This window comes from Sceloporus occidentalis, unplaced genomic scaffold, assembly GCF_023333645.1.
Source record: "Sceloporus occidentalis isolate IW3139 unplaced genomic scaffold, rSceOcc1.0.p SCAF_6, whole genome shotgun sequence".
Classification (NCBI taxonomy): Eukaryota; Metazoa; Chordata; class Lepidosauria; order Squamata; family Phrynosomatidae; genus Sceloporus; species Sceloporus occidentalis.
Window position 1 is genome coordinate 108,212,668 of NW_028316986.1, and position 144,179 is coordinate 108,356,846.

The following is a 144,179-nucleotide window of genomic DNA, read 5'->3' on the forward strand; positions in this document are numbered from 1 at the left end:
ATAAATAAAGCATAATAATAATAATACATAATAATAATGGCACCAGAGCTCTCTGACAGAGAAGGCTAAATGTCTCACAAAACTACAGTTCAAGCAATCAAGCAATACAGTACATTAGCAATTTCATCAACAATTTTACACAATTCAATATAAAATCTGGAGCCGCATATAAAACTATTAGAAGCTATCAGTTGTGGTCTTTACTTTGAAAAAAAAATTAAATAAATTATGACTTTCATTTTTTAAAAAAAAGACAAAGGATTTTCATTAATCAGACTGATACCAAATGCCATTTTCTCGAAACTTCTCTAGATTATATCTCATTTAATCCTAGCAGAGTAAAAAAAATCCTCTAGTGCAGTTACATTGGATGACACCTTTCTACAAGTAATTGTAACCAGCTAGCATGCTGAATAAGGGATATGGGGAGTTGTCATACAAACTAGTAATTTTTCCAAGCTCTGGTCCTGTGGGAATGGGCTCTTTCTCTGTAACTTTTGCCCTATTGGCTCTTTCCAAGTGTGGAATGTCATCTGTTGCCACCCTAATTGTTGAGCTTGGGTTACCCAACAATGCTGGGGCCATGTAACTGTCACTGTAAATGTCCTTTTGTTTTTTCTGGTTATGTTTCCCTTGCTTGGCTGAGTGCCAATAGGATATTCCCTTTCGATGCTGACCTACTAGCATTTCTTCCTATCTCCTCATCTCTCCATGATCAGATTTTAGTTACATATTATTTACATACATACATATAATAATAATAATAATAAAATTTATTTGTATCCCGCCCCTCTGAGAACAATCGGGGCGGCTAACAAATATGGACTGATTGAAACCTGCCAGTAGTCAGAGGCTATTTGAATTCAGTAATGTTTTGCAGATTACACACGCACACACATACAAGTATATATGTTGTTGTTGTATACCTTCAAAGTCATTTCCAGTTTATGTTGACCATAAAGTGGAATTAGCCCAGGGTTGTCTTGCAAAGATTTGTTTGGGGAGGGGGGTTGCCTTTGCCTTCCTCTGAGGCTGAGAGAATGCCCAAGGTCACCCAATATGTTTCCATGGCAAAGCAGGGGTTCAAACATATGTCTTCCAGTGTCCTAGTCCCATGCTCAAGCCACTACATCATCCACCTATCCACACAGATGACCAGGGGGTGAAAATACTATTGTTATTCAAAATGTTTTAAAGATATTTTTTTTTTTGGTATGAAAGTATTACTCAGCTACTACCTACACAATTTCATTCAGTGAAAGAAGGGCTTACATAAGTACTATGTAAAACGCAAAAACGGGCAAGCCTATTAAAATCAGTTAAACAGAAACCACTTTAGCAAGATATTAATTGTTGCAATGGGGACTGCTTGTAGTCACAGAACCATCAAACACTGTTATGTGTTCTCTTTAAAAATGTCCCAAAGGTTTTAAACACTAATAAAATGTTAAAATATATCAGATGACTCCAGACACACTGTTATCTTGGATTAAGAATGCCAAGTGAAAGAACACAGAGAAACACCCAATATAATTAAAATTCTTTGACTCACCAGTAAGATAGAAAAACAATGTAGTCTTGCTGCCATCTGCTGATATATACTAGAAGCACACTTTCAATAAGTTAAAATTGAGAGAGAGAGCTAGTGTGGCGCATCTTGAACATAGAGACCAGGATTCAAATCATGGCTCAGCCATGGAAACCCACTGTGTGACTAGTTGGCCAGCACTTAATTCCTAAAAAGAGATGTGCTGGAACACCACTGTCACTGCAACCCACACATATAGAAAGGAAACCCAATTTTTGGAACTGCTCCATGGACCCACCTACCTTAATGCATCCATGTCAGGCACCAGGAGTCAGTTTGCCTTTCACTCCTCAGGACTGCGGTACTCTCTGACAAAGAAGCTCCTTTTTAGAAAGTACAGTGAGTCCTTATCCGCTGGGGTTGGTTCCAGGACCCTTGTGGATAACAAAATCCATGGATGCTCAATCCCCATTAAATAATAATAATTATTATTATTATTATTATTATTATTTATATCCCGCCCAATCACGAAGAATCTGGGCGGGTTACAGCAGTAAGAAAAATACATCACAATAACAAGAGAATAAAAATAACAAATTACAATAATAATAAATAGCAAGAATGCATAGCAAATAACAACAATAATAAAAACTGCATAACAAGTGACAGATCAAATCAATACAACTCAACATTAATCCCCAGAATACATAGCAAATAACAATAACAAAAATAACGACAAATCATAATAGCAAAAAACTGAGATTTTGCATAGCAAAATGATGTCCCTTGTATTTTATTCTTCTCATCCATGGATTTTTTTATCCATGGATTCAAGCATCCACAGCTTTAATACACACACACACACACACACACACACACACACACACACACACAGGGGGAGAGAAAGAGAGAGAGAGAGAGAGAGGTGGATGCTTGAATGTGTGGATAAAAAAAAATCCATGGATAAAGGCCAGCTGTATTTTTATGCACATTCAGCTTCTTCCCTTGTCCTCGGGCGAGCTGGAAGGCTTTTAAAGCAGTGTCATCATCTCAAGGATTATGATGGGAGGCTAGAGAAATGCAGAAATTTAGTATAAGGTTGCAGCAGCATGTCTGCAGCAAACAATGAATTAAATTTGAGCTGGGAAAGAATGGTATTCCATTCTAGTTGAACTTCTTGTAGCTGTGTGCATCTGCCTATGACAGGCAAAATAAAAAGCAGCTGCCCCCCAAATCCCTTACTGAGCATGTGTGAACAGCAAAACGGAGCCACCGGCTCCCCCAGAATATTTTTTAAGGAGATCTGGCTACTGGAATGAAAATTGTAAAACAACAACACAGGGGCTAGTGAAAGAAAAAAAATATCTGTGGGTGCATTTTGGAAGAAATTTTTCAAGTGATCTAAAAGGTTCAGATGTTTTCATTAACTTATGTAATGCTTATCCATTATTTTTCTAGAGTAGATGAAAGCCCAATGTGGGTTCCATTGCTTGACCTTTTCCCCACCCCCCATCCCAGTCTGTTAGGCCTCCATGGAGCCCCAGTGCGAGAGGAAGGAATCAAATGGTTTTAGTCCTACATTATATTTGTTACTGAGCAATTGCATGCCTCCTCTACAAAGGGCACCAGTATTCTCATACTGGTTTTCAGCTTCTCCTCTTAGAAATGAAGAACTCAGCAGTAATGGACACATTTGTTTGTCATGTTAGTTTATTGTACCAAAAACTTTTTAGTGGTGGAAGGATAAGCAACTTTATTTTTAACTGTGGTGTCGTCTCCCAGGACAGGAATGTTAAACTATTCTTGCCCATAAATTCTGTAATGAGACTGATGCCTTGATAAGTTTCATCTGTTTATTAGGATGAACACTTCTTTCCTTCCTTCCTTCCTTCCTTCCTTCCTTCCTTCCTTCCTTCCTCCTGTAATTCTTGCTGGGGCAGGTTGGGGGAATTTGCAGGTAGCTGGGAGTGGGGGTGATTCCAAATTCTATCGTTCCACACATCTTTCTGTGGTGTGCAATCTGGAGTTGTTTTATGTGTGGTGCTTTGAGGATTTGTTTTTGTGTACACATGTCAGAGAGCTAGATGCTTACCTCTGTTTGCCTTTTTCAAGCAGTGGATTGCTGGAGCATAAAGATGTGGGTTCAAAAGAGTGCTTTTGCATAGCTGTATTTGAGATGTGGTGCTGGAGAAGAGTGCTGAGGATACCATGGACAGCCAAAAAACCTAATGGGTCCTTGAACAGATCAGGCCTGAAATACCCCTAGAAGCCGAGATGATCAAGTTGAGGCGTTCGTACTTTGGCCATATCATGAGAAGGCACAACTCATTAAAAAAAAAAACAAGAATGCTCGGAAAGGTAGAAGATAGAAAAAGAAGAAGGCCACACAGCAGATGGCTAGACCAGATGGGTAGACCCAATTAGGAAGGACACAGGCATTAATCTACAAGGCCTAAGCAGAGCAGTGGAGGATAGGTAAACCTGAAGATATCTCGACTCAAAGGCAGTTAACAACATGAGGCAGCCCTCTGAGTTGATGCTTTGCGCTGCACTCATGACCCCAAAACATGCAGGGGTAGCTGTGTTGGCCATTTAACAAATGCAAACAAAAATCCATCAGTGATACCTTTATCGGCCAGCCGAAGTGCACAATATACATGTTGCAAGCTTTTGAAGCTCCATGGGCTTCTTCATCGGGCAAGATGTTACAAACCAAACAGAAGGGGGGGGGGGGGCAATTGGAAATGTTAGTCAGATGCCTGCATGTTGCTTCAGTCCTTAGTAAAGATGGTATACTGGGGAAGATACATTTTGTGTAGGCAGGCTCCTCCTCGTTCTGGCCATGTTTTCATGATCCTAAAATTACTCTTCATTTTCTGATGGCCAGCTTTGCTTACAGTCAGTGTCACTGTGCACTATCACTGCCAGTGTGTGAATTACAACTCACATCATCTCTAACCAATGGCCAAGTTGATTAGGAATAATGAGTTTCTGCCAAACAATACCCTGCCAAGAAGGACAGTGTTGGGAATACATGGCAAGGCTTTGCTTCCAACCAGTGGCATCCCTAGGGCTGGTGTCACCCGGTGCGGTAACTCATGGTGTCGCCCTCCCCCCATTGACCTCCTCCTATTTCACACCACAGAATCCTTACCAATGCTTTTTTGCACTGTTATTCACAAATTACTCATAAATTGTAATTCACATATGGCACTGAGTGTAATGCTGATAGTTGTGACATAAACAACTAGCAAAATTAAAATTATACCTTCAAATTACCATATCATATGCACAAACTTAATGTATTTACATATGCATAGTGAAGGTTTGGTTAAAATGTGATGTTCATAAAGAAAATTTTAAAATAATAATTTTAAAAAAATATACAAAATTTTGAAATTTGAATTTTAAGAAATTCTGGGGCCTCTTTCACCTCCCACTGAGTATCACCCAACTCTCACCATCTTTTAAAGCATTTTAAAGGGAGGAAGATGAATTCCACAGCCAATTTCTGCCTAAAAGTAGGTGTTTCAGGAGCAGTGGTGTCACTCCCCCCCTTAGTCTGCACCCCTTAATGATGCCACTGCCTCCAACAGGTGTTTTCATAGAATCAGAGTTGGATGAAACCTCAAGGGTCCAACCCCCTGCCATGCAGGAACGCACAATCAAAGCACCTCCAACAGATGGCCATCCAGTCTCTGCTAAAAAACCTCCAAAGATGAAGAGCCTTTTAGTACATGAGTTGGTGTTTTGTTTTTTTAAACCCTTTTTGGTAAAATTTTACCAATTTTTTTTGGAGGTTTACCAAATCAATTTGTTGTTGTTGTTAACCCCCCTCAAGTCGATCTTGACCCATGGTGACCCTGTGGATGAGACATCCCCAAGACTCCCTGTCCTTGGCTTAGTTCCTGCTTTGCTTAGTTCCTGCAAACTAATATCCATGACTTCTTTTATACAGTCCATCCATCTAGCATGTGGCCTTCCTCTCTTTCTACTTCCCTCCACCTTTCCCAGCATTATTGTTTTTTTCCAGTCAGTAGTGCCTTCTCATGATGTGGCCAAAGTACAACAGCCTCATTTTTATTGTCTGCTTCCAGGGCAATTTCCAGCTAAGTCTCTTTCTAGGACCTATTTATTTGTCTTTTTGGCTGTTCATGTCACCTCAGCACTCTTCTCCAGCACAATTGATTTTCCACCATCATCTTTCTTACTGTCCAGTTTTCACATCCATACATGGCAATAGGGAATACAGTGACTTGTATGATTCTAACTTTTGTGCTCAGTTGTGTATCTTTAGGATTTTTTCTAGTTCTTTCATAGCTGCTCTACCCATTCTTAACCTTCTGATTTCCTGGCTGCAGTCCCTGTTCCTATCAGTGTGTAATCCCAAGTATGAGAACTCTGTTACTACTTTCATTTCCTCATTGAACATGAACATGATCACGATTATGAAAAATGCCTCCTCGTCTGCTTATTTTCTTCCAAATTCTAGTTGACTGTTTTACAGTTTTTAATACTTTTATACTATGGTGCTTTACAGAGCGCCCAAAAAGGGTGCTCTGCCGGCGACCGTGTTTGCTGCGCGAGGGAGCCACAGCGGACAAACCGCGTGGCTCCCCCGCACAGCAAAAAGAACCTGTAAAAAGCGGGTTCTTCTTGCGTCACATCTGTGCCGCGACGTGCGGATGCTAAGCGTCCATCACGTCAAAATGGTGGTGCCCATGTGTATAGGGCGCCGCCATTTTGACGTCCCCAGTATGTACTAGGGATGAGGCCTCATTGGATGCTGTGTCCTCGGTCAGTACGCTGATGACACCCAAATATGTATCTCTGTGTCTCCGACTGATGCAGTGTCTAAGGATGGCGTCTCTCCTCTGAATGCCTGCCTGGAGTCGGTAATGGGCTGGATGAGAGAAAACAAACTCAGTCTGATTTCAGAGAAAACAGAAGTACTGGTGATAGGTTCCCCAGGCCCAGTGAAGGAAATTTTTCCACCTGTCCTGAATGGAGTCACACTTCCCCTGAAGGATGAAGTTCGCAGTCTAGGAGTACTTCTGGACTTGTCTCTGCAGTTGACATCTCAAGTAGATGCGACGGTCAGAAGTGCTTGCTATCAGCTTCGGTTGATACGCCAGCTGCGACCCTACCTGGACCAAAGGGACCTTGAAACTGTGGTACATGCTCTGGTAACCTCTTGCTTAGATTTCTGTAATGCGCTCCACATGGGGCTACCCTTGTACCAAGCCCGGAAGCTTCAGTTAGTACAAAACATGGCAGCCAGATTGGTCACCAGTGCATCCAGGTTTGACCATATAACACCTATTTTGAAAGATCTCCACTGGCTGCCCATTCGTTTCTGAGTGCAATACAAGGTGTTGGTTATCACCTATAAAGCTCTACATGGCTTGGGCCCAAGTTACTTGAGGGACCGCATCTCCCCATATAATCCGCCCCACACACTTAGAACATCCGGGAAGAACTGTTGAAAATACCATCTTCCAGGTATGTCTCCACATCCCAGAGGGCTTCTTCTGTAGTAGCCCCGTGGATCTGGAATAGTCTTTCCGAGGAGGTTCGTCTTATGACCCCCCTGGAATCATTTAAAAAGAGACTTAAAATCTTTCTCTTTTGCCAAGCCTTCCCCTCTGTAGAATGAATAGTATTTTCGATGCGATTGATTCCCTGCCTTACCCTGCTGTATGTTGTCCATAGAGTTTGTAGAATTTTATATTGGAGTTTATTTATCCTGTTTTTATAAGATTGTGTAATGGTTTTGAATTAGTCTGTAACCCCGCTTCGATCCTATGGAAGAGGGGGGGGAAACACAAATAAAATTTATTATTATTATTACATACTGGGGGTGGAGCCAAGGCCCGTCTGGAACGGGCCAATGACTGTTTAATCCTGTTTTAGCATTGGGAATGGGGTGGGGGTGGGATTATAGGGATTGTTTTCTTCTTGGATTTTATTGTAGCTTTGATGTATTTTACTGTTGTAACCCGCCTGGATTCTCTGTGATAGGGCGGGCTAGAAATAAATCTTTATTATTATTATTATTATTATTATTATTATTATTATTATTGTCTAGTTTGAATTTGTGTAGATACTCCATTATTTTTGTTTTCTTTATGTTCAGCTGTAAGCCTGCTTTTGCACTTTCTTCCTTGATCTTCTTTAGTAGTTGTTCCAGGTTTGGGAGGTTTTCTGCTAGTATTATGGTGTCCTCTGCATATCTCAGATTGTTGATATTCCTTCTTTCTATTTTCACTCCTTCTTCTTTTGTGTTAAAGCCTGCTTTTCGTATATGTTCTGCATACAAGTTGAACAGGTAGGGTGATAAGATGCAGCCTTGTCTGACCCCTTTGCCAATTGGGAACCATTCTGTTTCTCCGTGTTCTGTTCTAACAGTAGTCTTTTGTCCCGAGTACAGATTCTTCATCAGAACTATCAGTACTGTGTTGGTCTTCCCATGTCTTTAAAGGCATTCCATATCCTTTCATGATTTATGCAGACAAAGGCTTTGCTATAGTTTAGAAAGCATAGTGCGCCCGTGTCATACGCAGGTGCGCTTTACAAGGCTTTCATCTTATGCTGAAAGACGTTCACCATAAGAGGTAATGGCATGCACACATGCGGGGCACACACCATGCCGCCGCCATGTGCATGAACCCCATTGTTTTGAATGGGGCTCGAGCATTGGTGGAACTTCCCTTATGCCAGGGGGGAGGTCCAGAACGGATCCCCCATGTAAGGGAAGGGCGCCCTGTACATGCTGATTTTCTTTTGGAATTCCTTGGTTCACTCCATTAGTCATTGTATGTTTGCAATGTGGTACCCAGTGCCTCTTCCTTCCTTGAACCCTACTTGGACCTCTGGGATTTTTCTCTCCATTAATGGATGGTATCTATGGGGTCATTCCCACTACCAAAAACTTCAGCTCTTGATTCGAGCTATATGCCCTTAGTTCCCACTGGAAATCGATTCTGATCCTCATTTGATCTATTCTAGTGGGAAAAACCCGCAGCAAACGCCAAAAGCCCAGAGTATTTAGGTAGCCGGTTTTCAGAGGTTCTTTTGGGAAGCTTCGATCCCAACCCATGTCCTATGAGTGGGAATGCCAGATTGGGATCAAATCTTTCAGAGGGAAGGGGCAAATGGCAGAGGTGTGTGTGTTATCCATCTTCAGAAATATCAACACACCCCCAGTACTGCCATTTTGGGTACTTTTTTTAAAAAATAAAACTAATCACAAAAGTGATAGATTGGCAAAGCAGCTACTCACAAAGGAGTGAGTGGCTGCTAAGCCAGTCTATTGCTTTTGTGATTAGTTTTCCTTTTTAAAAAAAAGAAAAGAAAAGAAATCCCCCATCCTCCTCCTCCTCCTGATCCCCTGCCCTTCTCTCCCTCCTCCGGGGGAAGGGAGCAGAGAGGAGGAGGAGGAGGAGGGAGAGAAGGCTCCGTTGGGGTTTGGCACTGCTTTAACTCAAGGCTATGGACACAAGGCTATGGAATTCTGGGAGTTGTTGTGGGGCTGGAAAACAGAGCACTGTGGCCGGGGAGGGAGCGAAGAGGAGGAGGAGGAGGGAGAGAAGGCTGGAGGAGGGAGCCCAGAAGACAGGAGAAGGGGCCAAGGCAAGGCCGGGAACTAATGGGAACGATAGCCGGTCAAAAAACAGTGATTCCAAAGAAAGGTCCCAAATCATAGTGTGAATTAGGGACCTTTTAAAATCGATTTACATAGTGAAGCAGAGCCGGATTGCAAAGCGAATTTTACAGTAAGTGGGAATGACCCCAAAGTTGCAGAATTCTGAGCATAATTTTGCTTGCTTGGGAGATTAGTTCTATGGTCCTATAGTTGCTGCGGTCTTCTGTATCTCTTTTTTGTAGATGGGGATGTATATTGATTGCTTCCAATCTGTTGGACATCATTTTGTTTTTCCCATCTGTTGACATATGCTGGTTAGCACTGTAGTTGACTCTGTCAATGTGGATTGCAGCAGATGGGAATATCATCTGTTCCTGATGATTTGCTTTTTGCAATTTCTCTTATTACAACTTCCACCTCGTTTTTTTAGAATTTGGGGTTTATCTTCATATGGCTCTTCGTTCCATGTGTCCTTCATTTTGTCCTCTCTTTTATATAAGTTCTGTGTATTCTGTGTATTGCAGCCAGCATTGTTTTTTATTCCTTCTTGGTCTTGAATTATGTTATTTTCATTCTCATAGAATATCCCAGTCCTTGGTTTGAACTTTCCTTTCTAAATCTAATTTTCTCCATATCGTGTGGAATAGGTCTCTCATTCTTTCCTCTTTGTTGTTGTCTTCTGTTTCTCTGCATTGGTTCTTCTGTTAGTTTTCTTTATCTTTTCACACTAGCCATTGTACAGTTGAATTCATGGTTCTTAGTTTGCTCCTATCTCCCTTTTGTTTTGCTTCTCTTTCCTTTATTTCTTGTAACATTTTCTGTCATCTATAGTTCCCTCTCTTTCCGTCTATTGAAAGTGTCTATCTGCATTCTTCTTTTATTATATACTTGGCAGTTATATACCATAGTTCTTGTTCTTGGCTTATTTTGCTTAGTAATGCAAATCTGTTCCTTATATTGTCAATATATTCTGTTGAGATATTGTTTAGATCATATTTTGGTATAAATATGTTTTCTTCTTGAGTTTTACTCTTATTTTTTATATGACTAGTTTGGGATCTGTGCCTCAGTTGGCGCCTGGTTTAGTCTTGGCCACCAGTATGGAGCTTCACTGTCTTTTACTTATGATTATATGGTTATATGATTACATATGATATAATATATATCATCCCAAATCAATATTGTAATGCACTCTTATGGCAAAAGTGGAACTTACTTTGAGGTTAAGAATGCCTAGGATTGCAGCTGAAGGCAGAGATGGACACCTTGTGGTGCTCCAAATATTTTTGACTTACCAACTTCCACAATCCCTTACACTGTTGGCTATGCTGGTTGGATGGGATGAGAGTTACAGACTATAAAAACTTGGGAGTGTCACATTTGCCCAGCCCAGATATAAGGAACTACTCCACGGAGCATGCCATAGAGCAGCACTACTACAAGTGATGATCCCTGGACCAGTGCCAGTTCCTGAGCCTTTGGTTGCTGGTCCCTGGCAAGTTTCTGGGAAAGAAAGAAACAATTGTACCAAATGGGCACAAATTTAGTGCTGGTCTCTGTAACACTGGGGAAAAAAAGGTCACTCCCTCACATCAGACAGCTTGAGAAACAATGCAATAGAGAATAGACTGGAATGTATTTCAAAGTAAAATATAAAAGATTTTTTTAAAAGGTAACCATAATGGTGCAGCATTTGACTAGGAGTCTGGGGGACAGGGATTCAATTCCTTGTTCAGACTGTAAACCCACTGGGTGGCTTTGGGCAAGTTACACTCTCTCAGCCCTAGCTGAAGGGAATGAATAAATCCTGAGAAGGAAACCTTATGTCCGGTCAGAGTCAACTTGGAGGTATAGAACAATAGGAAAAACCATAAAGAGTTACGTTGCAAAACTGAACCTTACGCATGTCTACACAAGAGTAAACCAGATAAAGCAGGGTTTATAGTACAGCTGGCCCTCTGTATTGTTTCATCCATGGATTCAGCCATCCATGGCTTGAAAATATTCAAAAATAATATAAATTCCAAAAAGCAAACCTTGATTTTGCCATTTTATGAAAGGGACACCATTTTACTATATTATTGTGTTTAATGGGACTTGAACACCCATGGATTTTCGTATCCAGATTTCTGAAATCCTCTGAAATCCAAAACTGTCCGCATGGGTGGCTGAGAGAGTAACACCTTTGCTTTATGACACAGACTTTGTCTCGTGCACCAAATGATTAAAAACATTATGTATAGTTTACCTTCAGGCATTGTATGACAAAACATGAAGAGGGTGACTAAATGGCCTAATAACTGCAAAAGAGGGCAAGTCGCCCCAAAATGTCAGACAAGAAAAATGTAGGGACATTACAAAAGAAAAGCTAAAAACATTCATGGAAACATAAATCCATGCTGCTTAGTCAGACGCAGAATGGAGGGCGTTTTGGAATTCCTCCTGGACAGGAGGCAGAAATGTAGGACATGTCCTGGAAAAGGAGGACCATGCCTGGTCACCCTGAACATACATGAATCCTATGCTTAGATCTGGGTCCCATCGCCAAGATAGCCAGGCAATTCCCAAATTTGGAAGGGGAAAAAACCCAGAAATCCCAAACACTTCTGCAGTACAGTAGTTCCAATCCTTTCAGATATGACAGATCCTGTCCACACTGCAGAGATAATCCGGTTTGGCACAGCTTTAACAGCCCTGACTCAGTGCCAGGGACTTCTAGGGAATGTAGTTTTGTGAGGTATTTAGCCTTCTCTGTCAGAAAGAGCTCTGTTGCCACAACAAACTACAGTTCCCAGGATTCCCTAGCACTGAGCCAGGGCAGGTTAAAGCGGTCTCGAAGCGGGCTTATCCCTGCTGCAGTAGTGTCTTTTGGACCTAGAGCTGCATCCACACTTGGCCCCACTCCACCTCCCAGAATCCCATAGCCTTGAGCCAGAAAAAGAGTTAAAGCGGTGCCAAAACGGGTTATTTCGCCAGTGTGGAAGCAGCCCTGGAGTGTGAGGTGTCGCCCTGCAAGCGAGGCCCATCCCTTCCGAGTCCGAGAAGAGCAGTCCTCCTGCTGCTGCTGCTGCTGCTGCTGCTGGGGCCTCTCTTGGCGCCTGCCCGCCAGAGGGAAGGAGGGAGGGAAGGAGGGAGGGAAGGCCCTGGGCGGCCCTGTCTCCCTGCCTGCCTCTCTCTCTCTCTCTCTCTCTCTCTCTCTCTCTCTCTCTCTGCCTGCCTGCCTCCCTTGGGCGGCTGGAGTGGAGGGGGAGCCCAGCCCGGGCCCTCCTCTTCCTGCCGCCCGCCTCCCGGCTTCCCGCACCCGGTAGTCCTCCTCCTCCTCCTCCTCCTCCTCCTCCTCCTCCTCTTCCAGCATGCAGGCGTTCCAGTACCCCCAGGTCTTCCGCGACGAGACCGCCGTAAGTACACCCCCTTCCCCACATATAGATACACAGTGGTCTGCCTCCCCTTCCCCGGAGGAGGAGGAGGAGGAGGAGGAGGCGGCTCCTCTCCTTGGGCTTGGGAGGTTTTGTAGGATAGCTCCCCTGGCTGGGTTTCTCCCTCTGAGAGAGAGAGAGAGAGAGAGAGAGAGAGAGAGAGAGAGAGAGAGAGTCCTCTTGTGGGTGCATCCACACTGTGGAGACAAGGCAGTTTCATCCCGCTTTAGGCGCTGTGGCTCCACCCAGTGGAGCCCCAGGGGGGTGGTTTGGCAAGGGATATGGCCAGTTCCACTCTGTGGAGAGATAATGCACTTTGACCCTGCTTTAGGTGCTGTGGCTCCATTTTATGGCATCTTGGGATTGGTAGTTCGACAAGTGATGCATATACATACACTGTGGACATGATGCAGTTTGCCTGCCATGGCTCAATGCTATGGAATTCTGGGAACTGTAGTTTTGTGAGACAGCCTCCACTGTCAGAAGGCTCTGGCGCCACAACAAACTTCAGTTCCCAGGATTCCATAGCATTTGAGCCATTGCAATTAAAATAGTGTCAAACTGGATTATTTCTGCACTGCAGATACAGCCCCAGAGAGAGAGAGAGAGAGTCTTCTTTTGGGTGCATCTGCACAGTGGAAATGCAGTTTGACCCTGCCTTAAGTGTTGTAGTTCCATCTTATGGAATCCTGGGATTTGTAGTTTTATAAGGAACAGAGGATGGATGGCCATCTGTGGCGGGTGCTTTGATTATGTATCCTTGTGGTCTCTTCCAACTCTAGGATTCTTTAGCCTTCTATGCCAAAGAGTGCCAGTGCCTCACAAAACTACAAATCCCAGGATTCTGGAGGGTAGAGCCAGAGCAGTTAATCAAACTGCATTATTTCTACAATGTAGCTGCACCCAAGGTTTTTTAGCCTCCTCTGCCAAAGAGTGCTGGTGCCTGACCAAACTATAAATCCCAGGAGTCTTCAGGATGAAGCCATGGGAGATAAAAGAGTGACATACTGAATTGTGTCTACAGTGTATTTGCACCCTTTGAGCTTTCTGGTTCCTAGAAATGGCCAATTCTGTGTGAAGTCCAGCCTCTCCCGCACCCCAAATTTCAGCCTCTCCTTCTCGTGTCTCTCTTGTTTTAAGCTTCCTGTTCAGTTATTTTTTTTGTTTTAAAAGCCAAAGAATCCACAGTTGGGCAACACGTTTATTAGGACCAAAATAATATGCCACAGTATTATGCAAGCTTTTGAGTTCTCTTGAATGCTTTGGTGGTGCCAAAATAAAATAAAAATGAACACAAAAAGGAAGCAGAAGAAATGAAAAAGTTCAAAGATTAGGCCAGATGCTGTAACTGTGAAGTCTGCACCTAAATGGCAATCAAATAGGTGGCCAAATTGGGTTTGAGGTTATAATAAGTCTTATGTGGGTTGGGGGACAATACCAGGATTCATATCACATTTGAGTCTTTCTGACTACTGGTATTGTTAGTATTTAAATGCCTGTACACCATGGTGTAATGGTTTGAGTGTTGGACGCTGGAGACCAGGGTTCGATTCCTGCTTGGCCATGAAACCCACTGGGTGACCTTGGGCAAGTCACACACTCTCTGCCTCAGAGGGAGGCAATGTCAAAACTCCTCTGAACAAAACTTGCCAATAAAACCCCATGATTTTGCCTTAGGGTTGCCATATGTTGAAGGCACACAACAATAATAAAGCTATTCCAGGCCAGGTAGCTGCCAGGCAGTGATCTGTCCTGTCTCCCCACCCACCCCAAATCCAGGGCAAACCCATCCTTCAGACTACAGGAAACGTTTCGGAGATAATTTTGAGTTTTATAAAACCTGGGTTAAGATGGTGTACTCTGAGTTTGTTGTGGATAGGGCCATATACCATGTGGCCTTGTTGCAGGGGAGTTTCACATTTTTTCCCTAGTGTAGACAAGCCCCGTCTGAAGAAACATGCCAAGAAAGCACCATGATAGGTTCACGTTAGGGACACCGTAAATTGGAAGCAACCTGAAGGCACACAACAACAACAACATGCAAGCCCCTATGCCTTCCAGCTGCTGAAAGGTTCCTATAATTAAACATAAACTGGCCATGCTGACTGGTGGATTCTGAGAGTTGTTGCCTTTCAAAATAACCTTTCTAAGCTCTACAAAAATGTATTTTGATAACTTATTATTAAAGCCTTGTGTTGGGACCTAACAGGCCAGAGGTCAAACAAACCTGTTGTTCAGGAATGGGGAAATGTTTCTTCCCAACAGGATTGGTTAGCAGTCTGGGGCTTGCTTTAGGCCAGGGTGCAGGCTGGCTTGCTCACACTTGCTGCATAAACACCTTTGTGCATTGCCAGTTCTTGCATGGGCTGCACTGTGGCCTGAGTTGTGGAGTTAAGGCTACATTGCACAGCCTTGCAGGACAAGATTTAGGGCATCAGCTGGCCCTTCACTGAGGCAAGCAGTTCAGGAATTGGCTGCTGTGAGATTGTGGCCATAGGATACTATCACATGGGGGGAAATTGAGGGATTAAAAGGGCATTTTCCTGGGAAAGTTGCACGATTGCAGCAAAGATTTTCATACACATTGCAATCTGAGAGAACTTATCTCGGAAAGAACCAGGAATGCTCCAGCAATAATTCATTCATGGGGAAATCCCATGAATGGTCTGTTACTGGAGCATTCTTGGTTCTTCCTGGGATAAGTCCTCTCAGATCGTGACATTGTCTGAAAATCTTGACCACGATTGTGCGACTTTCCCTGGAAAATGCCTTTTTAATCCTCTGATTTTCACCATGTGATAGTACCCACAGCCCACCCATTTCTCCCGACTCTTTCTTTTCTGTTCCATGACAGATTTATATGTACAGGTTGAGTCTCCCTTTTCCAAAATGCTTGAGAGTAGAACTGTTTCAGATTTTGGAATAGGTGCATATACACCATGAGATATCTTGGAGATGGGACCCAATCTAAACATGACATTCATTTATATTTTGTACATATATACCTTATACACAGAGCTTGCAGGTGACTTTATGCACAAGATTTGTAATAATTTTGTGCATGAAACAAAGTTTATGTACAATGACCCATAAGAAAACAAAAGTGTCCCTATCTCAGCCATACAGACAATGTTGGATTTTGGAATATTTCAGAATTCCAGATAATGTTCCTCTTCTGTATCCAAAATAACCATGCTCACTTCAGGTGTAGAGGGAGACACTCTCTCATTGCCAGTATTGAAGTAAGATTCAACTGGCACTCCATTCAGCTGCTAGTCAAGCAAAGTGTCCTTGGCTACCCCTGAAAAGGTGCATCTAAACCTGTAATGTGCTCACAGCAGCCTTACTGACACCATGTAATGTATTCTCTTCCAGTAGTTTCTGGAGCAGGCGTTCATTCAACATACAGGCTCCAATGACTCCTGCCTTCAGATCAACACTCAGCACACAAGCATATAGAACAGAAGTTCTGTTTAGTATCAGAAGGGCAAAACACATCTAGTAATACAACCAGCAGAAGTGGAACTTGTAGTAGTTGTACACCTTCAAGTCTTTTTCCAGCTTATGGCGATCCTAAGGTGAAACTATCATAGCGTTTTCTTGGCAAGATTTGTTCAGAGGAGGTTTTCCATTGCCTTCCCTTGAGGCTGAGAGCATGTGTCTTGCTCAAGGTCACCCAGTAGGTTTCATGGGCAAGATGGGAATTGAACTCTCCTGAGGTCATAGCCCAACACTCAAACCACTATACCATGCTGGCACGAAGTGAAATTTACCTAATATCTATTCCAAACTCCATTGCACAGGACTAAACCCAGACCATGGATGTTTTGGTGTGGAGGGAAAGCATACTGGATTCTTTCATAAACCTTATATCAGTAAACTGCCTCTTGATCTTTTACATCTCCTATTATCTTAATTTGGGGTCTGGCTTCTGTGGGTTTTCTCCTGTGTTTCCAGTTTCATGGCTAATCTCTGCAATGGAAGGTTGAGAAATCTACTTGCCTGCTCCATAGAACATAACATCTTATAGTAGGAATTCTGCTAATGTGCTGTTTTTCCCCTATACATATACCTAGCACCTGCTCTGTGGCCATTCTGTATGACATACCAGGCAGTACATTCAATAAATCCCCTTTTGCAGAAACCCTTAAGATATTTTTGCAACATTCATCTTCTCCACTTAATATTTTTCTTCTTCACCTTCTATGGAGATCTAGTATTAATGTAATTTTCTCCATTTTAAATTTCAGACTCTTGTAGCCTTGATTCTCTGATAAGATTCTCAGAAAAGGGAAGTAGTAAGTTGCCAAACTTTAGTTACTAACTTCTAATGTTTTGGGCCATCTTGTGTGGAAACATAGACTTGGAAGCTATAAAGTGCATAGCATTGGAGTCAGGACTTAATTTAGCTTTCCACAATTAATTCCACACATTTGTTAGCCCAAAACAATTACAATTAATGAAGAAATTGAATTAAAGTGATATTTGGCCTAACTACAAACTGAGCAAAGTTAGTAAACAAAAAGCATCAACCTGTTAATGTGTTTAACAAATCACAACTATGGATAAAAACTGTTAAACACATTAACAGGTTGATGCTTTTTGTTTTGTATTTGTGTTTTAAAAACAATATTTTAGTTTGCATGCTGTCTAAAATCCTAGGACATTAACAAATCACAACTATGAATAAAAACTGTTAATGTCCTAGGATTTTAGACTGCATGCAAACTAAAATACTGTTTTTAAAACACAAATACAGAGCACCAGAAATGGGAGAAAGGTAAAGAAAGCAATAACTAAAAATAGAAATAAGTAAAGGAGCGATTAGTCTGAGAGATCCCATTCAGTAAGGGGAAGAAAGCGAACAGTTATATGATGACTTTATTAAGCTTGTTAATTTGTTATAGATAGAGAATAAGTTAGGTAACAATGGATTGGATAGAATCAACTATTGTGACAATTTAAGGAAGTGATTAGTGTATATATAACAAGGATTTATGATTTGCTAGGCTTAGAAAATCCTTTACATTTCTTGCGAGACCCTAAATTTAAAAGGGTGTTAGATAACGTGTTTAGGTATTAAGATGTCAAGAAGATAATCCTTGTTTCCTTATGTATATATTTTGTGTTGAAGCTAATGTTTTATAATTGTGAAATGATTGAGAAAAATAAAGTTTAAAAAAACCACAAATACAGAGCAGTTTATTATTGTTGTTGCAGTAGAATGGGAACATTGTAAACGTATGTATACACCAAATAACCCTATTGTTTTGCTTTCAGATAGCTGAAAGAAATTACTGGCTGCTTTAGTTGCATCTTCCATCAGAATGTTATGCTTTAAGACTTTTTTTAAAAAATCATAAGTAATTTTATTTTTTTAAATGATGTGTTTATGTTTTTTTAAACCAGGTGCACGATTATCATGGATGTAAAGTAAGTGACCCTTATAGCTGGCTAGAGGATCCTGATAGTGAACAAACAAAGGTACGCAATTAATTTTGAACATTGTGGGACAAGCTAGAATGTAGAAACTAGAGGTTCAAAATATTGTCCAAATAGATTTTAATCTCAGAATGTATTCATGATAATCTTAGGACCATTTTGTATAAGAAAAAAAAGTTACTATGAATGAGTAGGTTATTATGGTTGCTGCTGCTGACAAAACAATTTTGCTGCTTTAGAGTACGGTACTTTGTTGTTGTATGCCTTCAAATTATTTCTGAATTATGGTGCCTCTAAGGTGATGACCCTATCACAGGGCTTTCTTGGCAACATTTGTTGAGAGGGGGTTTGTTATTGCTTTCCGCTGAGACTTGAGAGGATGCGACTTGCCCAAGTTCACCCAGTGTGTTTCCATGACCAAGCAGGGATTTTAACCTTTTTCTCCTGGAATCATAGCCCAACACTCAAGCCACTACAATATGTTGGACTAACAGGATGTAACACTGTAAAATCCTTGGAGAAAACAGCTATACTCTGGTATTATTATTTAAATAATAAAATTGTCTGTTGTTAAGTTGCTCTTTATAACAAGTCTTTATTTTATTCAGCTGATGTGTCTTTGACGTGAACCTTTCTTCACTTTCTTTCTTGTTTATACTTTCTTGTGTTGGAGCCAAACTTCTGCTCAGAAGCTTGGCTCCAACACAAGAAAGTGATACGAAGACGCAACAGCTCATGAAGAAGGTTTTGCATCCAAAACACATCAGCTGAATAAAATAAAGACTTGTTATAAACAACAGGTTAACAAACAAACACTTTTTTTTTACAACACCGGAGTATACCTCTTTTTTCCGAACAGGATATAAACCAGGAATGAAAGAAGTTCCTGGCTTGAGACTCCTAGGATTCATATTGGGTGAACCGTCTTCCTGTCCATGTGCCAAAGCATAACAAGAATGTTGTGACCCTCCAGAGATAGAGAGAGATTTGGGGCCTTTATTGTTGTTGTGTCTCTTCAAGTCATTTTTGACTTATGGTGACCCTACGGCAAGTCTGTCACAGAGTTTTCTTGGCAAGTTGGAAGTGGGTTTCCATGGCCAAGCAGGGATTTGAACCCTGGTCTCCAAAGTCATGGTCCAGCACTCAGACCACTACCCCACACTAGCTACCCGTCCTACTGTCCCTTACCATTGGTTGTCCTGGCCAGGGCTGATGGAAACTATGACAAAAACATCTGGAAGTGTGCAGTTACCCACCCAGTGAAGACAATACTAAGCCAGATGGACCATTGGCCTGATTTATATAAAGGCAATCCCTATGTTGATTTCAGGCAAGGAAACATCTGTGTCAAAACCATCATAGTCAATCAAAATAGATGGGCAATGCAGCTCTAGTCAGAGCAGTGGTGTAAGGTGGCTTCTTGTATTCATTTACACTTTTCTTTCCTCTCCTCTTCACCATGTTCTGTATGGGAACCATTTTTAGCTGGGGGTTGAATTCCAAGTTGGGGAGAATCTTTCCAGGATTGGGCCAGGGCATGGGGTACAACCAAAGACATAACAGGCAGAACCAAAGCCAAGTGGGTAAGGCCAGGTATAACCCATACCATATTGACCATTTTCTCACTATGCAAAAAACAAAAAACAAACAAAACAAAAAAACCCAGCTTAAGTCTATGCCTATCTTCTCAGAAATAAAGCTTGGTACTACAGCTTTGGTTCTCCACAGTAGCTTTCCTGTCTGCAAAACTCACCTCTGTTCTGTGTATTTGTCACAGAGTCATAGAGTTGGAAGAAACCACAAGGGTCATCTAGTCCAACCCCTTGCCATTCAGGAATGCACAGTCAAAGCACTCCTGACAGATGGCCATCCATCCCCTGTTTAAAAAATTCCAAAGAAGGGGACTTCACCACACTACAAGGGAGTGTGCTTCACTGCTGAACAGCTCTTACTGTCAGGATGTTCTTCCTAATGTTGAGGTGGAATCTATTTTAAATAACTTTTAAATTCTTTGTAATCAGAAATAACATTGGATGATGCTTGTGGCTAGATGGGGAACCCACAGATATTTGTTTGGTTCTGTTATTCTTGATTATGACACTAAGATCAAATATGCAAACATTACATACACCCTCATTCTTCATATTTTCCTGATTTATTGTTTCTGCAAGAGAGGTTATTTCCTCTGGTTACTTCCTTTTCCCTAGCTGACACAGATTAAAGATAATTATAAAAAATTACCTGTTGGGCAACGTAAATTTTAATAATACCACACATAGATATGTAAAGCAAGCTGAGCTGTGTTGAAAGCAAACTGTCCATAATTTCATAAGGCATTAAAGTGTAGGCTGAACTGATGCTGTTTAATTACTGTAGTCTTGAAGACCTGTTCTTGTATATCATAAACGTTAGCTGAGGTTATAGGCGTTTGAAAATCACCTTATATATGCAAACATTGGCGGGATACAGACGGGCAGGAGAAGACGTCTTGGAGGTGTATTCTGCTGAATACAGAGCCTCCAGACCGCCCGCCCCGGGGACATGCTTCAGGTGTCGGGGCTTCCACACGGGGGGCAGTGAAGACGCCTCACCTGGGTCCGTTTCGGACCCGTAGCTTCCATACCGCCGCCTCGGAGGACGCCGCAAAGAAAGGGGCAGCTTCCGCACGGGCGGCACAAACCGCGGCTTTTTCTTTTCTTTTGCCGGCTTGAGGATGCGCAGCTGCGCAGCTGCAGCGCTAAGCAGCGGCGGCAGAAAGCCTATGGGCACATTTAAAGTGCCCAAGCCCCTTTAAAACTTTTTCCCCCGCTCTGCCCAACAACAAAGGTGGTCTCCTGCCAGCTGGTGATCAGCTGGTGTTGGCATCCTTGTCCGCTTGCACTTTGCCAGTGTCACCAGCATCATAGATGCCTCCTCTCCTTTGGTCCCCGCGCTCCTGCTGAATCTGCAATGCACAGCCACAGCTGTCGCCGCTGCCACCGCTGTCCCCCTGCCATCCCCCATCACCTCCCTTGTACATATGTAAATATTTAAAGTTTTAGGGTTTTTTTATTGTTAGGTGAAAATGGCACAGGAATGTGTGTAGGGGCTCACTTTAAAGTCCAAACTTTCCAAGCAGCGCATGCGTACATGTTGCTCTAGGGTTAGGGTTAGGGTTAGGGTTAGGGTTACGAGTCTTAAAATGCGCTGCAGCTGTGCTGCAGCTTCCACACCTGCATGGCAGCGGACGCTGCAATTAAAGCCTGACTGCAAACTGCGCATGTTCCAAGACCCCAACTCATTATGCGACGCAGCAGACACGGAGCTTTTAAATGGGCAACTTAAATTAGCGGCGTAGCAATTCTGGTGTACCGGTGCAGCAGCTCTCATGGCTTCTTCCACTTCTCGATATGTGTCAGCATTCAGGTAGGACTGCTCCAGTTTCTGCAAAATGTTTGGCTGGGACCATATAGCTATGAGGTCAGCCGTCTCAGTATGAGACCAAGACGTCCCCCTGCCTTTTTTCGGGGTGCTGGTGGATGGCTGTGCCATCCTGCCTGGTGCCAAAGGGGAGCCGCCGCACAGCTGTGCCAGGAGCAGCCGAACTGTGCCCGTTCCCAGGTGAAAATGGCGCAGGAATGTGTGTAGGGGGTCACTTTAAATTCCAAACTTTCCCTTATCACTTTCTACAACCAAAACATCTGCCGGCAAAACTTACAACTTCCCGCGATTCTAGCAACGCATGCGCACAAGTGGCTCTAGGGTTAGGGTTATGAGCCTTAAAATGCGCCGCAGCTGTGCTGCAGCTTCCACAGCTGCATGGCAGCGGACGCTGCAATTAAAGCTTGACTGCAAACCACGCATGTCCCGGACCCCGACCCATTATGCGACGCAGCTGACACGGAGCTTTTAAACGGGCAACTTATATTTGCGGCGTAGCAATTTGGGCGTACCGGTGCAGCAGCTTACATACGGAGCTGCGCACGTATGCCGCAAATCAAAAAGAAGCGGAAAAAAGCAGCACTTTTTTAATGCCGCTTCTTCCCGCTTGGGGCGTGCGGGGGGCGTGTTCATGGCGGCATTCAGGTAAGGGCCGTCTGAAGGCTCTACCTTCATGACGTCATGAATACACCCCTTTTTGCCCGTCTGTATCCCGCCTGTTTTACCGATATAATCCTTTAATTTTAAAACTTCACCAGATAAAAATTCTTCCACTATTTAAAATTCTTTATCAGCTAAACATTTCTTGCTATCAAAAATCAACTATAATACATTTCTCAAAATGTTTGCCAAAAGAAACACTCTACTTCAGTGAAAAATACTTCCAAACACAAAATCACTTTTCAAACCATTGTCTCAAAGAACCATTGCTTTAAGCAACCATCTTTTTAAGCAACTATCCTCTGTTACCAAATTTGCTAAAACAATGGATTTGAAAAGACCAAAAAACAAAGAGTACTATAAACTCGATCTATTATTAGTATGTTACAAAATTATACAAAACCAATATATACAAGGGATACAAAATAAACTATAGTAATAATGGAAAGCACAATAACAAAATAGGAAATAATACAAACAATGGTCTGGTACATACTGGCCTTATGTGATGCCATCATCATGTGCTAGGGTTGCCTGGGGGCGGAGTGCCCACATGCCCCGCAACCCTCGCATGTGACGAGGGCGTAACAGTGGCGGCACCCTGTTTACATGGGTGCAGCCATTGTTGCGCAAGTGCCGTGCGGCACCCACACGGCACTGCGTGGCACTTGCGTAACCAGTGCGCCAGTAGTGCACTGGTTACGCAGCAGCCACGGCATAGAAAGAACCCACTTTTTGTGGGTTCTTTTCCTGCCTGTGGGAAGCCATGCAGTTTGTCTGCTGCAGCTTCCTGACGGCGGGAAAGTAGGAGCTGGCAGACCACCCTTTTTGGATGGTCTGTACCGTACCTATATTGAAGTAAATAACTTAAATATAAGAGAGTGAGTAAAAGAGGGAGGGATAGACTCACAACTAAAGCTAGCCTTATGAAGGCTCAAAAGTTGATTAGAGCTATACATACACAGCTGAAGATGACCTTGTAACATGGGTGGGATGTGCATGTGTTGTACATGAGGCATGGGCTATAATTGGCTGGAGCTAAAATCTTGCTGAAAGGACAGTACCCATGATGTGTAATTGGCTTTAAATGAATCCTGGTAGCATTAATTGTTACCTCAAAAAGTATGAGAAGTCTGGCTGGTTGCTTTCTGTTTGCTGGTTGACATTTTGTCTTGCTGTTGTGTACATTAGTTTGAAATTAGTTTTTCCCTGTCACTTCAGTTGGGATTTTCAACTGAAATGGTGTTATGCTCTCAAGGGGTCTCTGATAAGAAATTGGCCATTAGTGCTATAACTAGAGTTTAGAAAATGCTGATTTGTTTTATAGAAATGGATATGTCTCCTCCCGACCCTTTTGTACATGCTTATCTCATCTAAGCAGCTTCTTGGTACCTGCAATAGTAGCATCTTGACTACAATCTGGCTTATGTTGATTTGGGAGTCAGTCTATTGAATTCAGTGTGTAATTCTGAGTAGACTTTCACAGGATCGGGATGAAAGCCTCATTGGACACAACAGAGTTTTCTTCCAAATAAACATACATGGCACCAGGTAGCATAACTATTAATACACAATATTGTTGTGACTATCATCATTTTCGTTTTGCAACTCTTTAAAGAACCACTATTCTAGACCATTTATTAAGCCTTATATTTTCACATAGCTTTCCAAAGAGCATTACTCTGCCTTCACATTAACCTTGTCATGAAAACTCTTCACATTTCATGGTCTCACTTCAGTAATGACTGAAACTATTTCTGATTCTATCTCAGGGGTAGGCAACCTACGGCCCGTGGGCCGGATCCGGCCTGGCGAGGCCTTGGGACTGTCCCCAGCCCGGTCCTGTTGCCGATTGCTGTCGGGGCCTTTGGCCTATCAGGAGGAGGCGGGCAAAGGGGGGCAAGCGGTGGGCAAGGGGGAGCAAGCGGCGGGCAAGGGGGAGCAAGCGGCGGGCAAGGGGGGGCAAGCGGCGGACAAGGGGGGCAAGCGGGGGCAATTGTCTATAGAAGCCTCAGAAACATGCATTTATATTAACATATTTTAAAAAATCAGCAATTTTCACGTGTCCATTTTTTTTAAAAAAGTGTCCTCCATTTGAAAATTTTGTCCTACATTTGTCCCGGTTTTTATATATATATATATATATATATATATATATATATTTTTTTTTAATTATTTATTTTTTGGCTTCGGCCCCCCAGTTGTCTGAGGGACAGCAACCCGGCCCCCGGGTCAAAAAGGTTGCCTACCCCTGTTCTATCTGCTTCTACAAATGAGACAGGATTTATATACCTGTACACCAAACAATTGTATCTCAGGTTAATTAGGGCTTGTACCTGTAAGGATAAAATAAGAATAAGACCTCTTGAGGCTCTTTAAAGCACCTTTTTTGTTTGCTCAGTTCATGTGGTGAGCAAATGGTAAAAACATGACCTATATCTGTGTGTGCCATTCAAGAAGGTTCTTTGATGTGGTATTTGAAAACTAAGTTGACACTGTAGGCTTGTCTGTAAAAAGTGATTGACTGCTTATGCTAGACTTATTTATCAGCAGGAATCCATCTCAAAACTAAAATAAGATGTACTTGGCGCTTTATAGACAGGCCTTTGGCCCGCCCCCAGTACGTACTAGGGGTTGGCTGAGGACGCAGCGTCCAATCACACTGCTCAAGCTTTATTGCATTGTTTGCTGTAGACATGTTGCTACAGCTTGACACCCTCCTCCCAGTGCCAATGCAGCTAAAAAAATTAGCTAGACAAAGGATGAGATGGGAAAGGGGTCTGGGCAGAAAAAAAAAACTTTTATAAATAGGAACTTCTCTGTCAGAGGCTTTGTTAGCTGAAGTATGTCTATATACTTTGAAGACATATGCTGGAATTAAAGGTGGAAAGTAGCAAAAATTGGCCAGGCTGTTGCCTTGTCCTGAAAAGTAGGTATCTAGCTTAGTCCTGATACTATTCTTGATATTCTGATACTATCCTTGGTATTCTCTTGATAGTTAGTCAACTTGATATTATTCCTTAATGTTGCTTGTTGCAGCATTACTGAAGTAATTCAAGTGGGTACATTTAGTTCTTCTTTCAGTCTGTAATTAAGAAGAAACAACCAATTATTGCATACTTTTTCACTCTCTTTTAAGTTAGATACCCATTGTTGCTTGGAATTATTGTACCCCAGTATGATTCTATTCTTCTTTTCTAGGCTTTTGTGGAGGCACAAAATAAGATAACTGTGCCATTTCTTGAACAATGTACTGCACGGGGGTTATTTAAAGAGCGAATGACTGAACTCTATGACTATCCCAAATACAGTTGCCACTTTAAGAAAGGAAAAAGGTATGGTATCTATTACGGATTGTGATAGAAAACTACCTGCTGCTGGTCAGAATTTGTTTCTGAGGATCATCCTGCATCTACACTGCAGAATTAATGCAGTTTGACACCATGTTAATTGTCATGGCTCAATTCTATGGAATTTGAGATTTGTAGTTAAGTGAGATATTTAGCTTTCTTCATCAGAGAACTCTAGTGCCACAACAAGCGACAAATCCCAGGATTCCATAGCATTGCACCATGGCAGTTAAAGCAGTGTCAAAATGCACTTAGTTTCAGTAATCTTGAAGACCTGTTCTTGTATGTCATAAAAATATTCATTTAAAATTATTTGAAAGAGGTAATGCAGTTGTTTTTGAAGAATCAGTTGTAATGTAACATTTTGTGTATGCATGTAAAACAAGAAAGGAGGCTGATTCCCTTCACATGAGTAATGAACAAAATAGATATGCTTTGCAGTGTGGCTGCAATCTGAGTTGCATGATGAGTCCTCTCAGAAGGATTTCTCCATTCAGAATAAAACACAAACACATGTACTGTACATACATAAATGTATAGTTTGTCCACCAGAACTCCCAAGTTATAAGAATCACTGTGTATCCCTCCAAGATAGAAATGTAGCTGCTGTAACTGACAATACAGGCATGCTAAACAAAACAGCCGAAGGGTTCTGGCAAAAACTGTAAGGGAATAACATCATCCTGGAGCAAAAAAACAATGTAGTATCTAAAAGGGTAAAATTACCCCACTGGAAGATCTGTAAAATGCTAAGGGTGAATAAATTATCCAAAATACAAAACCAGAGAAACTAAACCCTGGAGAAAAGCCAATAAAACAACAGAAAGGGTGGAGAACCCCTCCCCCCCTTTTTTTTCTTTGGCAATTATAAACAATTCTATTAATACAGTGGATCCTTGTTATACGCTGGGGTTTGGTTCCAAGATCCCCTGTGTATAACAAAATCCGTGTATGCTCAAGTCCCATTAAGTATAATGACATAGCAAAATGGTGTCCCTAATAAAAAATGGAACATCAAGGTAAATTTATACTCTTTTGGAACATTTTCAAACCGTGTATGCTTAAATCCGTGTATAAAAAAATCCGTGTATAAGAAGGGCCGACTGTATATTATAATTGGATATATTAGGATGTCGGACCCAATAGAGTCAAATTGACAATTATTTTCAGATGATGCAGAGGAGACTGTAGCTAAGAGAATGGAGGCTGATTGCACTGATATAAAGATCGATACCAGTTGGGGAAACCCTATAAGAGTGGTGCGGGGCAAGGGGAGATATAGCGATAACAGGGTGAAGAGTACATTTAAAGGAAGACAAGAATGATACTTAATATCTATCCCATCTTCCAGTCACCCTGTTAACCCGAAAGAACCGAGTATCGTCCCAAACATACCACAGACCCTTACCTTGCTCCTATGCAATGCCAGGTCAGTGAAAAATAAATCCCATATTATATATGATCTATCGGATGAACATGACGCTGACCTGGCATGCATCACGGAAACCTGGCTGGGGGAGGATAGCAGTGTGACCTGGGCTAAAGCCCTCCCAGCTGGGTATATGGTAAAGGAGCGGGTTAGGGAAAGTGGGTGAGGGGGAGGTGTGGCTATAGTCCATAAAAGCTATATTACCTTGACCAGTAATCCGGTTCCAAAACTGAGGCATATCGAGTGCGTTTACCTGACTCTGAAGGCCAAGGACAGTCTGGGGATTCTCTTGGTCTACCGTCCACCCTGTAACCTAACAGACTCTCTGGCTGAGCTGACACAGTTCGTCTCGGAGCTGTTGCTGGAGTCCCCTAGGCTTATAGTCCTGGGGGACCTCAACATCCCCTTTGAGGCCGGCATATCAGATCCAACAGGTGCGGCTCGGTTGTTCATGGATTCCATGACATCCATGGGCCTGTCTCAATTGGCCTCGGGTCCTACACACTGTGTTGGTAACACACTCGATGTAGTATTCAGTACGGACCAAGAACATCCGTGGGTGGATATAAATGATATTTTCCCCCTGCCATGGACGGATCATTTTCTGGTCAAGGTAGGAATAAAAGTCATGATCCACAAACCCCTCGGGGTGGAGGGCCTATTAGAACGGTCCACCCTCGAAAGCTGATGGAACCCAAAAGGTTCCAAGAAGCTCTAGAGGGTATTATGTTTGGGAATGATGGCAATTCTGCCGAAACCCTGGTTGATAACTGGAATAGGAATCTCACCGGGGTAATAGACAGCATCGCTCCCGAGCGTTCTTGCCAGCTTGCTCCAAATAAAAGACCCTGGTACACAAAAAATCTTCGCCAGATGAAGCAGGCTGTGCAACGACTAGAGCGCCACTGGCAGAAACATGGGAACTTATCTGACAAGATACTCCATGAGAACATGTTACGTTCCTACAGAGTGGCAATCGATGCAGCAAAGAACTCATTGTGTGCTGCACAGATTGCATCGGCAGAGTCTCGTCCAGCAGAGCTGTTCAGAGTGGTTAGGGAATTAACTCAACCCCCGGCCACCCTGAACCCCTTATTAAAACCAACTATAGCCTGCTGTGATGCTTTTAATGACTTTTTCGCTGATAAAATCTCTCAGATAAGGGCCGATCTTGACGCCAATCTTTTGACAGATCCTATAGCAGAGGCTTCCAGTGACTCTGGAAACAAGGTTGTTCTGGATCGCTTTGAGTTTGTCAGTACTGAAGACGTGGACAAGCTCCTTGGTCAGGTGAAAACCTGTCCTCTCGACCCTTGTCCTTCTTGGTTGACCGTTCAGGGGGGAGATACTATTAAAACTGCACTACATCTCATAGTAAATGCATCTCTTCGGGAAGGAGTATTTCCACTGCCCCTAAAACAGGCAGTGGTGAAATCTCTTTTAAAGAAACCCTCCCTAGATCCCCTGTTAATGACCAACTACAGACCGGTCTCCCTATTACCATTCTTGGGCAAGGTGATTGCGAGGGCAGTCGCTTTTCAGCTCCAAGCAGTCTTGGATGAAGCCAATTATCTAGACCCATTTCAAACTGGCTTCAGAGCGGGACACGGAGTCGAGATTCCCATGGTCGCCTTAGTCGATGATCTCCATCTGGGCATCGACAGGGGAAATGTGACCCTGTTTGTGCTCTTGGATATCTCAGCGGTCTTCGATACCATCGACCATGGTATCCTTCTGGAACGCCTGGGAGAGTTGGGTATCGGGGACACTGCGCTCCAGTGGTTCCGGTCCTACCTCTTGGGAAGATTCCAGTCGGTGAGGCTGGGGGATAGTTGCTCTCGGAGAAGAGAGTTGACATCTGGCGTTCCTCAGGGCGCCATTCTATCCCCCACGCTATTCAACATTTACATGTAGCCGCTGGGAGGGATCATCCGGAAGCATGGAGCACGGTGTTATCAGTACGCTGATGACACCCAGATCTATCTCTCCATGTCTCTGACTGATACAGTGACTAAGGATGGCACCTCCCCTCTGTTTACCTGCCTGGAGGCAGTAATGGGCTGGATGAGGAAAAACAAACTCAAGCTGAATCCAGAGAAAACAGAGATACTCGTGATAGGTACCCCAAATCCAGATAGGGAAATTTGCCACCCTATCCTTGACGGGGTTATGCTCCCCCTAAAGGATAAAGTTCGCAGTTTGGGAGTACTCCTGGACTCATCTCTACAATTATCATCTCAAGTAGATGCGATGGCCAGGAGTGCTTGGTACCAGCTTCGGCTGATACGCCAACTGCGTCCCTGTCTGGATCGAAAGGACCTTGAAACTGTAGTACACGCACTGGTAACCTCTCGCTTGGATTTCTGTAACGCGCTCTACATGGGGCTACCTTTGTACCAGCTTCGGAAGCTTCATTTAGTCCAGAACGCTGCAGCCAGATTGGTCATGGGTACCCTAAGCTCGGACCACATAACACCTATACTAAAATCTCTTCACTGGCTGCCTATTAGCTTCCGGGCGCAATACAAAGTGTTGGTTCTTACCTATAAAGCCCTACATGGCTTGGGCCCGAGTTACTTGAGGGAGCGCCTCTCCCTACATCAGTGATGGCGAACCTATGGCATGCGTGCCAGAGGTGGCACTCAGAGCCCTCTCTGGGCACATGTGCCATCGTCCCAGCACAGTCTGCCAGAGTTTGTTACTAGAAAGCCAGAGGGACATGGCACTTTGCAATAAATAAGTGGGCTTTGGGTTGCAGTTTGGGCACTTGGCCTCGAAAAGGTTCACCATCACTGCCCTACATAATCCACCCCGCACCCTCAGAACATCGGGGACATACCTACTTGAATACTCCAGGGTAAAATTAGTAGCTACTCATCAGAGAGCCTACACGGCGATAGCTCCCGCTCACTGGAACGCCCTTCCCGAAAAGATCCGACTATGTTCCACACTGGAAGCCTTTAAGAAGGCATTGAAAACTTATCTTTTTCAGATAGCATACCCCCCTGATTCACTCTAGAGAGATAGAACACCCTACTTAAGATCCGGATGCCCAACCACAACTGATAGTTTCTAATTGCTTTGTATATGCTATTAGACTTTTATTGAACTGTGTAATATTGTTGATGTAACTGTTGTTATATTGTACTGCTTGATGTATTGTATTGCTTTGTATTGTGACATATGTCACATAATTGGCATAGTGTGAACCGTTTTGATCAGATGGAAAAGCGGTATACAAATAAAAGTTTTATTATTATTATTATATTAATAAAAACAAAAGACCAGATGCGTTTCGACCTACGTCTTCTTCAGTGGCCTGCCAATGTTTAAAATATAAAATGTATAATAACTCCTTAGCAAACATTGTGACTTTGCTGAATTCAAAAGCTTTTGTCTGGCCTCTTGTTTTTATTAATAGAATTGTTTATAATTGCCAAAGAAAAAATTCCATCCTCCATTTCCTTCAGTCAATTAAATAACTTAATTAAAAACAATTTCATTTGTTTTGTTTCAAATGTGTGTTCTAGGTATTTTCATTTTTATAATTCTGGACTTCAGAACCAACGAGTATTATATGTGCAAGATTCCTTGGATGCTGAAGCCAAAGTATTTCTTGACCCAAATAAACTTTCTGATGATGGTACTGTGGCATTGCGAGGTTAGTGAAGCTGGGTTTTCACAGTGTGTCATTTTGGATGTCTGTATATCATTTTCCTGCTATTGTTATAGATATGCATACATTATGTTTCATTGTGTAGCACAGTTACGAGATATTTTAATAGGAGTTGTAATTGTGTGTCCCACATGCCTCATGCTGTCTGCACAGTTGTTTTTATACTGCTTCCAAATATGCTGCCACTTTCCCATCATTGCTGGGAACAATTACTGTACTTCGTTGGGGCGCTAGCACAGAAGGGAGAGAACTGCCACCCCCACACTCCAGGAAGAGGTTTCTTGCTTGCTTGCTTGCTGTTGCTAGCCTCATTTGGAGGACTACTTCAGGCTGTGATCCTGAAACAATTTGCCTGTTACCAGCCAAACATGTGCTATAAGGAGGGCATGGGAGGGGAAGTAACCCATGGAGCAGCCGTCATGGCAATAATGGGGAGTCAGCACTTTTCTTCTGGGAGAATGGAGAGTCACAGGGTGTTAGTTTCTCCCAAGTTGTCCCCCATTTCAAATAATTTAGATAGCCTTGGCAACAGGCCCCCTGGGCTGAAAATGCTGCTGCTCAATGCCAGGTTGGTGAATGGGAAAACACCTTTGATCCTGTACTGTCCTGGCTTGTATTACGGAGACCTGGCTAGATGAAGTTGGGAGGTTAATCTCTCCCAGCTCTGTCCACCTGGGTTTTCGTACAGCAGCAGGTGAGACCTGGGGGTTGGGGAGGCAGAGTGGCAGTGGTCTATTCGGATTCCATCTCCCTCACCAGGTGTCCTGTCCCAGTCTACTGGGTATGAGTGTGTTTACTTAAAGGTGGGTGTCTGGAACAGATTAGGGATTCTGTTGGTGTATTCCGCCCTCTGCTGCACAACAGTCTTCCTGCATGAGCTGGTCTCTGCAGTGGCATTGGAGTCCGCTCAGCTTGTTGTCCTGGGGGACTTCAACATCCATGCAGAGACTGCTCTGTTAGAGCTGCTCAGGACTTCATGTCTGCAGTGATAACCATGGGGTTGTCCCAAGTAATATATGGTGCCACCCATCCGGCAGGACACACTCTGGACCTGATTTTTTGCTCTAAGCAGGATGACAGTGATCTGGGAGTGGAGGAACTCTCTGTAGTCCATTGCCATAGACTGATCACTACTGGTAGGGTTTAGACTCACTGGGACTTAGAGCCTCTGCAGGGGTGGAGGGCTGATTAAGATGGTCCACCCCAGGAGGCTTATGGATTCCTGATGGCTCTTGGGGAGTTTCCTGTTGCCTTGGCAGGTGATCCTGTCGAAGCCCTGGCAGATCTCTGGAATAGCTAAATGGCCAGGGCAGTGGACATGATTGCCCCTGACTGTCCCCTCCCACGAAGTAGACCCAGACATGCCCCCTGGTTCACTGATGAAACGAGTGGGACAGAGACTAGACAATGGCAGAAAACTTGGAGTGAGTCCAACTGAACATGTGCTAAGGCCTATTGGAAGGCCTGTCGTGGGGCAATGGATGCAGCAAAGAAATTGCAGTTCTCTACCACCATTGCATCTGCACAGTGTTGTCCAGCAGAGTGGTCAAGGGCGTTTACACCCAAGAAGAAGACAAAGACCACTCGACAGCTCACAATGAAGAATTTGCAAGACACTTTGTAGACAAAATTGCTCAGATTGGTTCTGACTTGGATGCTGTAGTTGACATAGGTTCACTGGGTGTAATATTGGCACCTGCTTGTCCTGTTTTATTGGATAAGTTTCAATCTGTGCAGCCTGATGATGTGGACAGAGTCCTTAGAGAAGTGAGGGCTACTATGTGTATATGGGATCCTTGCCCTTCCTGAATCCTGAAAGCAGCTAGAAGGTGACTGGCCAAGTGGGTAAGGGGAGTGGTGAATGCCTCACTGCAGTAAGGCAGATTTCCATCCTGCCTAAAGGAGCTGTGGTGAGGCCATTACTAGTGGGCCAACTGTGCCCATTCCTTGAGACATCAGATCTGGTTACAGTGAAACATGCCTTGATTACGTCCTATTTGGACTACTGCAATTCACTCTTTGTGGGGCTGGCTTTGGAAACTGTTTGGAAACTTCAGTGTGTGCAAAATGTCGCTGCCAGATGCTGACTGGGGCCAGTTATAGGGACCACATAACTCCCTTGCTGCAACAGCTTCAATGGCTATCCATTTGTTTCCAGGCACGATTCAAAGTGCTGGTTATAACTTATCAAGCCCTACATGGCTTAGGTCCAGATTATTTGAGAGACCATATCTCCCCATACAAACCTGCTAGAGTCCTAAGATCTTCCAAGGAAGGCTTTCTCTCGGTCCCTCCATCATCACAGGCTCACCTGGTCAGGACACAAGAGAGAGCCTTCTTGGTGGCTGCTCCTCTGGAATGCCCTTCCGCAAGAAGCAAGGCTGGCTCCCTCCTTGCTGGCTTTTTGTCGGCACGCAAAAACAGGCTTTTAATGTGTTCACGCAGGCTTTTAATTTGTAGGCATAGGATAGGTTTTATATGGGATGGATATTGTGATTTTATTGTAGTTTTGATGTTCGTAATTTTATACTGTTTTTAGCTAATGTTTTAATTGTTTTATTGCCATATGTTTTTAGATTTTTTATTTGTGAGCCACCTTGGGTCCCTTCGGGGAGAAAGGCAGGATAGAAATTAAATAAATAAAATAAATAAAACAATTAGAATTACTTCTTCTGGAAGCATTCAGGACTGATTATATTTCTTGTTTTGGCAAGGGTGGGTGCCTATTGATGCACACTGCAGTGAATCCCAATAGTAAAAAATTGACCCTCAGAACTTACCCACCTCTGTCTTTCGTCGTTGTCAACGAAGGAAGATTGGAGATTTAAGCTCATGGATATGATGGAACTGGATAGACTCTCTAGGGGAATAAGAAATGAGCCATCAAATTTCTTCTTAGAAGATTGGGAGAAAGTAATTAAGTATTTCCAAAACTCTTGGGGGGACATAGCTAGTCTAGGTATGAATTCTTTTTAAGGGAAAATTGTTTAATACTTATATGGTTTATCAACTGGGAAGTTTTACATTGTTTAACAGTAATGATCCTAATGTAACGTACTCTGAGGTTAATCAGAGTGTAGAGAAAAGAGTGAAGACGTTATTTTGTTTGTCTTATTTTTCTCTTTCTGGTTCAAACAGAAAGCAAATTGTAAATGATGTGAATTTTATTTTATTTTAGATAATTAGAGCAATAGATATAGATTTAAAGGTTTCTGATGGTAGGGAAGTAGTGAGTGAAGACTGTATGAGGGGGGAGGGGTTGGGAGGGAAGGGAGGGGAAATAGGAGAGATAGAGGGGAGAATGGGAAGGAGTAACATAACTATGACTATTCTATGAGATGGATGTTCTCTTTTTACTCCATGTACGATTGTTGTATGTATTTCTTTTTTTAATTTGTTATTTGGAAAAACGAATAAACATTATCATAAAAAAAAGAACTTACCCACCTCTAATTTATAAATTTTGTGTTTAATTGCTTTTAAAGATGTGAACAATTAATGCATGGTGTGTTTTAAATCGCCAGGTTATGCATTCAGTGAAGATGGTGAATATTTTGCATATGGTTTGAGTTCCAGTGGGTCAGACTGGGTAACCATCAAATTTATGAAGGTGGATGGTACTGAAGAACTTCCAGACATATTGGAAATGGTAAAATTTAGTTGTATGGCTTGGACACATGATGGCAAGGGCATGTTCTACAATTGCTACCCAAAGCAAGATGGCAAAAGTGATGGTGAGTGATACACAACAATGGTTTATGAGCAAGCTTCTTGTGTCCATAGGTCTTTCTTTCCTTCTCCTACTACCTCCTTCTGGTTTCTGTGTTTCATTTCTAAGTCTGCTCCCAACTTCTGGATATCCTGCCTCCCATTTAATGCTTGGCAAATTTACCTTTTTAGATCAAAATCTTGCAGGGTCTATGCTGGCTTGCGTATTGTAGGAGCTGCAGTCCAAAAAGGTAATTTTTCCAATTGTTTCCATAGTCCTTGGCTTCTTTTGCTCCTGATATTTTTCATTCTGCTTGCTCACCTTGCCCTTGTAGGCCCTTTTGTGGAAATCATGATATTGCTTTATGTTCCAGCTGATGTCTTTGAAGAGCTGTGCCAGGTTGCAGTTTGTATTTTCTTTACTGCTGAGAGCAAAGCATGGACATTTACATAGGCAAAACAACTGTGAGACTACCTGAATTTTGAGATCATCAAGGGAAGGTTTTCTGAAAAGGAGGACTGGTCTCCTCTCTGCCCTTTTCCAAACAGCAATCAAAACCATTTTGAATACACTTTTGATACAATCTGCCCCGTACACTCAGGTCCTCTGGGAGGAATTTACTACAGCCCTTAAAGACCAGGTTGACGGCAACCTCCCAGAGTACATTTTCTGCAGCAGCTCCCAATTTATGGAATAGCCTGCCGGACGAGATTCGTCAAATTACCAATCTAGAGAGCTTTTAAAAAGCCATTAAGACGGATCTCTTCTGGCAGGCCTTCCTGGAAAAATACTTGGCCAGGAATAAGACTTCCCATCTATCAAACTCCGCCCATGATGACTATTATTCGGATTATTCGGGTTTTAATATGTAGTTTTTAATCTTATACTGTTTAATCTTGTTTTAAGGGGAGGATATATATATATATATATATATATATATATATATATATGGATGTATTTTAACTTGTTGTACACTGCTTTGATTGCCTGGAAAAAAGCAGGATAGAAATAAAATTTTTATTATTATTATTAGTTTTAACTGGGTTGTGGTACTCCATCCTTCTTGTACATTTTAAAAACTGGTTTAAATCAATGCTTGGTTTTATTCTGAAAGCTGCTTCTTCTTCTTGTTGTTTTTTAATAAATTAAATGTTATCACTTAAGGTTTTCAGATGTATCTTGTTTTAACTCATATTGTAAACTATTGTTATTAAAATTAGTGTTGTTTGTTTTATATTCTGCTTGCCTCCCAGAACAGATTCCAACTTTAATAATAAAAATAACAGAATGTCTTACAAATAATATGGAGCAGATAGTCATAGTATAGCTATTTTTTAAAATGACTTTAAAAATACAAAATCAAAGTCCTTTTGGTATTACACATCTTCTCTGCAATGATGACTGATCTGTCTGGTGGTATATGAGTGGTATGAGATGTTTTGTTTTGTTTTTGTCCAGGCAAATAAATAGCTTCTAATCTGTAATTTTTTAGAGCTAGCAAGTAATTTTTATTCACAATTGCATACATATAATTTGATCCCTTGTTTGCTCCAGGCACTGAAACGTCAACCAACTTGCACCAGAAGTTGTACTATCATGTGCTAGGAACTGACCAGTCAAAAGATGTTCTATGTACCGAATTTCCTCATGAGCCCAAATGGATGGGTGGAGCTGAGGTAAGTTGAGTCTTGTCTGAAGGCAGACTTTTATGCTTGATTTACCAGAAATTCAGCATTTTGTAAAGTCAAGGGAATGAATTTCTAAAGTTGTCCCATTTCTCTCTCTGTATACGTAGAACAGTCAGAGATGGAGCTGATTAGTGCTCATGTCCCCATTTCTCCTCCACACTTCCATGGTTTGAAGGTCTGAACAGCACATTACTGGGATGTGTAGTGTAGTTTTAAAAAAGCCTATAAAAACAAATCTGTGCTATGCTATGTAGTTTCTGTTTAAGCATTGTCCCTAACTTTTTTGTTTGTCATTTGTATTTTGGTAAGCAAGTTGTTTTGCTTTGATATGCTGTTAAAAAAAGCAAAACATTTACTTTGAACATTATACATTTAGGGTTATTCGTATCAGTCCTTAGTCCTTGGTAGTTCTCTACAGGTTTTACATGCAATCTCTGTTTTTCTGAGTAAAGTATGTGTATCTTTGTACCTATTTGTATTGTTTCTAACTATCAAGAAAGTAATTGTGGCCCTGTAACCATTATAATGGAAAGATAGGGAATGAATTTGAGGAAGTTCCCAGTAGAGGGTGCTGCAGAATGACAGTCTGCTTACATGGTGTTAAGTAGGGCTCAATAAGACTTCAGTTGCTGTTTGCAGTCAAGTTCCCTTTTTCAGAATACTATAAAACACACATTCAAGTGTGTCAGAAATACTAGAGAGGCTCTCTGCCCTCACTCCTTTTCAGATAACACAATGAAAATAGTAGCAGTATAAACACTGTGGTTTTGTTTAGAAAGTGTCTTCAAGGTTTTAAAAACTTGGCACCTGCTTTCTTCAGTTAGGGATGAACATTTCCCAGTGTCAGGGATCTGGTGTAAGGACCCAGTTTATTATGCTGCCATGGCTGCCTGTTTCCAGTCAGTCTATCTGATTTTGAAGCATTGTACTCGTAGCACAGTTGTACTATTCTCGAGCTGATGTTGATGCTTCAATATGTAGGGATGGAAGTAGGACGAATGGCTACTTATTTTATCATTTGGATGTCCCCTAAACCATAGATGCCCATATATTCATGGTGCTGCCACAACATTGTCAAAATGTATCAGCAACTTTGCATGTGTTATTTGGTACAGTAAAGTTCCAGAGTGTGTTCTTATCCTATGAAATTCAGTAGACTGGTACGGAAAAGCCTTCCTTCCAAGAAAAATAAATTGGGGGAGGTACATCAGATTTTAGCATGTGAATCTATGTGTGTGGGAAAGAAACAGGAAGATGTGTTGGTTGAGGGCCACAGTACAAAACAGAATTAATGTGATGATATTTTGTGGAGACCTGTGGTGGTTAAAGCCTCAGACATTCATCGTTTGAGCTGATAATGCTGTATTCAAATCTTTTCAGATATTCTGTAAATGGACAGTCTAAAATATTTGCAGACAGTTTTGCTGGAATGTAAACTTCACATTGGTTCCAGAAACCAATAAAACTATATTGTCAACGAGATGTGATGTGTGAAAAGATTACCTAAGAGACAGGAAAGCGAAGTGACAATGAAGCCAGAAGCAGGAATAGCTAAGGAAGTGAGGAGGGTCAGTGGACTGTGAGATGTGTCCTGAGAAGGAGACAGAATTGGTAGAGATAACAAAGACCTTAGGCAGTAGTAGGACAAGCCAGGCAAGTGAAAAAAACAGGATACATGGCTATCGATGGAAATGCACATGTGTATGACTGTTACAAAGAGATTAAGCAGGACCAGATGCTTGGGAAAGCTATATATTATTAACTCAGGCTAGGGTAAGGGGAAGAAAGAGTACTGTACAGTAAATCTGGCAAATGCTGCAGTAGGATAGAGGGTGGCATAACTCCAAAGAACAGCTGGTTGCCTGAATCATGGGCTGCTGTCACACTGCATAATTGATTCAGTTTGATACCGCTTTAACTGCCATGGCTCCATCCTATGGAATCCTGGGATTTGTACTTTCTTGTGGCACCAGAGCTCTCAGACAGCAAAGACTAAATATCTCATGAAACTACAAATCCCAGAATTCCATGGTATCAAACTGCATTAATTCTGTAGTGTAAATGCAGCCATGGTTTGAGTGGGGCTTTCTTTCCACTGAGGCATTGTGAGTGAGGTGATCCTGATGGCACAGCCAGTTGCATATGACAGTAATGGGCCCTCTGGATTGGCAGTAGGTACGGTGCATGTTCTGCATCAGTTGGTTAAGCATCTTGTGACACCACTGGAAAGTGCGGAGAAGTTCTTGTGTATGTACAAATTTCATCACTTCTTTCTTAAATACTGTACATAATTCTAGCAAAATAGGTTATAATTTCTGTGTGTGTGGGTGCATGTCCACTCACTCTCTGTAAGGAGCACTAAAGAAAGGAGAGTGAAATAAGTGGGGGTTTGAATATTAGGAACTAAATTTCTAGCTATATTTTCATAGACTATGATACCAAGTCTTAAAAAGTAGAAATAAAGAAAACAGGAAAACTAATTGCAGTTCTTCCATTAAATTAAATACAGCCACCTCTCTGTTTCCGCGGGGGATCCATTCCAGCCCCCCCTGCAAAAACGGAAACTCACATATATTCAAGCCCCATTGGCTTGAATGGCCATGCGTGCCATTTTAGCCAGTGGGACTCGCCCCTCCATGAATAATCGAGACCGCAGATTTCAAGTACACAAAAATGGAGGGGTGACTGTATTTTATATATTTTCATCCACCATCTTAATCAAATTACATTTAATGTGAGCCGTTATCAACTGTGTAACCTGGGAATATATAGCCATGACTTTATATTGGAAATGAAATGTAGATTGTTCTCAGAGCAATTTATTGAAGTTGATGAGAGATATTTGCACATTATTGCCTCATCTGACTTGTTTTGACCTTGTATTTGAAATTTTTGTCTTTAGAATCAGAGGTTTAGGTCTGATTGGAGAACAAGCAGGAGTCTTATTTTCCATGATGGGAGAATGCGGTAGAGGTATAACAGAATATAAAAAAACAAATAAAGCATTCCTTTTTGTTTAATTGTTTTGTTTAGCAAAAATAAACACTTCCTGTGTTCCTTTGAACATGGGAACTTCCTCAAAATCATTTCCTATCCTTCCATTATAATGGTTACAGGAGCAAGACAGGGCCACAATTACTTTCTTGATAGTTAGAAACAATACAAATATATACAAAGATACTGCATACTTCACTCAGAAGAACAGAGGTACCATTGACAGCTTTGGGTCACAGTTTTCTAGGAGAGAGAACTCTGATGCTTGGTATAAATCCTGTGCACTGAGTTTACTTAGTGAAGTTGCTTTCTAAAAATTTATTTATTTAATTCATATCCTGTCTGTCTCTTGAATGGGACCCAAGGACACTCATGAATTGTTTCAAACAAGATACATGAATTAAAATTCAGTAGAAAAAAAAAGTTAAAACACAGTTTAATAAGATATCATATTAAAACATCAATACTTTAACATAGCATAAAAACATTTAAAACTAGTGACAAGAACAATAAAAACACAATGCAGGATGCATATCTCATTAACGATCTTTCTAAGTAGCTACTTATCCAAATAAAAAAAATATTTTACCTACTTGTGGAAGCACAATAATGTGGGGGCCAGTCTTGTATCCCCTGGCAGAGTATTGTGCAGCCTAGAAACAGCCAGCAAGAAGACTCTCTCCCATATTCTCACCAAGCATGGCGATGAAGGTTGTGGGAAGAACAGGAAGCCCACAGGCAACTCACAGTTGAAAATAGTCTGGATTCAAGCTCTGTAAGGCTTTACAGGTCATGACCAGCACTTCAAATTGTGCCTGGAAATTAGTCAACACTCTGGCCACAGCATTTTGAATGCACTGAAATTTCCTGACAGTAATCGGAATGCGATGTAATCAAGGCATGTTTTGCTGGGAATGGTCACAACTGATGCAGTAGTTTTATCTGTGCTAATGTATTTCTGGCCACCACTAAAACCAGGGTATCCAGGCTCAGAGTGGAGTTCAGAATTATATACCCAAGCTATGAACCTGAGATTTTAGGAGGATTGTAACCCCAATCCCTGAATCCCTGTTCCTTGATCTTCCTTTCCATGGATCAGGAGAACCTCTGCCTTGCCTGGATTAAATTTCACTTTGTTTGTCATCATTCATTCAATCACTAACAGCAGACACTGATTTAGCACTGAAACAGTTTCCTTGGAGTTAGGTCAAAAAGAGAGGTTGAGTTGAGTGTCATCCACATACTAGTCACACTGAACCCCAAAGCTCCATATACCATCTCCTAGTGGTTTCAGCTATATGTTCAACAGCATATGTGACAAAATGAACCCTGAGGGATACTACAGGCCAGTGCCAGGGTGTCAAACCACCATCTCCCAGCACCACCTTCTGCATTTCCCACCCCTGCATTACAGGCACAATTTCCATCTCTGCCTTGTAGGCTCTTCTCTCATTTCTATATAATAGCCAATTTGAAAATATATATATATTTAAATTCAGCTTGTTTGCTTCAAAACCTTAGGTTTCTAAGGATTCTTGGGTTTAAGTCGAATTGTTAGTTACAACTAGTATAGGCCACTGAATCAACCAAATTTACGTAACTGTTGACTTGGGAAGTTCTCATTGATTCAGAGGGTTTACTCTGGGACTAGCAACTGCCTTAGTGTTTTTTAAGCCATTTGATGATAATGTGTAATATGTAGTCCATGACTATTGAGATAGGTTTTTATAAATACACAAGAGACATTATTGAGCTTGGAGTGTCATTTTTTAAATTTTTATTATTTGTGTATGTTTTTGTGTTTAAAGCATGGACTGAACTGCACTAAAGTATCTGTGTAGCATGGCATTGTGCAAATTTAACTTAATTGTCCTGTTGCTAGTTTCAATAAAAAACATCTGAGGATTATAGTTGGTGTCCCCCAACCATGTATTTATTTGCTTGGTACCATATAGAAAGAATAATAATAATAATAATAATAATAATAATAATAATAATAATAATAAATTTTTATTTATATACCGCCCTGTGGCGAACCATTCCGGGCGGTTTACAACATTAAAATAACATACAGCATAAAAACAATATATTTCCCTCCCCCCTTAAAAAGTTATTAAACAACATATCTAATTTAAAACCACAATAAAGAGTTAAAATAACAATAAATTAAACAAAATAATACCAACCAATGAACCACTGCAACTTCAGTTCTAAAGAAAAGAAAAGAAAAGAAAAGGGGGCTTTGGAGACATTACTGAGGAGGGGGGAGATCCTGAGGCCGGGATATTTGTCTGGGAAGGCCTGCCTGAAGAGATCCGTCTTGACAGCCTTTTTGAAGCTGTCCAAAGATGTTAATTGACGGATCTCATCTAGCAGATCGTTCCAGAGCCTGGGGGCAACAGCAGAAAAAGCCCTCTGGGAGGTGGCCGCAAGCCTCAATTTTTGAGGCTGCAACAAGTTCCTCCCAGAGGACCGGAGAGCGCGGGGAGGATTGTATGGGAAGAGGCGGTCTCTGAGATAGCTTGGACCCAAGCCATTTAGGGCTTTAAAGGTAATAACCAACACCTTGTACTGGGCCCGGAAACCAATAGGCAGCCAGTGGAGGGACCTCAAAACCAGAGTGATATGGTCCCTTCTAGATGTTCCTGACGCAAGCCTGGCTGCCATGTTTTGAACCAGCTGTAGTTTCCGAACCAGGCACAAGGGTAGCCCCATGTAGAGCGCATTACAGAAGTCAAGGCGTGAGGTTACCAGCGCGTGCACAACAGTCTCGAGATCCCTTACTTCCAGAAAAGGGCGCAGCTGGCGTATCAGCCGAAGCTGATAACAGGCGCTCCTGACGGTCGCATTCACCTGATCTGTCATCAGGAGCGACGAGTCAAGGAGCACCCCCAGACTGCGAACACAGTCACTAGAGGAGAGTGTGACCCCGTCCAGGACTGGTGGTTGCAACCCAATTCTTGGTTTCGGGGCTGCTACCGTGAGCACCTCCGTCTTGTTCAGATTCAGCTTCAATCTGTTTTTCCTCATCCAGCCCATTACCACCCGAAGACATTCATTGAGAGAAGAGATGCCATTAGAATTCGAGGCCGACGAACGAGACATGGAGAAATAGATTTGGGTGTCATCAGCGTACTGATAGCACCCAGCACCATAACTCTGTATGATCTCACCCAGCGGCTTCATATAGATGTTAAACAACATTGGGGACAAAATAGCTCCCTGAGGGACCCCACAAAGGAGCTCCCTCTTTATGGAGCTACTGTCCCCGAGCAACACCCTCTGGGACCTGCCCGAGAGGAAGGACCGGAACCACTGCAATGCAGTGCCTCCGATACCTAATCCCCCCAAGCGGTCCAGGAGGATGCCGTGATCTATCGTATCGAAAGCCGCTGAGAGGTCTAAGAGCACCAACTGGGTCACACTACCCCTGTCGATGCTCAGATGCAGATCGTCAGTCAAGGCAATCATGGCAGTCTCAACCCCAAAGCCTGTCCTGAAGCCGGTTTGAAATGGGTCTAGATAATCGGTTTCATCCAAGACAGCTTGGAGCTGAAGAGCAACCGCCCTCTCGATTACCTTGCCCAAAAATGGCAGCAAAGAAACAGGCCTGTAGTTGTTCATATCCAGGGGGTCCAGGGAAGGTTTATTCAGAAGCGGCTTAACAGCCGCTTCCTTCAGACAAGATGGAACATGCCCTTCCCTAAAGGATGCATTGATGATATCCGTGAGGAATCTCCTCAATGCATCCTCCCCCTGGACGGCCAGCCATGATGGGCAAGGGTCGAGAGGGCAGGTTGTTTTCCTCACCTTACCAAGCAGCTTGTCCACGTCCTCGGTACTCACTGATTGGAGCTGATCCAAAATAACTTCGTTGTCAGAGTCGCTGGACACCTCGCCTACAGATTCTGTTGCAACAGTGGCGTCTAAGTCGGCTCTTATCTGAGAGATTTTATCTGTGAAGAAGTTGTTAAACGCGTCACAGCAGGCCGTCGTTGGGTTAAGCAAGGGATTTGGCGCAGGAGGTACCTGCGTCATTTCCCTCACCACCTTAAACAGCTCTGCTGGACGGGACTCTGCAGACGCAACCCATGCAGAGGAGAAAGCTCTCTTTGCTGCACGAATTGCCTCCCGATAGGAACAAAGAAAGTTCCTATGGCGAGTTCTGTCAGATAGGAGTCGAGTCTTCCGCCACCTACGCTCTAGTCGTTGTCCGAACCGCTTCATTCTCCTAAGCTCTGGTGTATACCATGGCCTACGACTTGAAGCGGATTGGCAAGGACGCTTGGGAGCGATCGTGTTGATAGCCCTGGTAAGATCGGTGTTCCAGGTATCAACCAGAGCATCGACAGGGTCACCGGCATTCCCAACCATTAAACCCTCTAAGGCTCTCTGGAATCCTATTGGTTCCATTAGCCTTCGAGGGCGGACCATTCGAATGGGTCCACCACCCCTGGTGGAGCAGATATTGGCTCTTAGTGCCGTCTTGACCAGGAAATGATCCGTCCATGACAATGCGGAGGTACTTACTACCTCCGCCCACGGATATTCTTGTTCCATACTAAAGACCGCATCGAGTGTATGACCTGCACAATGTGTGGGTCCAATGACCAGTTGGGATAGGCCCATGTTTGTCATGGTCTCCATGAACTCCCGAGCCGCACCTGTTAAGCTGGTCTTGAGCGGAATGTTGAAGTCCCCCAAAACTAGAAGTCTGGGGGACTCCAACAGTAGCTCAGAGACCAGCTGTGTCAGCTCTGTCAGGGAGTCTGTTAGACAATGGGGTGGTTGGTAGACTAGCAAAATCCCCAGACTATCCTTGGTCTTCAGGCTGAGATACATACACTCGAAGTGGACTGTGTTCCGGACAGGTATCCTGGTCAAGGTCAGGTGGTACTTGTGAACCAGAGCCACTCCGCCCCCCCCCCCACCCACTTCTCCTCACCTGCTCACTGACAGAATACCCAGCTGGTAGGGCCTGCGCCAGGTGACTGCGCTATCCTCTCCCAGCCAGGTCTCTGTGAAGCAGGCCAGGTCGGCATCCTCATCCAGGAGGAGGTCCTGGATGAAGTGGGTCTTGTTTTTGACCGACCTGGCATTGCAAAGGAGCAGAGTGAAGTTCTGTGGAATGGTTGGTCTGCTCTCCAAGCCATTCTGAGAAACAGAGGGAACTGAAGGCGGGATAGCTTTCAAGCAGCAATCCCGTCTTCTTTTGTAACATTTGTAAGAAGGCAGGAGTTAATAGGAATCTTACTCTGGTTTCTAAAATAGTTATTTATTTTGCTTTTGTGAGAGCTAAGGGCAAAATGAGAGGGGAGATGCATTGTTGCTTTAATATACATGTTAAAAATGCAGATGTCAACTGTGTCGGTAGGTTAATACTTTAAAGGACTGCAAGAGGTTAAGATAGAATTTAAACTCCTTCCTTTCCCATATTGTGATGCCTTTTGGGTTTTTTTCTCCAAGCTTCAAAGGAGTAATTTTAAAGGCACAATAGCAGGTGAATGAAGGGTCAACCCCCCCCACCACACACACACACACCTGAGTTGACCATGTTCCCCCTACCATTCCCAATTCATATTTGTATTTAATGGTGTTTCTTTTCTTTTTTTATTTTTCAAAACCTTTTATACAAATGTTTAAATCCCAAAATAACAAACAAAGTAAAACCCAAAGCAATCTCAGGAAAGAAGTGCAACAAATTTCAGACAGAATTTTAAAATGTATGTATTTTGCTGATCTTTGAAAAGTCTTTGAAAAGTCTGCATTGAGTGATTATAATTAATTTGTGATGCTTTGCTGTAGAGTGATTACTTTCAGTAAAGGGCTGTCATTATAAATTTTGACATGGTTTACTGTCACTTTGCATTTAGCACAACAATTTCAAAAAGTCACGACTCTCTGTAACATAGCAGCTGCCTAGATGAGAGGTTTTTTCCCCTCTTCCAAACTGCTTTTGATTTCAGACAACTCTGTTTCATCAGAGTACCCTTTGGCATCATAACTCAGAATGCTATTTTATCTATTCATGAAAAGTGGAATGTACTTGAAATGACCCGGGCCATCCATTCAGTATTGTAAGCCAGACATATACTCCATCAATAATCATCAATTTATGGTACTTCGATGCAACATACCTCTCTGATGGATTTTGCTTGCAGAATGCTTTTCAGGGAAAATGGGGGAAATATTTGAGTAACAATTACTAACTTTTTCATTTGGAATTAGTAACCATGTTGTGCCAATTTTGATTTATTTTAGGTATCTGATGATGGGCAATATGTTCTGCTATCTATACGAGAAGGATGTGATCCAGTAAACAGACTGTGGTATTGTAATCTACAAAAGGAATCAAATGGTATAACAGGTAATATACTTTACTCATGTTCCTAAGAACTGCTTTTTGATTAAAATGTTTCAGTTTTATTTATAATGCTAAAGTCTGCATAATGCTTATACTCCTCAGACACTGATATTTTTCTGGCTTCTACTTGAATTCCCCAATCCATCAATCAGGGTTTGTTAAATGGAATGAAGGGAAAACGTGCACATTTGCTTAGTATATTTAATTTGTGGCTCTTGTCTCAAGCTTAGTTATGTTCTGGATTGCCATGATAAATCTCTCTTAAAACACAAGAAGAGGAAATATGTACATACCAGCATTCCACACTTTCTGATGTTCAATTTGCTCTTTGTTGGAGATAGTGACTATGAAAGACTTTGTTTTGCATGTCTTGATCACTGGAGCCCAAAAGAATCCTGTATCTGAATCATAAAGGGAATGTTCATAATAAGGAAATGTTGAATAGCTCTAATAATTATGTAATCATGTGAACTAATAAGGGAAAACATCTTGGCAAAGAATGAGCACTGGCATGGTGTAATGGTTGAATGTTGGACTCTGACTCTGCTCAGCTATGGACATCCATTGTGTGACCTTTGACAAGTCACGCACTCTCAGCCTCAGAGGGAGACAAAGAAATCAAACCCTGCTCTCCAGAGTCATAGCCCAATACCCAAACCACTATGCAACACTAGCTCTCAGACTAACTATAGGTTGACTTCATTTTATAGTCAGTGGCTTGCTGCTGAAAATTTTACAGCTGCAGTCAACACTCACAATATTTGATATGACCTGAAAAAATTGAGGTAATGCTGTTGTGCTCAGTGTAAGTGCCAAGCTGCATGACCAGCATCAAAAGACTGCTCAGTTAGCATCAGTATACATCCAACATTGAGCAGAAACAGCACCAAAGCCAAATGTACAGGGCTTCTGTTGAGAGTTTGGCTGCAAGGAGAAAACCGGTATCATTGCTTATCCATTTTTTTTAATAAAAAAAAATAACCTCAGTAAATTTTCTAAAATGAAAGGGGAGAATACAATAGTTCTGCAATGGGTAAGCGGTAATGATGAGTTTATTCAGTGTGTGTGTGTGTGTGTGTGTGTGAAGTTCCTTTTGCATATTTCTCATATCTTGACCTGTCTACATGTTAGGAAAACATAATGGGAATGTCCCCAATGTATCAAGCCTTTTGCTGTCATGAAGCAAATTCCATGGAGGCTAAAGTTACTGAACCATACAAACTGAGAAAAGTAGAAAAGACCTTCAGGGATGCTGTAACAAGTCCCTACTTCAGTGCTGTTAGTTCTTTGAGAAGAAAAAGTCTTGGGCAATTAGGTCATGACACAGAGAAAATAAGAAATAATTCCTTAGGCAAATTCCATCTCTTGAATATGCCAAGATTATAATTTGGCAAGTGGGGTTCTTTTAAATGGAAGATTCAATCTGGTGTAGATAGACCAGTTCATTCTGACTGGTGCTAAGGATGTGCATATTATAAGAAGCTTGCCTGCACAGAGTGGAACAGTGAGAGTTGTGGTGCCCACACATGCTAGTGCTACTGGAAAACCATGTTACAAGAGCCATATGTGTTAGGAGATTGAGGCTCAGGGCTTCCAAGATAGTTTTTTAAATATATATATAACTTTATTTCAGCATAGGATAGTTCTGCAGTTGCATGAATGAGATGGGAAGCTGAGAGAAATAAGTTTAAACAGTAGGCATACTAGAGCCTTGTGTAACGGAGAAGCACTCCCAGCTGTCCAATCGGAAGGCAGCTGAGGGCCAGCCAATCGCCTGTGGGCTGGAACGTTTGAAAATTCCGAATGGTTAGTTGGGGAGTCAGTTGGGACTCAGGCAGGAGAAGGTTCAGTTGGGGGTTGGAATGTTGAGGAGTTAGGACCTGGAATCCAGAGAAGAAGGGTTTTCAGGGGTTAGAGAAAGATGGTTAGGGGTAGAGTCTGAATAGAAAAGGGCTCCCTACCATTATACTGCCAGGGCTCTAGAAAAGAGAGTGCCTGGAGTAGAATATCCTGCGGGATAGTGTTAGTTAGGAGAACTGCTAGGTCCAGAGAGGGACTGGATTAGATTGATGAGTCTAGGGAAGAGAGGCTCAGAATAGCCAAACTCTAACAGGGGGTTGTGGTTATATTAGATCATAAGAGATGTTGTTAGCCTAGGGGCGGAAATAGGAAAAGGAATTGTCAAAAAGGGATGCGAAAGTCCCAATACAGTGAAAAGAAAACTGGGGAAAAGACTAGTCCCGAGAAGGGCTATAGTCTTGAAGTCTCTGAGGGTACAGTGTGTTAAACGAGGAAATTTGAGCTTTTAGACCAAGAGAAGGCCGAAAGATTAGGAAAAGGGTCGCATCTGATATAAGAGTTTATGTAAACCTCTGCAACTGATTTATTAAGAGACAAGTTCACAACAGCTTATTATTGACAATCTTTTATTCTGTTCTGTTTCTAAAATAAACTTATTTTATTGATTTTCAATCAATCTGCTTGGCCTAAGTGATGAGTTTTAAACACGCTACCATCTACATATTTGAGGCTAGAGATTTGTGCTTTTGTTACATCATCATATAGAAGGAAGATTGTTACACCTTGCAAGCAAGGGGAGCCCATGATATTTGTATAACCAAAGTCTTTGAACTCAATTTGGATATCCTAAACAAAGGGGAGGGGTGTTGCAGTTAGAAACCAAAACTTGATCTTACATTGTGAGCTGTGGTTTAGGACTGCTTGCTTGGTGTTGTTTTCCATATGTTCAGCTCTCCACTTGGCCTTTGCCGGTGGAGTAACAGCTGTAACTATGTGCTGTGGATTCAGTTACACCAACCTGTAATTAGCTCAAACTATCATTTGCAAACCTTCTCCAAATGCCATATTTTTCCAGCAAGTCACAAACTGTGGGTTATTAATTTGGATATCATTGTAAAGTGAAACTGGTTGCCATGAGCTGTTTGAATTGATCCAATTTAAGCTTTTAACTCTCTCTCTCTCTCTCTCTCTCACACACACACACATGATTTTCCAAAGAATCTCTCAGATATTTGTATACCTGAAAAAGAGCCAGTGTGATATAATAGTTTACATGTTGGATTAGGACTCCAGGAGACCAGGGTTCAAATCCCCATTCAGCCATGGGCAACTCACTGGGTGTCCTTAGACATGCCTCTCAGCCTCAGAAGAAGACAATGACAAACCACTTCTAAATAAATCTTACCAAGAAAACCCCAGGATAGGGTCACCACAAGTCAGAATGAATGCCCATGCCAATAAATCTGATTTTCACCTTGAATGCTATACATTGTAATAACTATTAGCATAAGAAATAACAGATATCAATAGTATGTCTTCTGATTCAAAGAGGAGAGTGTCTTAACGTATAAATCTTCATACTGTGTAGTTGCTGGCATTTTGAATGAGTACAACCTTGTCTTGAAAACTATTTCACTCATTCACAAAGAGAAAATATTTCACTGGAATTCTTGTACTGGATGTGAGATACCACATTTTAGCCACATCAGGAGAATCCCAAAGATAAGGCCAATGGACTTTACATTTACCATTCGAGGTTTCTATCTCCAACAAAGGTAAAACATTTTTCTAAAAAAATTGGACAACATTTGGCACATTTTACCAAAACAGCACCTAAACATTTTTTCCTAATGCAGAAGCATGGTGGTTTCTTTAGAAATGTAGTGTTTTCTGCCTAACTACAGGGCTTGTAGTTTCACAAAGAAGGGAGGCAAGGATCTCAAGAGAAGTCTATTTTTTCACTTGGTCAGAAGTAGGAGTGGTTTGCCTGCATGAATATCCCCTCTACACCACCTGAACTGAGAATGGCTACAACATCTTGACAAAATGCAGGCCTATGACTAACATAGTCATATATTTTTTTATTCTGTATGATTTATATACACTGTTTTCATCATCTACATATAATCAGGGGAGGAATGATCCAGATGCATTTGTAGATATTCTAAATAGGAATATGAACCCAAGATTAGGTTGAGCTGAGAAATGGAAGCTTAGTTCAGGTAAGGAAATTGTCACTGTTTTTATCAGTTTAGAGGAATGGTGAGAAAGCTGCTTTTGATGGGTTTGTCCCACTCCCAGAGATTCAGGTCTTGATACTTTATTTTACGTTCAGCATCTCTACTGGAGATGACCTCCATAACTTGTAATATCTTTCACATAATTCAGCTTTGTGGAAACAAATGACCTGATCCCAGTTATTAGTGCTCCTGGCTGAATTAATTTAACATATTGTACTGTATGTAGGGCTGCCTCTGAAAAGCATTAAGAAGCCAACACAATCAGAATGAGGTGCTCAGATTGTTCTAGGGGTAGTCGGTGACAGTTAACCTCCAATGCCATATTTAAAAGATCTCCTTATGTTAACAAATCCAATTCAAAGTTCTTATCTTAGCTGTTAAAGCCCTAAATATTATGGCTGTGATCCAGAACATCTAAAAAATGCCTTATCCTGTATAAAGCAGCCTGGCATTTGAGATTCTCAGTTGTTTTCCAAATGCCCTTGCTGTGGATGCTAGACAGGACAAAAGGGAGCCTTTTATGTATTGTTTCTCAGATTATGAGACTATATCCCAAAAGAGATGTTCAGTTGGAACCTCCTTGCTTTATGTGTGTTAATTTTTTAAAAACCTTTATTGAATTGTTTCAAAGATACATGTGTTCAGCATGTTTGTACATACTACATGAACAAGAAAAATACAACACCAAAATAAGAATTTAAAACATAATAATTTGTTATACTTAGGATGCTAGATCTCATTCTTTCATCCTTTGAGCTCCTTAATAGTCTTTTAATTGCCTTCTTCCAGTTGTACTGACACTGCATGTGTGTGCATGCTTTCAAGTCACCTGTAGACTTGATGGGGTAGGATGGGAGCTGACTTTCCACTATCTGACCATCATTTAATCTCCTTTGCTCTTACTTATACTCCACCTCCTTGCCATACTGTTCAACACTATTTTTGTGATCTTCAATCTGTTAACTCTAACCATCTTGGTCAGACCCTGGATTCATCTCTCTCTTCCCTAAATCTTGGGGATTCTGCTGGTTCAGCAATGTCTTTATTTAACTCCACTCTTTCCTCGACTCTTGACAGCTTTACCCCTGTCTCTGTATGCACTTCTTCCTCTAAGACTAGGCCTCAGCCCTGGCTTACCCCCTTCATTAAGTTTCTCCGGTCCTGCTCTAGAGCGGCCAAACATCTTTGGAGAAAGTCCAAACAGTAGGCTGACTTTATTAATTACAAATTTGTTCTTTCGTCCTTCTCACACGCCCTCTCAATGGCAAAACAAAATTATTACAAATCAGCGTTTGTTCTCCACCTTCAACACTTTGCTTAAACCTCCCTCTCCTCCTGTCTCTTCATCATTCTCTCCTAACGACTTTGCTAATTATTTCATCTCAAAGATTACCACTATCTGCTCTGAGATAGTCCCTCCCGATTCTTCTTCTGCTCATAATCTTCTATCGCCCTCACCTAAAAAAATGTCTGTGTTTCCTCCTGCTTCTTTGGATGAACTCTCTATACTTCTGGACTGTTCTAAACCTGCAACTTGTTCTCTTGATCCAATTCCTACTCGTCTTCTAATTTCTATAGCTCCCTCTTTTCTGCCCTCGCTTCTCCATATCTTCAATCTCTCTCTCTCTACAGGCTCCTTCCCTTCGGACTTTAAACATGCTCTCATTTCCCCAATTCTGAAAAAAACCTTCTCTTGACCCCTCCTCTTTGTCTAGCTATCATCCAATTTCTCTTCTTCCCTTTCTTTCTATGGTCTTGGAACGGGTTGTTTATTCTTGCTGTCTTAAATTTCTTGAAGTCAACTCCATTCTTGATCCCTTTCAGTCTGGTTTCCGCCCACGGCATTCTACAGAGACAGCTCTCACTAAGATCTCAAATGACCTTTTACGGGCCAAGGCTAATGGCCTTTACTCTGTTCTCATCCTTCTTGATTTGTCTGCAGCCTTTGACACCGTTGATCACTGTCTTCTAGTGGATATACTTTCTGACCTTGGGTTCTCAGACTCTGTTCTCGACTGGTTTAGATCTTATTTGTCAGACAGATCTTTTGCAGTGGTCACAGGTGGTCAGACTTCGTCCTCTGTTCCCTTATCTGTTGGTGTGTCCCAGGGCTCTGTTCTGGGTCCTCTTCTGTTTTCTCTCTACACACTGTCCTTAGGTAAACTCCTTGGTTCTTTTGGTTTTTCCTGCCATCTGTATGCCGATGACACCCAGTTGTATCTTTCCACCCCTGACCTTTCTCCAAGGCTTGAACAGCAAGTTTCGTCTTGTCTCACAGCTGTCTCACAGTGGATGCGCCATCGGCGTTTGAAGGTCAACATGTCCAAGACGGAGCTTCTTGTCTTTCCTCCTAAGCCCACCCTTCAACACTCCTTTTCTGTCTCTGTGGACAACATTTCTATTCAACCAGTCCAGCAAGCCCGCAGTCTTGGTTTTATCTTTGATTCTTCTCTGTCGTGTATCCCTCAGATCCAGACCACAGTCAAGGCATGTAGATTCTTTTTATATAACATTGCCAAAATCTGACCTTATCTCTCCGCCTCTACTGCCAAGATTCTGGTCCATGCCCTAGTGGTCTCACGACTTGATTACTGTAACATCCTCCTGGCTGGGCTTCCTCTTTCTCACCTCCGTCCTTTAATTTCTGTCCAGCATTCAGCTGCACACATTATCACATCCGCCCACTGCTCTGACCACATCTCTCCTTTGTTAGCATCCCTTCACTGGCTCCCCCTCCCTTTCCGCATTCAGTATAAGCTCCTGCTGTCCACGTTTAAAGCCCACCATGGGCTGGCCCCTCCTTACTTATCAGACCTTATTTCTCCTCACCTTCCCACTCGGGCCCTCCATTCTGGTAGTCAAGGTCAGCTATCCCTGCCCAGGATTTCCTCTGCCCCATCCCGGATTCGCCCCTTTTCACTTGCTGCCCCTCACTCCTGGAACCTTCTTCCCCTGCCAGCAAGGGCCATCACTTCATTAACCAGCTTCAAAACGGAGTTGAAGACCATCCTGTTCAGATAAGCATTCCCAGGCATTGTGTGACTATCATTTGTTATGTGATGTTCTTTTGTTCCCTGTTTTATTGAACCATTTCCTGTAGCGCTATGTATTTTATATGTATTATCCTATTATCTCTTAGATTGTACGCCATAGGCAGGCTTTCTCTTATATACTTGTTGTTTTATGTACAGCGCTGTGCAAATCTACAGCGCTATAATAATAATAATAATAATAACTGGAAGAGCACAATGTAGAGAGATCTTGTAGCACCTTTGAAACTAACTGAAAGAAAGAAGTTGGCAGCATGAACTTTTATAGACTTCATTCTACCTCCTCATTCAACTCCTTTTGGTGGAGTTGAAGCTAGGGATAGACATATATATGCCATAGGTGTGTGAGAATGTCAATTCAAATTCAAAATTCTTTGAGTATGGAAATGAAAGAGCAACTCCAACTTTAACAATGGTTGTTTGTGGACAAAAACATAGCCATTGGATATGGAAATGAGATGGAAGATCACAAGTTGGATATCCTTGATTTGTATTCTCCCTTTACCAATATAACTCCTTCCAAAGTCATTCCAAGCACACATTATTAAATACAGTAAACAGTGTGTATTAAAAACCACTCTGATAGCCTTTAGGGCTGAAGGGTGGGGTATAAATACCATAAATGAATGAATGAATGAATGGTAAAAATTCCTGGGGCTTCTGTCAAGAGGCATTGGGTGCTAATAGCCCTGAGGGCATGGAGATCAAAAGTCAAGCCAGTTGGAGCAGGCTGAAGAGGTGAGCTGCTTTGCCTGCTTACCTCACACGGTTGAACTGTAATTCAATTGAACCATTCCCTAAGAAAACCCCCTGAACTTGTATAGTATTCTTATAGCAATATCATACCAGGCTGAAATTTTTGACTTCTGCTTTCTCCTTCTTGCACCCTATCACATTTCTATGGTCTGTGGTTTGGTGTAAATTATCACAAGCTTTGTCTATCCTGCTTGTCTGCATTACAGAACTGTCTCATCTCTTTTGCTTTTTAAAATTATAAGTGAAAGGAAGGGTGTCCATCACTAAAGATTCTAGACAAGTGTGACATGTTATTAGTTCTCCTGTAGAGGAAGCAGCTGTGTCTTGTCAGTTCACTGATCCTTGATGGTCTTGGTATCGGTGAATTTTGTCTGATGTTAACTCATTCTGTTACTAAGGGGAATGGATTTGATTCCTGCTGTATACTATTATCCTTTACTGTTAGTCACAACTTGGTGATTTAAAAGTTTTGTTTTCTTGGTGTTTTTTTAAAAAATCCAGCTACTTCCATACATGGGATGTTTGAAAATGCCTAAAGAAGTAATCAGACTTGGTCAGAGCTCTAAACCAGACTTTGCATCTCAGAAGGTGAGATGCAGAAGGTGAAGATTAATGCTTTGACTCTGATGGGTTGTATTTACCCTGACAAATTAATGAATCTTCTCCGTGGTATGTTTGCAATGAGCCAGCCTACCTGCCCTGCTTAGTTTAGAGGAAACATCTGAATCCCTGGAATGATCACTTACATCAGTCTTTGGCCCTTCAGAAATTAATAACTTCAATCAGTTGTCTCAACTTTTAGCCCTTCAGATATATGTGGCCTTCTGTTTCCCAAATCCCTGGTGATGGGGCTTCTGGGGACTGAAGTCCAAATACTCTGGAGGAACACAGGTTGAGAATTATAAAGCAAAAGATACCAAGCAACATTTTCCCAAGCCTTGAAGATCTGGTGGCAAATGGAGCATACAGTAGCAGTGGCCTGGTCTAGAATAAGAAAGCTTCTTTGGCTGTGGAATTTGTTTTAACCATGTACTCCAGGGCTGATGAATAATGTGCTCTTTTGTATACTGTTGAACTACAGTTTTCATCAGCCCTAACCAGCACAGTCAGTGGTGAGGGGTGATGAGAATTACTGTAGTATCTGAAGTTCCAACATTCCTCTTCTTTGATGCAGCCCCATGCCTGCCTTAGCTGAGGCCTTCGTACTTGAGTAGTGGAGAAGGATTTGGGTTATCCATCATCCCATTCTTCCAATCAGCTTTGGAACTCTTGAGGTTTCTTACCTTTTATCATATATTTTTAGCAGTCACTCAACTCCCAGAATCTGTCTGCTCCCATGGCCAGCTTTTGGGATGCTGGGTGTTGTAGTAAAACCCACTTTTCTAGGCATATGCTGCTAGGCACACACATACTATGAGGAATGTTATAGGTCAGTGATGGCGAACCTATGGCATGCGTGCCAGAGGTGGCACTCAGAGCCCTCTCTGTGGGCACACATGCTTTTGCCCTAGCACAGAGTTTGCCAGAGTTTCTTACTAGAAAGCCAGAGGGACGTGGCAATTTGCAATAAATAAGTGAGGTCTGGGTTGCAGTTTGGGCATTTGGTCTGTAAAAGGTTCACCATCACTGTTATAGGTGGTTATTGGTATTGATCAGTATTCTAGATAAGATACTTAGCCACATAGTAACATTGCTAAGTAGGGTCTCCTGGCCTGACCTCCTCCCCCCAAACATACTGGGCAGCTGCTTCTGCAAATTATTGAGGTCTGTATGCATATCAATTGGGATGCAGCAGACTGATGTGCCCACCCCTTGCCTCCAGTGACCTTTGGTGTGGTAACCAGAAACAGAATCCCTCTCACAATTCCTCCTTGCACTAGAGATCACTTGTAGGAGAGGTGGAAACATCAGGTTGCTGCATCCCAGTTGATAGGTCTCGTGGGCTGCTGACCTGCAAATCAAGGTTGGTACATCAAGGTTTCACAATCCCTACATATTCCTACACCTTTTAGTGTAATGGACTGCATGTAGGTTACATATTTGTAACTATAATCGTGAATGCCAGCCAACATTATTGTCATTTATTTATATAGTGCCTGTGATGCAGGGATAGGCAAAGTGTCTCCTCCCAGATGTTGTCAAACTCTAACGTTAAGCATTCCTCACCATTGACCAGTTTGACTATGGCTGCTGGGATCTGCAATCCAACATCTGGAGGACTGCTCATTGTTTAGCCTGTTGTAATGTCTTACTATTACTCATGTGTCATCACATGCTCACATGCATACACTCTCTCTGGATTTTTGGCTCCCTTTCCAGTAAAAGATCCTAATGTAAGAAACTGTTCTTCATGCAGCATTCTCTGCCTCTTTTCTCTCTTAAGAGATTGTTTCTTGGCAATGTTCTGCTATCAGGCAGTCTTGTCTTGTTAACTTCCTGAGAGGCACTCCTCCCCCAATCCCAGGGGCTGCCTGTTGTTCCTTCTGCTGGGTGGTGGCATGACTGTGAAATGCCAACATTGCGAGGAAGGGAATCTGTGCTTCAATACATTTGTTGCATCTGCATATTGCAATGTACAGTATACTATAATTCACTTGTTGCATATTAAGAGCACTGCTGGATGCTACCAAAGGCCTGTCTAGTCCAGCATTCTGTTCTCATAGTAGCCATTCAAATGCCTATGCATATCTCACAAGCCAGACATGCGCACCATAGCTAGGGACTACTTAGTGGCTTTTCCTAGCAACTGCCTCTGATATTGGAGGCAATATGTAGCCATCATGACTAGTAGCTGCTTTATCTTAAGGTTTCCATCCAAGCTGGTACTACATCTAGAAGAAACAGATTCTATGCAGCCTGTTATCTGCCAACATTTGGCTTCATCAGATGCGCAGGTTCTGCCATTTTGAAAGTGAGAGGAAAATTATTATGTCAGGTTAATAGAGCAAGAGTAGCCCTTGCCCATTTTTAGAAGATGACATGATACTAAAGAAAACACATTAATACTAGTTGTTATTTAATATTTATAAGGGGTGGTGAATTTTCAGCATGCTGGAAAAATTTTAAGCATTTCATATGGCTTAATTCTCTTGCTTTGGAGACAAATTTCTTCATGGGCTGATTCAGACAGTTTTCTAGACCATGGTTTGGAACAGGAGTGGGGAACTTTTGACTTTCCAGAGTCCTGGTAAAGTATTATGGGAACTGTAGTCCAAAATACCTGAATGAGCAGAAATCCTCTGCATCTCTATTTTAAAGGATTGGGTCTTGAAACTCTTCTAGAACATGGCCACATAGCCCGAAAAACCCACAAAAAACTATGGATGCCGGCCATGAAAGCCTTCGACTTCACAGTGAGCCTTGAACTTATTATCGCCTCTTTTCCTTTATATGAGAGAGAAAAGATTAGGAATTATACTTTGTTTACTTTTGCCTCTGAATGTGGAAATGTATACAGAAGCAAACAGTGGTTTCTGACTAGTGGGAAACAGAGGCTTCTAATATCTTCCTTTTTTGTGGGAGAAGGGATAAAGAGAAGGAGGTAGCAAAGATACCCAGGATTCTCTTTGGATTATTCCTGATCCTCAATGTCACAGATGAGTAAGGGAAGGTACAGCCCAAAAGCCCCCTCTTTGTCTCCCATTCCACCACAATCATCCTCTGTAAGCTTACAGGGGATTCAGTTTGACATTTAGTGATGACCTATCTTGGGCAGATTGAGCAGTAGAGAATTTGGAGGGGTGGTGCCTGCCAAGAATTGTAGGAAGACAAGAATGGTGCCCAAACTATCAGAAGTTGCTTGTTCCTGCTTGAAATCATAAAATCATGAAAATCTAAATTTCCCATTTTAATGTCAAGTCCAAGCAGTGTTCAGTAATTAAGCCATTTGCTGTCATTCACAACATGATGACTTTTCAAAATGCTGATTGACAATTTAAACTTAATTATTACTTAATTATATACCATGTGTCATCCCTAATTAACAGGTTCCACATTTATTAACCAGTAGCAGAATACAAGATGTACTATGGTGGTGGAGTACAGTGGTGGTGGTACTGTATTAAATGTTACTGTGCTATGCCTGCTTATATATACAAATGTGCTTCTGAATATGAACATAATTATTTTTAAGCAAAACAGCCTAAAGATATGCACACAAAGCCTTCAAACTGTTTCAGACTGTCCCATCAAAGCAGAATTTTATTAAGGTATTCTTTTCCCATTTTGTTAAGATTTTGTTGTAAAAATGTCTTTGTTTATTTGTGGGTCTTTACATTCTTCCTGGTGTGTGTTTCTGAGTTCATACAGATGACTAAATACCCTGTCATTATAACTGAATTGTCTATCTCTGATCCTGCCAAGTGATAAGCAAGATTTTTATGCCACACTACAGGAACCGAGATGTGATAGAATGTGTTGCAAAATACCCATTCACATTTTCTGCTTTACTGCATTTCTGAAACAGAACAAGGAACAAGCCAAGAAACAAAGCTGTGCTGAACTTGCCACTTTTTTAAAAACATGTGCCAAATACATTTTTCTGAAGCCATAATCATATGATATGCCTCATTAACTTGTTATCAAATCTGTTGTTGTTTGTTTTGTTTAATTGTTGCTGAAAGTAGTCTCCTTCTTTGAATCGTATTTCTTGCATACGATTAGGGTTGTTGTTGTTGTTTTGTTCCTTGAAGTCATTTCTGACTTATGGCAATCGTAAGATGAACCTATTGCAGAGTTTACTTGGCAAGATTTGTTCAGAAGGGGTTTGCCCTTGCCTGCCTCTGAGGCTAAGAGAGTGTGCTTTGCCCAAAGTCACCCAGTGGGTTTCCATGGCCATAAGAGGATTTGAACCCTGGTCTCCAGAGTTCTAGTCCAGTGCACAAGCCACTGTACCATGTCAGCTCATGGTGGTCAGATGCTGTGTCTTTTATTATAATTGCTGTCCATGTGTCTCACATTTTGCACTTCAGTACCCACAATCCTTTAACAGTGCTGAATAATAGAAGCTGAAATCCAGAACCTATGAAGGACAGAAAGTTTCCCTCATCTAGCTTTATAACCTTACCACTATTCCCATGCTGAATGATGGCTTGTATATTGATTCATTGTCACAGTTCTGTGTTTATTGTTTGTTTCAATTATGTATTGCAACCATAGTCTTGTACTTTTTTTAAAACATAAAACTGACTTTGAAATTGCTGCTTTAATGATTATGTATATCTTATGTTTTATGTTAGGACTTGAGAGTTAGAACATTAAATTTACTTACTTATTTACCATAAAAAATAAAAAATGTCACAGCATAGCATGGATGATACTACTAACTAAGAAAGTATGCAGTTTGCTTCAGTTGTCATTTCCTAGATCATTGTTGCTATCTGACCAAATATAATACAGTCCGTCCTTCCTTTATGTGGAGGATACATTCCTGACACACACACACCCCACGTAAAGGGAATTCCACCTATGCTCAAGCCTCATTTAAATGAATGGGGCTCCTGCATGCGGTGGTACAGTGTGAGCGCACACCACGGGCGCACATGTCATTACACCTTATGGGTCATGCCTCCCCTTTTCCCAGTGGGCACACTGTAATGTTATCTGTGAGCTTTACACTTTACACAATTCTAGTACTGTGATTCCACTTTAACGTCTTTGGTTCCATCCTACAGAATTCTTGGATTTTCAGTTGATTGAAAGGCTAGTACAGTTTTCTTCCAGAGAGCTTTTTTAATTGCTCACCAAACAAGAAGGCAGGGAACCGTCTAATTAAAAGATTGTATGTACAGTGCTGTGTAAATTTACAGCGCTATATAAATAAAGTTTAATAATAATAATAATAATAATAAGATCCAGAATTCATTAAGATGTTGCCATGGCAGTTAACCTAGAATCACAGTGCTATAATTGTATAGTGTGAAAGGGTCCTTAGGAAAAATATTTACAAGTTTCAGCAGACTGGATGGAGAAAAAAATAGGAAAGAAATATTCATTCAACTTGTTGTGGCTATATTGAATATGGTGGAGCCATATTTGTCCCTAAGGGAAATGCTGCAAGATTGCAAACCAAATAATTAACAGTGTGGTGATATACTTTTTACCTTTAGCAATGGTTGAAGAAGCAAATGAAGCAGCTGTAGCTTCTCTTTGTCCCTTTATTTTTCTGGTTCTTTTGTCTGGTTCCTGGCCAGCCTACTGTAGGAATGGATAGAAGAAATTAGGCCAAGGAAGTCATGGGTATGATCAGCTTTGCCTTTGGCTCTGTCGATTTTAAAGGCACACCATGCATTTCCAACTAACTACCAGGCAGTCCTTGCAGCCAAAGATTTGTTGTTTGCTTTTGGATGACCCAGGCTGATATCAAGCCTGGCATCACCGTCCGACTTGTTTATTTCCTGAAAATAAACTCTTTCTGTTCTTCTGGTATAAATTGGAAGACAAATCAGTATCCTTGAATCTCTGGAAACTTAGCTGACAGCTGTTAATAAATTCAATGTAGCTTTTTTACAAGATCCGAAAGTGTTATATAGTATCAGAGGAAAACCTTGGTTTCAAAGCAATGACAAGTAATTATTTCTCATAACCTAAGAAGAGAAGAAATTGACTGAAGACAGACATGCCAGAATCTCTTTTGGAGAGAAAATTTTATTTTTGTCTACTGAAAGAGAACCATGTGAATTACAATTTGCTTTTGTTTGGTCTTAAACCAGTTTGAGTATGGCTCAAGAAAGTAAACTAACATGCTTGGCCTGATAGTTAGGGATGTATGAGTTTCCACACAAACAAAACTAATATGCAGAAGACAATATAAGTGCTACCCCTTTTTGTAATAGGCAAAGCAGATAATATTTTAAAGATTGCAGCTAAATATTTTTTCTTCTGCCATTTTACTTTAGACATGAGCCTGATCTTTTATAGGGGGTAGTCATGGAGCTTTAACTTCTTCCCCAAGGTATAGTCCTTAACTGGAGTAGGCCACCACCATTATAATTTACATTGCACAACAGAGATCTGTTTGAATTCTGAACCATAGGTTTGTGATATAAATCACAGGCTCACTGAACCAGGCTGAGATCAATGTCATCATGGGGTAGTGGAGAAAATTAAAGCACACTTCTACCCCTTGATGTCTTCCAAATCAGCCTTACTGTGTTCACTAAAGAATAAAACAACATAGATGCTAATTAAGGCTTCAAAGTCTTCTTTGGCCCAAGAGACCTGTCACAATGCAGAAATAAAGCAGTTTGACATCACTTTAACTGTCATAGTTACATTCTGTGGAATCCTGGACTTTGTAGTTTGGTGAGGTATTCAGCCTGGTCTGTCAAAGAGCTCTGGTGCCTCACCAAACTACAAATCCCAGGATTCTGTAGGATAGAGTCATGGTAGTTTAAAGTGGTGTCACACTGCTTTATTTCTGCAGTGTGGATACACCTCTGATCCTGAAAACTTTCAGTGTTCTTAGTTTTTTGTTCTTAGACATGTTAAGAAGTTTTTAATCTGTTTTACTCTTCTCTTTATTCTGTTAGATCAGCCTTTCTCAAATAGTGGGGCGGGCCCCCCAGGGGGGGCGTGAGGCTCCGTAAAGGGGAGCGCGAGGCTCTGTTATGCAGAGGTGTACTTATAACAATTTTATAGACAAATGATACTATTTACAGTCGTGCGGGGGGGCGCGAAATGTTTTCTTCTTCCTAGGGGGGGCATGACAGAAAATAATTGAGAAGCACTGCGTTAGATGAACTGTATAATCTTATGTGGTTATGGAGGAGGCATTCTACCACATAGTCTCTTGTTACTCTAGATGAGTGGTCCCCAAACTGTGCCCTTTAAGAGATTTTGGACTTTAGCTCTCAGAGATCTCAGCCATCTTGGTCAGTAGTCTGGGATTCTGGGAGCTAAAGTCCAAAATCCCTTAAAGAGCACAGTTTGGGGACCACTGCCCTAGATGGTAATATGTGGCTCTCCATTTGGACAGCAGTCTGCAGCATTCCTCATCATTACTACTGGGGTTATAGTATGACAACATCTGGAGACCTTCTTAATTGTGAACTCTAGCTTAGTACAAGGGGAAACCCAGTCCATCCAATCCTTGCTATTCTTTGGGAGTTCATGCTTTTTTTGTGGGTGGAAGGGCAGTGGAAATCTGTCCATTTCACTTTCTCCCTCAATAAAATGTTGCAAATGTTTGTAAATTATCATTAAAAACAAACTGAAATTAATTCCTCACTGACTCTGGCAAAGAAACAGTTTTCATCCCATCTCCCTGTTTTTGCACATCTGTGCGATACAACCAAGGAAGAGTTGTTTGGACTATGCACAAGACTGGCTGTCCTGTAATAATATGCAAGAAAGAGATTTTGTCAGGCTAAAACTAGGGAAGAGAACTTTAGGAATTATTCTTTTCATCTTTCATGTGTTCTCTTCACTGAGAAGCTTACGTAGAAGTCATATGGATGAATTTGTTGCTGCTATTCAGTCATTACTTTGATAGCTTTTTGATAGCTTCAAAGGAAAATTCTTCAGACATGGTCTTGTCTATGAAGCCTGGAAATGCTGTGGTTTGAAGCTATAATTCCCATAATCTAGCTAGCATGGCCACTGGCCAATGACTATGTTGGCTGTGAGATTCTGGAAGATGTAGCTCCCAAAAGTAACTCTGGCGGGATACAGATCGGCCTGCACCTGCCCCTTTCCCCAACGGGTCGGGGCCTCAGCAGCCACAGCGGCACCCCTGTAGGCCCCGATCCGCCATTTTTCCTGGTCTCAGGAAAGCAGCAAAAAGCCGCTTCCCTGCGGCCTGGAAAGGGGTGTCCTTGGAGCTTCATGCCCCAAGGATACCCTGATAGCGGCGGGGAAAGGGAGAAAGGGGCCACTCGGCCCCTTTCTCTCTGTATCGCTGACGCGGCCATTTAAACGCACTGCGATACGCACTGCAGAAGGAGCTCCAAAACAGGCCTCCTTCTGGCGCCACTGAAAGGGCGCCATAAGCGCCCTGCAATGGCACCAGGACGTCACGTCCACACAGCGCCGTTTGGCTGCAGTGCGGCCGTGACATCATAATGGCGATGCCCATGCAGACAGGGTGCCGCCATTACAACACCACGGTTATGTGCTAGGGTTGCGAGGCGTCTGTAAAGGATGCCCTGTGGCAACCCTAGCATGTATTCAGGCTGGCGCTTTGCGCCAATCAGGATACCACCCCTGATTCTCTACTGAAGGCTGGAGTAGCAAGGAAGACTCTATCAAATGTAGCTTAGTATACATCAAGGTGTCCTTTAATTGTGTAAATTGACAAAATTCTGGTTCTGTCCTTTGTTTCTTTATCCCATCCACTGGTATTCCCCCCCCCCCCCCCAATACAAGCCTAAATGTAGAGCTTCATGCTGGAGAAGAAGCAGGAGCAGATCACCTTCACATTTCTTAGTGTTTTTGAACTCACTTTGTATGAAGGCACAAGTACTCAATTGTCAGTAGCCATACATGTCTCTAGATCTGTACAAACAAAATACATTCATCTAAGCATTTCCCTCTCACTATAAGCTTTTAAAGCAATTATTATGATAGGATTAATTGAGCCCCTTGAGTGGGGAAGAAAAAGTCCTTAAGCGTTCTTTGTCCCAAAACCATTAATAGTGTCAGTTCATCAGTCACTAGATCATAAAGCTCAGCTTTAAAGGTCTCTGACAGATGTGTATCACATAATGCTTTCTCTTTAAAAAGTCATTCCTTCTTCCACTATATTGAAGGCAGAAGGTGACTCGTTCAGGTTTGCTATGATTTAAATGGGGCTTAGCAAACTGAAGAGAAGCAGTGGATGCGTTGGTATGATTCATTTTCTGTTTTTATTATTATTTTAAAATATTTTTAAATTATAAATGTTACCTAACAAAAATAAATATCACATAACAAATACAATTAATAAAATAAAACTAACATAAAGGCAAATTGAAGTTTTCTTTACTATCTTTTCATATGTAATCTTCTTTCAGTTCTTCCTACCTTACTTATGCTTGGTATTCATACATATTATTTTTACAGTTTGTTTTCTCATATTATTGCTTCTTCTTCGTGGTCTCTGCGAATCATACAAATGGGTTTCACTGCGCCTGCGCAGTGCTGTTCGGAACTTCTAGAATCACTGGGCAAAGTACACTTTGCAACAAAAAGAAACTTTTTGGCGGTAACCCCGCCCACCCACTATAAAGCCCCTGCTTCCCGCTCTTTTCCCCAGTTCCTTTTTTCCGCCGCGCTTGCTGCTGTAGAGGAACTTCGCTTGCTATCGCTAGCTTTTTCGACTTGAATCACTGGCTTCTTTTGGACCTCGGACTGTTTTTTCGACTTTTCTGACTCTAATCTTCCCGTGTTTTGGCGACCTCGGATCGGCTTGGCTCTGGCTTCGTTTTCAACCTCCACCATGCCTCCGGCTCCGTTCAAGAAATGTGATGTCTGCGGCGGTAAGGTGCCGATTCAGGATCCACATTCCTCCTGTCTTCTCTGCCTGGGTAGGGACCATGATGTCAAGGCTTGCGCCCTCTGCAAGTCCTTGACCTCCCAGACAAGAAAAAACCGAGAGTCGCGGCTTACCTCGGCCATTGCCCAGGGGGTGTTGAAGAAGCCCAGGGAGGGAGACCCTCGTCCTTCTTCAGCTCCTACGGCCTCCTCTGCCACTGGACCCAGCAGTCCAGTCAGCGTGGCCTCGGCACCCCCCGCCGATGCGACCCGTGGTTCGGCTGAACCCAGTGCCGCCAACACCGTGGCCCATGGTCTTGCGTTACCCAGCGCCACCACCAAGCCTCCCAAACGCCCTCATAAAACCTCGGGCAAGGGGGAGCCGTCCGGGTCTTCCTCCTTGACTCGGAAGGAAAAGACCGGCGATTCAACACCCGGTACCAGCTCTTCGGCACGGCAGGAGAAGGCTGGGGATCCGACACTCGGTACGGGCTCCAAGACCTCCAAGATCCCTTCCGACCCATCGGCTCGCAAAAAAGACTCCAAGGTAAAGTCTGGCGAGGTCGGGACCAAGTCTTCGGGCTCGAAAGCCCCTCCGACCTCCACCGGCTCGGCGAAGGACGTGAGGCCACCAGCTGGACTCATTTCGGAGGCTCCTGGACCTTCTACCGACACGCCGCTTGCCACCTCTCCAGCCAAGGGCGATGTTCCCCGACGTCACGGCGACCGGGACTCGGCTAAGTCCTCCAAGAAGAGGAAGCACGACCGGGAGAAGACCCCTCAGCCTCCACGGGACGACCTCTTCGACCCCGATCCCGTCTCGAAGAAGGCCAAGACATCTGTCAAGGACTCCGGAAGATTCACAGCGGTGAGAGACATCCCCCCGTCAGCCCGCTCGGTGTCGCCTCGCCAGGTGCCCCCCGAGCCCGTCATCCGCCATCCTGTTGAGGAAGCGATGCCTTCTTCGCCGCAACTTGACCTGCCCACGATACCATTCATCCACTCCGAGGATGCGGAATCACTCCCTTCGAGCCGACGTTCCCCCGCACCTGTCCCAAAGTCTTCGCGAGGGGCTCCTCGTGAGGACCCTGATCTGTTCTACGATTCGGACTTGGGCAAGTACTATATGGCTGTATCCAGGGAACAAGCTTTCAAGTGTTTTTCGTCGAGGCACTCGACTGGCAGACCACCTGCCCAAAAGCCGTCTACCCTTAAGCAGTCGGCTCCCGTTCCATCGCACCTTCCTCAGAGATCCACCGAGGAGGCTCACGCGTCGAGCCGTCCCCGCTCTAAACCCTTGCCGGTCGCGCAGGAACCCGAGCCTGTGGACTCCGAACCCGAAGTGGTGTCGTCAGACGATGTCTCCGAGGTGGACCTTTCACCCCCTGAGTCACCACAGGAGATGCACCGACCAGAACCGTCCTCTCCAACCGATGATGTCCGCTCTTTTAATGAGCACATCATCAAAATGGCTAATGCACTCGACATCGAGCTGTCCTACGCCAACGACGGTGCTCAAGATCCAGTCGACCGTCGGGTTCAAGGTAGAGTGCCAACTCCTCCGTCAATCCTCCTTCTGCCGTCCCTGGAAACAATCCTAAAGCGCTCCTGGGACTCTCCAACCTCCTTGGCGGGATCAACTCGTAAGGTGGAATCCCTCTACAGGATTTCCCCCGCGTGTTGCCCTTGGCTGGCGTCGCACCCGAAACAAAACTCAGCCATAGTTGAGGGCTCTCAACAGACTTTCACCCAAAAACAAGCCACATCCCCCGCCGACCGGGAGGCCAAGAAGGTGGACGCTCTAGCCAAAAAGGCTTATTCTGCTGCTGCCCTTGCCGCCAAGGCTGCGAATTACAATGCATGTATGGGGGCATATGTTCAGGCACTAATGGAGAGCATCTCCCCTTTGGTACCGGATGTCCCGGACGACGTTCAGCGGAGGCTGGTCGAGATTAGGGACGAGGCCCACTCGATAGGCAGTTGGCTTATCACCACAGCTAGGAACGTCACTGACTGTGTGGGCAGGGCGATGTCGGCGGCTATTGCACTTCATCGCCATGCATGGCTCCGGGGCTCGGATCTTAATGCCAGAGCTGCAATCGAGGAGATGCCAATTGATGGATCGGGTCTTTTCCACACTGACACCGATGAGGCCCTCAACAAGAAGTACCGGATGAAGGCAGCAGCCAGAAAACATGGCATGTCTTCGACCTCGACTCCACCGTTCCGGAAGAGGCAGTGCCAATGGCAGAGTCAAGGTCAGTCCCAGAGGCCCTACCATCAGGATCGCCCTTTCCAGCAACAGGGGCCCCAGAGATCGAGGTATCCCTCACAATCCTCCTCTTCCTCGGGCCGGCGCAACAACTCGGGCCGGTACCGAAAGAACCGACGCCAGGAACCAGACCAGGCCAAGAAGCGGGCCTGAAGGTCTCCAGCGCGCTTCGTCCCTGCCTATTTTCCCTCTTCATTTCTTGATATTTTGAGGCCTTTCGGAGACACCTGGGCCAACATTACCTCGGACTCGTGGGTTCTCAGTATTGTCCGTAAGGGCTATGCCCTCGAGTTCCTGCATCTCCCTCCAACTGGACTTTTTGTTTCTACCCCACCCTCTGACACCCTTCTCGACGAAGTGCGCACTCTCCTCGCTAAAGGGGCGATTTCGCCCATCACCTCAGACGAATTTCACAGATCCTTCTTCTCCCGTTATTTCACTGTGCCCAAGGCTGATGGGGGCATCAGACCTATTTTAGACTTAAGAAACCTTAACAAATTCCTTGATTATCGGCATTTTCGTATGGTAACCTTGGCTTCTATCCTTCCTTTGCTCCACCAGGGCTTGTGGTTCGCAACCATCGATCTCAAGGAATACGGGAGTCCCACAGGCGGTTCCTCTCCTTCGCCGTCAGGACGGAGTCCTACCACTACAACGTCCTCCCTTTTGGACTTGCCACGGCCCCGAGGGTTTTCACCAAGTGCATGGCACCGGTAGTGGCCTATCTTCACCAGAAGGGCTTCATGGTGTTCCCGTACCCGGACGATTGGCTCTTTGCGGCAGCTTCACAAACCCAACTCCGGGAAGCGGTCGAGTTCGCTTTAGATCTACTCGCGTCCCTCGGCCTCGTCATCAATATGGACAAGTCCCACCTAGACCCGTCCACGCGCATCAGATTTATCGGCGCCATCCTCGACTCCATTCTTTGCATCGCATATCTCCCTTGGGACCGTTTCCAGGCATTGACGGTGGCTATCCAGTCCTGCTTGGCCCACAGAAGGGTGAGAGCCAGGGATGTCCAGGTGGCACTGGGACATATGGCCTCCACAACCTTTGTCACCCCTTTGGCAAGACTTCGCCTTCGTCCCCTCCAGGCTTGCTTCCTGTCGGTCTTCGACCCCATGACGGACCATCCCAACAAATGGCTCTCCGTCCCAAGACCGGTTGCTTCCTCTCTTCGATGGTGGCTAGACTCCCGCAACGTCTGCGCAGGCATGCCTTTCGTCTCTCCACAGCCTCAGTTGACCCTGACGACGGACGCGTCGCTAGAGGGCTGGGGAGCTCACCTGCTCGACCTTACGATAAGGGACAGATGGTCTCGGACCGAGAGCTGCCTTCACATCAATGCTCTGGAGATGCTGGCGGTAGAGAAGGCCCTGCGAGCATTCGAACTGGCTGTATCACGCAAGGTGGTCTTGCTCAGGACGGACAACACCACCGTGATGTACTACATCAACAAGCAGGGAGGTACCAAATCCACCACCCTGTTAGACATCACGCTTCGAATTTGGGACTGGTGTGTCCTCAGGGGGATCACCTTACAAGCAGTCCACTTACCTGGAGACGAGAACGAGCTAGCAGACCACCTCAGCAGATCTGCGACCTCCTGCCACGAATGGAGACTACACCCGGAGACGGTTGACGACCTCTTCAAATGTTGGGGTCATCCCCAGATCGACCTCTTCGCGACCGCTCGCAACACCCATTGTCCCCAGTTCTGCTCTCGGACGCTAACCGACGACTGCCTCGGAGACGCGTTCAGGCTCACGTGGTCGGGACTGATGTTTTATGCCTTTCCGCCGTTCCCGATGATCACCAAGGTAGTCTCCAAAATAAGAATGGACTGCCCAAGGGCGATCCTCATCACCCCTTGGTGGCCGAGGCAACCATGGTTCCCGGTACTCCTGCATCTCTCCAGGAGACAGTTTCTCCGGCTCGAGCCGCGCCCCGACCTCCTCACGATCCAGGACGGACGTATACGCCATCCGGATGTCGACAACCTTCCCTTGGTGGCTTGGAGGCTCCATCCCTGACGTCGCTACCTGAATCGGTACGGATGGTGATCTTGGCCGCACAGAAACCATCAACCCAGAGGTCCTATGCAGCTAAATGGAACAGATTCATGCAGTTCCTTACCAAGAAGGAACTGACTCCGGACCAAGTCACGACACCGGTGGTGCTGGAGTTCCTGAAGGAGCTAATGGATGCAGGATTATGTGTCACATTCATCAAGTGCTACTTCTCTGCCATTTGCTCTCATTTCCAATTTGGGAGCAAACCTTCCTTTTTCAAAGACCCTTTGGTAAAGTCCTTCCTTAAGGGCTGCGCTAACTTACATCCTCCAGCTACGGTACCGACCCCGGCTTGGAGCCTGGACTCTGTGCTGGCTGCCTTGCAAGACAAACCCTTTGAACCTATGGCCACCACTGACTGGAGACTTTTGACTTGGAAGACAGTATTCTTGGTGGCTATCACTTCGGCCCGACGTGCGGGCGAACTTTGTGCACTACGGAGGGACCAACCCTTTCTTAGGTTCCATAAGGACAAGGTGGTCCTCTGTACCGATATCACCTTCCTTCCGAAGGTGGTCTCGACTTTTCACATGTGCCAGGACATTGTTCTACCCACCCTGGCCCCAGACCCGACCACCGAGACCGAGCGGACTCTCCATTCCCTCGATGTTAGGAGGGCGCTTGCCTTCTACCTGGACAGAACTGCAGCATCCAGTCGGTCTGATAGGTTGTTCCAATGTTATTCGGAACCAAAAAGAGGGTTGCCTGTTTCTCCTCAGAAGTTGTCCAAATGGGTAGCAGCTACTATCCACCTCTGTTATGAACTTTTGGGAAGGCCGCTCCCGGCTAGGGTTCGCTCCCATTCCACCAGGGCGGTAGCAGCATCCTCCGCCTTTTTAAATGGAATTCCCTTGGAGGATGTCTGCAAAGCTGCTGTTTGGTCCCAACCAATGACTTTTATTAAACATTACAGATTGGATGTTAGGGCCAAACGAGATGCAGCATTTGGGAGAGCTGTATTGATCTCAGGGCTGCACTAATAGTTCCTTGCCCTCTATTGATAGAGACTTGAGACTCTCCAGATTTACATTTGGGTTCCCGCATGTCTAGTCTCCCTCAATCTCCCTGGTCAGGGTCATTGTCTGGGCTTGTTTCAGCAAATAGTTCTTGCAGGTACTGATTACGACTCCACGAGTTGCAGGTACCTTGTGCCTTACCTCCCTGAGAATTACATACCAGTCCTCAGTTATTGGTCAAGGCTCTTGTGAATTAATGACTGACACAAATGTTGGGTTTTAATGGTTTTATTTATTAATAAACTGGTTTGTTTGAACAGTTTGTCTCAGGACACTCCCTCCGCCGCTTACCTAAGCTTGTCAGTCTAAACCCATTTGTATGATTCGCAGAGACCACGAAGAAGAAGGACAGGTTGCTTACCTGTAACAGTATTTCTTCGAGTGGTCATCTGCGAATACATACAAATCCCGCCCATCCTCCCCTCTGTGTCCTGCTCTTGATTGGCTTTTCTCTAACGCCTACGCGGTGTAAAAATGTGGAACTGGGGAAAAGAGCGGGAAGCAGGGGCTTTATAGTGGGTGGGCAGGGTTACCGCCAAAAAGTTTCTTTTTGTTGCAAAGTGTACTTTGCCCAGTGATTCTAGAAGTTCCGAACAGCACTGCGCAGGCGCAGTGAAACCCATTTGTATGTATTCGCAGATGACCACTCGAAGAAATACTTACAGGTAAGCAACCTGTCCTTCCTGATTCTATCTTAAATAATTCAACCAAGCTAGGTTCCAGATATATATACAGTAGTTATTTTCTGTTAGTCCTTGAAACCAATAATTGACATTTCTCCCCATATTTTACTCAGATATTTCAGTTCTAAATTTCCTACAAATTTACCTAAGCTTTCATACTTCATTAAGCATGTCAGTTTGTCTAAGGGGTAAAACAGACTTCCCTGATAGAGCGGCTCTGTGCCACCTCTGGGAGCATCAGATCAGACTTGCAGCAACCACACGCCGCAGGCCCAATCTGGCGCTTTGCCGCTCTTTCTGAAAGCGGCAAAAATCTGCCCTTGCTGCAGTGGTGGCTTTTCGCTGATTCTTCGGTGCAGTGCGTTTAAACACTGCACCGAAGAAGGGACATGATGCCTCCTGCCGTCTGGTCAGGTGGGCAGCATGATGCCGGCGGCAGGGTGACGTCAGGGCATGCAGCATGCAGATGCCGCACTCTCACTCTGCCCTGAGGCAGCATTAAATGCCGGTCTGTTTAGCCCCTAACTCAGCGATCTCAATTTTTGTGACCAATCTCGTATTGAAGGGATTGAACTCTCTCTCCATTTCTGAGCTATGACAATTCTAGCTGCCAATGTTTATGGTTCATTTTAAAGACCCTGTGCAGTAGACATGAAACAGAATCATGGGAACCTGGAATGTATTGCCTTGTCTTCTAGAAGTGTTCCAGCCAAGAGTGCCAGCCAACTACCATTTTGTTCCCTTCTCTCAACCCTGATTTTTCATTTTTCTTTTCAGACTGATAATACTCAGTATTTGGTGACTGTTACACATGCTCAATCCTTGGAATGTTGAGAGGTGTGCTCCCTTTGTTCACTTTTTGCAAATTGTGGTATTTCCCAAGCAGGATGAAACCTCCATCAACTGCACTTGGCCCTCCATTTCTACAGATTTTTTTATCTATAGATTCAAGCATCTGTAGTTTGGAAATAGTTTAAAAATATATAAATTCCCAAAAGCAAACCTTGATTTTGCCATTTTATATAAGGGACACCATTTTACTATGTCATTGTATTTAATGGAACTTGAGCATCCACAGATTTTGGTATCCATGGGGGGTCTTGGAACAAACCCCCAGCAGATACCAAAGGCCCACTGTATGTTTTGCTCCATATTTGGTGTTTAGGCTAACTATTGGCACTTGCCACCTGAGTTCACTCTTAGAGGAACTGATTTATCACCCATGGGATATCCAGAGAGATAACGGGACAGTTCTTGTTATAAGAAGCTGCACCCTGTGAACAGCTACTGGTTGTAGATTTGGCAGTGCTGTCCAAAGGCTACAGGTTAATCAGCCAAAATATTTACCTCTCCTGCAGCATTTATGTATATGGTTTTTATCCTCAGTGCTTTGAAAGTGTGATATTGGGAAAAATAGGACTCCACTTTGGCTATGTGATGTGGATAATTCTTGGACTTTATGCTGTTGTTGATTTTTGGGTTAATGAGGTTTGGCCTTCCAAATAGCAGTAGTTCCAGGCCTGTTAATAGCAAGTCTCAGGAAAGGTTTTCCACTCTTATCTCTATGTCAGGTCTTTGATGACTGTCTTTCATATAAAAAATAATAATAATTAAAATCTTAACACATCGACTGTTACAGTTCAAGGGCTATATGTACAATACTGAATTAAAGCAGTTTGACATCACTTTAACTGCCATGACACAATCCTACAGAATCCTGGCATTTGTGTTTTGGTGAGGCATCAGAACTCTCTGGCAGAGCATGATCAGTAACTCATCAAACTACAAATCCCAGGATTCTGTAGGATAGTGTCATGGCAGTTAAAGTGGTGTCAAATTACTTTAATTCTGTAGTGTGGATACACCTGAGAAGGAAGGGTTGTAACCTGTTATTCTGGAACACAAGTTTTCTGTGCAGATCACAGAATGCCATATGGACAAGCATTCGTCCAGTCATCTGGGACATGCTGAAGTGGCACAGTGCAGAAACAAGTCGGCTACATTTGGGCTTATGACTCAGAATCACCAAGGCGTGCAGGGGACTGATCAAAGTTATATATATGACAGTTGCTCCTTCTAATCAAAGTTATATATACGACAGTTGCTCCTTCTTGTGCTTACTCCCTGATATAATGTGGGGAATCTTTCAAAGTACTGTATTTTTTAACTAAGCAAGTCTTGCACCTTTCATCTGATAGCTGAAATGCAGCTTGAATCAATGTGGTATTGAAGTCTGTGTTCGTATCTGATTACCATTAATGCAGAAAAGCAACTGGAATGCTCTTCTAGATGTTTGTCTGTTGCCATTGATCTTTTTTAAGTACTAGAAAAAGTTCTATCATTCTCTTCCTTTTATCTCTATCGTTTAAGTACTGATTGTGCTCTGCCATTAAATTGCTGGTTTTATTTGTTGGTTTATTGGATCTCATCTGAAATGAGTTTTGCAGTTAGCCTCAAGGACTTTTAATTTGAAATGTAAGGTACAAAATATTAATAGATTAGCTGTTTATCTGTTGTGCCTGAAAGAAACCCTAGAAATATATAAGTTAAAATCATATTGCATATCAGATCAATTGACCTTGCATAGAAAAAAAAGTGGAATGAAAACCAAAAAGCTATCATCACATCTTCTGATTCACATCATATCATATCTTCTCCTGATTCATATTGACATTTCACTTAACCTTGCAGTTAAAAACAACAAGAGAAGGGGAATCTGAACACATAAACATATTGCCTACAAAACCAAAGATTTTCACCCCAAAAAGGATTGCTATCTTAAATCAAACCACATTGCACTTCCTCCAGTATGGTCCAAGCATATCTACAGCACTAAAGCTGTTCAACTTCAGAGCACATAAGAGCAATTGTTTGTAGGCTACTAAATCTTTCCTTGGAGCATCTATCCATAAAGGATGAAATCCTAAGCACACAGGTATGGAGGTGCACTGAAAAGCACTCATTTACAAAGAGGGCTTATTTTATTGCAGGTATGGTGGCTGCAGATGGTGGTGGCATTCCGTCTTGTGTCTGTATTTAGGTGGTGAGGAAGGAACTGGCAAAAGCCACCCCTGAGTATTCCTTGCCTAAGAAAATCCTATGTAATTCATGAGGTCTCTAAGTCAGCAGGCGACTTGAAGGCATGCACACACACATACAAATACATAGAGTTGCACGAGCTCTCTTGGTAAGTGAGACTGAGAAAAAGCAGTCTATTACCTAAGTCTACATATTAAGCTACTGAGCCAAATGGGTATTTTTATTTCTATTTCTTTGGCAGGGAAATTCTATTTTTTTGGCAGGGGAAGCAAAATAGATGTCCCTGATATTCATTTAGGCGTTTTTATTTCCATGCCTGTAATGGAAACAAAGATTCTTTATCCATTCCAAAAGTAAGTCTGATCATTGTGCTAAAAATTAAAAGGATAGATTTTACTTTCAGAATCAGCAGAATTTCCATAATGCAATTCATTCTTTTTCTACTCTAAACACCCACATTTGTGTTGCTTAAAAAAAATCATGTGGCTTCTGCAATTAAATCTTATGAGAGTGTATATTTTCTGCAGAGTATAAGTGATATTTTTTTCTTTTCTAAAATTATAATGTAGGAATTCTTCAGTGGGTAAAACTGATAGACAACTTTGATGCAGAATATGAATATGTCACCAACGAGGGACCTATGTTTACTTTCAAGACAAATCGTCATGCTCCAAACTATCGATTAATTAACATTGACTTCAGTGATCCAGAGGAATCCAAATGGAAGGTACTGGTTCCTGAACACGGGAAGGACGTTCTAGGTAAGAATGTGAAAAAGTAGCAGTGTGAGACAGGAGACAATGCTTTCAAATTATTATGACCCTGCCGGAAAAGTGTCTTAATATAAGAAACATTTCAAAAGCAAAATAACCTATTGTATATTCACAGTTAAGCAGTGATAATTATCATATGGAAGAGATTAATAATGTACTGTTTAGGGAAAGTTATTTGTATCTTTTATATATATGACTATCAAGAAGAAATACATATATATATATTTTCAAAGTAGTATTAACAGGTGTTTCTTTTTTCAGTGATACAGAGTCCTGCATTTCATAAGAACCATAGAAATTGTAACATTCAGTTAACTGCAGTTTCAGGGAGAATTGTCATTTCTAAAAAAATGTTGTTTTGATGTTAAAAGATCAACCTGCCATGTTGTCAAATTGTTTTAGTCACTTTCACATTTTGGTTAGGAAAGGAGACTATAGCAAAAGGCAGTTAATAATTTATTTCTCTGAAAGCTTTGCAGTCAGGTGAATTTTTCATTTTACCTGATATAAAGATGACATATTAATGAAATGTCTTGTGCAAAAATGAGATATGTAAGAATTGAAAGGTTAAATAGTTATCCTCATATAAAGTGATTCATTCGCCATTACAATCTGCATAAAACACCATCATACAGAGATCTAGCTATGTTAATCATTATGGGAATTCTTTTTTATACAGTTCTTATTTTTTCTCTTTAAAAAAGATCTAAGGAAGGGTTTTGTTTTACCTATTAAAAGTAGTCTATCATGTGTTGCTATATAAAAACAGTTATTGTATTGACTATATATTAAATAAATGTTCACCCTTAATTTTTATGTTACTTTGGAAATTCTGTTACTTTGTTACACTCCTTATTACCCCCAAATGTAACTAGTTACAGATAACTCCATTGCATGGGAATCATTACGTTCCACCAATGTAGGCGAGAATTTATGCCATGGACTGGTTTTTAACTTTCTACACTGCAGAAATAATGCAGTTTGACACCACTTCAACTGCTATGGCTCTATCCTACAAAATCCTGGGATCTGCAGTTTTGCAAGGCACCAGCATTCTTTGGCAGAAAAAGATAAAGACTGGTAAAACTACAAATCCCACAACATGGAGCCACAACACTTAAAGAAATGAAAATATATAATATGAATGTTTGGGTTTACAATGCTTTAATTTTGAAATATTTGAATCTTTGTCTTTCGGGATACCGTTTCTAACATAATCTGTTGCATGCATATTAGTGTCTGGATACCTGTCTATAGTGCATTCCTAAGGATTTTTACTTCAGTCCCAGAGTTTAGTGCAGGGGGTATTGAATCATCATTAAACCCACTGGATGAAAGATAATTATATGACATATAAGTCGTACATTTTTTTTAAAATGTGCATTTTAACGAAATGTTTTGAAAATGGCTTTTTTCATTCCAATCACAGAATGGGTGGCTTGTGTGAGATCAAACTTCCTAGTGTTGTGCTATCTCCATGATGTGAAGAACGTTCTGCAGCTTCATGACCTATCAACTGGGACCCATCTCAAGACTTTTCCATTGGATGTTGGCAGCATTGTAGGATATAGTGGCCAAAAGAAAGACACTGAAATATTTTATCAATTTACTTCCTTTTTATCACCAGGTAAGATGTTTTTGGTTTTTTTAATATTCTGGATCCTTTACACAAAACAGTTTGTGTAAAGCAATGTGATGAACATAGATATTGGTATAGGGCAAAATAATATATTGGTTCAAATCTTGATGGGCATTATGTTAGCATAACTCTTGATTAATCAAGCTGGCGGTTGTATTCTCTACATGAATGTGTAAGGAGATATCTGGTACCTCTTTATACAATTCTGTATTTATCAGCAGTACAACAGACTGGCTTAATTAATGTGGGGGGCACAGTTCTTCACTTCTTTCATAGATCTCAGGGATCTTGACCATATTTTTTGCAAACTGTTTATATGCTTGTCAATTCATGGCTATAATCTAGCAGCATTTGTCTGTAACTCATACACATGCAGGTGTATTTTGTGTGTAGAAAGGTATGCTATCTGTACTCATTAATGTGAAAATAATAATCTTTCATATGCATTATCAGAATTAGAAGCTATGTAATGCCCTTGTAGCAGACACTTGTACATTTAAACAGATTGAATGGCATTGTGAAAAGAGCTGTAATTTACTGTAATTTAATCTGCTTTTACCTCATATAAAATAATTATATTTTAATTAATTAATTGCATATTAAAAAGTGGCTTTTTATCTGATTTTAAGAGCTATGTCTTGTAAAACTGTTGTATAATGATTATGTTGTAAACCCTTTGTGTAATTCTCTTGAGCACTGCACCAAGGATGAATGTCTTAAGTCATTAATAATTTGTGCTTAGTGTCTAGCAAAGATTGTCTACCATCTCATAAATATTCCCCTGATTACTGCCTTATTTAACTTTTATTTGTAACAGCTTCCTTTAAAAATCATCCTGTATGGTGACTTTTTGCCATTTTCTTTTTTTAAGTCTATAATTAGTTGACAACATTATCTGCCACTTTAGAGGTGAAAAAAGAGGATAGTTTCTTTTTTAAAAAACATCCTAACCTGTTCTAACCTGCTTGATTATATTTTGTAATGAAAGAGGTATTTTGATATAAGGAACAGGTGCATTGTGTCATAGAAAAACAGGACAGTTCAGTGGGAGGAAATAGTAAGAGTTTTATATGCTTAATAGTGTCATATCATTAAGTTTTTCTAGGATTATAATATTTTATTGTATAGATGAAATAATAAAAAAATTCCCCAACTTAATAAACACCTGCATGCGTGAACATACAAAATTAGCCACTCATAAAGAAATGTTCACAGCATTTTTCTTGACATTATATTTTCTTAATTCAGGTGGACTTGTTTCTGTGCAGGACCACACAAACAAGCTGTTTCCAACCATTTTAATAAGCACTTCAGTGTTCTAAAACCTAGGAAGATCAAGCCAACATTAATCCTCTTTATAGTTTAGTCAGAATATGAGGGTTTGTCCTTGGGGTGGCACTGTACTTACTACCTTCATCTGCAACATCCCCCAGCCTTGTCCAGAGCATGTTCAAATTACCTTTTTATGCATTACAACTGAAACTTTCTCAGACTTTGGACTTTCTGGGAAAGACCATAGAGTCCGAACCAGGATTATACTCATAATTAGGTAAATACAAATAGTGTTCTTCTTTAGACCTTGCTGCTGCATGTGGTAAGGCTAGGGAATAAAATGGCATTCATGAGACATTGGCTAAGGGGCCATCCTTATTTCATGTTGAGGAATGCACGAAGAGAAATATAAGATTCTGCTGAACATCATTTTGTCTGCAGAATGACATTTGCTTTCTGGCAAGCATGAAATAACACCCTCCTTTGTTCTTCTGTAGTAGTTGGACAAGAAATTTGTTTCCTCTTGATAGTCTCCCATTGTGGTTCCCTTTCTTGTTTTTCTAAGTAGGTAAAAGAGAACTCCGGACGTGCTGTTAGGCAAATGGGTGCTGACAGCAATAATATGTCATCCTTGCATCACTCACACACACACACACACACACACACACTTCTCCTTATAGTTGTTGCAGTAGTACATCTAAGTACTGTATTTACAGAAAGGTTACAAATTCTATTATTAGAATTGTTTGCTATTTTGACACATAATGACTTGCTTACAATTATTAATAATAATAATAATAATAACCTTTATTTATAAAGCGCTGTAAATTTACACAGCGCTGTACATACAGTCTTTTTAATTAGATAGTTCCCTGCCCTCAGGCTTACAATCTAAAAAGACACGACGCAGAAGGAGAAGGGAGTAGTGGTGGGGAAGGGGATGAGGTCCAGCAGTTCTTCTCAACCTCTGAGGCCTGGACCAAGGGAGATGGACTGGGGGGAGGACTTGGCTTCTTGCAGCTAGCCTGCCTCTCTCTCCCTCAAGATGGTGGATGAAGGGAGGGCTTGTCTTCTACCAGGCAGGCCTGGTGGAGCTAGCCTGCCTCTCTCTCCCTCAAGATGGTGGATGAAGGGAGGGCTTGTCTTAAACTTGTCTTAAACTTGTTCCAGTTTAAGCTGCTTTGAATGCTGGGGAAACTAGGCATATTTTTTTAAAAAAAACAAATAATTATAATGTCTCCTTGAGATTATTCAGCTGACCAGAAATACATTTTTCTGATGAAAACTTTAAATTTCTGATGTCTGAATTTCTTTACCAGAGTGAACTTTCTGAGTACAGTTTGATGCTAGAAGATGTGTGCCATCAGGTTTTTGTTAGTTAAAAGGCTCTATTTCTTTCTTAAAATGTTGTTTCTTCTCTGGAAAACTATATACAACTTCAGCGAAATCATCAGTCAACAAGGCATCATAAAATCCAAATACTATATATATATATATATATATATATATATATATATATATGAAAGGGACACTGTGGCTTAGTGGTGAAAAACTATTGTAACGTCAGAAGGTTAGCAGTTCAAGGCCCAAATTCTATGTGATGGGGTGAGCTCCTGTCACTAATCCCAGCTTGTGCCAACCTAGCAGTTCAAAACAAGTAGATAAATAAGTACCCCTTTTGTGGAAAGGTAACAGAGTTCCATGCAGTCATGTTGGCCACATGACCACAGAGTCATCTTTGGACAATGCTGGCTCTTTGACTTAGTAGCGGGGATGAACACCACCCCCTACAGATGGACACGACTAGACATTCATGTCAAGAGGAAACCTTTACCTTGTGTGTGTGTGTGTGTATGTATATAAACGCAAAAATGGAAGAAGAAAAATGTATGGATGAGAAGGGAAGATTAACATGTACAGTTGACCCTGCATATCCACAGATTCTGCATCCAAAGATTCAACCATCCACTGCTTGAAAATATTCCAAAAAGATATAAATTCCCAAAAGCAAACCTTGATTTTGCTATTTTATATTGGGGGGGGGGGGGGTATTTCACTATACCATTGTATATAACGGGACTTGAACATCTATGGATTTTGCTATGCACAAGGGGTCCTGGAACCAAACCCCAATGAATATCAAGGGCCCACTGTATAATAATGTATTTAAGAAAAAATCATGAATCAGCTGATATTTTTAAAGGATAGAAATGCAGTCTTCACAGAGTTGTGCAATCTGATCTGATAGTAGAGAATGGAAAATACAAATATAGTTGTGGACAAGTTCCATTCAAAATTAAGCCCTTCAAAATCCCCCTGAACATTAACATTTGTTTACAATTTTCCTACAATAAGTGGTTTATTTTTGTGTTGCAGTGAAACTGCAAACTGCTTAATTAATAGTGCAATCCTAACTCCAAAACCGTACAAGCTGTAGAGAGTTAGGGTTAGGTACACTCTTCTGCCAGGTAGCAGAAATACCCTTCTGCCAGCAGAATCCTTTGAAATTATATAGTTATTTCAGTTACTGTAACTTTTATAGTCACAGAGGCCTAGCCTCACTAAATGATGCAGGAGGAATATCCTGTTTCAAGTGCTGTTCCATGCTACTGCCCTCTTGTGCGTGTCAAGGCAACAACAAGATGGATGAGGAGGATGGCATAGAGAGTTTTTTCTTTAGAAATAACTATCTAGTTACTTTTGAGAACTCAGAGGAAAGGGTTACTTTTTAAAAACACAACTATAGCAATAATTAACCTGGGACAACAGCTAAGTTAGGAGCTTGGAAGTATAACTAATTAATTACTTCTTAAGTGTAACTTTTAAGCTATAGTTTGTTTTCATATCAATACATCTGTATTATTTTTCAGTTGTACGGCTAGCTCACCCAGGAGAGCCAGCATGGTATACTGGTTTGAATATTTGCTCTCCTACTGAACCTAAGGGTCACTGTAAGTCAAAGCTACTTGAAGACACACAACAACACTGCTTGCTTAGTTTACACAATGCAGAAAGGAGAAAACAGACCTGGGTAACAGATCATAACATAAAGGGCACCACCTTAACAAATTTATGTACAAGCCCATGTGTGTCTGACAGAGTGCCTTCACTGAAATATTTAGCTTACTGTTTCTTCTGTTGAATGCTGTGGTTTAAAGAAATTATTTTCATTCTTTCCATCTTTCTGGTAAACTTTGTTACATATAAACAAGTATTAAGTGTATGGATTTTAGAAGCCTTGAAATCAAACAGAATTTACATCCAGTGGAAAAGTACTGTATGTCTTCAGCAAGTCTGAAATTATTTTAAAAAAAGAAAAAAGGAAGAGTCAATAGCCTAGGATGATGTTTGCCATGCATAATCCTTAGAAAGTATGTAAGGATTTAGTGAGGCATTTTTGACAGTATTCTCAAGTAGTAAAAAATCTGGGTAATTTACTTTGAATGTGCTGTGCAATGACATGACTGGTTTAGAAACAGAACAACTTGCATGTTTCTTCCTCTGGTTGAATCTGACATACTTTGATGAGCTGTTCTATGATGCCTGTAGCAGAGTACATTTTACTATTTGTATTAAGAAACACTAAAAGGGGAAAATCCACTTAACTTATTCTGATTAATGTGAGATATTACTGCATATGTTGCTAACCAAGGCAGACGGGCAGCTTTCATGGAATTGCACTGAATATGATTTTTCAACATTCAGATATAAAGTGTGCTTCATTCATGAAGACAAAATTCAGTAGGAGAGCTTTCCACCCCCCCCCCCCTTTATTCCCTCCCTTTAGTCATCAGCTTCAAGCACAGTGAGCTAACACAACATTGTTGGAGGCTGGCATGAGTAACTCCATTAATTGTGCAACAAATAAATGTCCCTGGGAGAAGTTGTTGTCTTAGCTTCTCTTGCTCTGGAATGAAACCATGTTACTTGAAATAGGAAGGGTTTGACCACAGCTTTTTTTGGCAGAGGATGAAGATAGGAAGAGAACAGTTCTCTGAAATTGCGACAGGAGAAATAAAGGCGAATACTGAATGAAAAGGAAGTACTTTTCATGGTGTATTCATTCATTTGGAAGGTGTCCAGTGCTAGTTTTTTTTTTTAATTCAGGGTATAAAATAAAGCATTTGATTGTATATCTCAAAGGCCCTAGTGATGTGAAGCCTTGTATAATTAAAGGTGTTATTACTCAATGGTAAGCTTACAAAGAGTTGTTCATAAAGCAGATTTTAAATAAAAGCAAGAGTGCTAACATATTTAGGTAGATGCTGCATTGTATCTTTCTTGAGAGTTTCAACTAATATAAAGGGCAGAAAATTAAAATAATTTAAACTTTTTCTTGAGATATATTAAATAAAGCAGGTTTAAAAAGGCAGCATAGTATGTATAGTGGTTTCCGAACTGGACTAGGTCTTTGGGAGAACAGGGTTTGAATGCCCTCTTGGCCGTGCAAACTCATTGAGTGGTCTTGGGCAAGACATACTCTTTCAGCCACACAGGAAGGCAATAGCAAACCCTTCTGAACAAATCTTGCCAATAATAATAAATTTTATTTATATGCCGCCTTTCCAGCAGATCAAAGCAGTTTACAAAAATGCATACACAGTTACATAAACAGTTACATAACACATACACAACTAAAAATTCATCCCCTTACCTTAACTAAATACAGTTAAATTAATCAAATTACAGTTAACATCAGAATACAGTTAAATTAATTACATTAAAATATATTGAAATATACCCTCCAAGGGTGGACTGGCCCTTGCCCTTGCTTAGATAATAGAAATGGATAATCTATGGCAATTTGCAAGTAGATTGGAATATATTCCAGTGTATGTTTCATAATGTGCACTTGGTAATTAACATTCCTCTTGAGCCACCATTCAATTCAGTATTCACTCAAAACAAAACAAAACAGATCCCACAACCTTTAAATCTGTCCACTCCTTTTGTATGGTAATAGTCAGTTGTGTATACTGCTTACAAGGTATATTAATGATAATAGCTACACATTTTTGCAATTTGATGTAATTAACTGACACACTTGAATTATATGTTTAGGTATTATTTACCACTGTGATCTGACCAAAGACGAACTAGAGCCAAGTGTTTTCCGAGAGGTCACAGTGAAAGGATTTGATCCTTCAGCTTACCAGACAGTGCAGGTAAGGAAAAGAAAATTGTGCTTTCTTTATAGATTCCAGTGATCTCCAGTAAATGCTAAGATTTTATGTAATAAAATCTCTTTGAACGGACCTCTCAGTCAATTTTTGTATCACCACAACTATAGTTTTAAGGTGAAACCCATTAGAAAATAGGACATTTACATATTTCACAATTTCTGTGAAATAGTTATCATGTCCTCTTAAGAAGCTTTTTCATTTTGCATCCTGTCACACTGTGGTTTTTACAGTTAGTAACTAGGGTTTGTTATCATTCATGGTCTGTAAGCTTCAGAGTTTATTCTAAAATGTATTCTTGAGGAGCTAATTTCAAAACAAAAAATAAATGTGAATGTACCTTGGATTGCAGTTGGAATATTTAGAGGTGACATCACCTGGACTGACCAGGTGGGAAAAGGGGTAAGTCAGAGGCAGAAATACATGGCAGTGTGTGGGACACCGGGATGCAGCTTCTTCGGCATTTGCTCCTTTTCCTTGTCTGTATGGAAACTGCATAAAGCCTCTGCAGAAAAGAGTATGTCCCAGTCATCTTAGCAGAGCTTCCCTACATCCCTTTGTGCTTCCCTGGCAACTGTTTGAAACCAAGGCCCAAAACAGACAGGCTTAAAAAGCTGGCTTCCATGTGGTTTGGGGGTGTGGTGGTTACATGACACATCCCCCAACCTTTGTGGAAGCTGCACCGAGGCTGTACCAGGTGGCCCAAAAAGGAGCAGACCTTTTCCTCTTCTTGCTGTGGTCCATTGAGGACTGCGGCAGCTGGTTCCCTTGGGGCCATGGCATGTGGCCTTGGAGTGATTGGGCGGGAGTAGTTTCTGACTGCTCCTTCCTGGCCATCTGTTTCACCCCCAAGTTAGAGTTATTGAGGGTCAGAAGAAACCTCAGTTGTTCCCCTTTAATGCCCTTATCTGTTCCGGAACTCTACTGTTTTCCTCCCCAGTATTTCATTTGCCATCTCAACCTATCAGCGTTCTAGTTTTGGAACCAAAATGCATTTGGTTCCAAAACCAAATGGGGGACACTTTCTAGAACAGAGTGGTTTTGCCTTCCTGCTTTCCCTAGTTGTTCATGTACTTGATGCTCCAGCTCTTTGCAGTGTATAGTAGTTTTGTAGAGGTGGAGGAGGCTGACTGAACTGAATATGCTCCCTCCCATTTAGTGTTCACCTCACTGGCTGAACCTTGAACACAAGCATTCAGGCTAAAAAGGTGGCTCCACGGCAACCTTTTGTAGATGATTTCACTTTTCATTAGCTGTTAGCCTTGACGGCAATACAGAACTGTCATGTTCAAAAGTCTGTATCAGTTGCTGAAGGACAGCAGTGTATATAAGGGATGGGAACACAGGGCTTGGAATCATTACTGTAGAAGCTATTATGTTTTTTTTTAAAGCAAAGTTTTTTGCTCATTGCTTAGGAGTAAAAAGTACCATTAATTTTTACCATACTGGGTTTTTAAACAATATATATTTTTAAAAGTAGTGGGGAAAATCATCTCATCATCTGAATAGGCCATCTCCTTGTTCACACTGAAGCTATTTGTAAATGTCTACAGGGAAAGAAGTGAGAATGGACCATAGAAAGCAATTGAAACATCCAGCATAGCTGGGATTAGTCAATAATATGTCTATCCCCCCTCCCCCCGAAAATCCTCAGATTAAGGAGTGAGCTAGAACTGCTCGATAAGAGGTGAGCATATTGATTGGGTTCAAGTGGGCATATCGATTGAGCACAAGTGTTGAATGTTGCAGAAGGTAATATAATAGAATGAAGCAACTGCATCCCAAACAGAAGCTCGCCATACTGGTGTATGTGTGTGTGTGTACGTGCGTGTTTACACAGGGCACCACATCATAGTGGTTGATACAAATGCAACATGGACTAATGTTGTTTCCTTCAGGGGTGAAGGAATCCCATCTTGTGTTCTTATAAAAGGCATGGTTTTGTAATTTTAATAAGTACAGTGTTCCTAAGTTCAGTGAGATGACAATAATTGAAGTCAAATACCCGTGTAATTAAAATGTTCAGTGGAAGGAGAAACCTAATGGGTATCTCAGGTTAAAATATTTGCAGAGCCTGGAATCACTTCTATGGTTGCATCAGTTCATGTTAGAATTATGGAACACTGAAAGAATTCAGCATTATTCATTGAGTGGGTTGCATCATGCAGTAATTTTGTTTTGTTTTGTTTTTAAAGAAGTATCAGTAGTAAAAAAAAAAGGGTGTAGTTTCTACAAGTATCATTCTGATATTGTTCTAAAGTAATCACTCTTAGGAAATATTATAGATTTAAATTTAGCATTCTTTTTAATAAATTTGGCAGATAAAGAGTAACAAGCAATCTGTTTTCATTTCATTAAAGTGGGTGGTCTAAATCATTATTGCATATAACATGAGTTTTGATGTAACCCACTTTACAGCATGTTTGACCATCTCTCTGATCCTAGATAAACTTGCAGAGTTGTTACAATAATTGTTTACAGTAATTATTTGAGATTTGCAGATTTTAAAAAAGCAAACACCTAATTTAATCACTTATCTTTGGTGATGTATAAGTAATACTTGCTTGATATTTAAAGGTGAAGTAGAAAAAACATGGTAGCTCCTCCCCACATGAAAAAGATGATCGGTAAGGGCTTTTGAAAAGTATTACCCTTATATAAGGATATGTAAGATTGAGGGTGGTATAATATCCAAAGAAGGGTCACACTATGAACTCTCTTTCATTTTCAAAGGCGAAGCCAAGTGGATGTTGTCATGGATGCAGAAACTGGCAGCAGCTACATAGGAAGACTCAAGAATACACACACACACACACACAGAGAGAGAGAGAGAGAGAGACTTTTATTTATTTCAGTTCCATAAAGAACCTGAAATCAACAACAAAAAGGTTAAAACAGGCTTAGGAAACAAGTTAACTGGAAATTGTATTAGTGCTGATGTCTGGGTAATGTACGATTAAGATGAACACAAAAGTTCACTGATGGAACCTTTCACTATGGGATCAAGTTTAAGCAGAAAGTATCTATCCATAAGTCAGCAATTCCTGACAATGGTCTCGGCTAATGTGGGCCAGTCTTCATAAAAGGAGTATGATTTCTTTTGAAGCAAATGTTAGTCCATAGTGCAGTTATATCAACTACTATTAAGTGAAGTAAAGGGTTTTTCAGAAACCTTGTATTTCAAATTCTTGCCCACCATTTTAATAAAGTTAAATCTCTCATAGTGGGCAGCTATTTCAGTTCTTGCCACAGCCAGAAGGAAGGCGATAAGGTTTCAGTGTTTCAGAACATTGTTTTCTTTGGTATACAAATGGAGTAACAGAAGTGGAGGACAAAAGTGGATGGCTTGTTTGGTGACAAGTGAGATCTTGTTTATGACTGCCATCCAAAAAGTTTTAACTTTGGGACATTCTATCCATGTAGAGAGAGAGTTTGTGTGCAACCCCTCCAGCATGATTATTGTGTGACATTTTAGCTACTCTTGATAATTAGATGGGAGTTACATTCCACCTGTGAATTATTTTAAATATTCCTTCACTTGTGTTAGCTGGAACCAATTTGAGTAAGTGGTGTTCACCCCAAGGTCTGATTACCAAATTAATGTGGGAAAGAGGACATTCCCATATGTGGTAGCTACTGATGTACTATATATGATTGCAGTCTCTCTTTTACTTTGTGGATATTTGTCAGTGCATAGTGACTGACAGTGTTTAATAGAGTTTTGTGAGGCCAACAATCTATTCTTTGCAAATATCTTCTTAATATCTTCTTAATGCAACCAGAGAGGAGACTGTACACATGGAAATCAGCGGATGAGCAACACAAAACCCAAATAGATTACATAATGGGAACAGAAGATGTAGAAGCTCCATTCTTGCAGCAGAAACAATACCAGGTGCAGACTACAGCACAGATCACCAAGTACTAATATCCAAGACTGGAATAAAGCTGGAGAGGGATACCAAATCAATAACCATGCCAAAATATGATGTGGAAAACATCTCAATAGAATTTAAAGAAAGTGTGAAAAACAGATTTGCACTATTAAGCCTTTTTGACCAAGAACCAGAAGAACTATGGACAGAAGACAGAGTCATAGTTAGAGAGGATTGCAGAAAGATGCTAAAGTCTGAACACCAAAGTGAGGATTGTCCAAGCCATTGTATTCTCCATCACCATGTACGAATGTAAGAGCTGGACAGTGAAGAAAGCCGATAGAAAGAAAATAAAGTCATTTGAGATATGGTGCTAGAGAAGAGTGCTAAGGATACATTGATGGCCACTGGCTAAGAAGATAAACAAATGGGGTCTAGAACAGGTCAGGCCCAAACTGTCCCTGGAAGCCAGGATATCTAAACTGAGATTGTTATACTTTGTCCACATCATGAGAAGACATGACTCATTGGAAAAAGACAGTGATGGTAGGAAAGTTAGAGGGCACTATAAAGAGAGGAAGACCACATGCCAGATGATCAGACTAAATCAAAGAAGACAGAGGCCTGAGGCTGCAGGACCTAAATAGAGCAATGGCGGACAGGGGATCTTGGAGATATCTCATCCACAGGGTCGCCATGAGTCGAGGTCGATTCGAAGGCAGTTAACAGCAATATAGTTGCTCATACAGAATTAGTGGAATTTCATTTAAAGGTAAAAAATTAAAAGCAGAACCAAAAACTATATTGAGTGTAGTACAGCTAGCTGGAAAAGTTGTGGGTAGCAATAGACAACCATTTTACCAACATTTACCATGATATTCTTACAGAAAAGCTGGTGAAGTGTTGGCTAGCCAGTGCTTCTGGGTTTGTATTTGATTGAGAGATGAAACCCAAAGGGTATTCCCAATGGTTTTTCTTCATTGTGGAGAGATGTAATTAGTGGAGTGTCACAGGCTTCTCTCCTGGGCCCAGTACTATTTGACATCTTTATAAATGGGTGATAGAATAGATGGAATTCTTACCAAATTTGCAGATGATACCAAATTAGGAGGGATAGCTAATGCCATAGAGGACAGGATCGGAATTAAAAATGACCTTGACCAGATTGGAGAGCTAAACCATAAGTAACAAAATGAATTTCAGTGGGAATAAATGTAAGAGATTACACTGAGACAGGAAAAAATGAAACACACAAATATAGAATGACTTCCATTGAAACTGGTATAGTACAAATATAAGCAGTACATGTGAAAAGGATCTATTGGGGGGGGGGGGTGTTAGTAGACTACAGGCTAAACATGAGTCAACAGTGCCTCATTTGCAAAAATCAATAAGAAAAATATTGACAAGCAGTCCAGAGGAGGGCAACCAAGTTGATCAAAGTTCTGGAAACCACACTTGATGTGTGCCAAGATATTTTAATTTGCTACTTTCACAATGTGTTAAGTCTGTAGAGTTGGCACTATAAAGAAAGGATGTCTATTCCACAATCTCTTAAACTAAATGGTATGCTTTCACTTATTTATCATGAATGTATGATGTTGAGCCTAATGCTGTATAAGAGGGAAGCTAATGATATAAAACAGCCTCAAATTTTTCATCACACATTCATCCTGTTTTGCATGCAGCTTGGTCACATTGGAAAGATGGAACTCTTTTCAAATACAGTAGTAGGAAGTTCTTGTGCCAATGTTCTAGGGAAGCTTTCCTTAACAAAGATCTGGATCATGTAGTGAGCATGGGAGATTTCCTTGTCTGACAACATACAATGGATTATGAAAATGAAAACAAATTAGGGCTGCATCCAAACTGCAGAAATAATGCCATTTGGCACAACTTTAACTGCCACAGTTCCATCCTATGGAATCCTGGGATTTGTAGTGTGTTGTGGCACTAGAGCTCACTGACTGAGAAGGCTAAATATCTCACAAAGAACTACAAATCCCAGAACACCATAGCATTGAGCCATGACAGTTAAAGTGGGATCAAACTGTATTATTTCTGTAGTGGGGATGCAGCTTTCGAGCCTTCATTTCAGGTCTAATACATTTTCCTCTCTGAGCCACTAGTACGAAAAAATGCCTCTCCTTCAGTGCACCAAGTTGAAATGTATAGGGTACTAGGTCTATAATAGCGGAGGAAAAAATCTTCACAGCCACCTCTTTCTCTCCTTGGAGAAAAACAATGCAATATGAACAAAATAAAAATAATAATTTTTGCTGTCCTTTTATGATGCCCCTTCTACCAAATTTCCTGTATCAAAAGGTAATACTGGAAATGGCAATCTCAGATACTGGTGATTCCAATGTTAGTGAGGTGGTGAATCTATTCTGGGTTTTCATGTGAACTTTGAAGGAGCGGTCCAAGGTGCTGAACCCACTCAGATAGATAACTCCTTTAATGTTTCATTTAAAATAGTAGCACAGATTCAGCATCCCACTGGCCACAAGGCCACCAGCTTTTACTGGGCTGGTGATGAATCAGAACTGATTTAATTGGCAGAAATGTAGAGGAAATTGCTTCACGGTGTCTTCCCACACCTTTCTTGGATCTTGCTATCCTTACTACTGTGTTATTAAACGTACCAATTAAAATTATTTTTAATAGAAATCACTTCCAATGTGCCTTAATAAAATTCGTGATTGGTCTTGTGAAACAAAGAAAGTGCTTCTGAAGATTTTCTCCAGCCCTTGTGCCTTCCAGAATACTGTCTCCCTCCCCCACATAACTCCATCCTTTTCATTGGAGATTATTGCATTGCACAGTAGACCCTTGTTTTCCACAGGGGTTTGGTTCTAGGTCTCTCTGTTGATACCATAATCCATGGATGCTCAAGTCCCATTAAATACAATGGCAGTGGGAGCCAGCATGGCATAGTGATTTGAGCATTGCACTATGACTCTGGAGACCAGGGTTCCAATCCCTGCTGAGCCATGAAGCCCACTAAATGACCTTGGGAAAGTCACACTCTCTCAGCCTCAGGGGATGGCAATGGCAATCGCCCTCTGAAAGAAAGTTGCTAAGAAAACCCTGTAATAGGTTCACCTTAGGGTCAGCATAAATTGGAAACGACTTGAAGCCAAACAACAACAAAAGCAAAATGGCGTCCCTTATATGGCAAAGTAAGTGTTTGTTTTTTGGAATTCATATATTTTTGGAATATTTTCAAGCTGTAGATAATTGATTCTTTGGATAAAAAATTTGTGGATATAGAGGGCCAACTGTAGTAACTTGTGGTGAGTCCTATTCCTTTTGCCTCCAGTTCTCGGTGGACATTATCAGATGGGGTAAAATTGGGGAAGAAAAAGGCATACTCCCTGCAAAGTCACACAATCGGGCTGAGGAGTTGCAGACAATGTCGTGCTTATCCAGGACTTAACCCATGAAGACCCAGGAATGCTCCAGCAACAAACCATTCCTGGATCATTCCTGGATCTTCATGGGTTAAGTCATGGATAAGAGTGATGTGTCTGAAAATCTTTACCCCGATCATGGGAGAAAATGTGCTCCATTCTATAGCCATTAATCCTAATATTGACAGATTGCTTACTGTATGGAGAATGGAAATAAGCACTAGGTACTTAAAGTTGTTTAATGGACATTTAAAGGAAAGCTTTTATAATCTTTACAGGGCTGCAATCTTCTGAATAAATATTTATTTGGGGGTTTAATTTATCTTTACTTGAAAGTCCATTTGCCTCAGTCCTTCCTCTTTCCCCTATTCTTTCTGAAATGGAACCCATACACGGTCCCTTTTTAACTGTAGTTTTCCAGGTATTACAAATATTCCTTTAAGAATATAGATTAATCTCACCTCTTTGAGTTAACAATTAACACTTTACCATTTCATATAACACCAGTATTCCCAAGACAGAAAAACTTCTGACATCTTTTCTCAGATCTAACTCTCCCCCTCTCTCTTTTTTTTTTTTTTTTTTTTGAGAATTTAAAAGTATTTTTGTAAAAGCAGTAGAGTCTTGTTAATAATTGCAGATGCTTAGAGATGCACAGTCACTTGCAGTAATTAAGGATATGGCCTTAGGGCAGGGGTAGCCAGTACACAGGCTGCATACCATCCTGGTTGCTTTACTGAAGGAAGGCAGGAAAAGAATCTACATTTTCTCAGTAAAACAAAGAACATGGGGGAACATCAAGAAAGCATGGTTCTATTCTAAAATAAGGTCTATGAGCAACACAGGCTTTGTTTTCCTGAGAAAATTTGGAGTGAAATTGGAAGTAACTTTTCCCTCACTTCCAGTTGTCATATGCCACTGAATTTCAGCAGATAGGTGCAGCCATGTTGCTATCCAGGGGTTTGAAATTAGGTCCCATGCCCACCAGAGTTAATGTTCTTGCCACAGAACATACAATGATGGTTACATAAATTGGAAAGAACGTGTGGCTGCTTGGTCAGGAGTGGGGTCACTGGAATGACGTATTGTTGTGTGTACTCCTCTCAGCTCAATTCATAATAGGATTCAGTACCTTTTCTCCATGAGTCTAATTCTTAATATTGCTGCTTAGCTGCATCACAAGTGTAGGAGGTCCTGGAAGATGCAATTTTTAGTAGGGCCAACCCCAGACCTTTTTGGTCCTGTGGCAAACTGGTGTCCCATTCCCATCTCATGTACAGAAGGACTGAACTCAACACACCTTACAGTGGGCATCAGTTCCTAGTAACCATGGTGTTTATCACACTATGCTCTTAAAGAGGTACTATTCCAGTGTGACTCCTCTAGCTGCCTCCTGTTGCATGCTGGGATTGGCAGTTTTAAGGAGGGGTATTTAGAATTCTCAGGCAAAGAAGTTCAGCTCCTTAAAACTGCCAATCCCAGCATGCAACAGGAGGCTGCTAGAGGAGTCACACTGGAATAGTAGCTCTTTAAGAGCATAGTGTGATAAACATCCTAGTAAGACCGTGATTTATGATGGTACACATAGGAAAGTGGCTCTTAAAGGAAATTTATTTAACTGTGTTTTTTTCAGTGCAGTATGTTGTAAGATACAAACATCTCTCTTCAAAGTGAAGAATTATTTTACTTGCAAACAATAATCTATATAAACTGGAGAGAGCCAGGACAAATGCTGGAAACTCTAGTTGTTCTGCCAAACAAAAGCTATTACTCTCCAATCAAGATCTAATTTCATAGCTAAAATATATTTCCTCAATTTCTGTATCAGATATAAACAAACTCTGTGATCATGTACCTTCATTAAGGGAGTATTATTGCTGTTATAATCTAATACTTTTTAATGCTATTGTTAAACTAGCATAGCACCTAACACAGCTTGAAGCACTAGAGAAAGCCGCAGAGGGAGGCAGAGGGGTATGGAGAAGCCAGACATTATCAGCTGTTCTCTTAGCATCATGTTACATTTAGGCCTACTTCTAAATTATATTGTCTTACTATTAAGTAAAATAATCTTCAGTATTTGATTGGTAAAGCAAAGTGGACGGGGCATTTTTTGAGAAAAAGAATGTCAGATATAGAAAGCTTTGGAGATACTTTGTGTTAGAGAGGAGCTTCATTTATATCAAAATGCTGACATCATCCACATTTTCCTTTTATGTAATTAGATTAAAGTAATTTGTAATCTGAATAATCTGTATATGAGTAAACCACCATGGTGTAGTGGTTTGAGCATTGGACTATGACTCTGGTGACCAGAGTTCAAATCTCAGATCAGGCATGTAAACCCACAGGGTGACCTTGGGCAAGTCACATTCTTTCAGCCTCAGAGGATGGCAATGGCAAACTCCCTCTAAAGAAATCTGCCAAGAAAACCCTGTGATAGGTTCGCCTTAGGGCCTCCATAAGTTGTACACACCTTGACAGCACACAATAACAATTAGTAAGTAGAACAAAATGGTACACTCTTATGCTATATTGTACACGTGGAAGACCATGCAAAGATCTCTTCTAATATAACTTAAGTAAGAATTCATAGAAAATTAGATTAAATAGCCAATACTCTTTCCATCTAGGATATTACATTTGGAAGTGATTCTCATGACTTATTCTGAAAAAGGTTGAGCAGTTAATTTTTAAATCAGCTTCAATCTTGAATAATGACTCTGTGCAAGTTAGGTTACAGCATTTGATTCTCAAGTCAAAGGCATGAAGTGGAACTGTGATGTACAAACTTGGGTCGGGGGAGAGACTTGATTTCTGAAAATAATTTCAAATGTTGCTGCCATCTGAAAATGTAGAATCAAGCAACTGGAATGAGAGAATCCGCTATTAATAACAAGTGCAGTGGGTCTTTGGCATCTTCTGAGGTTTGGGTCTAGGACTTCCATGGATACCAAAATCCATGGTTGCTCAAGTGACATGCTATATAACGGGATAGTAAATGGTTATATAAAACATGCTTGTTGAATATGTGTGTGTGTGTGTGTGTGTGAATATTTTTAAAACTTGGATGATTGAATCCATGGATATGGAGGACCAACTGTATACCTGTTTGGAAGATAACCCATTATTATCACTTAATTTTTGGTTGGATTCAATTTCAGTTGACTTGCCTGTGTGCAATCCACCACAATGACTGGAAGATAAGTGAAAAATAATGATATTTTTCCCTCTAAGAGGGGCTAAGAAATACCTCTCTCTGAAGTGTCACAGCTCCTGCCACTTATGCTTGACAAGGATGGGCTGAATAGACAACTTGTCTGTTGTCGTTTAAAGATACTGCCTATGTGCAGTGGCACAAATGTATTGCTATGTCAGTTGTACCAGTTACAGACCACTGGATAGTTGTTTTTAAGAGGACTCTTTGTAGGGACGGAAAAGATGTCAAACTGAGCAGGAAGAAAATGGGGATCAAGTTTGCAATGCACCTTTTAATGTCATCCATTATTTATGTTGCAAAAAGCTCTGGGTCGGTTTTATATCTTCCTTTTGACTTTATCCTCCCTGCCCCCCAGCTGTTGTTTTAATAATTACCTGCATCATAGGAGGGTTTTTGACATTAAGAGCTACTTAAATGAAAATAATTTGACTTTTAATTTCTCAACTTGCCTAGTAATGAATTAAATGAGAGAGGCGATACCATTTTATTTTTCAAGTATAAGAAATGCTTCCTGATCTTCAGCTTACTTAGTAAAAGTTCAGAAGAAAATAAAACAACTTCAAAAGTTAACCCACTTTGTCCCAAGCCTTTTGACATTTGGTATTTATGTAGAGGGAATTAAACTGGTTTTTTTTAGTTGGTGAAGCAAGAATAAAAAGAAATGACTGTGCCCTTCACTGCAGGATTTCTGTCTGAACTTCTTTTGAAAGAATTATCTTTCTTTTCATTTTTACTCTTTCCTTTGGCCTCCTTGTGAGTTTATTTCCAGCAGCCTCTTGCTACTAGACAGACAGATTCACTAACAAGGGATTTCCACCCCCTAAATGGCTGGCTTCTCAAACTTAGCCTCCAACAGCATGATGCTGCTTCTATCTTGCCTCATGGGTGGCTGGCTTACTTGATTATTTATAACAATTTTGCAATTTTCTTTGTCATATCTGTGCATATGATGCTCACAGTTTTACAAAGCCATTATTTTGCATTGTAAGTTTGATAGTGAAAACTAGCATAGGTTGCTTCTTTTCCATCAATCCAGGGAAGGCCAAAGTGTCAGTCACTGATTGTATGTGACCTCCAGCCCTGTTTCTCTGGCTCTCAAGCTCTCAGGAGGAAGGGAAATACAGGAGTTACAGAGCAGCCATTACAGTTGTACACGGCAGAAGAAGATATGGAAAGGAGAAACAGTTACACTTTAATTGACAGGACAGGAATAGAGTGCTAGTTATCCCCAAAATGTCCCCTAACTCAAATAATCTGCATGGTCTTAGCAACAGAACCCCTGGGTTGAAAATGCTACTGGTGAATGCCAGGTCAGTAAATGGGAATACAGCTGTCACCAAGGACTTGGTCTTGAATGAACATGTTGACCTATCTTGTATCACAGAGACCTGGTTGGATGGTAAACTTCGTCAGCTTTATCCTCCAGTTCAGAGACAACTGGCACCAGCTAGGCAGCAAGTGGAGTTGCAGTAGTCTGTCAAAATTTCATCCCCTTGACCACACTCTGGTTTTGAGTGTGTTTATCTGAAGCGGGGTGGCTGGGACAGATTAAGGATTCTATTTGTGTACTGCCCCACCCCTCTGCTCAGCAGTCTCCCTTCCTAAGCTAGCAGGGATAGTGTCAGGTTGGTGTTGGAATCCCCTCATCCTGTAGTGCTGGAGGGCTTCAACATCCATGCTCAGATTGCTCTGTGGCTCAGGGCTTCATGAGTGCCATGACAACCATGGGTCTGTCCCAAGTGGTATCTTGCCTGGTTCATACTCTGGACCTTTTTTTTTTCTGTAGTGAGTGGAGTGAATGTGATCTGGGTATGGAAGAACTATTTATAGTTCCATTCTCATGGGCAGATCACCACCTTGTAGGGTTTAGTCTTGCTTGGATTCAGAACCCTTGCAAGTGCCACTGCCACTGTCTCCTCCAGCTCTGAGAAGATGGAGAGCTGGCAGGAGCCTCCCCCACACCTGGGAGGGGAGGATGGAGGAGGAGGAAGAGGTGGCAGTGGCAGAGGATGAGGTTGGAGCCTGAGGCTGGTGCCAGGATCCTGCTGGCTGACTCAGAGTGGACTTCTTCCCCTGCCACCCTCACCCTCAGATATTTAGGTAAAGTCCCATTATGTCCAGTTGCAGCATGACTTCATTGCTGCAGTGACATTGGGTATAATGCAGACTCGAGCATCTGTGGATTTTGGTATCTGTGAGAGATGGTGGTGGTCCGGAACAGATCCCCTGCAGATACCGAGGGCCGACTGTATAACTCTGGCCCCTGCTTTCGAGTGGCAATGGATACTTTTCCATATGTGCAGCCTGAGGATGTGGACAGGAGTCTTGGAGAGGTGAGAGTCACCTCATGTGTTCTTGATCCTTGCCCTTCATAGCATAATAATAATAATAATAATAATAATAATAATAATAGACAGAGAGGGACTGACTGAGTAGGTACAGGGAATGCTCACTAAAACAAGGCAGAAATCCCACCTTTCCCGAAGGATGTCGTTCTAAAACAGCCATCCCTGGATCCCACCATTCTGAATAATTACCAGCCAGTCTCTAGCATTTCATTTTTAGGCAAATTGCTGGAGTGTGTGGTGGTCTCTCAGCTCTAGCGGTTTCTGGATGAAACAGATTATCTAGATCAATTTTGGTTTCAAGCCTGGTTATGGGAGGAAAATGGCTTTGAACACCTTGGTGGGTGACCTGTGTCAGAAGCAAGGGTGCCTTCTCTGGGAAGGGCATGCTAGAGCATGGGGGTAGCCACTGAGAGGGCCCTCTTGTGTGTTCTCACCAAATGTACCCGTGAGGGGGGTGGGATACAAAGAAGGGCCTCCCTGGCAGTGGAAGTGTGTCCCTGTTGGTTCTGCTGGACCTCTCAGCAGCTTTTGATACCATTGACCATGATATTCTTCTAGGTTGCCTTGCTGGAATGGGACTTGGGGGCACTGTTTTACAGTGGAGGGGCTGTCTGTTTAACCCTTTGGCCATTGGCCTATGGGGTCCCTTAGGGTTCAGTTCTACCCCCTGTGCTTTTTAATGTATACATGAAATCACTGGGAGGGGTTGCCCAGAATTCTGGAGTTCATTGTCATTCGTATGTGATTGTTACCCAGCAATATTACTTCTTTCCACCACAAGCCAAAGAAGTTGATTTGCTCCTAAACTGGTTTCTTAATCAAGAATGGACTGGATAAGGGCAAGCAAATTGAAAGTAAATGTAGACAAGTCAGAAGTTCTGTGCTGAAGATTCACAGCTTGGGTGTGCTCCTGAATTCAGCTATAAGCCTGGAAGCTCAGGTTTCAGCAGTGGCTAGGAGTGCATTTGCAAAACTAAAGCTTGTATGCCAGCTGTGCCTGTTCCTTGAAATGTCAGATCTCACCACAGTGACACATGCCTTAGTTACATCTTGCTTGAATTACTGTAATGCACTTTATGTGTGGCTGCATTTGAAGAGTGTTCAGAAAGTTCAACTGGTCCAAAGAGCTGCAGCTCTTTGGATGCTAACTTGGACGGGCTGCTACAGGGATCACACAACTCCCTTGTTACAACAGCTCAGCCAGCTGCTGGTCCATTTTTGAGCACAATTCCAAGTGCTTATGATGACCATTAAAGCTCTATGGGTCTCAGGTCCAGGTTATTTGAAGAATCATAGTCTCCCTTATGAACCAGTTTGTACTGCTGGGGAGGCCCTTCTCTGTATTCCACCTCCCTCAGAAGTACATCTGGTGGGATGCTCTGGCACTCTCTTCCCAGAGAAGGCACCTTTGCTTCTTATTTTGATTTTTGTATCTTGTGGATTTTTAACAGTGTATTTTTAAATTCAAGTCCCAATCTGGGGAAAAGGTAGGATAGAAATAAATCTCATCATCAATGGTAGCAGAGATTTGGAGGAACACTTCTATGGATGACACTCTGGTTCTTGAAAAAATAATATGGCCACAGTCCTGTTGATATCCTTAAAGATCTGCATTGGCTGTCTATTCGCTTCCGGGCGCAATACAAGGTGTTGGTCATAACCTATAAAGCCCTACATGGCTTGGGCCCAGGATACCTAGAGGACCGCCTCTCCCCATACAATCCACCCTGCACCCTCAGAACATCTGGGCAGCAACTACTGAGGGTCCCAGGGGCTAGATTAGCCTCCACATCAAGGAGGTTGTTTACCATCATCGCCCCGACCCTCTGGAACACGCTGCCCATAGAGCTCCACTCGGCCACCTCCTTGGCCCAGTTCAGGAAGGAATTAAAGACCTTCCTGTTCCAGTTAGCATTCCCGGACACAAGTTCCAGTTAGTCTCCCCCCCCCCCCCCCTCTGACAGCAGTGGCAAGCTGGCCAGAATGGGGTTTTTAATGTGGATTTTAATTGTATTTTTACTGTATTTGTAACCGTTGATATGTTGTGCACCGCCCTGATTGTAAGAAGGGCGGTATAAAAATAAAACTTTTATTATTATTATTAACATAATTACACCAGTGTAGGCAGCAACACAAAAACAGAAGGAAGGCCACAGACAATGAGAAGACAGAAAAATGTGGGTGGTGTCCAAGAGCCTTGTTTCCAGTTGGGTCCTCAGAGCCAATGTGTTACAGGAATGCCACCTTGGAAAATTAACATAAGACATGCAATTTTCCCAGCAAGCTTCCCAGAACATCCTTGTTCCAAATACCCACCTAAAAACAGTAAAGCATAAATAGGCTTTTCAGAGTTACCAGCCTTGCCCACCTGTCAACAATGACTTTCTCTGGTTTCGCTCACCACCACTGTGTGACCTTGAAAAAATGTAGCTGCTAGCGTAATGGACATAGCTAGCGCAAGAGATCATTAGACTAGTGTAGTGTGCCAATAGGTTTCAGGCCTATCTGATTTTGCAGTAATAGAAAGACATCATGAAGGCATTAGTACTAGAGTGTTTCAGAGAGTCTTCTGTGATAGTGTTATTTTGATGCTATTTTGGCAGTTTTAAAAAATAGCCACTGCTTCCTCAGCCAGCTCAATTGAACTTCTCACTTCCATTTCACAGTTTTTAAACACATAAAATAGACTGGGCAATCTTGCATGAATAGATTGTTCACATATTATACTGCTCAGATGAGTAAACCACTTCTGTAATAAGCATTATTTGCAAAGAGGCAATCACTGGTATGATCAGAATCAACAATCTCAGATGTGTGTTTCTAGGAAACGTTAGGTCTGAAAGAGATGTGTATATATTTTTACTGTTTGCCAGCATAATAAAAGGAAGACTTTGACAGTCCAAGTGAGTAAGTGTCCAAAGGAATGAACAGCTAAGTGAGATTAGCTAGGAAGCTTCTCTGCATTAATTCTATATGACACATTCTTTTCTTAGCTTTTAAAATAACATTTAAAATGCAGTGATGATGAAGAAACATGTAACAATACAAGACCACTATTATGAAGAAATTCTTGGCAGGCATAATCAAGTTGTTCTAGACCTCGCACTCTGTAAGCATAGTCAAGCGTTTTTGATGCAACAGGCAGTGAATTTATCTCAGATTTTTTTTCAAGACACTTTGCACAGGAGATAAATTTATCCATTTTTGAAGGATCCTTTCTTTTTGATGATTTAGGGTATGTTTTGATGCTCCTAGATATCCTTTAATTTTGTTTTTAAAAATTAACACCTACTGGAACTCAGACAGCATATTTTTCATAAATTGTTCATTTCATTTGACATTTGACATCAATGCCTACATAGAATTAGAGGATCCATTATAAAGTACAATTAGAACTGTATTGGATAACATAATGTAATCAGTAGAAGTGTCTCTCTCCAAGCTCTTACAAAAAGGAGACATTAGCACAAGCATTTTCTGATGAGGTCTAAAAATAGGCCTTGTGTTTTCTTTTTCTTCTCATTGGAATCTTCTGTTTCTGGTCTCCCTTCATCTTCTAAATGCAACTCCTGTTTTTTAAAGAAAAATTTAATCTGCAGCTTCAATGGATCCCCCTTTGTTGAGAATTAACAGTGATGTCTTAGGAAACATGAAGTGAGAAAATTTCAAATTTTGAACTTCAATGTGTTTTTCTTTAACATATTTTCTACAGCATTAGTGAAGATTGGCCACCGATCATAAGTGAAAAAGGCAGCAAAGAGAAGTTCAAAAACTTTTAGAAACATGAAAGCCATTTGCAGCTATTATTAAAACCAATGATAGAGTTGTAACCCATAGGTTAAATCAATTAAAGGAAAAATCTTCAGTTGATATAAGCTGTGTTTAACAGTGGCCATCAAGCTGACAGAAAGAAAATAAACTCATTTGAGATGTGGTGTTGGAAAAGAGTGCTGAGAATACCTTGGATGGCCAAAAAGATAAACAAATGAGTTCTAGAAAAGATCAAGCCTGAACTCTCCCTGGAAGCCAGGATGACTAAATTGAGGCTGTCATGGTTTGGCCACATCATGAGAAGACATGAATCATTAGAAAAGACAATAATACCAGGAAAAGTAGGGGCAACAGAGAGAGAGGAAGATCACATACCAGATGGTTAGATTCAATCAGAGAGTTCATGGCCATGAGCCTGCAGGACCTAAGCAGAGCAGTGGGGGACAGGGGGTCTTGGAGATTCCTCATCTACAGGGTCACCATGAGTTGAGGTTGACTCAAGGGCAGTTAACAACAATCACGGATAAGGCAGTTTAATTGTATTTCAACATTTTTTTATTACCAGGTTTTTAGTTAATCTTGTCTTTATGCAGGAGAAAAAATATCAGATAGCTTGAGACACAGTGCTTTAGAAAACAACATGCTTGTGATGATCTCTACCAAGGCTGCTGTGTGATTCCTCCTTCTGTTCTGGTATCTAATGCTGTTTCCATCACCTTGTTAGTGTGATCCAATAGGTCTAGTTACATATTAGTATGGAGCCTTTTATTCTGTGCAAGTCTCTCAGAGGAAAATTGGTAGATCTGAAGTGCTTTGGGGACAGGGCTGGAAGAGTTCACCACCACCTGTTGCGCACAGTGTAACTATAAATAGTAGGTTGGTTTTGGAATGCATTCAAAAGCATCATTACGGAGCCATCACCAACTGCATTCTTCTTTCCCATCCCAGCTTTGAAACAACTTCTTTCTGTGTAGCTGTGATTGAGTAAGAGCTAATTTAGGACACCATAGTGGCATTTAATGTTGCAAGTGGTGGGCATGATGATAAATATACTGACTGAATATCACAGAGAGGATGGTGGGTTTTTTAAAGCTATCAGCTGATAATTCTTTTCTTAAAAAGCAATATTAAACACAAAAATTCAGTAACAGTGCATTCTGTTGCTTGTTAGCTGACGAATGCCCAGTGCTGCCATGGTCTATAACTAATACTCCAAAATGTGTCAGATTTTATTCTTCCTGTTTTCCGATCCACCTCCAAGTTTCAGGCATCTCTTTCTTTTTAAATTTCAAGGTACCAGTACCTCAAAGAGCTCTAACATGTTTTCCTATTTTTTTTCCTGACTTGGAAATTTTAACATTAGTTCTTTAGAGATCTTGCTTTTATTTTCTAGCCCTTAAAAATTGTATTTATTAATTAATTATAGCAGGACCTCTCTTTTTGTTTCTTTTGTTTTTAGAATTTAGCTTGGAATTCAGACAACCAAAAATTGTCAGAATTTGGGATGTCTACCATCACTTCCTGATGAGTTGGGTAGGGTTGGCTCACTTTTTAAGAAAGTTAGACCTGCAAGTTGGCCAACAACACAAGACAGTGGCCCCATACAGACAGGCCAAAATAAAGCTTCTTCGGGTCACTTTGGGGTTATGCTGTTTAAATGATGCATGCATCCTAAGAGTCCGGAAGCCATGCCAAAGCCATGCTCCAGTTTGGACGCTGCGCTGCTGCAATGTCATAGCTGTGCACGCCATGTGGATGGTGCTGCGCAGCTGCAACGTCCTTGTCATGTGCTAGGGTTGCAGGGCGTGTGCATGCGCCACCCGAGGCAACCCTAGGATATCACCATGATGCCGCAAAGGGCCGGTATGTACCAGGCCATAGACAGGAAAAGAACATTGGAATTAAAACAAGAACAAATTCAGAACTAAAGACTATTCATTCATACTTCTCTCAGTTGGAAGACTTTGAACATGGGAGAAGAAGGAAGTAAAAGGAATGTTGGACAAGGAAGGCAGGTTGTAGCATCGTCTTCACTTGTCTACCTCTCATATGGCACACTTTCACAAGACAGTTAAATCCTTTTCTCTCCTCTAATTGCATTCATTGAGTGCTTTAGGAACAGGAGCACAACTGACTCTGTGTGTGTGGTGAGGAGCCTGATCACACAAGCTTCCCAAATGCAGATAGATGTAGATGTATTTACCTTTCTGGTCATATTGAATATGCAAGAGGTTAGTATAGAGGTGAGAACTTCCATTTCCTGTAGCTGCTAGGATGCGAGACGTGGTCTGTCCAGGTGGTTAAGAAAAGCAGATGTGTATGCTTTCATCTTTGCTATAGCATATGCTCTTTTTGGTCTCATCACATCCAGTAGTCTGTCATATATGCCCATTAAATACTGTTTGTATCTTTCTTATGTAATTATGTTATTTATTTAGTAGAAGCTGCCCTCATCTTTTTATGAAGCTTAGGGTGTAATACAGACTTATGGTGGACTGTGAGTAGTATTTTTGGAAATTCTTGCCACACTAGTAATACTTTGCATTTTCCTCTTCTGTGCTAGGCTTTCTACTTCAGCAAAGATGGTACAAAGATACCCATGTTTATTGTCCACAAAAAAGGAATCAAATTAGATGGATCTCATCCAGCCTTTCTTTATGGTTATGGTGGCTTCAACATATCAATCACCCCAAGCTACAGGTAAGATCAGAGGTATATGGGAAATGTATTGAAATGCAGAAGATCTTGTAATAAGAGATTGTTCATTTCATTCTCCATTTTCAGCAAATGAATATTAAACCCACAATACAATTGAGTTGCAGTTCATGCTATTTCTTCTTCACAAAATTTCCAGTTTGCCATGCTTTAGAAAAGGCTACTTAGGTTAGAAAGGCGGGGGGGGGGGGGGGTAAAAAAGACATTATACACGTGAATTAAAAGTATGCAGAAGGCAGAGAAAGTAGCAATTAGATTCCTCTTATATATTTCATGTACTACTGAATATCCAGGGTCATACAGTGAAATAGAATGGTGGAAGATTTTGGATAAATCAAGGAAAATACTTTACAGAAAGCATAATTAAATGGTGTCCTGGATGTGATGGCTACCAGCTTTAATGCCTTTCAAGGGAAGTAGACAATGACTATACATACATACAGGCTATTACTGCCTCTAAGATCAGAGGCAATATGCCTCTAGTCATCAGTTGGTAGAAAAATATCAAGAAAGATTTACTACTGTCAAGTCCTGCTTGATGGCTTTACCTTTATAGGCACTTGAAGGAGGGGCATTCCTTCAAATGTCAGTTTTCCAGACCATTGAAGGGATAAAGGGGGGGGGGGGGGTCATGATTGTACCTTGCTAGCATCTTCATGGGCACAACTCTGCTTCGATGCCCTATCCCATTGGAAGGCTGCACATGCAACTGTGTGGAGGTTCAAAGGGACAGCCATCCGATGGGATGGCAGTCACTGGCGGTTTGTTCCTGCGACAGTGCACAGGAGTAGATGGGGAGTAAAAAAAAGTACCTAGCAGTGTGGCTTGATGCCACGCTATGCAGTCATGACATGCACTCTGGTGGTCAGTGCGGTCAGCGGGGACTCACCCCACTCTCAGAAAAAGCAGCTTCAGGGCATTCTTTGCTGCCTGTCTTCTTGACCCCTTAGTAACGTACACAAAAATGAATATTTTGGAGGATGGTTTCTCCCCCAACATAGTGCACGTGGATTCTCAGTACCAAATTGGATACTCAAATTATGAAGAGTTTCTTGCTAAAAAAAACCCAACAGCTCAAACCCCTTTTCCTTGGAAGATTCCAGAAACAGATGAACAGAAATAAACTTTATCCAATCAGCATCCCACAGGGAATTTCTGTCTACTTGGTGTCTGTTTCCATTTTTGTTGGCATGTCACTTAACCAGCAGGCAGTCATGCACCCAGTCACTTTCAGATTCGACCTGACAACAAAACTCAAATGAATAGTTCAATGATCTGGAAGCAGAGGACACACAATGTCATTTCTAAGTGAGGACAAAGAGGACTTTGAAACATGTGCACAATATTTAAGCACCAGACTTTCTTACTGAACTCAGCTTGAGGGCCAGAAAATATTACTGCATGTTAGCCAGATAAATGATGATACACATAGACATAATGGTTGCAACTTTCCAAGCTAACAATGCATGTAATAAAATTCAGGGGAAACTAGGGAGAAATATAAACTGCTTTTCATTAACTAGTATTTTTCTTGTATATGAATATCCTACTCTGTTAATTTCAAGTATCATTTGACAACAGGTGGAATTCTTCCCATCTTTTGTGATCACTAATACAAACTTGAAGGATTCTGTTTAATAGCAGTGTTTAGAAAAGATCAATAACTTAGACATCTTGGCAGTCTCTTGCTTTATTGTGTTAGTTTCTATCTGTGTTAAAAGCCTATTGAATAGCTAAGTAACAGAAGTAAGAGATGGGTAAGTAGCAAGCAAGCGTATGCATTGTTAGCATGCAATTTAAGATAAAATCTCTTCCTACACTAGCAGTGATTGCTGGTGGACAAAACAATACACAAGTTGCAGATCTTCTACTCAGGCTGGAAGTGCTTTTGTGATTGCAGAGAGGATCTCTGCTGACTGGAGTGGGAACTCCAGGTATAAATTTACACCAGCCTCGAGCTGCTATGTGTAGGCATCCTCCTGTTGGAACCATTGGAAATATCTGCTGGTCACATTACTGGATCAAAAACACCCTCATGCCCTGGCCAACGTAAGCTAGAAAGGATTGCTTTTATAATACTAAAACTAATCAAAATGCTAGCTAGCGACAGAAGCACTTTACTAATATAAAGAAACACTGATAAAGGAGAGAGGAAAGAGACCAGGAAAAGCCATGCAATTTTTTTTAACGATTTCTCACAATGGGGTAAAAAAATAGAAAAAAAATTCTGGATGGCCAAAAGATGTAAAAGTAAGGGAAAAGATGGCCAGGCATTTATGTTTGGCTGATGAGTTGAGACTGCTGGAGAATCTAACTAAACCATAAGGAGATTTCAAAAGCAAAGGCCTATGACTGAATGAAGATACCAGCCACGGCTGTTGGTGAACCATCAGGAATAAACTCTTCTAGAACATGGTCTCATAGCCTGAACCCCCCCCCCCCAAAAAAAAACCCCTAAATAATTGTTTATTTCATATTCTTTTTCCCATGCTGAACCCAAAGTGACTTGGAACACTGTCTTAAAATAAATCTTAATATTAAAGAATAGATTTTTAAAGAATATTTTTTATTTTATTAGAGTACTTATACCCTGCCCTTCAGCCCTAAAGGATATGAACAAATATATCAAAAAAAGAGCACTTGCTTATCAAAAGATTTATTGTGAGGAAAGACCTGTTTCCTTGTGCAGCATTTTGTGTGCTTTAAACCCAGAAACTATCCCTTCTACTGAAGCTTAGAATAGCAAGAGATCCCATATTTTCTTTTTATAAAAAGGTAAAGGTAGTCCCTTGTCATGAATGTCTAGTCGTAACTGACTGTAGGGGGGTGGTGCTCATCTCCGTTTCTAAGCCAAAGAGCTAGCCTTGTCCAAGAACTGCTCTGCTGGTCATGTGGCCAGCATGACTGCATTGAATGTTGTTACCTTCCTACCAAAGTGGTACGTATTTATCTACTTGCATTTGCATGCTTTCGAACTGCTAGGTTGGCAGAAGCTGAGACAGATGACCAGAGTTCACCCCATCATACAGTAGAGGCCTCAAACTGCCAGCCTTCTGATCTTCTAATAGTCAGAATTGGCTTCTTAAGCACTAAGCCACCTATCACGTATTTTCCTTTTATATTTTAATGAAATTTTATTCCTACTGCAGCTATATTTTAGTCAGCAAGGAACAGTGAAAGCCAAACAGTGGCTATTTACTTGTTCGTTTCCTTTCTTCTTCTTCTTTTTCTTTTCATTTCAGTGTATCAAGACTGATTTTTATAAGACATCTGGGTGGCATCCTAGCTGTGGCTAACATCAGGGGAGGTGGTGAATATGGAGAGACCTGGCACAAAGGTAAGGGTTTCTTGGTGCAAGAGCAAAAAGAGTCTTGTTCAATGAGAGACTGAATTTCCGTGTCGCAGATCAGATATTTGTGGGCATCCATGTTAAATGATTACAGAGCTTACAGTTTCATATGTTTACTTGAAAATGCCATATATTTCTTGACTAACAAATATAATTATGTTCTTTTTCTTCATCTTTTCTGAAAGCCATTTTGAGTAGTTTTTGAAGAACATGCAATTATTCCTCTTTTCCATTTTTCAGATTATTCAGTTTAGTTCAGTATTACTGTAATTGTTTCTGTGGTTTAGAGTGTTTCCTAGTAATTGGGAGAAAAGACCTGATGATTTTCAGAAAGATGAACCATGTATGCCAGTGTGTCTGCTGTATTATTGTCCAAGACAAAATGTCCCTCCATAAGTGAAAATTGGCAGAAGAGATTTAATGAGTTTTACCTTTATGTGAAGGGACTTTGTTTTCCTGTTTCCTGATATTGTGCAGCAGACTGTGTGTTGGCATTAGCTGGAAGTCTGTCTGTTAATTTCCTAGACAGCTACTTCTGACATACTGTCATAGGAGCAATAAAGGACTTCAAATAAACTCCTTCAAATAAAAATGATCTTAAATTGTTTGTTTGTTTGTTTAATCTCAGAATATTCCAGGCCAGTGGGATGGGTGATGTAGCCTCAAAAGGTAACATTTTTAAGACTATGGGGCTGCAGCTGCTCCTTTCAGCACCACATTGGGGCTGCAGCTTTTTGGTGCTCCTTTGGCACTGCATCATATGGAAGCAGCGCCAGAGGAGCACTGTGACACCACCCGCCATGTGGTGGGATGCGCAGCGTCACGCCAGCATGAGGGCAGAGTCGGTGCATGCATTGTGCAGACACGACGTCCCCACTCTGCCCCAACGCTGGCCTTTATCGCCAGTCTGTCAAGGCTGTATATCTCCCCATATGAACCTGCCAGAACCCTAAGATCTTCAGGGGAAGGCTATCTCTCTGTCCCACCACCATCACAGGTTCCACTTGGTGAGGACACAAGAGAAAGCCTTCTTGGTGCCTGCTCTCATCCTCTAGAAGTCCCTTCCATGGGAGGCTAGGCAGGCCTCCTCCTCACTTTCCTTTTGCCAACAGGCAAAGACATTTTTATTCAAGCAGATTTTAATGAGTAATGAGGCTTCTGATGGGAGGGACGGATGCTTTATTTTTTAAAACCTTTGTATGCTTTTTAATGACTTCATATTTTTTAATGTTATTTTAATATGATTATTTTAATTGTGTTTTAAAATGGTATTGTTATTAGCTTTTCTTTTTCTTTTGCTTTTGCCTTGGGTTCCAATCCAGGAGAAAGGCAACGTAAAAGCTTATACTAAATAGGTTTTTAGTCTTTAAGGTGTCACAAGACTATTGCTTTTGTTGTAACTGAGTAACAACTCTGGCCCATCTCTCTCTCTCTCTCTCTCTCTCTCTCTCTCTCTCTTTTTTTTTTTTTTTTTTTTTTTTCTCCCTTCAGGTAAATGCACTTTAAGTTTTTAGTTCACATGTACTTAATAAATGCTAGATCTCAAAATGAAAACAGATTTCTAGTGAATATCTAGAAATCACTAATTTAATGAACCACATTAGTGGTTATGTATAATAGTTTTATGGGGGGGGGGGGGGTATTTTAAAAAGTGCTTGTTTATTATTTTGCAGCAATAGGTTTATAAAACCCTATTGTCCAAAAATGTAATGAAGAAGCTGAAGACTCAGTTTTTCATTAGAAATCTAGATAAACCTCAGTCAGAAAAGCACAAAAACCATGTGACTGCAATATGAAACTTTTTAGATGGGGTAAGGTATTAGAAACATTACCTGGTGATGGTGTAGTTGTCTTCTCCCCACCAAACCTCCAGGCTCCAGCATAGGTATGTATTATTCAAAGCTTCTGAAAGCATTAAGGTTATTGGCAGAACCATCTTCCAAATTCTCTGCTGAGGAAGATCGTCATTGTCTTTTGTATTCCCGACAGCATAAATTGTTAAAATATTCATGGAATTGCAAAATCATCCCTTGCAGTGCTTTTGTGTGCACTTGCACTCCAGAGCACCCATTCTGAAAGTTTCTATGCACTTGTACGGTTTAACTGGCTAGATGTTTTTATGTTTTTCTGCTTTTAGGAGGTATATTGTCCAACAAACAAAACTGTTTTGATGACTTCCAGTGTGCAGCCGAGCATCTTATCAAAGAGGGATACACTTCTCCAAAGAAGCTGACTATTAATGGGGGTTCAAATGGAGGCCTCTTAGTTGGTAAGAAGAACAGCCTATGTGCTTCCTGTTGTTGTTTTTAAATATATTACAAATTAGAAATCTTGTGGATGGATTTAATATAAAATGATTTGTGAACTTGGACAAACGTTTCTAAAAAAAATACTTTGGCTAGAATTCTATGTGTGCTGTTTAGTTACATAACTACCTTAGTTGCATAGCTAAATAGCATCTTCCATCCCAAGGAAGTACTACAAGGTCCTGCTTCTGATTGTCTCAGCCTCAGTCATGGTGGGAGGGGGTGGAAACATCATCCACCAGCACCATGATCACCAGCAGAGTGGGCCTACTTTTCTCTATGCAGCTGATGCCAAGTAAAATAGGTTTGAGGGACTGTTATGGTCATGGTGATTGTGCCTCAGATCCTATTTAAGGATCATGGATCCAGATTTGCTATGGATGTGTGACTCCAGGTTACACATCCATAAGTCTGATCCTCAATTCTAACCCTTAATTTAAAAAGAAAAGAAAAAAAGAAGAGGAGGAGGAGGAAAAATAAACTTGACTTTTAAAGTTGTAAAACCATAGTTTACCTAAGTGCTGTGTGATACTTAGATACATCTGGAACTGCTGATGAGATTACAGGTATCTGTCCAAAAGAGTACAGACTTCTGCTGGGCATTTATGAATCAAATCTTTCATCAGCCAGCTAGGACAGAGCAGTTCTTTCTGTCCTAAAATAAATCTCTCTAAGATTATTTTGTAAAATGCAATACATTTTTTGAAAACAAAGCAGAGGAATTTGGGCATAGGAACAAAGAAAAGATGTTAATGTGTTAAAAAAGAAAAGAAAGCTCTCTGCCAGTCACTTTGACATTATTGTAATGTGTTGGCATTGATAACTTCATCAAACCCACTCATTCAGAATGAGCACCATTCTCACAAAAGTGGAGCTAACAGCAAATTCTCAAACTGGTGGTAGTCAAACTCTGACCCAGCTTTGGAACTCAAACTATCAGCATTCATGCCCACATATAAATCATTTCAACCTTCCCACTTTCTCCAGTGCTTCTGGACAGTCATTTTTTAAAAGCATAATGTTAATGTTCATACATTATGTTTGTTGTGCTAAAAGGAATTGCATTTCAGCATTAGCTAGAATTAGCAAAAGATTCTTGAAGGTGTGAGCCTTTTTAATGTAGTGTGTTGACATCTAAACACAGTTGGCCTTGATTTATAAGTTCTGCTTTCCTTAAGCATTATAAGAGGTGACAGAAGAGTTTCCCATGGGAATTAAAGAGAACATACTGCATTGGAACTAGAATTAATCATACCTAGAGCAAACCCAGCACAATCAATGGGATTTAAGTTAATAATTAATAAATTAAGACCAATTAGTTTCACCAAGTATATTCTAAGCATGGCTAATTTGGATTCAAACCATAATTTTCATACCAATGGCACCTGTCCAATTCATCTGAACATCTGAAACAGAGTTAATATCTCAAGATAAGAGGCCTTCCCAAGCCTCACTTAAAATGGTCCAGCAAACTGGTCTCTCCTAAGCAAATGTCCATTTCTTTGCGTCTTCTGTCAAGTGTTGTCAAATGGGCCATTTGCTCTCCAGTATCTCAGTGCCATGTGCTGTGACTGGCTCTCCTGAGTACCAGTCTGTTGTAAATATCCCCAGAAGTAGGCTGAGCCTACCTCTTGGTCAGAGGTAGTGTGCTTATATTTTATATCTGTCTAGCTTGGAGTTTGAAAAAGTTAGTTTTTTTGGACTGTGGTAGTCAGAATCCCTCAGCTATTAGGTCAGTAACTGCTTCAGATTGGAAAGCAATTTGTCCACTTGCTTGTTTCAGTGGCCTTTGCTAGCATTTGATATGTTCACTACTAAAAATTATGCTTTTTTGTGGGAAATAGTTGGCTGCTTCTGGGATAAGGTGTTCTTTGGTACACTTAGGGGCAAACAGACCAGCAGTAACAGTCAGCTTGGGGGTGTCATGGGGGGGGGGGTTTGACCACACATTGCACATCCCAACTCCACCCCCAATCCAGCCTCACCTCTCCCACCCAACCAGACAGCGGGCAGGTGGGAATGCTCCCACACCGTAGTAACCAGACGCCGCAGGAGCGGAGAAAAGCTGTGGCAGTGGCGAAAGGGGCACCCTTTCCCTGGCGCAAAAAGGAGTGGCTTTCTGCTGCTCTTTTTTTGCTGGAAAAAGGCCAGATCAGGGCTGCGGCATGCAGTTGCCATGGCCCCAATCTGGTGCACAAAGGGACAATGTGACACCACCCCTTTAGGGCCATCTGTTTTCATCCTTAGTTTCCAATAGGTGAGTGTGTCAACAGAAGAAATGCAGTTCAGTGAGTCTACTTGTTTTACTTGCAGAGAAGCTCCAGAATTAGAACCTAACACACCCAGGTAAAAAGAGGGGATATAGTATAGTAAAGTCAAGTCCCCTTCCCCAAAGAGCCTTGGTGTGTCTGACTATAATAGATGAGTGTTGTATTTTAAAAAGTAACCTTAGTGTGTGCTTTCCTTTTTAAATAAACCATATTTTGCCAAATGGGTATGTTATGAGGAATATTTTGCAGTGGTGGGTGGCAGGGAGGACACTATACTTCTCTAACAGACTCCACTTTGATCTCCAGACTTACCCTCCCCAATTCTCTTGCATCTTTGCCATTTGGAGGAAAGGTAGCCAGGGAGGATTTCTGGGGTTAGGCATAGATGGACTGATCCACATAGGACCAGTCCTGTCATCCCCACAGGATCAGCCCTAACATTAGACAAAGCAAGACAGTGGTCTCAGGCAGCAGATGAAGCAGCAGCCACTTTCCAGCTATTCTGCATAATACCACCCCACAAGCCACTCTCCTGGATGACAAAGCAGTGTTTGCCATACAGTGCCCAAACCCCCACATGTCTGACACTCCCAGTTGTGATGGAAGACTCTGTCTCATTACCAATGTTGAAGTAAGTTTTAGCTGCCAGTTTAGTCATCTCCGGTAAACAAAATGGAGAAGAGAATGCCATTTTGTCAGTTGCCTCAAGCATCCAAATAAATGTCTTGGGCAATCCCCTGGTGATCCATGCTCTAAAATTCATACCTCAGCTTTAATCTTGTTCACAGTTACATCCACGGGCAGCTTCATATTCCCCTCTATTGAAGCCATACCCTACTTTTTTTCAGGAAATGTTTCATTTGATGCTAAAACAACAAACTGATCTCTGTTCCTATATAGGTACACATTTTTCAGATCCTGCAACTTCTTGTTGCTATTTTTTAAATTGTGCTAATTTTTAGTTGTAATAGTTACTTCAGACATTAACATTACTATAACTTGGGTTTGTTTCCTCCCCCCTCCCCTCATTTTTCAAGCTGCTTGTGCCAATCAGCGTCCAGATCTGTTTGGGTGTGTTATTGCTCAAGTGGGAGTGATGGACATGCTAAAGTTCCACAAGTTTACCATCGGTCATGCCTGGACAACAGACTTTGGCTGCTCTGATTATAAAGAACAGTTTGAATGGCTGTACAAGTAAGTGGCAGGTGTTTCCTTGTTTATGTACATCACAATCAAATGTGTAGAATACATATGGGAGCTTTGTTTTTCTGTCTTGTCTGAATTGAAGATGATCAAACTTGTTTTAAAATGACAGTAAAGATCCAGTGGACATCCATTTTAGTTATTACTTACATGGAGGCACCACCAACTGCAGTCTGAATGTACATTGTATTTAAAGAGGAGGAGTTTCTTCCAACAAATACATTGGCAACTGAGGCATGCACATCCCAGCTGGTTCTTACAAAACACAGGGGCATAAGGAGCATTCTTATTCTGAGATTTGTACCATTTGATACTTTCCCAGGGGAAAAAAACATTCAGAACAGTAATACTAAAGCAATTGTAAAAGGCAATCTAATGCCATTTGCACTTCCCATTTTTTGGTCTTTGCCAGCACTGGCCTGCTCATCTTGGCAACACAGACTGCTATACTCCAGGGTAGATAACCCTTAAGGCCAAAGCTATTGGCTAAGAAACCCAATGCAGTTCTAGGATGCATCAATAGGAATATAGTGTCTAGATCATGGGAAGTAATAGTACTACTCCATTCTGATTTGGTCAGACCTCACCTGGAATATTGTGTTGAGTTCTGGGCACCACATTTCAAGAAAGATGTTGTCAATCTGGAACGTGCTCAAAGGAGAGTGACCAAAATGTTGAAAGGTCTGGAAACCATGCCCTATGAGGAGCAGCTTAGGGAGCTGGGCATGTTTAGCCTAGTGAAGAGAAGGTTGCAGAGGTGATATGATAGCTATGTTTAAATATTTGAAGAGATGTCACATTGAGGATGGATCAAGCTTGTTTTCTGCTGCTCCAGAGAGTAGGACATGGAACAATGGATTCAAGTTACAGGAAAAGAGATTCCACCTAAGCATTAGGAGTAACTTCCTGACAGTAAGAGCTGTTTAGAAGTGGAACACACTGCCTTAGAGAATGGTTGAGTCTCCTTCTCTGGAGGTTTTTTAACAGGCTGAATGGCCATTTGTCAGCAGTGCTTTGATTGTGTATTCTTGCATGACAGGGTGTTGGACTGCTTGCCCCATAAGGTCTCTTCCAAGTTATGATTCTGTGACCACTCGCACTCAGTTTCAGTGTCCTTATATATCTAGTAGATGTTGAACAGCAACGTGTCTATGTCCCTCTTGCAGGTATTCTCCTCTTCATAATATCAAAATACCAGAAGGAGATGGAGTCCAGTATCCTTCCATCTTACTACTTACAGCTGACCATGATGACCGTGTGGTGCCTCTTCATTCCCTGAAGTTCATTGCCACTCTGCAGTATGTTGTAGGCCGAAACCCCAAACAAACGAATCCACTCCTAATTCACGTTGACACCAAGGCTGGCCACGGTGCTGGAAAACCCACAGCCAAAGTTATAGAGGAAGCATCTGACATGTATGCCTTTATAGCAAGATGCCTAAATCTGGAATGGATAGAATAGCTCATTATCATCTCAATTAGAAATCAAGGGCTTTAACAACATTCTAAAATAGTAGGAACACTTGGTGTAGTACTTACATTTAAGAAGTGCCACTCCCAGCTTCCCGTGAACTTTTCTGCTTCTATTCAGTGTTTACTTTGCTCTTCAATTTAGGTTCAGTCATCTGTTTTAAGTAGCATGTTCCAATAAATAGGCAGACTGGAGATGATGCTGTTATGTGATTTCTTAGACTCAAAGTTGGTGGTGGTGGTGGTGATTATTCTGTACAATACAGTTTTAATGTGATTTTTCTCCTTGTAAACATATCTGGCTCACTTGTAATTAAATGTAAGTACTGTTCCAGTATAAACTGTCAACTTGTATTTTCTTTACAACCACAAGAAATGTTGGGACTATTGCCAATAAAACACCTATATTATAAATGCTGTGTAATTTCAGGCTGTGTTGTCACTTCTTTTAAGTATCTGGATTTTGTGTAGCGCTCCTTGAGGTCACTGCACAGTGAAGCAGTATTATTTGTACAGAGAGAGAGAGAGAGAGAGAGAGAGAGACTTCTTCTGAGCATCCATTTTAAACAGTGCAGCTTTCAGACCATTGTATTTAATCTACTACACGGAAAAGATACTGTACTTTGGAATTAAAGTAAGTGTACTACTAGTATTTGAATTAATGGTCATCAAGCAGTAAAGGACCAAAGCAAGATCCTATTGAAAGAACTTTTCTTTTTCTTGGATATTTAGAGCATTTTTTTCTAGACATGCCACTATTTTCTGTTAAGGTCACCAATGCCCAAAGAAATCACACTTTCCTTTTAATAAAATGATTTTTGTATGTGTCTCATAAATTGTAATGATTGTTTTTGAGAACAATAATTCTTTTTCCCCAATCTACTGTAAAACAAATTATAGAATCATCTTTATTTCTAAATATCACCTGGCTAAGGCTGGGCTCTGCCCCCCCCCACCCCACATTTGTTCAAAAAACCAAGACAGCAAATAAGAAAAAAAGAGTAAAAATGAAGAAGGATTAACATGAGCCATTTTTCTTGCTTTCTCTTATACTTTTCAGAATAGAATTCAGAGACATAGCTGTCACAGTATGGATCAGTATACAAAATGCTCTCGTAACACCTTTGAGACTGAGAGAAATAATTTGGTACCATAAGCTTTTGTAGACTTGGAGGCTGTCGTGCTCTGTTGCTAAACACTGGAGCAAAATAAACCCTGGTTTCTCCAATTCAAGCCAGAAAGTGCTAACTATTGCACTGGCGTGTGGACTGTGTGCCAGCATGGAGATGGGGGAAGGGGGCCAGTGTCATTGCTGCCAACAATTTTTGTTGTTGTTGTTTGCCTGTGAATCGATTTCATATATGCACAACTGGTGAGCTACACTATCAACCCATTTTTTGCTGCATGAAGCAAAATGACAGCCAAGAATATTGTCACCAAAAATACAATGGATTTTAATCATAACACTAACAAACTGGCCAGTCCAATAGGGGAAGGGGGGGAGGGGCATGTACACAGGGCCTCCATGATCATGTAGTGGCAGTGTGTCACTGGGTGCACTGATGTGCCATATAGACCATCAATTGTGATCAAATGGGTGGTCGTACTGTAAGTTGTGTGAGGCATTGGATGGGCAGAACAAGGGAGATTATTGGTGGCTGCTGGTGGTACATCCATGTACATGTGGACATGTATTTGGAACAGAAGAGAAAAAAAAATGGCACAGTGCAGCTTGTAACTGCAAATGACCCATTTTGGCTGATCCATCCTGGCAGAAGAAGAGGAATGGTGCAGACTGCCCATGAGTGTTCAGCCCTTTTTGGAAGCTGGTGGTGCAAATTAGGAAACCACAGAGATAAGCAGGCTTTTCCCCTCTGTCTGCTCAGACCCTTGGTCTGCTTCATCCAATGCATGGAGTGAAGTGCCTTGGAACAGACCTTTATAGTTATGAATGAGCAAGTTGTATATGTGAATAGCAATAGAATCCAAAACTTGTGGATATGGTGATGAGGTGAAAACGTTGTTTTAACAATGGGCATCGGGACAAAGAAAAGAGGAAAGATATTGCCTAAAATCAAGGTGAGTAGATAACCATATGAATGATGGAGGGAGTTAATGGAGTGTCATATGATGATGATGGCTGGCAATCAGAAAGGAGATATGCTAAACTGGGCAAGAAAGCCTTAATTAGTCTAGGGTGTTAACTAGTATAATATGTGTGCTGTGTGAGGAAACCTACTGTCAGTGAACTGATGCTTGCGGATATATCCCAATTCTGCTACCTCTAATCTACCTTTTTATTTATTTATGTTGCTGTTGTTATTGTTCAAAGACTGCTGCCCTGAGGTCTGGCATGAAATGTCCAGGAATACTGCACATCTGCAACTCATTTTTGTGTATTCCCTTTCTTAATGTCTGATTTATGCCCATTTGATGTCTGGTGAAAAGACTGACCTGTTTGCCCTATATAGAATGCAGCCAATCTGGCTGTATTGCCTGCTCCTTTTTGCCCTCCATCCACCCCTTCTCCCCACCCTTTGCTCTATGTACACTATAGCAGCAGCTCCCATGTTATTCTTTCTTTCCTCTCCGAATATTATTCATTTTTTCAGGTATTCCCATCATCATTTATCAGGCAGCCTTCACAAGGTAATTTGCATAATATTATTATTTTAAAAACAGTGAAGACTCTGTAAAAATTATGCAATAAAAACAGAAGAGGCTTTGTATATTGAAAAAATTATCAGTCTTTGCCTCAGAGCAAGATGAATCCTCAGAAGCCTCTAGTGGCAGTTGTGGTTGTTGGGGAAATCTGCTGGGTGACCTTGGGAAAGTCACACACTCCCAGCCCCACAAAACCTTGTGACAGGTTCACCATCAGTCTGAAATGACTTGAAGTCACAAAAGAACAAAACCAGTTTAAACAAGAAAATGCAATACCCTATTAAAAACCCTTTCCTTCAAAAACCTCCAGTTCTAATATCCTATTGGATTTTTTTTAAAGCAGGGGAAGGAGTTCAAGGAAGCAGTGTATTCTCCCTAGGGAGCAAATTTCAGAGTGTAAGGGCAGCCAGTGATGGGGCTGAGAGAAGGACCTCTCCCGAAGATCTCAGGACCTGGGATGGTTCATATGTGGAGATACAGTACTCATCTATATTATGTCTATATATTGTCTATATTATGCTGGCTAACCATAGTGCAAAATCTTATATCTGGAAGGTTTTATATTGGGTTGGGAGAGAAAGATATGCAAATATTTCACTAACAATTTGAATGGATTGGTTCCACCAGCTGATAAGAAATCAACTAGTATGAGGACATCAGTTCTGCTCTCCACAACCTGGTGGCACAGTGGTTAAATGCTGGTACTGCAGCTACAAGGTTGTGAGTTTGATCCCTGGACTCCAAGGTTGACTCAGCCTTCCATCCTTTCGTAGGTCGATAAAATGAGTACCCAGCTTGTTAGGGGTAATCGGCTTACAGATTGTAAACCGCTTAGACAGTGTTCAGTTCGCTAATAAGCAGTACAGAAATGTACATGCTATTGCTAAATGCTATTTATACTTCATTTTTCATGGTGTTGCCACACTATAAGAGGTGCACACTGATTACATTGCTACAGATTCTAGGGCTATCCCATTATATGTTTTTTCTGAGTACTGTGTGTTTCCCCAGCCTTGATCTGGGACAAGTAAGAGTAGAATATAACAGATGTTGGAGTGATGGCACACTTCTAACATCTGCCTGTTATTCTGTTCTTTCCACCTTAGCCATAGAAATAGGGCGTCCTTGTTTTGTGATGAATTATTAAAGCATTGACTGCAAGAATACATATAATGATGTAACGAAACATTTAGCAGTGGAATTGAAAGCTGCTTCATTTAAATCTGACAACAGTACAACAGTGGTTTAAAATATTTTTATACATTATCCTTTCCCTCAGAAAATCACAGATGCTTATCTGCAAGGAAAATCAATTATAATATCTTGTCACAACAGAATGAAATGAATTATCTGGCCATAGGTCTGCAACCACTCAAGAATCCTGTCTTTATTTATATCCAGAACATCCAGGTCAATCAGTAGTCCTCTAAGCAACTAACTACGCACAATGTGTGCAATAAAAGAGCAAAACTATGTTGCTACAAAGCCCAAAGACAACTGCTTTAACTCCATTTTAAACACAGTGATACCATACGTCTTCCCCACTGCCTCATAAGTCATTTTTTATATCCTCCAACTGTGCCAGTATCAAAGAAACAGTCCTATCCCATTGATAGACATCCTAGTCATCCACAAACCTAACCAACATTTGGGCCACACAGTATACAGAAAACCTACACATACGGACAAGAACTCCAACCATCACCCAGGACAAAAAAAGAAGCACAATAAAAACACTGGTAGACTGGGCAAAACGGATCTGTGAACCCCACTTCTTGGAAGATGAACTGAAGCACCTGGACCGGGCTCTAGAGGCTAATGGTTACTCCAGCTCAGACATCAGAAGGGCTGCCATGCCCAGAAAAACCCAGAGGATGGAAGACAAGCAACCACCCAAAAGGAAGGTATTTTTACCATACATCAAAGGAGTCACAGACAGAATAGGGAAACTGGTGAGGAAACACAACCTTCAAATGGTTTACAAACCGACAAAGAAAATCCAGCAAAGGCTTCACTCAGCCAAGGACCAGAGAGACCCTCTCACAGCCACAGGAATTTACTGCGTACCATGCAGCTGCAGACAAGTCTCCATAGGGACCACCAAATGCAGTGTGCAAACAAGAATCAAGGAACACGAGAGACACTGCAGACTGGGCCAGCCAGAAATATCAGCAGTAGCAGAACATGTGATAAACCATCCTGGGCATAAAATGCTGTTTGAAAACACTGAAATTCTGGACCATGCCAACCACTAACATGTCAGGATGCACAGGGATGCCATTGAAATCCACAAACACCTGGACAATTTCAACAGGAAAAAGGAAACCCTGAAAGTAAACAAGGTTTGACTACCAGTCCTGAAAAATAGCAAGAGGAAGCCTCAACAAATGCAAATGAGAAATCTCCCAGGATAAGGGGTTTCCCAGCAGACAATGAGCACTAATCAAGCAGACACTAATCCTCTTTTGCAGATCCTCCCACCCTGAGACCTGCCATTAGCAACGGAACAATACACATGCAAATCACTCCTGCCTTCCCAGGTCAAACTATATATACACCCAACTCCTTTCCAGGCAAGCATTCTCTGAAGATGCCAGCCACAGATGCTGGCGAAATGTCAGGAAGAAACTCTTCTAGAACATGGCCACATAGCCTGAAAACCCCACAAAAAACTATAGTCCTATCCCACTTTTTCAGCTGTTTTAAAACGTTTCTCTCTGCTCCTTTCCCCCTTCATTCTCAGCTTACGTCAATCACTGCAAACTGAATTCAAAGTGGAAAAGTAATTTGTACTCATTTAATACAACATCAGCGAGAGGAACAGAATCATGTTCTTCCCAGTAGCCTCAGGTGAAAGCAAACTCCTGCAGCTTCTCCAAGCTTACTGTATGTGTTTCTCCTCAATAGCTTTTACCATCTTGACCACACTCTAATGTTGCTTTGCTTGTTAAGTACCCATTTTCATCTGAAATGTTGGAGGGTATGTCTTTGACATTACTTTTTTTTTCTTTTTTAAGAAAGATCAATTGATAACCTGCTTTGGGGAGAGGACAAGAAGTTGGAGAGCTCACTCTGGACTCCATTGATTATTTCTATAGACATATGATGCGGTTATACATGCATGCTGCTTCTAAGTTATCATTTGATGAATGGTCATTTCTACCACATACCATTTTACCACAAACCAAGGGAATGTGTTTGTGCTGTGCTGTTGTTGTTTTTCTGGAATGGGAGTCAGATGGCAGCAATGAAGTGAAAAGCACTACTTTCTACTTCATTAACCTTTTATATTTCCTGGTGTGAAGCATACACTTGTCCTATTGATGTCAAAAACAAAATGCAATGCTGTAGGCTGTGTTCTCCGTCCCTCCAGTTCTTCCTAGAGTTATTGAAAGAAAGAGGATGAAAGCTGTTTTGAACTGTGACAGAGGCTGCATTCTCACTTCAGGAATAATGCAATTTGGCACCACTTTAACTGCCATAGCTCAATACTGTGGGATTTTGGTTTTTGTAGTTGGTCTTTAGCTTTCTCTGTCAAGAGAACTCTGGTGCCACAACAAACTACAAATCCCAGGATTCCATAGGATGGAGCCATGGCAATTAAATTAGTGTCAAACTACATTATTTCCGCAGTGCGGATGCAGCCAGAGAGCTGAGAATGTATTCTCTTTGGCATCTAATTTTTATTTTCTCTAGAACTGCTGTAAATGGTACAGTTCTATACAGAAGCAAACATACCTAATGGTTCACAAATTTAACACTGGTCTTTAATCCACCAAACAATGATACCTTTATTGGATTTTTGATGTTATTGAATTTGCTATATGGCCAACACAGCTATCCCTGGCTGTTTACTGGTTTTTAATGCTGTCTTTGGAATAAAATGTCATAGACTTTGAGGAAACCATTTCAGAAAAATTGTTGTTTATCTTTCTGTAGCTGTAAATGCCTTTATCGTGTAGAAGCAGTAGCATTTGATTGACGTCATGTCAGAAAAGGAGGGGAAAATACATTGAGAACACTGAAGTAATGGGGGGCAGGAACTGGAAAAGATACAGGCCTTTAATGCCATGTTGATTAATCTATTTAATGTCTGAATGCATTCAATGTGATTTTTTAATAGTCTCTGTGGAACCGGATCAGGTTTGAAACAATGGTGTGAGAGGATGGGTATTAACTATATCCTACTATTGCAGTCTGCCCTCTGAATAGTTCTCCTCAGAAGCTGCTATTTCTTCAGCTGGGAAGTTACTGTTAGCACAAATGGTAACTTCTCTCCCAGGAGCTTTATGGATGGATGGCTTTCGCCAAAGCTATAGTACAGGCGGAAAGGCTTAATTCCCTCTCCCTTTTTGCATTTTGCAGTCCTCATCTCACATGTCCCATGCACATGGTTGCTATTTCAACAACCCAAGACAAATGCATGTACACATTTTACATATTGTTGGGTTTCTGTAAAATATTGCTAAGGCCAATGGAGCGTGGTATCTGAAGACAGCAGACTAGTACTGCAGTTTGACATCAGTTTGGAGAGAGCATTGGGAAACCAGAAAATTGGCATTATCCAACTCTTTGGGTAACCTCATTACATATTGGGGGCCCTTTCACACTATACAGTTTTATAGTGCTATATTCCACTTTTATCACCATGGTAAGATGGTGTACAGGGATTTGCAGTTTGGGAGTAGGATTTAGGATTCTGCCAGCAAGCTTATGTAGTGTCTCACCAACTTGCAAACACTTGAAGTCCATAGGATGAAGCCATGGCAGTAAAAGTGGAGTAATAGTGCTAGAACTGTGCAGTATGAAAGGGCCTCTGGTCAGAATGCAGGGCAGCTATTTGCATTATCCAGTACTGTGGGCCACAATGTTGCAAGGAATTTCATATAATTCATACTTTTTTTCATACAGTTCTGCCACAATATGGTCTCTTGACTGTCCCATCTGTATCTGCCCTTTGGGGATTTATAAAATCATATAAATGGCATTTGTTTCAAAGGGTAGATGCTATCAGCTGTACAGATGGGGCAGTTAATATGGTGTAGTCATTTGAGTGTTTCATTAGGGCTTTGGGAGACCAGGGTTCAAATCCCAATTTGGCTACGGAAACCCACTGGGTGACCTTGGACAAGTCACATTCTCTCAGCCTAAGAAGAAATGGCAAATTCCTCTCAACAAATCTTGTCAAGAAAACTGTGATAGTGTCACTTTAGGGTGGCATAACTTGGAAACAACTTGAAGGTACACAACAATAACAACAGCATTATAAGAATACTTTCCATATAGCTTTGTACATCTGAAATTACTAAAGCTATGGAAAACAATGAAACCTCTCTTTTTGGTAAGCACAAGTTTTCAGAATTTTCAGCTTTCTAAACAGTTTTGAAAATCTTGAGGATTTATGTAACAGAAATTGCTATTTTCATGCATTCATGATACCAGTACCATTAATGAATTCCATCACCTAAGAAGCTTTTTGTACTCTGGTCGAGACACTGAATTTTATGCACCTGGAAAAGCTGGAATTCAATCTGTGAAGCAACAAATGAAAAAGAGGAAATGGTGATCTCATTTTAATTCAGATTATCATTTATATTTAAAAAATGAATACACTGCTCTATCAGTGAATATCTTTATATCGTGCCAGCTTGGTGTGGATGCACAATACCTAAAAACTAAAAATTTTCCATTTCACGTGGATCTGTTAAGACAGATCCCAGCATTGTCTAAAAGAAGAAGAGATGTAAAATGTCATATGGAGTGGTGAGTCCATTCCAAATTTTTGACTAGACTTAAAAGGACCTACCCAAGGTGCTCAGCTCCACCCCTAAATCACATCAACATCGTGCATAGTTTCTTTAAAGTTTACACCAGAATAGATTCACTGCCCAAGTGATACCAAAGCCACCAGCTGTTTGGCTCTGAAATCCCACCTTGGGAAATGTGTGTTGTCAGTTCAAAGACATAGCCATGTTACTCTGGAAAAAATAATGTACAAGGGGATCTTGCAGCACCTTTGAGACTAACTGAAAAAGAAGCTGGTAGCATGAGCTTTCATAGACTTTTGTAGAGGAAGTAGACTGAAGTCTTCGAAAGCTCATGTTGCCAACTTCTTTCTTTAGTTAGTCTCATAGGTGCTATAAGATCTCTCTATATATAGTTTAATGGGGTTAAAGTGAATATTTGGCAAGATGTTGTGTGTTTTAAGAAAATTCAATTTTTAAAATTATTTTTAAATAAAATTTTAACTTAAAAATTAAATTTATTTTTTTTAAAAAAAACCTGGAGGCTCTCCTTTCTCCGCCCACTGAGCCTTGTCCTATTCACACCATCTCTTCAGTGTTTTAAAGGGACATAGGTGAACACCACACTTTGTTTCTGTCCAGACGCACATATCTTTGGGAGCAGTGGTGTCACAACCCCCTTTAAGGTGTCACCTGGTTTGGCCTCACCCTCTAGTGATGCTCCTGCTCCTCCCCACTTTAGCCCTACAGAAGGACAAGAGGCAAACATCTTTATAGGCCTGCTTTGCCTCTATCCTCAACCCAGATCAACAATCAAAAAGCATAGTCTAGTTCCTAGACCAATGTGGAAAACCTGTGACTGTCCAAATAACATTGGATTGTAACTCCCATTAATCCTCATCCTTGGCTACACTGGCTAGGGCTGTCAGGAATTGCAATCCAAGAACATCTGGAGATTCTCCACCCCATCTTAGGTGCATATATCCATTCTTTTAGGCAACCAATATAACGTTTTGAAGGCAGGCTTCAACCCCCCTCCCCTGATTTGAAATGTATGGTAACCTTGGAGACCAGGAGTCTCCCACCTGTTTCTCTTCAAAGGATAATCCTGCACACTATCCAGACATTCAGAGCCATTTCATTTAAGCAAATGTTTGATAGCTGACAAGTAGTGTTAAGATACGCATGCCTGAGCGATGCCAGAGAGTATGATTGTCTTTTCAAGCTGGTTGCTCTGATGAGCTGTTCTCTCTCCCTGCAAATACTACAACATAAGGTTCAGCCAAAGAAGTACGCTCTAAGGAAAAGCTGCCAACTCTTGTGTCAAGTCTAATCACATTCCCATTCATGTACAAGCCTTTTGTATATTCATGATTTCTTCTGAGAGGAGATCAGGATTCTCCAACACAGGCATTTAAGAACAAGTCAGTCCACATGAGCAACACAGGCTCTTCTGCTGCCTCAGGGCCATCCCAACCTTCAGAGAGAGGGAGACAGCTGCCCTGGGCATTGGGTGGTGTCATAAAATGGCAAACAATGGTTACTTACTTTTTTTTTATTACTATGCACATACACATTGCCTGAAGTACAGTGCAGACAAAACCCATGAGCTAAGATTAGGGAGAGAGAAGGAACTTTGTTTCTCTACCTCAGCTCTTGAGCCAGCCTGCAGCTCCCAAGCAAAGACTAATTATTTGTTCCTCAGTGCTGGTATTATATTATTTAGCTAGAGATGACTCTTAGAAATCCTAGCACAGTTCTGCATCATTTCCTCATTGTTGTTATGTGCCTACAAGCTGTTTCTGACTTATAGTGAACCTATCATGGGGGTTTCTTGGCAAGATTTGTTCAGAGGAGGTTTACCATTGCCTTCCTCTGCGGCTGAGAGCATGTGACTTGCCCAAGGTCACCGAGTGGATTTCATTACCAGGCTGGGAATTGAATCAGAGATGTTTATCACACTATACTCTTAACGAGCCATGATTCCAGTGTGACTCCTCTAGCTGCCTCCTGCTGCATTCTGGGATTGGCAGTTTTAAGGAGGGGTATTTAGAATTCTCAGGCAGAGAACTTCTGTGCCTGAGAATTCTAAATACCCCTCCTTAAAACTGCAAATCCCAGAATGCAGCAGGAGGCAGCTAGAGGAGTCACACTGGAATCATGGCTCGTTAAGAGTATAGTGTGATAAACCTCCTGGTCTCCAGAGTCATAGTCCACCACTCAAATTATTATGCCATGCTGGCTTAATCTAATTACTTTGTATTAAAGATGCTAGAAATTCACTTTGAGACTTGCAGAAATTCACTTTGAGACCTTGTGCTGGGCCACTGAACTGGGGTTTTCTGTTTGGTGTCCTTTTCCCTACACTGCCAGGGAGAGTGTGTAAGGTAGTAAGGCCAAATATGAACTGTGGCCATCCAGATAAAGTACATATCTTATCTGCCCTTTAAGTAGGCCATGCTGGGATTCTGGGGGCTTGGAATTGTTGCTTTTTTATTATTTTTATCACAGCTCCCACAAATTCCAACCAGCATAGGATTGCAATGTTCATTACATACACTGTGAGGTCCATTACATTAGATGGGGGGGGGGGCCTGTGGTTCTCCAGATAAACTGTTACTCCCATTATCCTTCAGTACAGACCATATTAGCAAAGTCAAACAGAAATTGGAACTATTGGTTCTTCAGTCGTGCCTTAGATACCTGTCCATTACTTCCTGTTTTCTACTCTGTTTTTTAAAGTAATAAGCTATAAGTAGATCATCAGTGTTAAACTGCAGAACACCTCTAAATGCCAGTCCATTGTCATCCTACTCTATTTGTGGAGAATCTAGCTTGACTAAACTGTTAACATCACACTGGAAATGATCATCTTTGGGTCAGTGTGTTCTCATCTTTATTTTCAATGTCTAATGGACTTTGGATGGATTATGAGCTAGCACACTTTTTTCTTATTATTGCTCCAGGCACATTTATCTGTACACAAGAGACCTAACAATACTGATACCTTTCTGGTGGTATCCAAATAGCACCGCTGCTTGTTTGTCAAGTCATGCACATTCCTTCTGTTCTTCATGCATTACTCTTCTTCACTAAGCTTTCCTAATTGTTTTCTTTGAGTATCCAAAAAAAAAAAAAAAAAAACACAAAAAAAAACCAAGTGACAAGTACATTGTTCTATGCTATTTTGAGCTCAAGAAATTGCCTCTCATTTCTCTTCATAGCATTATCTGTTCTAATACGTCTTCTATTCGTCTTTGAATAATTTTGGCCTTTATAATCTGAAATACGATAATATCCAATTCTTTGAGATATAAGCCTCCTGAGTTCAGGTGCGATTATTATTTACCCCTCTGTCTTACACATTAGGGGTGCGTTCCCACTATGATTTAAAGCAAATTGCTGATCGGTTTTATATGACCATCATTTTCATTTGAAGCCGGTTCCAATCCAACTTTGATTGATTTCTGTCATGATAATGCAAGGCAAATGCAAAAAACCTGGTTTTTCCAGATACTAGTTTCCTAACGGTTCTTTTGAAAAGAATTGATTCTGAGGTTTGTAGAACAACTGGGAATGATGGATCTGAATTGCATCATTCTGGAGGGGAGGGACTAATTGCAGAGGGGTGCTTGCCATCCCTCCTTAGTTTTTGGTAGTTCCACCACCACCACCCGCTCAGTGCTGCATTTGTGCTTGTGGTGTGACCTATGGACACATGATTTTTTTTAAAAAAAATGATAGAAGATTGGATTCATTGATTTTGCAACTACTCAATGAAGCAAGTAGTTGCAAAACCAATTAATCAAATCTTCTATCATTTTTTTAAATTGATAGAAGATTTGATTCATTGGTTTTGCAACTACTTGCCTCACTGATTGCAAGTAGTTGCAAAACCACTGAATCACATCTTCTATCATTTTTTTTTAAAAAAAATCAAAATTCACAAGCAAGGCTGCCTGGGCTGCTGCTTATGTAACTGATGATGCACAGATGATTGACATGCATTTTGGAATGGTGCAAACTAGTGGGGACAACAATCGTGCTAAAAAAGAAGTGGTTACAAGGGGATAATGAAAAGATCCACTTTCATAGTGGGAACGACAGGCCTTGTGGAATCGATTTACAACACAGAGCAAAGGTGAATTGCACACCAATTTAAATGTAAGTGGGAATGAGCCCCAGGAGTTTATTCATGCTTGAGATATTTTCTTACAAGATCATTAGATGTGTAGTAGACTTGCCCAATCACTTGCACAAGACATGCCCCTACCAATGTCCTCTAGAGAGCTATGGTCCTCCAAGGTCCCATAGGAAGCCACTGCAGCCTCCTCCCCCAGTTTTGCAGTTGCCCACCCCTGGATTAGAGAGGACTCAATGGTATCACATAAATTGCTTTCAGTTAATAAGATGAAGCATGAAATACCAGTTTTAAATAGTATGCAATGTCCATTTAAGAGAGATGAGCTAACACTTTACAACACTGGTCTTCTCTGTAGATATTGGATTAGAACTGCAGGACAGACTAATCATGTGGCATTTGCAGCAATGAATGACTTTGAGCTTTGTCCTCCTGGCCTATTTAGTTCCTCTTAGTGCCTTCAGATGGAATAGATAGTAGCATCTTCCATTGTTCTCTCTTGACATTAAAATCACATGGGCCACAGAGATCCTTCATCCACAGTGTAATTACCTTTGTTGTGTTTTCTGGTGAAACAAACAACATGATGTTCTATTAGTTCATCTTTCTTTTTCCTTCACATAAGTGGGCACATACTGAATAAGATTTGGCTCCAACACTGGTTCAGCCACTACAGCTGCTAATTTTCATTTTTTATAAACTGCTTCAGAAGTGTGAAAGCTTCCTAGGTCACATTGTGGATTTCTCCATTATCTCTCTCTCTTTTTCTCTCTCTCTTTCATTCTAGTCCTCATTATCACCTTCTTTGCAGCTGTAAAAGTAAAACAGAACAAAATGACCTGTTTTTCTTAATTCCCCCACCACCTTCAAAGCTGTGGCTGAACTGACAGTCAAAGAAAGTTTGGTTGGTGGAACTCAAATCTATGCTTCTGCATTATTACCAGATCAGAAGCAGTGATGGTTGCAATGTTGTGCTTGACATTAAAATAAACAAATACTAGCAGCAGCTATTGGCAAAGGGTAGCAGATTACATAAGGACACAGTCACACATTAGGGGGCTTCCAGATGGAGACTCCTCTGAGTGACAGGCATGCTGACTCAGTGGGCCACATGCTGTCAGGGCTCTTGGGAAACAGCGCTGCTCACTGTTAGTCTGAAAATCCTGACAGAAATAGATTGGATGACACAGCAAGTGAGACAGAAAAACAGCAACTGTAGCATCACACTCTGGGACTAGTTGGTGCATTTTCTGGAAGAGATGCTCTTCACTGCCAGTTTGAAATATTTGATTGCTTTTAGCCAGAAGCCATAAGAAACAGGACAGAAGACAATTAAATAGTCTGTTGGCATAAGGTAACAGAAAAATGACTACTAGTGTTTCTGGGAGGAAGCAATGATTTGAAATATCTTTCCTGCAAGGCTTGCACCCCACAGGAGTTGATAGGTGTGATAAGTGGGCTAGTAGAACACAAGAGAACTTGCCTGCAGCCAATGTTCACATGCATAAAACTCGTGAGGCAGAAGAGAAATGGAACGGAATTACTGTCGGCCCTCCAAATCCACAGATTCAACCATCCATGGTTTGAAAATTCAAAAAGCAAATCTTGATTTTTCTATTTTATATAAAGGACACCATTTTACCATGCCAGTGTATACAGAATTGTAAGTCTAAATCCTGATGGTACTAGGCTTTCCTATCTTTTCAGGCTAGCCCTCCTCCATGGGATATTTTATTCTGGGAAGAGGAGAAAAAAAATAGCAACAGAAAGCAACAGAAAATGCATATCTAACCCTGGCCACTCTGTGTGTAGCCAACACTGTGTGTAGGTGCAGGGGTTGATCTTTCAAGCTACAGTAGCTTTACCACTAAGTGCTGTATTGCTAAGGTTTTTTAGAATCTTAAAAGAAAAACAAATAGAATTGACATAACAAGCAACATATAATGCTTTTTTTAAAAAAGTTATTCTTGGATCCGGGACAAAATACTTCAGGCTACTTTGGAAAGGAGAAAGTTGAAACATCCTGGGATCACAAATGAAAAAAAAATGAAGTCAGTACAGGAACAAACACTGACTTTTGTTGCAATACATTTGTCCTGTCTGGATAAGCCCCAAGTTAACTATGAAAGCAGAAGCGGACCTGAGCATAGGATTTCAGCAAGCAACAACACCAGAGTAAATATCTCCAACTCACTGAAGGCAATAAATCCATCCACAGAGGAAATGTGGGGTGAAACAAGAATCACTGCAAGCCTTGGCTAATGAGAAAATAATTTCATGGAGGCTCCATCATTATAATGGTCAAGAGAGGGCTAGTGTCTCATTCTGGTTGGCCTTCCAGGGGCATCTGTTGGGTGACTGTGGGAAACCGGATACTAAATGAGGTAGACCCTTAATCTGATTCAATAGCAAGCTGGAATCCTGTTGATTATCACCAACAGAACAGATACATTAAAATGATTGAATGAAGGGGTGAGTCAACATGTAGGTAAATCATTTTGGGCTAACAATAGGCTGTAGGCTGTAATCTTCTTTGTGTTCCAAAATCATCTTAACAAACAAATCTGGAAAAAAAATAGCAGTATAACAATTCATGTACAGTAGTCACTTTATCCCTGGAATTGGTAGATGTAGCTCTCCAAATGGTTTTAACCTAAAATGCCAACCAGCCTGATTCAGTGTAGTCAATTGTAAGGAATTATGGGTGCTGTCTGAGGGCCATGGTTGCATTGCTGTCCTGCATTTGCTTTTGTGTCTTATTGTGTGGTACATATCAAGGGGTTGTTTGGTTCTCCACTCAGTTTCTTAAACCAGTCACTCCCCAATATTGAATGTTCTTTCCATTCAACAACAGAACAATACAAAATACTTTACTGTAAATCACTTTCTCTCAACCAACAGTATATATACCTCACTCTCTTCTATGGCTGCATTCACAGAAGATGCCAGCCACAGCTGCTGGTGAAACATCAGGAATAAATTCTTCTAGAACATGGCCTCATAGCCTGAAAAACCTACAAAAAACTACTCCCCAATATTGTTACTTATAGTTAAGAAAGAGTGAATTGCAGCAGCAAAGCAATGAACAATTTTGCCATTTTATATAAGAGACATCTCTTTACTAATCCATCATATATAATGGGAAGTCAGCATTTATAGGTTTTGGTATCACAGGGGGTCCTGGAACCAAATCCAGGTGGATACCAAAGGACCAATGTATATATGAAAATACCTCATTCTGGGATTTGTCTATCTAACTCAGGACCTTATCGCACCCATCCCCCCCCCCCATTATGGGCATGGGAAAGGGGCGCTCAGGGACACATGAGTCCAAGAAAAAATGCATTTTACTGCATCCCAAAGTGTCCTCAAAATAGCCCCATTGCGTCGCCCAGTGCCAAGCCGTTGCCATTCAGGGCTGAGGCGCGTAACATGGCTTGAACAGAAGTCTTTCCCATAACTGGGGGGGGGGGATGGGTGTGATAAGGTTCTCAGTATTGTCTGGCCTGACTGGCAAAGCATTTGCAAGATGGCAGGCATAGATTTATCCCAGCCCTGCTGAGATTCCTTCAGCTAGAGATGCCAAAATATTGAATCAGACCTTCTGTGTGCATGGGATATAATCTACCAGTGAGGTGGAGGTGGAGGAGGACATTTATTGCATTAGTCCTTGGACCATTGCAAGCTGAAATGAAATAACAGGATTTGCATAAAGATAATTATTAAAATGAATAAAATTAGATAATGAGTGACATACATACACAGATCTTCTGTGTATACAGGATATATTCTAAAAGTGAATTGTAGATTCTGAGGATGTTCAGATAACCAACATTTTGTCCTCATTGCATCATAACGACCCTGAGGTTTTGTTAGGGGAACTTATTTATTCTACCATAATATTGGTAGGATCATAATATTTCCACAGTAATAGAAGCTTGCAGATGAATGACTGTCCCACATATTTAATCATTGCCACTTACCAGAACTTTTGCCCTGAAAATAGAAAGCTTTATCTTAATCTTCCTTTATGATAAATAAAGTTCATTGGCAAGGGAATTGTGAGATGACAGTTTTAGAAGGGACAAAGATTTTCCCAGTTACATTTAGCTCCAAATCAGTGGTTTTTCTCTATTATTCATATTTCAATATGTCATAAAAGTGGTATTCCCAAGATGGATGTTTATGCAGTCATAAAACTGGAAGAAAAACTATGGTACAGCGCTTCTTATCCCTCTTGTTTCAGTTCAGTAAGAATGATTTATGTGTAGAAAAGTTTCACATCCTTACCTCAGTGTTCCAGCCCCCCCCCCCCCCAATTGAAGGTACTTTGTTTACTCTTAATCCAACATCCACAGCCACATCTATGGTTTCCTTTGATGGACTGGGCTCAGGTTGAAACTGGATATTAAGGGGTGTGCATATTTCCTTCAACAAATCTGTTTTTCTTCCACAGTTGGGTTGCCTATAAAATATTTGCCTCAACAATTACATTTGTAAATTCTAATGGCCAATCAAAATACAAAGCAAGCTAAAAATAAATGATGGAGATGGGGCAAATGTGTTATGATATAGAGGAGCCATTCCACTTTCCAAGGCAAACATTCCACTTTCATGATTTGAGGGAACATCTCTTCTAAATATGTGCTTAATACTGTATATTGGCGGGATACAGACCGCCCAAAAAGGGTGGTCTTCCGCCGCCCTGGTTTGCTGCGCGAGGGAGCCGCAGTGGACAAACCACGCGGCTCCCTCGTGCAGCAAAAAGGACCTGCAAAAAGCGGGTTCTTTCTGTGGTGCGGTTGTGATGCCGCAAGGTGCCAATGGTGCACTTGTGGCATCACAAAGGCACCAGGATGGGCGGACACTAGGTGTCAGTCACGTCAAAATGGTGGCACCCGTATGTACAGGGCAGCACCATTTTGACGTCCTCATCACATGCAAGGGGCGAGTCGTGTCTGGAAGCGCCGCCCCTTGCATGTAACGACGGTGCCCCGTAGGGCCCTTCTGTACAGCACCACAATTTAGTTTATGAGTAGGCATACACTGAAGTTGGAGGTCCTCCTCATCCAGTGTGAGCAGCACCAGTACCATTAACAACAATTGGAAGTGATTTTTGTGATCACTCCTGGTCACTTTTTTCTTTGGTATTTGCTTTTTGGGGGCATCCCAAAGCAGCATCTGGTGCAAAACCACACCTGCTAGAGCAGTGATGGGCAACCTTTTCGGCGTGGTGTGTCAAAATTCGGCAAAAAATCGAGCATAACTCGCATGGTGTGTCACTTTGACAAAAAAACATAATTTACAAATGTAGGACACGTTTTTTGAAAAATGGAGGACACGCCAAAAAAATAATGATTTTTTAAAAAAATGTTAATATAAATGCATGTTTCTTAGACATGGTCAAAATGGAGGACACTTTGTTATTTAATAACAAAAATATAATAAAATAAAATAACCAAGGCTGGGTTGAATATATTTAAAAATAAAATAAAATAAAATAAAATAAAATAAAATAAAATAAAATAAAATACCAAGGCTGGGTTGTATATATTTAAAAATTAAAAAAAAACTTTTCCCTCCCCCTGCTCCAGAGGCCTATCCTCCTCCTTTGCCTCCTCCTCCTCCTCTTACTCCTTTGCTGCCACCGCCGCCTCCTCCTCCGCCTTTGCCTCCTCTTCCTCCTCTTCCTCCTCCTTTGCCTCCTCCTCCTCTTCCTCCTTTGCCTCCGCCTTCTCCTCCAAGGCTCCTGACACTAGCCAATGGCAGACTGGGGCTGGAAACTAGGCCAGCCCCTGCTCGTCTGCCATTGGCCAGAAGGCTTATGAGGCAAGCGCTGCCCCTTAAGCCCCGCGCGCAAGCTCGCAAAAGGGGCGAGCGTGCGCTGCTGCTGGCCGTGGCCCAGGCAAGCGCCGCGGGCTGCGCAGCAGCTGCGCAGCAGCTGCGCTTGGGGGAGGGGGAGGAGGAGCGGTGGAGGCAGAGGGCGGCGCGGCGCGGCCATGGAGGAGGAGGAGGAGGTGGGTGGCCTGCCAGCCACGTTAGCGGCCGCGATAATGGCCGCGTGAGCTGGGCCCGGGACAAAGGCCCCAATTGGGGGGAACCGGGCAGAGGCGGGCAGGGCCCCCCCAAAAGCAGGTTTGTCCCGGGGGCATCGCGTGTCACCCCAAATGGCTACGCGTGTCAGCACTGACATGCATGTCATAGGTTCGCCATCACTGTACTAGAGTCTAGAGCAGGGGTCCCCAAACTCCATCCCTCCAGATGTTTTGGACTTCAGCTCAAAGAATCCTAGATCATTGGCCAAGCTGTCAGGGAGGGCATTATAAGGTAGGAAGGAAATTTGCATGTGGGTGATGATTGGCTGAGGGGCAAAGAGGAGGGAGGGGCCTTTGTGGGGTTCTGGAAGTCTATTCAGACTGACTGTAGAATCCTGAGGTAGGAAGGAAATTTGCATGTGGGTAGTGATTGGCTGAGGCTTCTGGGAGATGAAGTCCAAAACACCTGGAGGTCCAGAGTTTGAGGACCCCTGCTCTAGAGGGTGTGGTTTTGCACCAGATGCTGCTTTGGGATGCCCACTCCAAAAAGAGTCTAGACTGTTTTTGGCCCGAAAGAGCTATTTTTCTGGCTTGATATTGTTCAAAGTGAAGTTTGGCAAGGGGGGGGGGGGCTGGGAGCCCCAGGGCCATATGTGACTCTGTCCTAAGTACCATATACAGTTTGTGGTCCACATGATTTCCACCTTTGATTTGCATTACAGCAGGTAGTAAGGCTAAATATGAACAGTGCAGCGGGCCCTTAATATTCACTGGAGTTTGGTTCCACAATGCTCCGTGGATACCAAAATCCATGGATGCTTAAGTCCCATTAAAAACAATGGCCCAGTGGAATGGTGGCCCCTTATATAAAATGAAAAATCAAGGTTTGCTTTAGGGATTAATATTATTTTTCAATATTTTCATGCTGTGGATGGTTTAATCCATGGATAAAAAAAATCCGTGGATACAGAGAGTCAACTGTACTCCTAATTTTCTATTTGGTAACTACATGGAGACTCATCCTTGCATGCAAACCTCTAAATCTCTGGACTAAAATCCGTATCATGACCAATTCTAGTTTAGATTGATGGGAGCTATAGACTACACACATATGAAAAGAATCAGGCTAGGGAAAACTTCTCTAATCTCTCTGCTAAATAAGGTTTGCTGGTTTTCAGTAATTTTACATCTTGCAAAATTGATTTACCAGAACTAAAAACTGAAGAGAGGAGAAACAAACAATAATCCTACTTTTGCTTTCAGATCTTTCAACCATATATACTTTCTCCCTGCCTATAGTTTTAAATGAGCTTTCCCTACCTTATTTTAAATGTTTAAAATGGCAAGATAGCAGAGACTACTACTGTATGTCACACTATTTCTATTTTTGACCTTCACTATCCTGGCAGATAGTTTGTGGATTTCCCTTATGTGCAAGCTTCCTTTCTCCCATGGGAGTCTGCTGAAGAGAAAAAGGTGATACCTTGAGAAGAATTAATGGCATTAATTGGTTTTTGCTTCTGTTAAAAAAAAAACATCTCAAAAAACTAGCAAAGTGACTGAGCACAATGCAGCATGAAGACTCTGCTCTTGTCCTTGATCCTTAGGCCTCATTCCCACTACCTTTCAAAGTGGATCGTGAATTGGTTTGAGCCATTTCAAACGACCCTTGTTCCCACTGATTCCAAACGACCCTGGTTCCAAATCACTGAAGCGATTCTGAGAGGGGGGGCATTTAACCTGCGTCTTTTTGAAGCTGATTTTCCCCACTTTTTTTGATAAATTGAATCTGCACAAGTGAGAACCCCATGCAGATCGAAATCAATTTAAATTTCCCCTTCAGACGGCTGGAACCAGATCATTTTGAATCAGTTCATTCATGAATGGGAACCACAAGTGGATTATTTTAGACAGAAAAAATACGATCAGGGCAAATGTAGTGGGAACCACATTCTGCTGTCGAATTAATCCATTGATTTGTATCACAGACTGATTTATTTGTAAATGGGAATGGGGCCAATGAAAAACATATATGCAGTTGTAGGGCTGGCTCTATCATTAGACAGTCTGAGGCAACTACTTCACTTGAGGGTGCTGAGCAATGGCAAGAGGACAAAGCTGAATACACCATGTGGTCTGCCTTGGAATCAGTCTCTCTTGCTTATCTCTGGTACAATGAAGGATGCCAGTCCAATGATGGTATGCAAGTAAGACTCTGTTGCCAGTATGGAGAAAGGGGGAAAAAATCAGGAAACTCAGAGGCAGTATGGACCGGCACTTTGTTAGTTAAGGCAATCAGAGAGAGAGTGAACACGGGTCACAAGGGGGCTCGACAGACTGTCCCAAAAGGGTGCTCTGGAGCTGCCCGTTTTTCCTCCGGAGGGAGCCCACAGCAACCAAACCTCATGGGCTCCCTCCACTCCAACCCCCCCCCCCCACTAAAAATGGGTTCTTTTGGGTGCGTGTGGGTGCCGCCATCAGTGTGCCATTAGCACACTGTGGTGCATCAATGATGCAAGCACAGGGCAGTGACATATGGATGCTGCGCGGCACTTGCATCATGGATGTGCACCCTGTGTGGGCGGGGCCACGCAGTCATGACAGCACCCATACGCACTAGGGTTCAGGAGTGTGCGGTTGCTGCACGCTCCCGAACACTGGTATTGGTGGTGGCACGCCTCTTTTGGTCCATGTGTACCGAGTCAAGGACAAGAACTGATAAAATCTGATTAGGTTTTTGGGATCTGGAATTGTGGAAAGAGTTCAGAGACTTCACATTTAACATAATTGTTACTATAATAAATCTTTACTGGTTTTATTTTCTATGAGCTTTACCACATGAGCCTTGGTCTCACCTCACTGAAATTGCATTATTAAAAGAGAATGAAAACATACCGGTTTTAGAGCTTTTATTACTACACCTTTTCAATAGCCCAACAAGGCTTTTTGCACTGTCCAGGTCCCCCCCCCCCAACACTCTTTTCCCCATTCCTCCTTTACTCCACCTCCCAACTCTGTGCCCTACCCAGCATGCCTTTTTTATTTTAAAAAAATACATTTTTATTTGTATTTGTAATCGAATTGCAGAGTAAGTTTCTCTTTGGTGGAGCCAGGTTTTCCATCTCCCTCATACCTACCAAAGGAGAAATGTCAATCTCCTCATGAGGAGAGTCTCTCATTTCTCCTTTGACAGGCAAGGGGAAGAGAAGTGGCTTCTCCGTCCCTGTCTCCCTGTCTGGCAAAGGAGAAACAACAGTCTACTCATGAGGACAGACACATTTCTCCTTTTTCTTGTTTGGGGGGGGGGGGGGCAGGTTGAGGAGAAAGGAAAATAAGGTATTTTTTTAAAAAACAGTCTGCTCTGGAATAAGACGAAGAAGGGAGCCTTGGAGGGCATCCTATAATAGAACAGGAGGAGGAGGATGAAGGAGCCAGGGCAGCTCAGAGGGAGGTGAGGGTCGGAAGGAAGGAGGAGGAGGAGGAGGATTGCCCAGGGAAATAGGGCTGTGGGGCCAAGCTGGGGGATGTAGGGAAATGGATGCAGCAGAAGCAGCCTTTTTTGACAATTTATGCGCATGATTTTTTGGCTGCTTGCTTGTTCTACTTGCATTTCCTCTTGCTCCTGGATTATTATTATTATTATTATTATTAGTGTTATATGAGGATGCTACAGTCAGAATGCCTGCGCTGCATTTCCCTTTTATTCCCAATTGATTCCATGGGTCAGTTGGAACTGACAGGTCACTCTCTCTCAGCCTCAGTGGAAGGCAATGGCAAAGCTCCTCTAGCAGGAGGAAAAGGGTCAGTTCAGGTCAGGTCAAAGGCAGGGCACAAATGGAGTTCCCATAAGCACCTTCCCCCCTTTTTTATTTTTTAAAATTATTTTTAACAAAATATGCGCATGTATGTTTGTGGGGTTTTTTTTGCTTGAGGCAGATATATAGATAGATAGAACATGGCTAGCTGCTTGTTCACTTTCCCTTCTATTTGCTGGCTTTCAGCAAAGGGGAAATGTTGCAAATGGGCTAGACTTTTTTTCCTTTGTGAATCAATCTCACAATTCGAATGTTACATTTGTTGCTCTTGTAAATTAGGCAATTGGCAAAACGATACATGCTTTTGCTACTCTTCAGGGGTAGCCCTGAATTGCTGTTAAAAGCAAAAAAGAATGCATGACAATTGCATCCTTTTCTGGCATTTCCAAGGTGAGGATATTATTATTATTATTATTATTATTATTATTATTACATGTGTAAGAGGCATTCTGGGGTGGCAAGGAGTGGGGGATACAGGATGCATTAACTTGCATTTTGGGGTTGAAAATGGGGCCAAGGGCAGATCATAACCCACACACACACACACACACACACAAGAGATTTTAAATTTTGACAAAATGTGCGCACTTTGGGGCATTTTGTGCATGGCTCTTTAAAAAAAGGAGGGGGGAACCACACTTCCGATGCCTCTGCAAACGTCACCTATGACGATCGCTTGATTGAAAGCGGGCGCCTTCAAGTTAAACCCGATAAGGCATTTGGGTTAAAATGCCCCTCAAATCTAGTGGGCACTTCCTAAAGGAGAGATTCGGGGGAAGGGCATCCGGATCTACCCAGTTCCACCCACGTTAATTGGGCCAGTGGGAATGGGGCCTAGCTTTAATAGCAGATTTTAAGCTCATGTGATAAAGTCCTACCACTGTCTGACTGTTTTCATTTAAGAACTGAAAGGAAGAAATGGCTACACTTAACAACATTAAACCACTGGTCAGCACAGCCTCTTGTTCATAATAGGTATCACTCTGAGGCCTGAATACCAGATCCAGGGAATGATCTTGAGGGTAAAGTGAGTATCAAGGGCTGGAATTTCAGGGCCCCATCACAACATCATTTTGAACTGTTTTAATGTTTAACCTCTTTTGACCCATTACATTGATCAATATGCTTTTAGTTTATTGAAATTATGTTATTGTTTTAAACTCTATATTGTTTAAAAGTGTTTAAGCTGATTTTATTTGTATGCCACCCTGAGATGGCATGGTAAAGGGTGCAATATTAATGTTATGATAAATAGCCCCTTGGGTTCCATACTGGGGAAAAGGCAGGATATAAATTAAATTTAATACATGAAAATGAATAAATATCATTTGTTTGTGTTTTCATATTACTTCAAACATGCAGTGTTTTTAAAAAGCACTCAGCAGTGAAATGCAAAAGAAAGAAAGAAAGAAAGAAAGAAAGAAAGAAAGAAAGAAAGACCCTGAAGTGATGTATTTTGTGTATAAGAGCCTGAAGACACTGTCACAATACACTTGGGGGTGGCATGGGGGCATGGTGTTTAGGTCATGCATGCCCCAATGCTGCCCCCAAGCTGGCGGGCAGCGTTGCAGCACTCCAGCAGCATAGTGTTCATACGCTGCATGCCACAGGAGCACCAAAAAGCCAGTGCTACAGCAGAAAAGCCACCCTTTTTCCACCTCCAAAAGAAGCGGCATTTTGCCACTTCTTTTGGAGCTGGGAAAATCCGGGTTGGGGCTGCAGCATGTGGTTGTCACGGCCCCAATTCTGCATTCAAGCCGCCCCTTTAGTGCCATCTATACCAGCCCTAAGCCAGGCTTGGTTTTGCATCAAAGTTGTAATTTGTGTGTTTTAAATATATATGGCTTTCCATCAACTGTACTTTTTATATAATCATAAGAAGAGAACATGAATATCCAACCATGCTTAAGCACTCTGAGCTTGCAGTAACTTAAACAGAAAAGTTTTGTATATGCCTACTTTCCATAAAGTATATATATATATATATATATATATATATATATAGAGTCTGAACTATATTGTTAATCCTATGTTAACAATTCAATTAAAATCCATTGTGGCTGAGATGAGTTTAGGATGAGTTTATCCTATCAACCAGCCCAAATATTAGGCAGAGTGGGGCAGCCACCTAAGACAACATATGCTGGGAGGAAGGGAACAGAGCCAAGATATTGCAAGAGAGAACTGCACGTACCCATGTGATCAGATTTCATAGCATGTCGCCATTGCTGTTAAAGTAGAATTATAGCACTACAGCTGTAAGTGTGAATAGCTCCAGTTCTGTGTTTCATAATTTTCCTTCAGAGGTAGTGAAGGATGCAGCATTTCACAGATGAAAACTGCAATATCAGAGTGTGGTCAAGACCACAGAATTTATTAAAGAAGAAGAATACACAAACTAGGAGAGGGTGCAACAGTTGGTTTTTTTTCCCCTGAGGCTACTGGCAAGGGCAAGATTCTGTCGCTTCCTCTCTTCTCCTCCCCAGTGAGTTGAGTGCAAACTACTTTTGCATTCCAAATTCAGTTTGCAGCAACTGAAATAAACTGAAGACAAAGGGGGAAAGTGGAAGACATCTTAAAAGCTACTAAATAAGTGTGACAACAAAGGATAAGAACTGGGCCTTTCAAATCAGGGCAGTTGGAAGATATACTAAGATAATGGCTTGCGAAAAAGTAAATAAGATATGTGCTATCATTGTGTTCAAAATGGTGTTAAAACAGTTATCACTTGATTCTGTGGCAACATAGTTGTCTCCTGTCCTCTCCCACCTACTGAGTTCATGGTTGACCACCCAGGGAGGGGATGCAACAAAAACATTACTACAATCTATAATCAATGCATCCCTCAGGAAGGGAAGATTTCCATCACAATTAAAGCAAGCAGTCGTTAGACCACTTTTGAAAAAACTCTCCCTGGATCCCCTGGTGAGAAACAATTATAGACCGGTCTCTCTTTTACCATTTTTGGACAAGGTGATTGAGAGGGCAGTTGCCTTTCAGCTCCAAGCTGTCTTGGATGAAACCGACTATCTAGACCCATTTCAAACTGGTTTCAGGGCAGTTGAGACCGCCATGGTCGCCTTAGTCAATGATCTCCGTCTGGGCATTGGACAGGGGAACTGTGACCCTGCTGGTGCTCTTGGACATCTCAGTGGCATTCAGTACCATAGACCATGGTATCCTTCTGGAACACCTGAGGGAGTTAGGTATTGGGGGCACTGCGCACCAGTGATTCCATTCCTACCACTCAGGCAGATTCCAGATGGTGATGCTGAGGGACAGCTGCTCTTCCAAGAGAGAGCTGACATCTGGCGTCCCTCAGGGCGCCATTTTGTCCCCATGCTTTTCAACATTTACATGAAGCCGCTGGAAGACATCATCCAGAGACATGGGGCGCGGTGTCATCAGTACGCTGATGACACCCAAATTTATTTCTCTATGTCCTTGACTATTGCAGTGACTAGGGATGGCATCTCTCCTCTGGGTGCCAGTCTTGGATCGGAAATGGGCTGGATGAGGGAAAACAAACTCAGACTGAATCCAGAGAAAACGGAGGTACTCGCGATAGGTACCCCAAGTCCAGGGATGGAGTTTTGTCACCCAGTCCTGGATGGGGTCACACTTCCCCTAAAGGACGAGGTTTGCAGTTTGGGACTACTCCTGGATCCGTCCTTACAATTGACATCCCAAATAGATGCGACGGCCAAGAGTGCTTGGTATCAGCTTCGGTTGATACACCAACTGCGTCCCTACCTGGACTGAAAGGACCTTGAAGCAGTAGTACTTGCACTGGTAATCTCTCGGTTATATTTCTGCAATGCGCTCTACTTGGGGCTACCCTTGTACCAAATTTGGAAGCTTCAATTGGTTCAAAATGCAGCAGCCAGATTGGTCACCAGAACATCTAGGTTTGACCATATAACACCAATACTGAAATCTCTTCACTGGCTGCCAATTAGCTTCTGGGTGCAATACAAGGTGTTGGTTATTACCTTTAAAGCCCTACATGGCTCGGGCCCGAGTTACTTGCGGGAGCACTGCTCCCTACATAATCTGGGAAGTTACTAGAATATTATAATACCAGGTTAATGACAACTTCACATAAGGCATTCACTGCTGTGGCCCCAAGATTATGGAATGACCTACCAGAAGTGATCCGTCTCATTACTACCTTAGAGGCCTTTAAGAAGGCACTCAAAACAGATCTCTTCCGGGGGTCTTATCCACTGAGTTCCATATAAAAGGTTATGACGACTGGTCTTCCTTGACTCTGATTGTTGGCTAATGGACGAATTGTAATTTTTAGAGAACTAATAGGAATTCTTGGTAAATTCAGTGTTAGTATTTTATTGCTGTATTGATTGTAAATTGTACTAAGTGTCTTTTAAGGTTGTAATCCCGCCTCGATCTGTGGGAGAGGCGGGAGGTATAAATAAACTATTATTATTATTATTATTATTATTATTATTCATTGAGTCCAAACTACCTTTATACTTTGAACTCAGTCTGTATTAACTAAAATAAGCAGAGGACAAAGGGGGAAGGTGGGAGGAAGAAGGAGAAACTGGGACATTTCAAAAGCAGCTGAAAAGGTGTAATGACTTTCCCTGGGGCAATTGGAAGGTATGAGGATGGTGCTGCATTGCCAGTGTTGAAGTCACATTCATTTACCAGCCCAGTTGGTTTCTTTATGTAGAATGGTGGTGGGCCATATTTTCTTTAGCCTGAGATAAGTGAAATGCCTGTCACCAAGAAAATAAAGACAACCTTTCAGGGAATAATAGGCTATACTTCTTTGTTTTTGTCTCATGTTTTACATGGAAGCTTAAGCAATATGTGAACTTATTCTCACAAAAATATAAACTTGAGTATTGTTCATAAGATGAAAAGAACAAGAAAGTTGTATGCATTACAGTGTGCCACGATGATACCATTGCACCACAATGGCAGGACTCAGGTTGCAAGAAACTAATACTACACCATGAGAAATTATCATATTATGGATGAAGCTAGTCCAGCTGCTTGGAACACCAGTAGAAACACCTTTAACTTTTTTGTTCTATCATGCTCCCCTTTTCAACTAGTTTTGAGCTTTATTCTCTCTATATCTGCGAGCCGTTCTGAAATTATGGTCTGAATCCATCTATTAGTTACAGCAGAGCAGACCCACTGAATCAATGAGAACCTGGTGTGTCAGTGCTTATGTATGTTCTGTTGATGGAATGAGTCTACTCCAGTTAGAGCTCTGAAGTTAGACTTTTGTGTTTATATTTTGATTTGTAGTGTGTTTTTCTATATAAAAGTTTTAAATGTCCAATAAAATAATACTAAAATTGCTTTGTCTGGCTTCTCTTTTGTTCAAAAGGATTGCTAGTATCTGACTGCTCAATAGACATTGCTTCTCTGGTTAGCAATACATTTACTAGAGTGAAGAAATTGTGTTGCATAAAACTCTTTGTCCTTGCCCACGATATTGTCTATTGTGCTTTGCTCACTTTCCAGTTCTAGTGCTGAAATGATGTGCTTCATAATATGTCATAGCTGGAAGAGAATGTGCCCTACATAATTTTAGTCTTCTAAGATAAGGTTATGGTTTGTTATGCTTATAAATGAATATTCCACTGTAAAAGGTTTCAGCAGCACCATCAACTGAGAGGGCAGCTATATTCTTATCTATCATAAATGATTCTCTCCTGAGTATTTCTAAGACATTTATACGTGGGTGTATTCCTTCATACTTTTAAGAGAACAAGCAAGAAGAGAGCAGTTTCAGGAGACAATATATTCATTAGAAAATTCTTATGATTTCATCAAGACGTAACTGCATATATCTTTTCACAAATCACGGATTACATGTTTAATTTAAATGCAGCAAAGGCTTAAAATTAAATGTTAGTCCCAATTAGAGTGGATCCACTGAATGAATGAAGGTTACATAAATACCGATTTATCAAATTCCCATGGAGTCTACTCTAGCTGGGATCAGTAACAATTCAGTTTAGGCCAAAGAGTCTTGTGGCACATTACACACAAACAGGTTTGTCTTTATTTGTCTATTTATTTGTTTAAATATTTGTTGGCTTCAGAAAGTTTATGCCAAATAAAGATTGTTACTCTTTGGGGGATGTACTGGAACATATTAACAAAGCTTGTTGTTGTGTGCCTTTCATCTTGCTTTGTAGAATTTGGGTTATATTGCAGTTATATATTGCAATGATGCATACACTGATACATTGTAGGCCATTTATGTGTAATGTCCTTGCAGAAGATATGCTTAACAATAGTGTCAATAACTATTACGACACCTCAAGTAGTCCTGGTTTTATTAACGCCCTTCTATAGGGGGAAAAATTTTTTTGCAAGATTGACAGACAATATTTTTATTGGATAAAGTCTTTACTAGAGACATTTCTGGTGTCTCTGACTGTATCCACCTAAGTCACATAGTTTGAATGAGAGACAGAGAGAGGGAGGAGTTTGCATGCAGGAAATCCCTATCTATCTAAGGAGTCGGGAGAGAATGCAAAAATCTTCCAACAAACATGAATGAAAAAGACTCTTTGACTTAAAGTGAATTGTACAGTTCATGTTCAGTTGCCCACCTCTGATTAAGACATGCATTTTAAAAAATTAATGACAACATGAAGTGGTTAATTTCTGCTTTGGAGGAACTAGACTGTCTCATTCAAGTAGAAACTTCACCCAATTTCTCATCCCTTCATTATTTGAAGAATGTGCTGTTGCCAATGTTTTAAACTTTTTTTTAAAAAGCTAATAATTTAAAATAATGGATGTGAATTAAGTGGCATTATTATAATGTTAAAATATGCATGAATCGATAGATCCTGTTAGCTTTCTTTCATGGGATTTTTATTGCTTGACAAAATACTGTCCTGCTTTTTTTAGGGGGGGTCTCACAGTCACAGAGTCACGGAAACAGCAATGATAAACCCATTGTCTCAGCACCCACAGCTTCCTTGGATGCACTGCCAAATGCTGTTCAGTTTGGGACTATTTTCACCTACACATTTTGAAAGCATATGCTTTGAGGGGCCAGCAGCTCTACTGGTGGGTACATGCAGCACATGGGCAACAATTACTTCACCACTAACCTAGAACATTACTAAAAATATAGAATCAGTAAATGCCACTGTTGTGTTCCCAATACTTTTCTGATGAATGTTTGAAATGTTTTAGCTTTATACCCAAGTAAAACAGTGGCTCAGCTACTGTATGGGTTGAATTTCTGTTAAATGTATTCTGTATCTGCAAAAGTGTGTGTCAGTAATTTAATCTGTTCCACTTCCACTGTTCCACACTAGCCAGAATCCTGCATGACTCAGAGTAACATAATAGTAGTTCCATCCGTGGAACTGTGCTAAAACTGATCATTCACAATCTCCCAAACTTACTTCAGAGCTACTGCAGTGCCCCCAATGACCATTTTCTGTCTGGTAGAGAATCATAGAACAAGGACCACCCAGTCCAACCCCCTTGCCATGCAGGAACTCACAATCAAAACACAAAGCAGATGGTCATCCAGCCTCTGTTTAAAAACCTGTAAAGAAAGAAACTCCATCACACTCCAAGGGACAGCTGTGGAACAGCTCTCGCTGTCAGGAAGTTCTCCCTATTACTTAGGTTGAATCTCTTTTCCTGTAGCTTGAATCCATTCCTCCATGTCCTAATCTCTGGAACAACACAAAACAAGTTTGCATGATCCCCACTATGACATCCCTTCAAATATTTAAACATGACTATCATGTTACCCTTTAACCTTCTCTTCTCCACGCTAAACATACCCAACTCCCTAAGCCACATCTCATAGGGCATGGTTTCCAAACTTTTCATCATTTTGGTCACCCTCCTCTGGACATGCTCTAGGCTGTCCACATCCTTCTTGAATTGTGGCTTGGGATGGGCTGCAGTGGCTTTATGATAAGTCCACGGTGGGGATGGGGTTGGTCATTGCAGAGGGAGGAAGAGAATGCTTACCTCTGCAATACCTCCCCCCCCCCAACAAAAAATATGCTAACTTATAATGGTACTTATTTTCTTGGCCTGTATACATTATAGTTTTACTCTTGTTTTTCCATCACAACTATGCCAACTGGTGAGATTTGGGCTGTTCATTCTCCATTGGACTGAACTGAAACTTTCAGATTTTGATCACAATTCAAAACAATTTAAACAGGAGACCGGATGTACCATGAAACAAACAGCCCACATTAAGATCTTGCATGTTAAGGTTGGTTGCTATATGATAGTTAACCGTGATGCTAAGTAGTATTATAGGTAATAAAAATAGCATTTTCTGTATCCACTAGTTTGTAAAAAAAGAAAGAAAAGAAAAGACAAAACAAACTAGGGTCCAAGACTCAAGAGTTCTTTTAAAGATGCCCCCCACCCCAGTCACACTAACACTCAGGGGCTGGGAATTGGCTACCATTATTCCGTTTTTATATTTCTAGAGACATTTTTCAGAGAGTCTGCAGGTACAGTCTAGGCTAACATATACTGCCAGATCAGTTTATGGCATCTGAAACCCACTTTGGAAAGAGATGGACAAACACGTGCAAACACAAGCTGAAATGAAGCACTGAAGAAGTTATATTCTCTGCTGTTTAGCTTGAAAGGGACAGGGCTAGTGCTTAGAGAGGTAGACAGAACAGAAACTATGGCTTTTGAAGGGCTTGCTGTGTCAAATCCTTGTGTCCTTAATTTGTTTTTCTCCACAACGCAGTGGGGAGAGTGGATTCTAGATGGTGAAAGCAATGAGCTGTCTTCCCAGTGAGGAATGTTTTTATTGCTTTCTTGTTCTTTCTCATTCCTTTTTAAAATCATCTGTCTTGGAGGAGGGAATAACATGTCCATTATCCAAACTCTCCTGGTCAGTCCTAGTGGGCCCAGCCTTGTGTTTAATAATAATAATAATAATAATAATAATAATAATAATAATTTGTTTTATTTATATACCGCTATTCCAAAGATCATAGCGGTGAACAGCAAGTAAGCTAATTAGCAAATAAGCTAACAGCAAGTAAGTTTAGCTGAAAAAGTGGCCTCATATCTTCTATCTGGGTTATAAATTGTGGCTAGCAGTCTGCACTGCAGTTAAGGATTTGTAATCTAGATTTATGGATCTGTAACTGCTCTGTATTCAGTAAGATCATGCAGTCTTACTATAAGACTACATAAATGCTCCTCACACCAGCTTACCATATTAGCCAACAGCTGCATGAGATAAAAAAGACCTGTTCAGCTGTTGATCATGATGTGAGGAGAATGACACTTCCAGCCCACTCCTACCAGTTAATGAGGTTGTGATAAGCAGAAGCAATACCCCTTTTAAAAATCCTTATCACAGTTTTGCTCATTTGTGAAAGGAGCTGGAAATGTTATCTACCTTAGACCCTGATCCTCAGGAGCAGAACAAACTTCCTGCTGCTAGCTGTTAAGGTGGACTGGTGGGGTCAGGCCAGGAGATGTTATTTAGTTATACATTTTGAAATAAGTAGCTGATGTAGAATATTGGCATGCATTTCGGAACCATATAGCTGAAAATATTCCCTTTAAAATCAATTCTCATGTGTTTCTGGCAGTGGCAATTTGTGGCTTCTATTTCACAGGGGTGGTGAACCACACCAAGTTTTAATCCAGATTTTAAGGGAACTATCCAGGGTATTGTACCTATTTGGGAATAAAATTCAGCATATTAAATAGCTTGGAGTGACAACACACTGCCTAAGGGCAACATGTGATCTCTGGACTTTGCTTTAGCAGCCATGGAGCCAACTGCCAGTCTCTTAATGCCCCCTTAATCCTGATTTTTAAAAATTTTCAGAGTTGTTTTTTCCCTCAAAAATTACACCTAAACCATGCAACATACAAGCAAATACTCAAAAATCCTTCCTCGGCACCATCCCAGAACTCTCAGCCTCTCAAATATCTATGCTTTCCTTATGTTTCCTTTACAACTTGGTGATAGGAAGTGATGTACAATCACTTCTGGTTGCCATTTTGTGAAACAGATGCATTTGGAAGTGCTGGGGACAGCCTGCATGGGGATCAAGGTCTAAAATTAGCTCCTGGTCCGCATGCAGTTGCCTACCCCAGAACATATCCTTTAAAGTTTGGACTAAAACCTGGAGAAGTCCCTGGTTCATTGGTATGGTCCACTGTGGTGGAAGTCACTAGCTGCAAAACCGTCCTGCTAGTGACATATGCAAATATAATTCTACTTTAGGTTTGTTTGTTTGTTTATTTATTTATTTATTTA

At 41.5% G+C, this 144,179-nt stretch overlaps 1 protein-coding gene across 1 annotated transcript; it reads left to right on the forward strand.

Annotated features, from left to right (window-relative positions):
- The first annotated feature begins 12,402 nt into the window (after nucleotides 1-12,402).
- On the forward strand, nucleotides 12,403-111,925 carry PREP (prolyl endopeptidase). Its single transcript, XM_089530664.1, has 15 exons — nucleotides 12,403-12,571; nucleotides 17,999-18,073; nucleotides 25,313-25,446; nucleotides 30,421-30,551; nucleotides 34,091-34,300; nucleotides 35,830-35,951; nucleotides 45,219-45,324; nucleotides 73,268-73,459; nucleotides 74,901-75,098; nucleotides 81,444-81,547; nucleotides 100,753-100,889; nucleotides 104,147-104,241; nucleotides 106,391-106,522; nucleotides 109,867-110,023; nucleotides 111,199-111,925. Exons 1-15 carry the CDS (start codon nucleotides 12,527-12,529, stop codon nucleotides 111,491-111,493), a joined length of 2,133 nt encoding a protein of 710 aa, XP_089386790.1. The 5' UTR covers nucleotides 12,403-12,526; the 3' UTR covers nucleotides 111,494-111,925.
- The last annotated feature ends 32,254 nt before the right edge of the window (nucleotides 111,926-144,179 follow it).

What these genes read in the sequence shown, in the direction of transcription:
- PREP (XM_089530664.1), top strand. Translation starts at nt 12,527, where the DNA reads ATGCAGGCGTTCCAGTACCCCCAGGTCTTCCGCGACGAGACCGCC. An exon ending in TACTTCCTTTTTATCACCAG is followed by an intron (nt 75,099 to 81,443) that starts GTAAGATGTTTT and finishes TTATATGTTTAG; the next exon opens with GTATTATTTACCACTGTGAT. An exon ending in TGGAGAGACCTGGCACAAAG is followed by an intron (nt 104,242 to 106,390) that starts GTAAGGGTTTCT and finishes TTCTGCTTTTAG; the next exon opens with GAGGTATATTGTCCAACAAA.